Here is a 108,253-nt window from a genome sequence, read left to right as displayed (position 1 = left end):
ATTAATCATCCTTTTTTTATCCGTGCATGCAATTTCACGGAATTTTATATACTTGCGATACTATTAAACTGTATATATTTTGTTTACATTGTACATATTTCTACTTTAGTAAAGTTCCTTGAGCTTGTACTGAGTGTATATTTCACCATTCCCTCTCTGCTGCTGTAACACGGTTTATTCCCCTACAGAGGGAGTAATACAGGACTATCTTATTATTATATGGTATATCTTGTTGTATCTCATCTTATCTTATCACATTGAATCGTATCGTATCAAATTGCATCGCAAAGTAATGTATCATCATGTCACATCGTTTCTTATTGCATCATATTGTTTGATATCACATGTGCTATCCTATCGTATCTCATTGTATTTCATCATGTCTTATCTTATCCCATCGCATCGGATGTCAATAGGGAGTTCTGATGGCCCTCAATAGAGCCTCTGCTGCCAAGGCCCAATACAAATCACTAGATCCTCCTTTGTGTTTGGATCTGCACCAAATTGCCCTAACTCATCAATATCAGTCTCTTAAACATGCCTGGATTGTTTTTTTATCAAGATCCCTCAATTTTCTTGTCTGAGAAATCAATTGAAAGGTCGAAAAACGCCTTATACCTCACAATGTTAAAGAAGTGGGGATAACCTGTCTTGGATCCGCCCTGATCCAGATCACTCACCAAAATGTAATAAGTTATTTCTTTGACCAGTGAAAACTCGTGAAATTAAAAAGTCCAGTCGATTTTTGTTTAATTTTGTTCACAAACAAACTGATAATAATCTCTTGGTGGAGACAACAAACCAGTGAGTGCATCTCTCTGTGACTATTATTTTAAATTTTCCACAAAATGTTTACAGCACGTATGAACCACAACACACTGACTGTGTCTCAGTCAGTGTGTTACATCTGATCAGCTATTATAATTTGTATTTAATAAGTAATCTATTTCACGTTTTTATATTCATGTGTGACTGCACGTTCTTGTTGCTCTGATGCATCTTGGATGTCTGTAACCTTTTATTTGCATGAGTGAATCATTAGTTTGTGGAGGAAATGGTGTGTAAGAGCAGATGTGAGATAGCTGCACACACACAGGAGGTTTTTGTTGCAGTAACAGCTCTGGTTTAAAAACAACTGAATGTTCCTGTCATGGACTGATGATAAGAAGCTCTCCTTATTTGCCTCATGGTTATTTGTGGTGCTTGTTCTGTGGAAGCCTGAAGTGTAGCTCGATTTTAACATTTCACTTCCTCATTGAAAAGAAAGGGATGTTGATGTTGTCAACAAACAGCATCAAGTCTCATATGTCAGAGAGTTTGCATATTTCAACCCTGAACTGTTTCCTTATTCCTCCCGAAGAGGAAGGAGACCAATCAGGTGCCATTAAGCCTTTTTTCAAGAAAAAAACACTTCTGTTTTTACATCAATTGAAAGTGTCAGATCTAGTGAGTAGCAACACATGGACCACAAATGATTTAAAATAACACAGAGCTGTTCGCTTTTTTTAATTTGAGAACTCACAGTTAACTCAAAGGTACACCAGCTCACCTGTGTGTGGTGTGTGAATAAAGTGGGCTGACACATTTTGGTTGACAGCACTTCACTGATGATGTGAATATCTTTTGTTTGTGTTTTCTTCATTAGTAAAATCATTGTTTTGACTTATTCTGGATCTCAGCGAATCTCTTTCTTAGCACGTCAGACAAAGAAACTCAGGCCCGACCTCAGCCGCTCAGTGACTTTTTGGTTTACTCCCTTGAGTCCCCACACTCTGAGACAAACATGTGCTAAAATGTACCTCATTCTCAAAGTAACAAGCGTAATCTAATTTCTAACATATGAATTAGGTGCTTTGAATCAGATGAGGCGTCCCCTGGGCTTGACCCTGGTGGTGGTGACGAGGGACCGAGGACGAAGTTGGGACGTCTCATGAAGGTCTCTGATTGGATGCTTTGAAGGGAGATGATTTGAGTATCAAGTATTTAAGTAGTGCAGGGATGAGGGCGGGAAACTTACGGTACTTAACTAAACTTTGAACACATCTGGACCCAATTCATGGGTCTTCCTCTGTAAGTCAGGTCTGAAAAAAATGCTTCTGTCTCTGATTTTAACAATTGGTTTCACTTAAATTATCAATATATTGTAAGGTGTCTTTGGGTCAGTGAAATACATTTTCTAATTATCATTATTATTATTAGTAGTAGTAGTAGTAGTAGTAATAATAATGATATCATTCTTATCAATTCAGCCTACAGTGCTTCACTTGACAAGATAAAAGAATAACATGGAAAAACGAATAAATCAATTAATCACAAGCAGATAAAATAATCATAGTGAACACGGACGTGCAACAAATCAGCAGTGATTATAGCATCACACAATCTACTGAGAAAAGCAGGCCATTATAATTGTATTGCAAAATGCATGCATCACAAGGCAGGAAACGTATGCACCAGAAATCCAATATGGGAACATGAATAAAATTACCTATACAGTCCGAGTGCTGCTAATCCCATCACCAGTGTCACATGAAGATGTATGAATAAAGTATGAGCAGAAAAGATGGGAGAGAAGAAGTAGAAACCTTCCAGACTCGTTTCTGTTTTATACATGGAGATAAGATCCACAGAGTTTGAGATGTGCAGAGGAAGGAAAGAAGAAGCTGCATACAAAGAAAGTATGCCAATGAATCTCTCGGAGCGCATTTACATACAGTGGGAGAACACAGGCCTGTGCAAACAATACTGTGAAGATTACTCTCCGGCATTTGCGGTTGTAAACACTCGCGTTATCCTGAATTCCTCACTCTCCATCTTCCCCTCTTCATATTTGCGCGGAAGGATTTGGACGGATGTCAGAGGAGTGGGGTTTTGTATGTCCACACAAACACTGGTGAGAGAATGGGAGGCCTGAGTTTGTGCGGTTCACCGTGTGAGCCTGCAGCTTTGTCCTCCGCTGGCCGCACACCGGATGCCATGGCTGGCATAGCATGGATGACAGGAGAGGTGGCTCGTGGCCGGACGCTGGCATACCTCTCGGCACCCTTCTCCTGTTACAGCTTCCTCTCCCGGACTGGAAAGATGGCCATGGTAATTAAGAACATTCCTCCAATTGATACGGCACACACACACACAAACACACACACACACACACAAACACACACACATACACACACACACGCATGCATGTACAGTACAATCTCAAGGACTGAGGATGCTTCATCACAACATCTCAGTTCCACACATACATGAACTGCTCACTTATTCCTCTTTAAATAGCATCAACACAAAATGGCCCCAATTCATCTCATCCAGAGTTGCTGTAATCTCCTTCAGGACCCCATCGATACACAGAAGAATGATTTGCAGCATATCTGGGTTACTTCATCTGGAATGTGACCAGCAGTGGAAAGTAACGACCAACCCTGTGAGCGTCCAAGATTATGTCTGGGCACATATGGCAGATGTGATCGCACTGCCAGGATTTTTTTCTCTCTTCTTTCTCAATGCCAAAGCGCATTATTGAAGTGGTTCAGTGATCAAATAAGATTGGTTCAGTGAAGATAATGGAAAACAAGCACTGAGCAAGAGGGCAAAAGATTTAAATGTGATAATGTATGACAGTGTGTTTAAGGAAACGCAAAGACTTCCAGCAGAAGAATAGAAGATTCGTTTTTTGTGATCTTCAAAGCACCTGTTTTTCTCCTGTTTACACATATTTGCCTTCAAATTAGCTTCAAATGTGAATGTATTGCATCATGTTTTTCAAAGTAACAACATCCATTTGAAAATGAAGATGCGCTGATGTGAATAGTTACCTTCCAGATTGTGAGATTATAAAACTGTGGGCAGATATCATATCAGTTTAACCTGTTAATATCACAGGGTGCATCCAAATATAAAGTCAAGTAACAACACACAGAGTATTGCAGCTTTCAAACACTGAAGTCTGGACATTTTCCTGAAATCTTCCAGAGGGGTTGCATGCGAGAATTAAAATGTCAGAGTCAGGTGATATAAATATAAATATAAAGTGTTTTCACATTCGAAAAATGGCCGATTAAAGAATGCTGACAGCAGACATTGCTTTCCCAAATGGCAATGCACAAAGGAAACTGAGCTGCTCCCGGCTCAAAGAAAACTATTAGAGTGTACTGGCATCTGTGGGGCACTAGCAGCAGTGCTAAGCTACATGCTAACATCTGCATGCAAGTTAGAACATGAATGTCTGAACCACACATTGTCCATCAATCCACTTTTAATAGTTACTGAGACATTTTAACAGACTGAGACCGATGTGAGAACCAGTTGATGATGCACGAGGAAAAGTAATTGGGATTCATCCTCTGGGGACCTCATGGTGAGACACGTATTAATTACAATAGGCGGTGAGATATTTCAGTTTCGAGCAAGTCAAATGAACTGGTCCACGTTTGCCATCCCCAGGGAGAGGGGGCTGGATGAAAATGATCGTACCGCCAACAGTTTAGTTAATAACCTTCTGTTTGATCTCCTATCAGCTGTAACTTGTCTAACAGGTGAGAGGTACCTGAACTTTCCCAGATTTAGCACCAGCTACCAGTGTAGCGTCTCCACCGTGTCCCTCCACACATCTCATCAGCTCCCCCCCCCTCCCCGAAAAAAATAAAATTCCCAGGCACTGCCAAATTGTCATCGCTCCATCGATACACCCCCCTGCAGCTCTGCCGGGCTGTGATTTACCGAGCATCTCCCTCGCCCGTTGTGTCACTCGATCCGGGGGAAGGCAGCGGATCTGTTTGTGCAGCTCATGTGTCCTCTCTGTGAAGGACACGTCTTCTCCCGGCTCTGTGTCCTAAACCCTGGAAGAATTATCTCTCAGCTACTTACTCATTTGTGACATCTCAGTACAATAGATTTTCTTGAGTAGAACTTGGATAAATACCGTCAGTCTGTTGCTCAGATTCAAATCCACAGCCACAACCCAGATGTAACAACGCGGAGGACCATAGCAGCTGCTCTTCATTGTGATCTAACAGCTATTGATTGTCTGACCCTGCCCTTAAAGCACGTTCTTTTGCTGGATTAGGAGGCCAGAAGAGAAATCAATGGGCTGGGATCCTCACGAGAGGCCGGGGATAAGTGGAGGCTGGCCAGGCCTTGCAGGGTTTCATCAGAGCTGGAGGGGGATCAGCTGGGGAACGGTCTGGGTGGAGGCGTTGGAGCGGGGAGAACATGGACAATCAAAATGGCCGAGGGAATTCTTCATTGTGCAGTCATTTGCCCTCTGGTGCTGCAGAACGATGGTGCTCGATTCAAGATTCTTTAGTGACCGTATTCACACGGCGGCCATCTTCCTCACATCATGCTGACCGGGGAGCCTCACACACTGTTATGAACTGAATAATGATTGTACTTCTGGGATTCAGGTTTAAAAAACACAGGGAATCAAACAAACTGTTTTTATTACACAGTCCCTAACTGAACAGCGACTAACAAGACACAGCTAACGTTGTCCATTTGTTTGTTGGTTTATCAAACCGGCCCGGACAGCTGAACTTTCAAAAGCTGAAGTCAGTCTGATGACTCCTACCCCATAACATAATAAATCAAGTCACCTCATGTCTCAAGCCGCAGTGCCAAAACCGACCCACCATCTACCGCTGACACTTTGTTGATGAAATGTCTTAAAAATCTACTTTGCTAATTGGTCCAGTGTTCTCACCTCCTCCTGGGCCTCCTCCAAAAACGCCCTGCGTGTGCTTATCACAGGCCTGATGGTACCCCCCCCCCCCCCCCCCCGTCTCCACCCTGTAAAGAAACCGACACGGCTTAATAAAACATTTTCCAGTGGATGCTACAAGGTGAAGACGAGGCTCCGAGCTGACGATAAACAAGTGTGCGTTTTGTTTCGACGGCACTCGAGGACTTCGAGGACTTCCAAGGTATGAAGGCATGAAATTACAGCCAAATGTTCCCTCTGTGAGACGAATACATTATCTCATCTTTCTACCAGATGTCAGGTCATTGAATAAATGTGGTGTTGCGTAACAATTTTGAGCTGAAACTAAATAAATGATTTAGAGCAGGAAGAGGGCAGGACTGACTCCACAATAAGAATTTCATTACGGAATAGAAAAACGTAATTACTAATTAGTTTTGTTATCATTTTTAACACTGAGAACAGCATTTTAAACCATTTCCAACAACAATTATAAGCTTTGTTTTCATTAATGAAAATTAGAGCTTTTGTAATTTGCCAACAGCATTTTTGTGTTAATTTAGCATGAAAAGGTGTTAGCTCATTAGTTTATATGTCTGTGTGTGCATGTGTGTGTGTGTGTACGTGTGTGTGTGTGTGTGTGTGTGTGCATGTGTGCGTGTGTGTCTGTGTGTGTGTGTAAGTGTGAAAGCAGATGGCCTTAAGTGTGTCGGAGAGGGCCACGGGGGCCATCATCGGGGCAGCAGTGGCAGATGCAGCAGGTAAGATAAACTGTGACTTCAGTGACAATACAACAACAACCAATACTGAGTTAATTACAGCAACAGGACAAATCCGCCTCATTCAGTCTTCATGTAGGATCCAGTGCAGTCAATTTTAATACACCATGAATTTTCAACAGCGTTGGTCGTTGTTTTCTTCAGTCGTGACCAGAAACGTTATCAGTTCCATAATAGCAGAGTGTGTGCGTGCTGATAAAGCACAGGGGCGGGGCCTTGACTTGTACAAGTCTCCATGTCGACCGGTTATGAAAGCAGAGTTTCTGCAGTAGCTGCTCTGACAAACTTGAGCGAACCAAGAGGAACTTTTGTTTAACTTCCACACATCATTCTCATCAAACCACAAACCACTGATCTGTATGTATTATGTAGATAACTGTGTTCATCTGTAGTGGAGGAAGTACTCAAAGTTTCTTTACTGAAGTTAAAATAGAAATAAATGGAAAAAATGTTCTCCACCACTGCCATTAATACATCCCCACTCAACTCTTAACAACTAGTCAAAGTACTTTACACCACAGGTGACATCCATCCATTCGCACACACACATTGACACAGCAGCCTATGCTTGTTTCCATTCATCCATTCACACACAGCTTAACATGTTATTGTTGTTTGGAGCCAGCATAACACACAATCCCCCCCCCCCCCCCCCCCCCGCCCCCCGCTCCATGCTATCTACTATCGACAGACTGTATGTACAGTAGGTCATGTCAAACACATCAGGAAAAGAAAACTATTGAATGCTCCACCATTTCCTTCTATGTGTGTGTGTGTGTGTGTGTGTGTGTGTGTGTGCGTGTGTGTGTGTGTGTGTGTGTGTGTGTGTGTGTGTGTGTGTGTGTGTGTGTGTGTGTGTGTGTGTGTGTGCGTGCCCCTCGCCCATACAGCCCAGCCCATGCACTGGATCTACAATCCAGACCGGCTCAGGGACGTTCTGTCTGATCTGGAGCCGTGTCCCGAGTTCAGGCCTCAGTCAGCGAACCCTTTCTACCTCAGGACAACCGGAGAGCAGACCTGCTACGGAGACCAGGCGTTTGTCCTGCTCGAGACACTGAGTCAGTGTGGAGGTACCGAGATCCACCCAGACAGCCAGAGACTGTACATGTCGTATATAGATGTAGTTTTTAGGTGTATTTTGACATGTATTTTACTCTTTTGTTTGATCCATGTCCCATCCACTTACATAGAGAAGGCAAGTTTTATCTCTACTGCAGACAGAAACCACACGGTGATCTAGATTCTTTGGTATCACTTTAAGGGAGCAGGTCATACAGCATTTATACTGATGAGAATGTTTTTTGAAATCAGTCCTGCTCTCAAACTGAAAGACCAAGCCCTTGGATATAGACAGGAAAGAGAAACCAGAGACGACTTGCTTCCAAACATTTGTCTTTTCCTCGTGTTTTATTCCTCACCTCAACAAGCTCTACAAACATAGCCCATGTAGCAACATTGTTGTGGCCCAGATTTGGCCTCCATTCCACATCCAGCCCACATGCCACATAGAATGGTGGCACCAAGGTGGTCCACTCTGGCTTGCCAGATCTGAGCCACAAAACCATAGCAATACCACATGTCAACCCAAATTAGTATTGTGCTATTTGAGCCACATTCACAATGTACCACGTAGCAAAATTCAGGTTCACATCCATTTTGTCTGGGCCATGAGGAGGCCAGAAGTGTTGCATCATTGCCTGAAGTTGCCCACACGCTATGTGAGACAGGTTTTACCTCTTCATGCCCTGGAAGACCACAGACCTCTTCCTGTCTCCTTCCTGTAAAACAATGTGTTTAGAGACATCAACATACAATGTGACAGTCTTCCTGCTCTTATTTAATTATGGCTGTTACAGTCGTCTACAGCCTCCATCTTAGTGGGCCTAATGCGCTCTATGGATGTTTTACTGAATCCGGGGGCAGTTGCGAAACCAGCAGCGTGACGTTCGATGCTGCTGGTGAAGCCGCATGATTGATTTCTGACACAGTGCATCCTGTGTTGGCAGATGTCGACGTGGACGACTTGACCAAGCGCATCTACAAGTTCTTTGGTGCAGGAACCGTCTACGACCTGCCTCTCAATGACCCTTACAGGAAGGAAGGAGGTACAGTACCTGTCCATCTAACCACACGACATGCCGAGTATTAAGATAAGATATGATAATCCTTTATTAGTCCCACAAACGGGACCAAAGAAGACCGAAAAAACTGTATTCAAGCATAAAAGGATGTGAGTGACTCTGTTACTGTCTATAACAGAATGATTTTCCTGTCTGCCAGTGGGAAACTCCCTCTCCATAAAAATATTCCATACAGTCAGACTTCCCTGTCCAAGCTGCTGACCAGCGCTGTGGATATTTTTTACCGTCAGGATATCATATAAACACAGAGCTGTTATAAAATACCATAACAGCACAGGGCACCTTTGGGTGCAGTAAACGGCAGGCAGCTTTATGTCTGCGTTGGGTCATCATCATGGACAGTGAAAGTCTTCATGAGTGAAGAGGCAGAGGGAAGAGAAACGTCAATGTCCTATTTGGTCCTGCAGCCAAACTCCCCATATAATCTGTCAATACGGATGAAGCTGTTAAAACCAGTCAATAAATAGTTCAACATAAAATATCTGTTATTTCAATTTGTCAGGTCCCAAAGCCGTGCTGCCCATCGATGGCCCGTGGAGGAACAGCAGCCTGAAGGCTTTCATCAGGAACGTGGACGCTGGCAAAGAGGAAACTGGTACAGACCATAAGAGCAGAACATGAAAACTACATGAACACATCTGTCATGCCCTGACATCTGGACGTGAGAGACGCTCAGTCATCAAGATGAGTGCAGTTCCTCAATTAAATCAAAACAAATATTTTGCACCTCCACCTGGTTATTGGGAGAAACTGCACATAATTATAAATGAAGGAAAAGCCACAGATTAAACTCTCAACTCCACTTTATTTTAAGAGTATTCAACTACCTGTGTTTGGTTTAATTCAGCATGAGGACATCTGTAATGCACTGTGAAAGATTCAAACTCCTATTGGCTGTAAGAGCAAGTGTTGTGCACCAATATAAGTACAGAAAAAATATAAATTCTACAGTGAGGCAATGACAATTTAGGAATATAAAAACTGACAATCGACATCATCAGTCATATGATTGCATACATACTGTATATTGTGCATATATGTATTATTTGAAATATATGGATACAATTCAAGAACAAGTTAATTTGAATTGTCCTCACTTTTCCCTATATTTAAAGTCACACACTGGACTCCTTGGTTATGAACAGTCTTATGATCCTCCTACTGAAATCCTTAAGAGAGCAGTCGCACGTCTTAAAATTGTGTCTTTTGGTTGTTGCATAATGTCTGCACATGTGTTTGTTTTCTGAGGCTGTGAAGTGGACTGTCAGATGGACGGCGTCACCAAGCTGGCTCCAGTGGTCGCCATGTTCGCCGGGCGGCCTGAGATGCTGGAGAAAGTGGAGAAAGCCACACGGGTCACGCAGAACGACGACATGTGTGTGGCTGTGACTCTGGCTGCAGCGAGGTAAGAGTCACAGCCGTCTCACAATCTGTGTTTGATCAGAAGAAATACAGTAGTTACACTGAAGCTGAAAGAGCTGCTGGGTCTGAATCTGTGGAAACTGACGGCTTGATGCAGTTTAGGAATGAGAGAAACCCTTTGTCTGTCTGGCTTTATTAGGATTTTGGAGCATTTCATTCTGAATGGTCCAGATCCCAATGCTCTGGATGCAGTTCTGGCTCAGATGAATGACCCAAAGAGACAGAACCCTCAGGAGCTGGACCGGGCCGTCATCGGTAAGGAACATGTGTCTTTAAAGCTGCTTTGATCTGAATTTCTTAGCTTAATACTTAAGATAAGATAAGATACATTTATTGATCCCAAACACATGCACAATCACACGACATGCAGAGTAGGGAAATTTGTCTTCTGCTTTTGTCCCATCTGGTGAACATCACAGGACACACAGAGCAGTGGGCAGCCATGCACAGCGCCCGGGGAGCAGATGTTGGGGGAGTAAGGTGCCTTGCTCAGGGGCACTTAGACAGTGGGGGTAGGGAGAGTGCTCTTTGGACTTTGGAACACTAGAAATTATTTATTTTTTAAACTTGGTAGGACCTATAAACCTGAAAGTTGTTTGTGGGGCTCCGCATTCTGAGACTTGAGCCAAACTGCAAACGCCAGAGCTTCTGATCCTGACCAGGGCTGAATGTTGTCTTCCTGCTCTCTCTCCATTTCACACTTACACTGTTCTGTCCGTAAATGCAAAAAATGCCCAAAGCTGTTGTTTTTGCATTTCTGTTTTTCTGCCAAACAAACCAATGAGATGGACTGAGATCTATTAATCTGTGTTGTCATGTAACAGGAAAAGAGAAGTGAGCTGCAGGTCATTGACTCGTTTCTGTAGCCGAGTAATGATGATATAATATGATAATGAATAATAATGATAATGACATATTTATATGATAACAACCGTGATGAGCCTGGTATCCATCCTCCCATCTCTTGGCAAAATGTGAAGATTTTTATTGAAGTATAACTTATGTCTTCCATCATGATGGCTTTTTGTGAGGTCTTAGGATCTATGATATGTTTGTTTTTATTCTTCTCTCATTCTTGATTATAACAAACAGAGGGAGAGGTGGACAAAACACCGAGCTCATAAACCAGCAGGTCTTATGGGAAATGTGGTAAAGTGGAGAAAACACAAGGAGCTCGCTCTGTGCAGGAGGATTTTTATCTTTGAAAACATTTTTACAAAAGTTATCTTTTGGAAACCAAAACAAACTGTTTCAATCTAGATGGGAAAGACAGCTGGTGTGTGTTTTCACAGCAGGCATCTCAAAAATCATGAAAACGTCTGGCAGCAACACTTACGATCAAATTACAGTAAAATAAATACTAATGCATAAAAGCATGAGGATTTGCATTTATTTTTATATATAATTTAATCTAATTTAACTTTCAAGACCATTAAGCTATTTAATAATCCAATTAAATTAATTCAAGAATTACAACTTTTGTTTTAGTGCTTTTGTTTTTTCGTTCATTGTATTTTGGTTTAAGTTTCATTTAACATTTACAGGTATAAAGGTAATTTACTGTATTTTTAAAGCATTTACACTTCTTCTACAATAACTGTAAAATAATTTAGTGAATTTGGGTTTTGGTATTTGTCTTTATCTCTCTCCTTGTATCTCTGCCAAAGCACAACTCCACCAGGTGAAGGAGAACCTGGGGAAGACGTCCCAGCAGCTCATACCTGCTGTGTTCACAAACACATGAGGTGAGTCCTGTCAGTGGCAGCAGCATGTTTACGTGGCACACAGCCTACGTGGCCTCTCCCTTAAGGTAGATCCTTTGGGTTTTTGATCTCCTGACTTAATGGTCTCCCTCCTCCTTCCTCTTCATCCCTCCTCCCCTGCTGAGGTCGGCGTCTCACGTTTTACAAGGACGAAAGCCTGAGACACCTAATGTGCACATGAAGAAGAGATCTGCTCTCCAGATCTGTTCTGGTGGTTTTATTACTTCCGCCGAGGAGGTTATGTTTTTCATTTGCATTTGTCTGTTACTAAGCAAGATCGTGCAGCAGCTACAGGATGGATTCCCATGAGAGGGCGTAGGGGGTGCAGGGCTTTTTTCAGCCACTGTGCATCAACAAATATGGCTTGTTTTAAATGAAAGGGCCTGTTTGGCTTTGGCAGAGGTATATGTTCTATTGAGTGCAATTCTAGTCTTGTATGGGACAGTGCTAACTCACACTTAAACAGATTTGACCCTCTGATCTGTTTCTGTATCGTTTCTCTCACCCTGCCCTACTGATTCTGAATCTGTTCTTGTCCAAGTTTTGCCCGATGCGTTCCAGGGAGCGCTACACGGAGTCCTGACGCTGACCCAGCTGGATGAAGCGGTCAGGGACACCATGCGCTGCGGGGGATGCACCGCCAGCCGAGCCTCCTTCATAGGAGCCTGTTTAGGGGCACAGGTACTGTGGGGGCGTGGGGCTGCGAGGCAAATACTCGGATGGATGGATAGACGAATGGAGGGAGGGAGGGAGGGAGGGAGGGATGAATCCTTCAACCTATAGTGATCCCAAACTGGAAAAACTCTATTACATTCTATTACACCAGGCACATAACACACATAAACATTTTAAGATTGTCTATAAAGGCTAAAAAACATTATGTTTTGCATGTCGCAACCTAGAATACCAAATACTGACACAAACAAGTTGTGAGTTTTATTTATTTTACAGTAGTGCACCAACTGGGTTCCAATATGATTCCCACTGTTGACTCTTTCTTTACCAGTTGCAACACACTAGTCCTCATATTCAGTCACATCAGGGAGCCACATGCTTCCCTGCAGTTTGGGTCGAGCCAGGGAAGTGAGAGCAGCACATGAAAATTCACCATCTTGCATGTTGTCGTCCTCGGTCGTGGATGTGTGTTTGATACGTTTGACAGTGAGCTGATGTGGTTGAAATAAAGAACTTGTGTGGTGCTTTCAGATCGGTCTCCAGGGAATCCCAGAGTCTTGGCTGAAGAGGACTTTCAGATATCCGCGGCTGCTGGAGTTGGCTGAGAACGTCGTCCAGAAAAAGTCAGCAGATGCAGTTTAGCTTTGAAATCGACTCAAACAAACCCTGTTGATGATTTCTCTTTCAAAGCCATTTTAAGAGACTTTGCTGTATTGCAGTACTTTCACACGGCAGCTCATGACAGTCTCATTTTAAAGTCTTGGACTGAATGAAACTTGAAACTTCTGTTTGCTTTGTCAAAGACGCTTCATGCAGGAAAGTGTGTTTTTTTCGTGTTGTGATGAGGACACGAGACAAATTTATCTATAACAGCTGCATTGTAAGACAAAAGATTTAAAAAAATGACTAAAGAACTTTTGAATGCTTCCATTATCTTTTCTCTGCTTTCGAGTGGACTTAAAGGATTTCCCTGCATTGCCTTGGGGAGATTCAGTTTTCTGCAGTCAGGTTTCATCAGGTTTCCTTCTTCTCTTCCCCTTGAGTACTTTGTTTGATAGTGAAGCGAAAGAGCAGACACAAGATTTACTCCTGCAACATATTCCTTCCTCATAGGAGCTGTTCTGCCTCCCGAAAAGTGCTGACTTCCATATTTATGTGTTTTAAGCAGCCGCCCCCAACACTTCTGACAGTCCGCCAAGTGTGAAGCAGCCAGGGCCTAAATATCTTTGTAACAGAGTGGTTATAAAAGTGCAGCGTGCAGGCTACCGTCGGTGTCCCTCTGCTGCTTTTACAGCTTGACTCGATGACAATGATGAACAGGAAGAGGTTCACGCTGTAGATGAACTTCTTTACACGTCGTTTTGGCAGTGCACCGAGAATTCACGTGTGTCTCAGCCGTGCATCCTCAACGCGGAGCGGGGAGGCTGCAGAAGCTCACAGAGGGAGAGTCATTTGATTTCTCCCTCGGCCCGACTTCCTCCCACACAGCAGGTAGCAGCGGCCGTCTGGCATAATGACAACCAGACCTGAAGTGTGTTTTTGTTTTTCCCAAATCTGCCAAAGTCCACTTCCTCAAGACGTTTGCGGAGGAAGAGGAGAGGGTTGCAAAGATATTACGGCGTGGAAATATGCACTTGCCGTTGTGTCGGCGTTGCTCATCAGCACAGAACAAGTCAAAAAATATTACAGGTCAAATTGTTTTCTACAGTCAATATGGGAAGAGTGTAAGACAATCTGTGCACTGTGCAGGCACCCGACTTGCATCGTACTGGTATAGAATAATATTCTGAAGGGGAAGCCTGAAACTACCTCTTCTTCCTGTCATCCATGATTGCCTCGTTTACACCAGTTTGTGTCTCTACCCATTGAAAAAAGACTGACAGTATTGGGACAGATGAGCCTCCTATCTCCCTCTCCACTTCGAGGTGATGCATTATTATAAAAACAAAATTCTGACATGTCCCCTTTTTGATGGGAAGCTGCAAGTGTTGGGTCTATGTTAACATTGTGTATTTACAGGTGTCAACATTACATTTATTTTTTTATTTTTTATTTGCCTTTATTTAACCAGGTCGGTCCCGTTGAGATACAATGACCTCTTTTCCAAGGGAAGCCTGGCCAAGACAGCAGCATACAAAAAATGTCAACAGTCACAAGACACACAAAAATCACATAACACAGATCAAATAAGATAAGTTCCCTGTTCCCTTAAGATAAGGCAACAGGACTAAAGCTCCGGATTCCCACCAAAACAAGAACACATTAGAAATGACAGGTAAAGGGTCAGTGGGTTATAACCAGTATAACCAGTGTTTATTATAGGCTTGAATGTGGTATAACCATCTGCTGTTTGAAAAAAGGCATTATATATCTACAGGAATAGATGTCGATAGATGAATGTGTATATAACACACACACGCACACACACAAACACACACACACACACATACATTCCATAGTCAAGACTGTTGCAGAGGGCAGAGGCACGCAGACACAATAACACACGCATGGTGCCATCCATCATAGTGACAGCAACAGTAACTTGAAATTTCTAATTTAAATGCTATATCTGTTTGATACCTTTTTATCTTTCAATAAAAGAACATGTGCTTTGAATTCAGAACTGAACTGCATTTTTGTTGTTGTTGAGTTTTATCATCTTAGTGACAGCTACCAAAGGGTTGCCATAGTGTAAAGGCCTTTTGTTAAAACTGCCCCTTGCATCGCTGCAGAAAAACATAATTTATTTTTCACTTACTTCTAGATTAGGTTTATTGTTGTTTTTGTTGTCTATTTCTATTTTTAGTCCTTGTATTTAAAAAATATATATACAAAGGAATAACAAATAATGTTGACTGCACATGTAAAGCATAATATATGTAAATATAGAATAAAAACATAAAGACAAGAAATATAAACATCTGTATTGAAAAATGCATGGATGGGGGGAGATGACGAAGTAAATAAATAAAAATCAAGTTTGTTTGTTGGAATGTTTTAATATTTCCATTTGACACTTGAACGCAACAGAAGAGTGTTGGAAGCAAAGTGGAGCAAGAGAGAAATCTCCAACCAACTTTCGTCAGCGAAAACCAAACCCCAGCTGTTTGTGGGACAGTCGACTGGAATAAATGGCGACACTTTCGCTAAATCCTATGTTGTGTAGTTTAACTTCACCTTTATTCTTAATAACTTAAAGATAAAGCTCTTATTTGTGATTTATTATCTAAATCCGGTGATTGTCTTCAGAACCGGGCTGAGACGTCACCATCTTGTCGGTGTAGTATCTTTGCGGTAACAGCTGGGTGGACCTCCGTCTAAACTCTGCGTCGCTGGTATTAAGTGTGGGGATGGCTGACGGGCTGTGAGACAGACTAGCTGCTGGTGTTTAGTGTTCGTTTCCCCGCTGCGCCATGGACTTCAACGTTAAGCGGCTCGCCGCGGACGCCGGTACTTTCCTGAGCCGGGCGGTGCAGGTACGTTCGCCCGCTTGGTCCGCAGGCTAAACAACATTAGCTGCTAGCTTGGGTAGCGTTAGCTCAACTTTTGGCTCAACTGCTAACTTGGCTGCTGTGGTGTAAATGAGAGGGAATGTGACCTGCTGGGGTCAACACCTTCATAGTGTAGGGCTGTGTTAATGGTGCCCGCTACATGTCAGTGTGGTTTGATAGTTGTCCATCACATCTTCCGGAGCAGGCCGCAGGAAGCAGCAGCAGCAGCATTAGCATCTGCATTAGCATCTGCAGCAGCCGGGCGGATAACCCCCCTCCAGGCTGCTATCCCCCCCGTGTTCACACTGTAACCCAGTGTATTTCTGTGTCAGTTCACAGAGGAGAAGCTCGGCCAGGCTGAGAAGACCGAGTTGGACGCTCATCTGGAGAACCTGCTGGTCCGAGCTGAGACCACCAAGCAATGGACGGAGAGGATCATGAAGCAGACAGAGATCCTCCTGCAGCCCAACCCGAGTAAGAGCCACACTTCTGACAGAACACACCCCGGCGTACTGGACTCCTCCGGGCAGGTGGAGGCCCGTAGCTGCACAAACCCTGTCTACAGAGCTGTCGAATTAACGCATCACAAGACTGACCCACCCACACATCAACACACAATAGAGGCTTAACTGAAGAGTGTGTCACTGTCCTATGAACGCCTTAATTTAGCATTGGCCACATAGAAGTGCTTGTTTAACATGTGTCAGGAGGCAGGGTGTCTGTGAAGTGTGTGAGCTCAGCTGCACATCCTCAAGTTCACATCATGCTGCCACATCGTAGCACAACAAACACACACAGACCAGCTGTAACAATCCTGCAGGAAGTAACCTGGTTTTTTCAAGTTTCTATATGTTCATACACGACTTTGCTCGGTTATGCTTTTTAAAAGTGTCCACGTCTTTCCACGTGATGTGACGAGGTGAAACAGATCCCATCAGGTGTGACGGAGAAGTCGCCGGGGTCATTGTGACAGCTAATCCTTGCCGACCCGCTGTCCCAAATTCAGTGTCTGCATGTGGCTCCCTCACTGTAGTCTTGTGACTTTCTAATTGAGTTTTCCTGTCGTTAAAAACCCCAGATCTCCGGCTCGAAGAATTTGTCTATGAGAAGCTGGAGAAAAAAGCCCCGACGCGGGTGAACAATCACGAGCTGCTGGGCCAGTCCATGATCGACTCTGGAAATGAGTTTGGTCCTGGAACCGCCTACGGTGAGTGACACACTGAGTGCTCTGTTGCGTTTTAGAATCCACTAAGGTGAGATGAGACAAAGCAGTTTCAATAGCCAACTGTGTTTTATAGAACAAATAAAAAAGGGCGAAAAAATATGTTATAGTAGTATAGTATTCCAGTACTCCAAACTTAAATACAGGCCATACTATAGTACATGGATAAGCTTAAAACACTAAGATTCTATGAATTTGAATAGCATAATTACCTGCAGTGGTTTCCCCTCTGTCTGTAAATCATGTTTTTCCACATGCCGTCGCCTTTTTTCTAATTCCTCATTTACACCAAAACTAGCAGGTATACATGGCTTTTTTTTAAACACAGGCAAAACAACTGAAAAAGGTGATAGACATCTTTCCCAGAATCAGTAGACACCCTGGTGAGCAACGGTTCATGGCTGTTTACGTGCCAAGGCCTGGAAGTTCAGTGTGCGTCATAACATCACACAGAGGCTGCAGCATCAGCATCTCTAGGCCATCAAAATAAAGAAGAAGAAGAAGAAGAAGAAATGGAAACTTGTGTTTTTCCCCAGGTGTCATGTTTCCATCAGAGCTGATAAAAATCCATGTCTACTGCAGAGTAATTTCACCCAGTAATGAAAGTTGATTAACAGATGTTTAGTTGGTTTTTTGACCAGTGGATGCTTCACATAGAAGAGCAGCTTTTTGAACTGATCCTTTTGCTATTGAATGGTCTTGTTTCCGGTGTTGTCCCGGGGGGGTCATGCTTTGTTTGTGCTGCTCATCCTTTCAGGGAATGCTCTGACAAAATGTGGAGAGACGGAGAAGCAGCTTGGCGGAGCAGAGCGGGAGCTCATCCACAGTGCTGCCATCAACTTCCTGACACCTTTCAGAAACTTTCTAGAGGGCGACTTCAAAACCATCCTGGTGAGTTCGACTCTTTACGACATGTTCGTAATCTGATTGACTTGTCACTGGACTTTGAGCTTTTATTTTGTACTAGTTCCCAACAGTTAATAGATATCATACTGGACTTTGTACACGATCTTGAGCTGAGTCTCAAAGCTGTCTTAATCTTTATTGTTGTATATGTATCTTAACACGAAAGCTCCATCAGATCACCAGGATTATCCCCTTCTTTAACTGATGCTGTACAGTTAGTTTGATGAGGTCATTTTGAACACAAGTGTGTTTATCACCCATTTCACGGTCTGCTCTCATCAGCATGAGAAGTGACATTGTTTGGTGCCTGGTGCAGGAGTTGTGTCTCATTGCTCTGTGGTTTGTGTCCAGAAAGAAAGAAAGCTGCTGCAGGTCAAACGCCTGGATCTGGATGCAGCCAAGACGAGGCTAAAGAAAGCCAGGATGTCTGACGCAAGAGCTGTGGTACGTATATATATACACGCACACACACACACGCATCATCATCAATGGAAAACATTCATTGTTTTGCACCTAGATTTAATTTAGTTGTTATTAATAACCAGATTTTGTGAATTCGGCTTTCCTTTAAATCATTAGCCCACGTATTTTCAGAGAAAGAAAAGGTGTCAGTCACATCCTCTTTCTCTCGAACTCAGATCTGACACACCAAGTTACTCAACATAAAAACTGCCATTTTATCTCAAAGGACCTCAACCCAGTCCCATGAGCCACTTCCCTTTTTTCATGTCTCAGTTTTCTGCATATTTCTTTGTCTTTGTTTTTCAAACCGAACATTATTTGTAAGATAGCGTTAATGACAGGGTCCTGTGACACTTTCATCTCTGTTACACTATGTTGAGCTCAGTGTTTTCTTGTTGTGCTGATCTGTCACTTTTAAATTATACATGAATTCTCAAAACCTCATTCTAAATACCGTTAAAACCTTTTACTTTGTTAAAAGTGGCAGGTAGTAGTCATGTTTATTCCATTCAACAACTCTGTATTCCTGTGAGACAGGAAACACATTTTCCTATAACATAACATATTGGCAATAATCACATTTGGACTTGTGGTGTTTTCTGACTTTAGTGGCATTATGTAAAAGTAGATTTGTGTATGTCTTAATAGCTTTATAAAATCTCAGTGGAGTTTTCAAAGCATTTTGTGACATCGACATGCATCGTTTTTTTTTTTTTCACTTTTGATGACATATGTCCTGGGTATGAATGTAAACAACATGATTCTTTTACGAAATGAGAAAGAAGACCACTTAAAGAGGTTCTATGTGGATTAAAGGTTGTGGTTTTAAATATCAAGCCGGGATGTCTGACGTAGTGTTGATGTAGCTCATAACCACACAAAAAGAGATATGAACCGAATATTCCATTGGTAACTAATGTTTATACATCCTAATCTGACTAATGTCTTATCCAGAACAAGGTAAGTAGTCAGATTATTGGTTTCCATGTAAAGTCAGTCAGTGTCTGAGTATGTGACCTTCGTATGTATTGTTTCAGAATGGGTTAGAAACACAGGAAATGATCCCAGATCAGCCCTTTTTGCTGCAGTCAAAGTGCTGTCTGTAAAAATCTTACTTAAAGGCACGACAGTAGCATAGCAAGTAAAATTACATTATTAGTCAAAAGTATTAGAAATTGTATTGCGGAAATATGTGCAAAAAATAAAACACAATGAAACTTGTTTCATTGTGTTTTATCTTAAAATAGAAATCTTAAAATAAGACGAACAACAATAGTTAATCGAGAACATGGGAAGGAACAGGCAAAATATCTGAGAACAAATGACCTCAATCTCCTTCCCTCTCTAAAGAACTATTATCACTGTATGGCACATTAAGAGCCAAGTTATTCCTTCAGTCTTATGGTGTGTTTAAACTCTTCAAGCCAATGTGTCCAGTCAACAGTGTTTGAGGAAACGCACACTATAAACATAGAAAAGTGTCTCCTGAATTCAGGACCTGTACACAGTGGTTTCTGCTTTAATCTCTGAGTGAATGATGTTGGGTGTTTGATTGTGTGAAAGCTGAGGATGACCAATGTTTTATGTACAACACTGTTCTAGTCCCACTACCTCCTCCAACGTGTGGATTTGTCACCCACACACAAACACACAGTTTAAGGATGTGTTGTGTGCAGCAGCTGTAGCTCTAACTACTGTGTCACTGTTTTTAAAACACAAAGCAGCAGATGTGAGCAGAGGAAGTGACAGAGGTGAGTGGAATGTTGGAGCCATCTTTGAAACGACACCCACACACCCACCCACACACAGACACACACACACACACACACACACCCACCAATGCTAGTGTCAGCAGCTGTCTCTTTCTCTTCCATGACACACGCACTTTCAGAGCCGATTTAAAAAGTCCTACACCCTCTGGACAGTCCGTCCGTCCTCCTCACCTCTCTGAGGCTCTAATGTAAACACAGTGGAGCTCAGGACAGTGGGGACATTGTCACTCTCGGCTCCGGACCGTTATATTTATCGAATCACAACAAGCCATTGTTCCACCGGGACTCGCATTGAATCCTTTGGCTCAATATGAGGAAAAGGAAATGTCATGTTCAGTTGTTGTGTTCTCCTCCCTGTTTTTCCCTCACAACGTTTCTTGTTATCTCAGTTGTATTTCTCATTTTTATTTAATTTGAGTATGTTTTTTGCCACATATGACTTTCATCTCATGTCATACTTGATGCCCAGATACAGATTCCTTTTGTTTTGTGGTTAAATGATTTGCTAAAACTATCTTAAGAGACTTTTTTTCTTGGTTTCCTCTCTCCCAGGCCGAGCAGGAGCTGAGGATGACCCAGAGTGAGTTCGACCGGCAGGCAGAGATCACCCGGCTGCTGCTGGAGGGCGTCAGCAGCACACATGTATGTAGCCTAACTTAACCCGGCACAGATTCCTGGTTGACAGATGTTGTCGAATACGATCCTCTCTTTCTCAGGATTCCTCCTTAATCGTCATCTAATCATTGAACAAATTATACCAATTGATGTGGTTAGGTTTTGGCAGAAAGAACTGACTTGTGATCTCAGGCAACACCAAATACTTGAAGTGAAAAAACAACTGAAGTTAGAACTGCACCTTCAGAATATTCAATGCAGAGTTTCTGTTTAAGAAAATGCTTCCTGGCTTTTCTCCGACTTATAATTAAAGTATAGTGTTTATATTTTCTGCAGATGTGCCCTTTTTTTACCATAAGATAGAAGACAAGTTAGATGTCTTGTAAATAATAATATGTATGTGGTCACAGCCACAGATTATCTGCCTGCAGTTTCACCCTGTTTCCAGTCTTTATGCTAAGCTAAGATAATTGTACCCTCGCCTCATTGCTCCAAATGTCAAACTGTTCCTCTTACAAAGCTCCTTATATTCCCACAAGCTTGGTTGTACTCCTTTACGACTTAACTGATCACTGAGACTAATAGAAATAACTAGTTATCATCATTAACACATTGGTTACGTGTATTTGTTATTATTTTAAACATAGAAACGAATGGAACCTGAGAGAATTGAAATGCTACAGATATTTGTTAAATTCTTTCTTTGATTAAACATGTTCAAAAACTGATATGAGTATCACTCCCACCTCTGCTCGTGGATTTCCAGGCACACCAACTACGCTGCTTGAATGACTTTGTGGAGGCTCAGACTACGTACTACGCACAGTGTTACCAGTACATGGTGGATCTCCAAAAGCAGCTGGGCAGGTAAAATACAACCGGACAAGCTCCATATCACCATCATGTCTCAATGAGAGTTATCACAAAACATCAGCTGGCAGTTTTTATTAGCACAAAACGGGTCATGTCGTGTAGATGAAGCCAATTCAGGGTCACGCAAACCTCACCTGAAAAACTCAAATTGATCTATATTAATTCGGAGGAGAAACGTAAACACTCTTACTTCGCAGATGTAAATTGTTTCCTTCTGAAATGCTTCAATTATCCAACATGTCTTGAGAGGCTCTGTGAGGGAAAAAAACGAGTGTTTGCATGTTTTGATTATTTACTGTAATAAACCCAAAGCTGTGTAAGTTCATGTAGGGTTACAGAAAATAGTCATCCTTCAGGTTAAGAGGGAAATGATGGATGTCCACTGTAATGAAACCTCCACAGTGTGAGATACTGTCCCGTGTACCTGCTGATGTTCACACTGAAGAACAACCAGCTCTGTGTCAACCTGCGCTCATCGTCTTCCTCCATCTTCCTCTCCCTTCCACCAGTTTCCCCTCGTCATTCTCCAACAACAACCAGTCGTCGGTGTCGGGCGGGGCCAGCATCTCGGTGCCCACCATCCCGGTGTCGTCGGCCTCCTTGCCCAGCGTGTCCGGGGGCCACGGCAGCTCTGCAGTGTCGGGCGGATTCAACGAGTTGCGCAGCTCCAACGGCAGCCGCAAAGCCCGAGTCCTCTACGACTACGACGCTGCCAGCAGCAGCGAGCTGTCCCTGCTGGCTGATGAGGTGATTCTGACACGACAGCTCTTCTCCTACAGCTTATTATTCACTATCCACAGGGGGAAAATGTTAATATAATATCAGGTTTTATATACAGGATAGAATTATAGCATTCAGATACCAACATTAAGAAGCTTAATTTAATCCCGAACTGAAAGTGATATGCGTCGGTTTCCCCTGAGCGTCTCCCTGCTGCAGCAGCCGTGGAGCAGTTCCTGCCCCGTGGAACATAAGCCCCTTCCTTTCCTGGAAAGAGCTCCCGACATCGAGCCTGTGGTTAACTAAGAATGATTCAGCATTACTCCTTCACTGAAATATACACACAGTCAGAAAACTTCTCCAGGTTTTCTCTCACATTTCACCAGCCCACTTTGATAATAATAGAATTTCAAACTACTAAGCGCTTCAGAAATGAGCTTATGAAGTTGAAGAACGCCACATTAAAGAGTTGTTTTGTCATTCGCCTTTTTAATTGATGGCAGATGATCCTGAACCTATTTAAAAATAAACTGTATAATTAGAGATGTTCTGATACCAGTTTCTCTCTCCCATCACCAGTTCTGAAACCTTGACTTTTTATATTGGCCGATACCAAGTTCAGTTCAGATACCAGTGCATTTAAAACATTAAAATAAAACGTAATCCCCTTTCCACTGCTCAGAAAAACCGCTAACTTATTCGTCTGCAATGGGCATGGATACAATCTGCATTCACTCCCAAATGACTCTGCAGTAAACTCTGTTTCCTTTTATCGGCTCCAGCTCCAACAGGCAGGGGAGGAAACATGACACCCGGCCAACAACAAAAAAAAAACTTTTGGCAGTCTAGATACTGTCGCTGCATTTTTTCTGTGCGATTTTTATGAAGCACATTGAAATTACAGGTGTGGGTTCACAAATGGCGATTTTGATTTATTTATTTGTTCGAACAGCAAACAGGAAGTGATATCCAGGATAAGAACCCTGCAGATTTATCTGGGTGAAACTAATATACTCCAAAAGACGTGGTGTCAGATCAGTACATTGAGAAGCGTACTCACCAATGTCCCGACCCTGGATTTCGTCAGTATTGGGGGCAGTTCTATATCAGAACGTCTCTATTATAAATGTTAATTCTGTACATTAAACGCTGTATCCGTCTTTCCAGGTGATCACAGTCAGCAGCGTCCCGGGCATGGATTCCGACTGGCTGATGGGTGAGCGCGGCAGCCAGAAGGGCAAAGTGCCGATCACCTACCTGGAGCTGCTTAACTGAGCCCACATTGTGATCCCATATTTATCTCGTGATGCGGGGGACAGGCCTCACTTTCTCCTCCATTTCAGTCATTTTTACAATGAGTTTTATTCGTATGAAAAGAAGATGGGAGTCTCGCTTTTAGACGACTCGAGCTGGAATGAAATCATCTGAGCGAGGGGAAAGGAAACGGACCCATTCCCTGACGTGTTAGTATGCAACTGCAGTACATTTCTAAAGCCTGCTTCCATGACTTTGTGTTTGATGCCATGCAATCTGCGATATGTACCAGAGCATCCCCCAAACTTTAACTCTTTAAAAACTATGTTTTGTTTACAATATTTTATACCTGAATGGTTATTTTTTATTTTTCCCAAGTAGAGAAACGGTAGGTAAAATTCTAAAGGCATAAAAAAGCACTTCGGTTGGAAGTGGAGAGAGTGACGCTGATTATTTTAAAGTCTTATTTTATGATTGATGGTGTCATGGTGCACTATCTCTTATGGTTATCCCCGAAGTATGAACAGATCTTTTTTTTTAACAGTATCATATGTGTTGTGTGTCAGCTTTATTCACATGAAGCCTTACTGCACAGTGAGTCACGCACTGTTCCTATAGCCACGTGGAAGTTTATGAAAGTCACATGTCTTCCACGATAGTGTCTTGTTAAAAGGAATCAGTCTAAAACCATTAGCTTTATTAGCAGTGACACCAGCAGTATTGAGACTCATCCCAGTCTCCTTTATGTATTTGGAAACCAACATTTCAACATTTATCCGCTCTCAGATCAAATGACAAATTAATGAATTGTTCATACGCACACAATTTGTGACGTGTTTAGTGCCTCAAGCTGTGCGTTTGCTCTAAATGAATTATTTTTGACTGTCATCATCATACACCAGATCATCAGTTTCCCCCTGAACCAGCATTTCAACGCCACATTAAAAACAATTCCTGTTACATTCTGGGAGATTTAAGTTTATCACTATACGGCTGCTTTTTGTTATGTGTGTAACTGATAAAAAACAAGCATACAATTGTAAAATAAATATGCAATATTGTGCAGTTAAATAAAAAAATATCACTTAAAGGTTGCAAGAGTTCATTTCTTCTTGTAAATGCACATTCATTTCCAGTGCCTAACTTTGAGCATTGCTGTTCATGGTCTGAACCACTGGGAGGCAGAACAGGCAACACGATCAGTGTGTTCTGTGACATTCACCTGGTTCATACTATGAGGCTTATTTGATTGAACCAGTGTCAGTGATTTGGCAGAATCACTTCAGACTGAGACGATGAAGAGTGATGAAGACACCTGCTCATGTCTCATGCATGACTGTCCAGGCCAAACCGCTCGGTGGAAAAATGACTGGTACAGATAAATTGCATAACAGACAAATGACATACACAACCCATCTATGCTTTAGTTATGTTATTACCTATTATAACTATTTGGACTTAAATAGGGTTTTCCCAATGTTGCTTTACAAAATTAGAAAAAGGGGGACTACAATTTAAATAGGTGGTTTAGTTATGTCCCATCTCAATAATAAACTAAAGATCTGCAACAAAAGGTTTGGATTTAGAATCATGAGGTAAATACTGTGAACAAATGAGACAAGTGGAGAGGAATCGTTTTTAACACAAGCAGCTCCCTGCTCCAGGCCAAACTTTCCAGACACTGTTTAACATGAAGTCAATGGACAGAATCATGCTTGGAAGAGAGAGATTATTTTTCTGAAACAAACCTTAAAAGATATTTTGGTTGTATACTTCAAACTCTCTTCACTGTTAATTCTGAGCTTATTTCAAGGCTGTTTCTGCCGTGTGCGTGTGTTATCTTAACAAATCGTATCGTAATCTGCCCTGGTGTGACTCTGGGCCGACTCACTTTGATCAAATGTCTTAATTTAAGTAGATACTGCACCGCTGTATTGGCTTTACTCAACCCAACTTGTTGTGAGGGTTCCTCTCTGAGCAAAGCAAGATTCCAGCAGCAAGTTTAATCTAGAAAATCAACAACTGCTATGAAGTGCTTCCTGCCTAATCAGGAAGTCCAGCGACCTTGCTCATATCAGCAGGAAGGGTTAAGAGGAAGTGGAGTTCTGCAAAATGACAGCTGCCTTTTGCTGAGAAGCTATTTGGCAACTTTTTTTTTGTTTTCCAGCACGTAAAGGAAACGTCAGATATATTCAGAGTTAACCTTTGACCTTAGCCAAACAGGTTTTTTTGGTCATGAAACCACAGCTGAACAGTATCCTGACACTCTATCTGTCTATATGGCTCCAAATAAGTACAACCCTCCCCCCCCCCCTCAGATAAAGTAAGACTTGAATTCATCAGATGAGAGATAGCGTGCCTGAGAAAAAAAAAAACCTTCCTCTTTAAACTGTCCTTATTTTCTTTCCCATGTTGCACAACAGAATCGAGAATACTTGTCGGCATCTGCCATTTGAGGACTCGCTCTAAGTTCACTTGATGCAGGCGCATGTTGAGGTGTCTCTTCAGCCGTCTAAATACAGACTGTTACACCTTGAGGTCGGAAAAGGAAAGTCCCAAAAAATAAGTAAGGGTCTAATGTTACCTGCCCGCTCTGATTGGGTCAATAGACCATCCCCCTCTCATTATTGATCACTCTAATGTGAACATGTAACAATGATGCATTTGAATAATGTAATGGCGTAGTAATATATATATATATATATATAGTGGAGTAAACATGAAAAGTATATGAAAATACATCAAGTTAAATGAAGTACAGATACATGAAAAATGTACCTAAGTACAGTAACAAAGTAACTGTACTTCATTACCTCCCACCACTACATGGGAGACCCTGACAACTTCTGTTATAACGTGGTATAATCCACGTATTCTCAATATGCACCGCGAACACATGTTTACAAATGAATCTCATTTGACCACATTTGGCCAAATTTCACTTCCCCCTTCCCATGTGCACTGATGGTTGAGAAACTGGGACCACTGCTTGAAAGACGAACCGCTGGTGGAGAGTGTTGCTGTGTTTATTTGGTAACACACCTCAAGTGCGGACCCTCTTACTACAGTGTGTTATAAAGGCAGATCAGCGGCATCACTGTGGGTCTGGCGGATTTGCTGAGCTATATAAAGACAGTTCTGTTATTCATATGTAGCACGTATGTAGTCACCGGTCATTGCCTCCAGTGTATTCACTGCGTTAGCGACAAAGATCTTATCAAGGTTTGGCTGACGTTTGTACGTGCGTTGCACTCTGACATAATTCATATATCCTCTGACTCCTGACTTAAAACAGTTGACTAATCAAATGAAATTCCTCTTGGTCAACAGTTTGTCACAAATGTCAAAGTGTCTTCCGCAAAAGATGATTTCTCGGCTGCAACTCTAGGACTGTGAAAAGGCTGTTGACGCCTTTTATCAGCCGAGCAGCACTTCATCGATTTCTTCTTCTTTGAAGATTCTTGAAGAATTGAGAGGATGTGCGCCCGGTCATGGTTCATGTTGTTTATAAGGCCAACGGTGGTGAGCTGAAAATTAAAAAGTCAGGTGCTTCCCCAGGCTGTGTCTGTTTTGTCTTATCTGAACTTGTTTGCATGATAAAGCTTAATCATCGCTGCCCTGCACAGGAAGACACTCAGATCTATTTTGGCTCTTTGACAGAGCGGTGACGTTGTTTTGTAAAAGATATGTAAAAATGTGAGGCTTTAAATGAGGCTGCGCTCCTCTTTCTCTTTTTTTAAGCTCCAACCACCATGACCCTGAGCATCACCACAGCGGTATTCTGGTTTCTTTCTGGTTAAGCCTCCGGCGTTCTGCTGCAGCTAGATCAACTCCTGCTTTTGGGCAACTGCACACATGAACACGAAGGGAGAGGCATAAAATGTCTTTGCACTGTGTGTGACACATGGCTGATAGGGCCCCCTGTTAAACAGCATAATGCTCACGTGGTCTGTGGATATATTTTTTAAAACTCAGTTGGCTGTCACTGTGTTTTCTGACAAAAGTACAATATAATAGACTTAATCAATATATGGATCTAACTCCTCAGGAGAAGTGACACCCTGGAATCTTCAAGTTTCATCTGAGTGCTACTGGCAGGGAAACGTCAGACCCCTCCTCCCCGAGATACAGAACTGGGCAGTTGCTGCACATCTTAGCAAAACAGGAAATTTCATGTTTCCTCTGCTGCTTATAGCAACTGCTTGCATCACATTACTTCTGCATATGTTGACACACTCATACACCCACGCTCAAGCTTACACACACACATGCATGCACCCACAAGAACGCAGCCACAGTTTTACATAAGGATGTCATATAGTCGTAAAGAGCCACATGTCAATGAGCGAAACTAAGCAATGTAAAGAAAAACTCAACACAATGTTATTTACATACTCTTTTACAATTGCTCCTTCATCAACACAGACACTTTTACAAATAATTCAGTTCATCACCAAAATACATTCAGTTGGCATTTCTCAGTAATATGCTGTGGAGATTACAGTTTTATTTTGGGTATCAGTATCAGTAAGACGTAGACTTCAGACACTTCTTTTTAATCGATTTTTTCAGCATCTGGGGCTTGAACGTGAGAAGAACCATAACTGAAATGCCAACAAATGAAAGACTTATGGACACGAAGAGCAGAATGTACCAGTATATAGATTCCCCAGCTTTGTTGAAACACACAGATGACTCTAAGTGCTGCAATCGCTGCGTTCGGACGGGATCTTCACATTCGATGTCGGATAGTCCGACCATTTTGATTGTCTTTGAATTTTCAAAGGTCCTGAACCATTCTGTTTTGCAGCAGTTGAACGGATTTCCTGTGAGGAAAACAATCTGCAGGTTTGGAGCTAATGCGTTAGCCAGACCTGGGGGGATAGTGGACAGTCTGTTGTCCCTCAAGTCGAGCACTTTCAGATCAAGAGTTAGGAGGGAAGGGGAAAGGTGGGCGAGAGAGTTCCTTGAAATGTTTAAAAACTTCAGATGTTTAAAATGGGAGAAGTCAAAGTCTTGTATGTCAGTGTTTCCCAAACCTAGATGCTGTAAAGTTCTGCTGAGGCTCTGTATCGATGGCAGGACGAGTCCAGGGTTATCGGACAGTTCCAGGTGCGTTAGCGACAGCCCTGCAAATGCAGACGATGGAATTAATTCAAGGTTGCATCCTTTGAGGTAAAGCTGCCCAAGGGACACAACATCTCTCCAATCCACACAAGCTGAGACACGGTCTGTACTGATCTCAGCTTCCTCAGCGAGACAAATGTCAATGCGGTTGTAGCTGAGATCCACCGACCTGAGGCTTGGCAGTGAAGAAAATAATCTCGAGGGTAACCTATCAAGATCATTCAGGCTCAGGTTGAAGTAGGTCAGATTGCCAAGAACCGTCAGCGTTCCTTCATCTGCTACAACCTGCTTCAGCCTGTTGTTGCTGATGTCCAGCTCGTACAAGCTGCCCGGGAACTGCTCGGAAGTTAGATTTAAGGATTCCAGACAGTTGGTGCACATTTGAAGTCTTGACAGGAAGGGCATTTTCTGGATGAATCCGTATGGGAAATACTCCACCTGGTTTCCTCTCAGATCCAAAATCTCTAGAGAAGAGATGTCCCCATGAAGACTGTCATCCCACAACTCGGCAGTCACATTGCTCACATTCTTCCTCAGGTTGTAGAACTCTACAGTTGTTGTTGAGTTAGGTAACGTGGCATTGTCTGCCAGCTGTTCATAGAACCTAAGGCGGTTATGGGACAGGTAAAGGTTGCGTAAGTTACTATGGCTTGGTAAGAAAGGAAAGAAGAGCAGTTTATTATCTGAAAGATCAAGTGTCTCCAGTTGGAAAGTGTCATTGAGGTCTTGTCTGGAGATGAACCACTCAATGAAGTTGTGGCTGGCATTGAGGACCACTAGGTGGGTCATGTGGAAGTCTATTAGGCAAGGCAGGTCGTTGAAGGCCAAGTTGAGCCGCTGGAGCTTGGAATTGCTGCCAAAGGCTCCATCAATCTCGAATATGATGTTCCTTTGCAGGTTGAGCTCTTTCAGCTTGTTCAGGTCACTGAATGAGGTCTCGTCTAGTCTCTGCAAGAGGTTTCCAGAAAGATTGAGGTACTCTAAGGACGTCAGATTTTGGAGAAGAGTGGCTGCCATTTCATCCTCCAGCTTGTTCTCTGACAGATCCAGAACTTTGAGACCAGGTAGCTTCTTTAACGCCTGGCTGGTTTCTGGGTAACCGATATACAGATTGTTATTGGCCAAATTGAGGCTTTCTAACAAGCTTAAGTCTTGAAAAGTGTTTGATTCTAATTTCTCCAAACTGTTACAAGCTACGCTCAGACTGGTTAGTGAAGGGTAACGGAGCAGAGAGACGTCCTGTAGTGTTTGGAGGTGATTGTAGTTGAGCTGAAGTTCCTCTATGTTGCGTGGTAATCCTGGAGGCACAGAACTGAGCTTGGCATCGTTGCAGAGAGCTGTTCTCTGTATCTACAGAGAAAAGAAGAGTACACAAATCAAAGGTAGAGTTAAAGGAGGCATCCAACGCTGAAGCAGAGACAATAGCTGGCTTCTATCAGTTGTCAGACAGTACGTGTTGCAGGGAGCTAGGTTTACCCGGGACGGATGGTTAAATAGTGTAACCTGCTCTTGTTAGCTTTCCAAGGAATTCCATCCCTAGCTTTAAGAATGCAATCCAAACATAAGTTAATGTGTTTGTGTTATTTGTTTAAGGGAGAGAAATGTTTTCAGAAATCTAACAGGAACCGGACGTTCCTGTAATAGCATTTGCACGTTAAGTCCACAAATAGTTACTATGTTTTGCATCAGGGAGGTGTAATTCCTCAAGAAGTTTGTCAGTCTTGTTAATTAATTATTTTACCAGACTCAAGGAACAAAAGCTAAAGGCAGCATTTCATAGTCTCACATATATGTTAGTGAGACTCTTCATATTAAACGTATGAAATCAAAATTGAGAAAGAATTAGTTTACCACAAGCTCTGCTTTGCTCAATTCAAAGGGCCAGTCCAAACATTGTGATAAACACACCGATTTTTACCCCCGCCAAGGAGGTTATGTTTTCATTAGCGTTTGTCTGATTGTTTTTTATGTGACAAAATTGTGCAGAACGATTCACCTGATTTTCATAAAATACCAAAAAAGTATTCAGTAAATCAGGGGACGGATCCAGGGATTCGTTTTATTTACTTTATTTAATATAGGGCCCATTAAATTAAAAGAAAATGTTGATATATTTAGAGCACCGATATTTGTGAGTGCGTGTACTTTTGTGCAGATCCAAATAAAAATGTGGATCTGGTCAATTTAAACCATGTTTCGATATGGGACTGTTGGGCCTTGGTTACAAGTTTTGGTCGCTCAGTTGCATTTTAATAAACCGGTCAATTTATTTCCAAGCTGTCAGGAATTAGCTGCAAGTGAAGATTGCTTCTTTGGGTTCATCTTGTTTAAATCATTTACATTTTAAAATCTCAAACTCTTTGTTGCTGGTTCTTTCATTCATCATGAACATTGTAAAAACACACACAACCAGATAGTGGGCCTTCAGTCCAAATCATAATTATTAAGGACTAACACAGAAACTGTGATCTTTTAGTGTTCCTCAGATTTCACAACCAGCTGCCGAGTGAAGGTGAGACCTCTTACCAGCCGACATTCGCTGAGCTGTGGATGACCCCATGCTGGGCTCGGTATAATCCAGACGGGTAACAAGCAGAGCAGGATGGGAGTGAGTCCGTGGACCGGCATTTTAACATCTTTACTGTTGACAACAAGACACAGGGAGAGAGAAATTAGAAGCTGAATGATGTTTTATTCTACAACAATAGATCCTTTCATTTAATTTTATCTAAAATCTTACAACTTCTTAATACCTGCGTACCGTGATCTGAATGTAAAGTCTGGTATCATGAACCGTGTCTTGAAATATTTGCTTTGTGTGTGAAGAGTTGGAGAAGTCAAAATTTCTATCAAAGTGCTGATTGCCACAGGCATTTACATTCAACCTTGAAAAACTTGAAAAACTAAAATGTCCACACATTGAGATTTTCATTTATTTATTTTATTCTGAAGGTTTTGTGGTCTGGTCCTAGCGACATCTATTTGAATCTTTGAGCAAATTTGTTTTGCTGTCATATCTTAGGCTTTAACGGCGACTTGAAAATGACGTGTCCACTTCATATGTCTCTCATGGTCGAGGTCCTGTTCTGAATGTGGTTTGTTCGTGTCCATATCATGTAGATTTATTGTCTGTTGACTGTAGATGAGCCTACACAGTGTGGGAAGATATCCCAGTAAAAATTTAGAGTCATATAATTTGATAAATGCTGGATTGTGTCCTCCTCTGTTGAGATTGAATGTTCTCTGTGATGTCGGGCAGCTGACATTTTTGCAAAATTTCAAACCGCTGGCAACACAAACTGAATATGGAGTTCCTTTATTTCAATTTTTTCAAACAAATTTTTTTGTTTTCATTTTAGTAATGTAAAAAAGTGAAAATACTTTCAGGCAACAACACGTTATCTCGGCGATCTTGTTCTCGGTCGATTTTACCACAGCTCAAATAAACACTTGCAGCCCATCCACATGGCTGAAAGTGATGAACCTCTGCAGTTTGTAACATAGACATTTTACACAACACTACTTTTATATGTCCTTTTGGACTTTTTAAAACTTGGTTGTGAGAAAACCGCATGATATATGATAATAACACACAAAGTTATATTGCACAAATGCAGAGTATATAGCGTTCCGTTCTTCAAAGTAAAAAAAGGTTCAAATAATATTGAGGGATACAAACCCAAACTGAATTATTAAATTGAAGTGATATTGTGTCATTAAGCTCAATAATTTAACAATCAAGCATAAATGTGTGGAAATACATAATTCAAGAGACATCATTCCAATGCACCTCTAAGCAATTCATTAATATAAATATGGAATAACGGTGCAACTTTTTTTTCAACAGTCTTTAATGCTGAGTTAAGATTAAGTTAGAAAATGCTGTGTAAAAACTAAATGACATGAATATATTCTTCTGTCACGCGTCTCAAAGAGGTTAAAGATAATATACATTTATATTCTTAATTCAGACACAGCATGTATGTTTGCTTCTTTCAGCAGTCGCGTGCATGCAGCTGCACAATAGACGAGTGCACAGTCCATTTACTTACCCTGGTGGTTAGGTGAAGATTTCCCAAGCCACGGATGGTTGATCCCCTGACCATAACGCTGGTTGACTCGCCCTTGCAGAGCACGTTCTCGTGTGTGAAGCTCGGCTGCCTGCTTCTGCTCTCGTTGAACCACTGTTGCCTCTTTTTTTTTACTATTCACGGAAGCAGGAGGCAGGCAACGGAAACCAAGTCACATGGACAAGCTGCAATCAGAAAGAGGTTTTCAAGGGCCACAGGAAGGCGAGTGCAGACGTAACAGCTTTCAACCAGCACTGCAGATTTTTTTTTTTAGTTTTTTTACCTCTAAACCCCATGACAGAAATGCTGTTGAACAGACAAGCATGGTTTTGGTAGCACAACTGCCACCGCAAAAACCAGTGAGAACACACCCTTCACACTCTCGGCTCGGTGTGATCATTCAACCTACAAGAGAGGAAATCGCTCGACACACACCCTTCCTGCCTGATCTTCGGCCTCTCGCAGCACAAAACACATGTTTACACTCAAAGAGACACTGAACTCTCTGTGTATAAAGTAATATACAGAGGAGTCATAGTGCTCTTGGACCATGAGACAGGGAATCAAGAGGATGACTGATGGAAAAGCACAAATAATATTACAGCATTGTAATAATATTACAGCATTGTGCACCAAGTGAGTAAACAAGTCCTCCAAGGCTTTAGTTTCAATATCATGGCTGCTTCAGGTACGTTCAGTAAACTCTGCCTTTTTGTGTGTTTGTGGCCCAGCTTCTTAAAGCACCTTTAGGTCTATTGTGTTTTTCAGTCAAGTCCATTTCTGAACGTGTGGCTGCAGGGGTGCAAGAATAGGGAATTAGGAAACAGGAAGTGATGGTCCTGTCCTTGGAGAATTGATTTGTTGGTGAGTCCTTCCTGTTTTCATACTGGACATCTGTGGGTCTCGTTTTCTGACTCTTTTCCAACTATGAGTGGCAACATGATTGTCTCCATGTTGGCTTTCATGTCCTCTCAGCAAAGTCAAATATCTGAGAGAGAAAAAGAGCATTTGCTGGTTGGGCCCACTGGAAAATGTATTTTATTACACAATTTTATATGAATACATTTAGCTCCCACCAACACTTACAGTTCCTCCAGTGACCGGCTGGGGCAGCAATGCTTCAGAACAATGGCCACTTTAAAACAGAACGCACCAGAGAAAAAGAACCTTGGGGGCACCCTGGTGGCTGAAGGCTGCATGTCCTTCTCTCCTCATTCCATTAGATCTGTTCATCGTCACCATATGAAGATGGACGATGCATCTCCACGTCCTCCCACTGTCCAGATATATGAAGCTGAAACATCACAACGTCTACCTCATTTTTATCAAATTAAATAACAAATTAAATCTGAACTTATAAGAACATACATCAGTGTGATAAGAACTACCTGAAATGACAGATACCGTATTTGGGGGGGGAGGGGGAAGATTTGACGTGTAGTTCACTTTCACTTTTTGGAGAAAAAGGCTCCTTTTAAGTGATTTTGAATGTTTCTCTTTCGAGAGAAACTCAGCTTTGCAATTGTTCAACGAGAAAGAGAATTCTGCAGTTTGTTTGACCTCATGGATCCAGACAGTGAATTTTAACCTCCTGTTAATCCTCTGCCCTGCACCTCATGAGTGTTTCTGACTTGTTATCTTCACAGTGGAGACACAGTTCTTCACAGCTTCAGTGTTATACTGTTTTTAGTATACCAGTTGGGGAGAACAGTCCCATGGGTGATGGTCTAGTCAGCTCTCACCCCACAACACCCCAATATGAAGAAGCATTCTCAATGTCCCAGCTTTTCCCTTTCTTTCTCAACAACAGATACACACAAATAGTTAATGTCTTCCGTCTAATACCCTCGAAACGTGCACGTAGATCGATTAAAAGACAACCTGCTTGACACCCCACTGCACATGATCAGGCCTCTCTGTGGCGTAAGACTCATATCTGTTGGCATAACACAAAGATAATCACTGTCCTCTTGTGGAAACAGGACATATTACATGCTTTAGAGGTCCTCAGAAAGGAGTCTTCTGACCCATGAGTACTCAGTAATCATTACCACATTATAACACCAGTTGTCTTGCTTATGTCTTTTCACATGAACAGGGGATGGGTCGATAAGCGGGAACAAAGTCACTCTGAGGCAGCTGTAATAGGTTTGATGGTGATCTGAAGGACACGGGTACTGTCAGTCCCAGGATCAGTCGTACAGAAACACAGCATGGTCAAAACAAGATGCAGAGACTCGACCAGGACAGAATGACAGGAAGCTTTAGGTGCTGCTACATTAGGATACACATGTAGATTCTCAGAGAATGGGACAAGTAGTTGGAAATATAGGCTCCTAAGCTCTTAGCACATATTCAATAGATCATAATCCATGAGCTTAGTGTCCATTACTGTGGGGTCTGTTGTTTTTCCTGCTGATGGAGGCTGAGCGTCTGTAAGTGGTGCACTTTGCTTTTGTCGCCATTTCAAAAAGAACGCTGCTGCAGCCGCTGCCTGGAAGGACCTTTAATACAGCGGACATAAACCAGACGTGTTGTGATGAGTGCAGTGGCATGTCTCATTCATTAGTCTCCTCTATAAATCACGTTATAACTTGATTTAAAGTATCAGCAGTGTGGCCGAACCCTAATTACAACTCCGATGCCGCCAATGTGAAGCTGATAATATTTTGTTGTTCAGACGATATATCTTTTTCTGTATTCTCTAGCCCTTCCCTGACTGTACCCAGTTTTGAAGTGTTTATGATACTACAGCAGGTCAGGCAGGGACAGATACTGAGTTCTAGCCTTGATAACTCTATACAACTAGTAAAATGATGATGGAATTGTTTTGAATGTCCCTGTGTAACACCTTGAATCTACCTCTGAGTGTATGAAATTAGCTTTATGAATAAAACTACAAGCCTTGCAGTGAAGTGGCTGCAGGGTAAGGGAACATGTGGATGATCTTTAGTCTGTATCTCTAAACATTTAAAGATGCTTGTGGCATTAACTGGAAACAAGTATATATTTATATATAGCACAGTCAGTAAACGTCAGTTAGTCTGCATATCCACAGCTGTCCAGTATATATATATATATATATATATATATATATATATGTATGCCATATATTCTGTGCAGCCAAAAAACACATCCAACTTTCTTTTTCCTCAGAGTGGCACCATGTAGACTTTATTTTCAGGCCTTATGACATACACTATCAATAGTACCATACATAAAACCAATAAATAGTGTGTAATACTACAATAGCACATTGAAAAAAGGACAAACATTAATATGATACAGGTATATTTTCCAACACGACTGGAGGAGATTTTGAAAAAGGACAAATGTTACGGTCCACACTCCAGGGTCCATGCAAGTGAATGACAGAGGGTCCCCACCTCCTCGGGTTGCCTTTGTCAAAACACAACATTATAGGTCATATTAATTTAGCATAAAACCTTTATATCCAGTCTAGAGTTCACCTGTGTCAATCCACAATGCACTGTCTCCTTTATCTCAGCTATTTATAACGACTACTGTGTCACTCAATAAAACGATATCTTAAAGTATTTGTCACGGTTTAGAATAGTTTTGGCCTCATTCAAGCGGACATACCATCTATGTTCCCCCCCGGTCACGTAAATAAAAAAGTCCAGCAGCTAAACTGTAAAAGTGGACGCTTCCACATTGATCCAGAAACTTGTTTATGAGCTTTCCCACACCTCCCTTTTCTCCTGTAGTCTCTTTAGTCCAAAACCGGACTCTGGCTTCATGTCCAGCCGTACTTCTCTTTCTGTACATGAGTTGAGTTGTGTTGCTTGGAAGAAACATGACCACCGTCTGACATGGTGCAAGGAGCATGGCGGGCACTCAGTGGATGGAAAAAGTCCTACACTCATTGGCGGCCTGTTAGTTTGAACGGTGTGGCACGTGTTGTTCTGCTTCTACCCATCCAGAGGTTTTCCTAGGTACACCATGGTGACTTCAGTGTTGCCGTATACTGCAGAGACAGCGGGGAATAGGCAGGCTTTGGGAAGTCCACGAAACGCTATTCCTAGAAACTCAAATCCCCTCTCGAAGGCTAACGTCTTGTCATCCATGTCTAGAATCACCCGGATTCTCTCCCCTATCTGTGGACAAACATAATCACAAATGTTCGTGTTGGATTAATCAAAGATGGTAAACATGTCTCACTGTTTAGATCAATAGGTGCAAAGGTTTCAGCATCACAGACAACTTGCAGACATGGCTCCAGAACCCACCTGATATTTGGGTGCATTGTTACACTGTGGGAAATTTCCGTTAACCTCCCCATTGTGCAGCAGGTTGTTGTCGACCAGGTTCCAGCCCCAGCTCTGGTCGTCACTGCCCAGCAGAGCCACGTAGCCCTGGCACTGCAGCGACGCCCGCTTCGTGGCGATGCCGATTACTGCGACGGTGCCCAGGGGGCCTTCCCACCAGATCTCCCAGGCATGCCGCCCTTCCAAAAAGCCGATCTTGCCCCGCGCACCGTCCGTGCTCTGGGCGATGGGGTTGCGGTGCAGGGTGAAGCCGTTCTTCTTCACGTAAACGTTGCGGGAGCAGTCGTGGGAGCTCAGGGCATGTTGATACGACTTGAGCTGTGGAAGACGGGAGATTGATCAGTTCTTTATTGGCTAAAAGAATCTGTGAAAAGGTAATTATCTGAATTATTGGAATTTGTAAATATTTGGAAAACATGAATGATGAATAAGAGTGGTAGTTACAGTTTGAGGTCATGAATATCCTCACATGAAACAGCAGAAGTATGAGGTGACACTCAGAGCTGGATTTTGCATTTTTAAAAGGTGTAGAGTCTGATTCAGTATTATCAGATCAGCAGGGCTCAAACTGAGGTCAGGGGACCCCCAGGAGTCACATGGTCCCATGAAAACTAAACAACGTTTTCCTTCAGACAATCCCATTCAGTTATTGCTCTATCAATGAATTTACTTTCTATCACTTCCTAGCCAGTGATGTGCACAGTTATGAATATGTGCTGCTATCAACAACAACCTTCTGGTTTAACCTCTCAATTATTACCCCACATTCATGTTGTGACTAAACACAACCTCCCACTAAATCCCATTGTAAAAATCTGAGATGAAAACACACAGATTTGTTCAATGCATTATTTACAAGGCTGAACGTGAATCACATAAGGGTCTCCGGGTGGTCAATACTATGGCGTGCAGGCCACTATCCACCACGACCCGTGAAGCTGTTTGCAGAACGGAGGTGTCACTGAACAGGCAGATTTATGAGCTGGGGTCCTAAGTAATCACTGCTGTCTCAACCAGACACAGAGGTGGTGCACAGGTAAACCTACTTTCGCCTTGTAGGTGAGCAGGTTGCACAGAATGTCAGACCGCAGGGCTTCATCGGTCAGAGCCCGGCTGCAGAGGCTGCGCCACACCTCGCTGTTCTCGTCCGACAGGATGTTGTTCCAGTGCCAGCAGACCAGCGAGCAGCGCATCAGGTCGTTCATCTCCAGGTAGGAGAAGATGTGCTCCAGGACCCGGGCCGGCAGCCTCCCGGCCACCCCCGCGCCTCCTCCGGCTGCGGCGGCGTAGGGAGAGCCGGCGGAGCTGCAACTGGCCGCCGCCGCTGCGCCCCCACAGGAGGAGCCTCCTCCTCCACCGACGGCTCCAGACATTACTGCCTTGCTCCGCACCGACGACGCCAGCCGACAGAACAGCTTGAGCTTACACCGCAGAATGGCTCCTAATGGGGGTTACATGGCAACATTTCGCTGTGGAATCACACGTAGATCGCCGCTTAACCACAACAGCGCGGACCCCGCAGCCCCGACTCCAATGGCTGAATGGAGGCGATGCGTCAAGGTCCTGGAAGAACAGTGGACCTCACTGAGGGGCTGACAAAAAAACGTGGTAGTTAAACACAAAACGAAGCAGTATATATAAGAGTTATTCACATTGTGTCAAATCCATTAGAGAAAAGCTGCCAAATAAAGAGAAATCCCCCATCTCGAGTCCAATTTATTTTAGTTTCTGTCAGGACCAGAGGGCAGCACTGCGGAAGAGCTGCCACAGAAAGACTAGCAACAGTAGCATTGTAGCATGGTGACAGTTAGCAGTGTTACACTGTTACAGTGGTACAGTACAGCAGAGTAGCATGGTGACAGTTAGCAGGGTTACAGTGTTAAAATGTTGCAGTGTTAAAAATTACACTGTAGCATGGTGACAACTTGCAGTGATACACTATTACAGTATAACACAGTAGCATGGTGACAGTGTAGCTGTGACACAGGTTGTAGTGTTACAGTGTTACAAAATATAGTGTTAAAATTGTATATTATAGTCTTACACCTTTGCAGTGTTATCTTGTAGCAGTGATACACTGTAGTGTTGCAGTGTAGCACTGTAACAGTGTAGCATGTGACGGTGTAGCAATGATACAGTTTGTACTGTTACAGTCTTACAAAATAAAGTGTTACAGTGTTATGTTATAGTCTTACACCTTTACCGTGTTATCTCGTAGCTGTGATGATTTAGCACTCCCGTTTTACCATATTACAGTGAAGCATTGATACAGTTGTGTTACAGTGAAAGTGTCACCGTGTTTTAAACCGTTTACAGTTGTGTTACGGTGACACTTACAATGTCCGATTTAAACAGCAATTCAGTGTAACACTGTCACAAATTCAGTGTAGCAGTGTTAGTGTTACAATTATATTATAGTAGTGTAACAGTCTGGTCCTACTTTATTACAGTGTGGCATTTGTATGGTGTAACTGTGTTGCAGTGGACCGACACTGAGAGCACAAAGGACCTGGAACCTCATTCAGCCATTGGAGACTCTGAACAATAATACTAAACAAAACATTTATATTTTCTGTTTCATAAATGTCTTGCAGATTGAGCATATATTGTGGAATCAAAAAAGAAAGGTTGTATATCTAAAGACACAAGAAAAAAGAAAAAGATTCAACTGATCAGATATTAAATAGATATATGATTTGTATTGCGGTTTTTCTTTTCTTTCTTTTTTCACACAACCTGTGACCGAGTCATTTGATGAAGGACGTAGGAATGTGTATCGGTTTTTATTTTTTATTTTTTTTTTATATAAACGTAATAAAATTAATATATGCGGACCACGTGACGCCACTCGGAAGTGACGCGCGGTGCTCAAAAGAGTTGAGCGAAGCATCTGGATCAGAGCAGCGGCAGCAACGACTCATCTGACGGCAGAGGACAGAGGGACACCCGACCGCGACCCGTACAGGTACCGTACCTCACCGGGGGTCATCGTGTGCGGGACATAGTGCGTGTTCACCTGTGGTTGTGGGGGGAGGGGGGCCGGCGGTGTTTGCGGGACACGGCGGTGTCTGCGCTCTGTTCTGCGGCCTTGCGGACAGGCTACCCCCCCCCCCATCTGTCCGCCGCTGGCCCGGGAGACGACGGACGGGCCGGCGGTGTTCTCCGCGGTGGGACAGGTGTCAGTGTAGACGCAGGGTCCGATGTAGCTGCGGGGGATGGGTGTCCTCAGGGCGGCCGCAGTCTGAGAGCCGAGCCCGCTTGTGGTAACAAAGCCCCGGCCGCGGCTGCTCCGCTCTCCCACTGACAGGTTGCCATCTTTATTCGTGCAGGAACATAACGTCACCTGTAAACAGCAGCCTGTGTGTGAGTGAGTGTGTGTGTGTGTGCGGGTCCCGAGGCTCATCCACTTCGGCCTGTGCTCAGCTATTGCGTTGTGTTCTCTTTGTTGTTGTCAGTTTTTGTGTTGGGACTCATTCTGACACCAGACACCGGAGATCTGCTGAGTTACCGCTGCTCGCTGAGCTGCATGTGTGCGTCGCTGCTTTAATCACAGCTAAAGCTGCCAAGTCGAGCCGATTGGTCGATTAGTTGATCAACATATTTGGATTATTGTATAATCACTTTTAAGGCAACAACAATAATAACAATTACAATAAGATTTAATAAGATTACACTGTATTTACCCCCCAAAAAGTATTGTGCCAGCTTGCTGCAGGATCACAATATACAGCCTACAGAGAATAATGCAATATAAGTATTTAGTCAAAAAAATTTACTGAAAATAGAAATATATATATAGAGTGAATTATAAATGAAAATATGTTTTTATGGAGTAAATGCAGAGCCAATAATCGATATAACAGTAAATCTGACAATAAAATAAGTCAGTAAGGAGTATTGCACATGATATTGAGCATAATATGATGGGGAAATAGTAATATTTTACATAAATAGTAACGTTGCCCATGAATAGTAAAATTGCACATGAATAGTAACATGATCTTCTTAAGTTTGTTGTCAACTGCCTCAACATAATTTTCTTCAGTAGCATTACAACAAAAGTTGGCCATGTAATGCTTATGCATCGTGTGAGCACAGTGAGGAGGTTTCACATAATCGATCAATGTCAGATTTTATAAATGTTTTGCTGTTTAGCATGTATTAGTCATTCTCTGGTCATAAAGAAGAGCACAAAACCACAACCCTCACTCAGAGAAAAAAATAGCCTTTTAACTTTAAATAAATAATAATAATATAAGTATAGATATAGACTCCTGTGAATCATTGTATCTTGATATTATTTTTCGCTCTATCGCCCAACTGAGCTGCCAAGCCTTTTTTGTTTTCACCTTCTGAAATATGAAGATTTTTCTTTATCCCATGAGTCTCTTTAGTTTTATTTAACAGGCATTCCCACTATTTTCTGATACTCTACTGAAAAAAGTTATAATTGTTTTAGAAAGTAGAATGTAGATTAATCAATAATGATAAATAATAATGTTAATGATACATCTTATATAACAGCGCCTTTATAGACACCCAATGAAATCTTACAATATATTATAAATAGACACATAAAAATAGATGTGAAAATCAATCAATCAATAATGAAAATAATAGTCGGGTTATATCCTATTGTGAGCTCATATTCTGCCGTGAGGAGATGCCTCTCTTTAGCTGAAACAAGTCACTTTCAGCTCACTACACAGTTAGTGGTTCATTCAATCTTTAATATTTCCCTGAAAAGTGATGTAACGGTGTTTGTCGCAGCACAGAGACAAACCTCTACCCGAGTTCTCTTCTTCTAATGAGCATCATGTAGAGCAGATGTCAGAGTTGCCTCGGGCAACAGAGCAAAGAAAGTTGTGTAATGCAAATCCTAAATGTGAATTACTGAAACTGTGTGTTACTGAACTGAAACCTTTTTGATAAATTGCAGTTTACAGAATGTTACAAAATTCAACAACGGCTAAAAACAGTGAGATGTTTATGGAACAGAGCTGGTCTTTAAATTTTAAACTCAGTTCTGCAGTGAGTGCTCTGGCAGAGCCACGCCTTGCTCTTGCACTGTGTTAAATTAGGCATACCATGCAAAACACAATACCAGTTTCAAAGAAATAGTTGTAATTCCAGTTATGAATTTGTGTGAACAGATACACGCACAAAGTGAGTGTTACCTGGCAAGGTCATCCCAAACAAGCCCAGTCCTCACTGGACCCCTCACCACAGAATTAGATCATGTGCTCAGTCAATTTCAAACCGTCTCATCACTGAAAGATAAAGAGCTGTGGTTCCTTTAGCACTTGGACTAGTGATGGGCTGATTAATAAACTGTCTGCAGCCATTAAATATGATTTATCTAAAGTGAACGTCTGATCGACCTTAATCGTCTCTAGGACTAGTGAGGAAAAGCTAGGTTAGAAATCAGTTAGCTAAGTCTGAGCTGCTGAAATATATGTCCATTCATCCGTTTTCCATCTGTAATCATTTACTTTGTGGAATTCAGGGGAAAAAAAGAAGCACTTCTCTGTAATGTTAATCAGGTAGTGGAGTGGTAACCTGTGTTATTTTAGATTTCTTGAAATAAAAAAGGTTCCTTGTATTTCCATGGCAACGATTTAGACTCAAGCCGATGTGAGAGTTGGCTCTCGACTCAAAACGTTTCATTGATAAGCAGCAGAGAGACGCCTCGGAGCGTTCTGTTTACAGGGTGTGGATAAGAGGGGAATCATTTATGAAGAGAACAAAGACTCAAAGAATTGCCCATTTGTACGTTTTCATTTGACATTTTTTGTCTATTTGCTCTCCATAATAACCTGCGCTGAATTACAGCATCACTCAATACTCTGCAACCGCAAGCTAGGAAAGATAAATAAATAAATAATAATAACAAATATGAAAATGAATAAAGGGCACATCTTGTGAATCCATAAAATTCCCACTCTACATGCCCATACATTTACTGTTTATGGCCTTCTTGTTGTAACAGGATTTATTCGTTTTTAAATACTATTATGGAAATCAGGAAAAGGGGCCTTTGGCTTGAAAACCTTTTTTATTTATGCAGGCTGTATAGAATTTGGCAAGGAGGATCAATGAATTAATGATAAAAGCTTTTTCCTCAATTTTTCTGTCATGGTTCCAGAATTGTTAGAGTAGGCTGACACTGCCAGACAAGATGGGTTACCATTTCAGATTGAACTGTGCAAAAAGTAAGATAAATATTTGTCTCAGTCTTAAATTGTGAGTAAATTGTGGTGGGATAGTTTTGTGTAGAGAAATGTCCATGCATAGTATCCTGCTGATGGAGCAGTTCTTCATCACACCAGCAGCTCAGCACGCTCTGTTCCAGATGTCTCGGTAGTCGGTTGATGATGGAGCCATTAACACAAATTACAAAACACATTAACACTGTTGTATCTGATTCGATGTGGAGAAACAGCTGGGCAGTTAAATTCACAAGGTTTGATTAGGATCAACACAGACTGATTTGTTGTATGTGAAGTCAAAGGTCTTGTATCATTCTAGACTACTGTGTTTATTATGTTTTCCTACCATTTGTCCTTCTTGATATCTGAGGAAGACTTTTTTTGGAACAGCTCATGTATCAGTGTTGGATTCATACGTTTATCTCATGGATCATTGCGTCAATGATGCATCAGTGGCTTCAAACAAAGCAAATACAGTGACACCTGGTGGTCTGCTACAGTCATAGCAGCAGTCTCCTGTTAGCGTTTTTAGTCTGAGTCCTTTTGTTCAGAAGTGCTGCTGTTACTGTGCTGTAAGATAAAATACACAAGAATATAAAATTATGTTGTTACTTAATATGAATGTACCTTACTGGTGTCGTCTGGGCCCAGTTTCTGTAGCATGATCTTTATCATAAGGTCTGACTACTTGTATGTCTTTGTCACAAGGTATCAGGTGATTTTTTTTTTCTTTTCTTTTTTCTTATTTAAGGTGATGTCCTTCTTGTCTACATCTTTATATTTCTCCGGAGTTTCAGTGTTGTCTCTCTATCTCTGCCTTGCATTAAGTTTAACATGTTTTAAAATAATACTGTGCTTCTCTCTACAGCACCTGTGAGAACGTGACCATAATGAATCCTGTTTACAGCCCTTCCCCAACAGGGGTCCCCTTTACCAATACCAAAGGTTTAGGCTACCCAGGTAATCATTTAAATCCATTTAAAGACTCAAATATCTAAACTCAAGGAAAATATCCTAAAGTCAAAAAACATAAAATTCCTTTTTGCTCTCTCTGTCTTTCTCTTTGTTCATGGCAGCTGGATTCCCTGTTGGCTACGCAGCTGCTCCAGCGTACAATCCAAACATCTACGCAGGAGCAAACGCAGCCTTCCCCGGTGGTAAGAAGAGTGTTTTTGTTAAGATAGTGGCGATTAATGCTTTGCACATACTCACATTATTCTGCTTCATTAAATTGATCAAATTAAACATGTTTGTTCCAATGGTTTTATCTTACAACACTGTAAGAGTACCATAGAAGATTAGAGAATAGCTTTTCCTCACACTACAGCTGTCCAACAGTCAATCAATCAACCTGCGCACATATGAGTCTGATTATTATTTTGTTTCTTTCAGCAAAATACATGATTTATTGTACGGGAAGTTGGAGGAAATATTATAACAATGTTAAAGAAAGCTATTCTTGGATCTGCCCCTTTGTCTGGATCCACACCAAGTCCAGTGTCTTCTTTCCTGGCATTTATCCCATCCTTTCACCAAGTTTCATGAAAATCTGATCTACAAATAGAAGTTTTAGTCCTAAGATTACAACCCCAAAGTGCTCTTAGTTGTCATGTGACTCTCCTCTATAGACACAATAATCATTTGAACTGCATTATGATCATATCACATCAGAGGAAGACGACACAGAGTACTACATGTAAAAAAGTCTAATCATTCCAGCTGCTCTTCAACCACAACCAGAGATTTAAGAGACAGCACATTTAAAACCTGCAGCGCTAACGGCGTCTCCCTCGCTCTCCAGGTTACGCTCCGGGCACTCCTTTCAAAATGTCCTGCTCTCCCAACTCAGGGACTGTCCCTCCATACTCCGCCTCACCCAACCCCTACCCTTCTGCTGTGTACCCTGTCAGGAGCACCTACCCTCAACAGAACCCATATGCACAGGTCTGTACGCCCTCAATTTCTTGTCATGTAGACGGACACTGGTCTCCCTGGTTCACCTCTGTGTTTTCAGCCGTAACATGGTGTTCTGCTCTCCTCCTATCCAGGCGTTAACAGCCTCACAACAGCAGGCCATGTACTACACCCAGCCGCTGTACGCCGCTCCGCCTCATGTGATCCATCACACGACGGTGGTCCAGCCGAACGGGATGCCTGCGGCCATGTACGCCCCGACCATGCCTCACCACCGCAACGGCGTCGCCATGGGGATGGTAGCAGGTACCACCATGGCCATGTCCGCTGGTGAGCCACAGTGTTTTCACACGTCTTAAGTCAAGTCACTTAAATCCTCATTCTAGTTATTTGATATGTCACATTATTGTGGATTTAAGGAGAGGTAAAGAAGAGTTCAAATACAAGTAGAGGTCAAATCCAGCTGTGCTTTAAGTGTAGTTTGTCTGAAAGTGATGGCAAGTTCACACTACGCAACTTGCTGTTAGGAGATTGGGAGTCTTGCGTTCATCATCATGGAGGAGAGGAGAAATGTTTCAGTGGGCGTCACATCACAGTTGTTTGGAAATTGCTTATATTTTTGTAATTTTTCTCAATTTTGCCATTAATATACTAACATTTTCATGGCTCAGGAAAAATGACTTTTGTATTTGATTATTTTCCTCATACACTTTTATACTTTGTGTGGCTCATGCTCTTAGCCGACTCAGTATATATTTATAGTACTTCAAATAAAAGCAATATGCAAAAGTCACCACTTCTTATACCTTCTCCACCACCTCTGCGTCCTCCACTGATTTGTGTGAGATGTCTTCACTGCTAGATATGTATTTGGCAAAGGTGATGTGTCGGAGAGCCCTTTGAAGAATTCACATATAGTGTTTGGCGACTGCTGACTGAACGCCGATTTGGCTCAGACTCAGGATCAGTCTGCGAGTTCCAAAATAAGTTGGCAACTCGAAAATCAGGCTGAGCATGATCTAGTGTGAACAAGGGATACGAGATCAATGGATATCTAAGCAGGAAGATACAGAGCTGTGCTTGAAGAGAACTTAATGAGGTGGAAAAGATTTATTCTTTCCCTTCTCTAATCTCCTTGAACCTCATGATTTATGACAAACATTGTTTAAAGAAATCTTCTGCTCTCACTCTGCTCTTCAGGGACTCTGTTGACCTCTCCATCACCAGCATCTGTTGCCCCCCACCAGATGCCCACATATCGGACTCCTGGCACACCCAGCTACAGCTACGTGCCGCCGCAGTGGTGAAGAGAGGGAAGCGTGAGTATGATGTGCTCATCCGAAACATATCAGCAAAGTCACGCATGGATTTCGACATCAAACTAGCGCCTGTTGTTCTCTCTGCAGGTCAGGAGATGGTAGATATGCATTCACACTCTACTCCAGTGTTTTTTGCTCTCGGCGAAGACCTGCTCTGCCAGAGTTTGCAACCAGTTACTCCTCTTCCAGCATAATGTGAATCTTAAAACCCAACTACATACGGAGAGGGCGCCATTCAGACAAGGAGGTGGTGAAGAATCGGCCCTGTCCCCATTATCCTCTTCCCCTCTTCCCCTTGACGGAATACGACTGCATCCCACGCCACACCCCAGCGCCAGCACCTCTACGACCTGCTGCACATCTCACATCAAACAGCCCCCATGCAAACTTTTTTTTGTGGACTGTCATGCAGGTTTTTATAGCTTCAACTCTTTTAAGTGGTGAAAAGGGAGTTTATTTTTATTTTCTTTTGGGGTACACCTATGATGTTGAATGCATGTGTACATATAGCTATATTAAGTAATGCTAGCTCAATCTACCTGCAGTGACAGATGCAAAATCAACAAAAAGGCACACATCCAAAGGAACTAAAAAGAAAAGTAATAATCTCCGATGCTGAATCACCAGTGACCATGTCTTGTATGTGAAATAAGAAAAGACGAGAAATGTTTGTTCATGCAAAAACATACCTGCACACTCCAGTGCAGACTAAACTGTGCTATTTTCACTGCTTTGTGTTTTGGTGAGTGACGCTAGTTTTGATTGTTTCTTTCAGCGATGCGGCGTTATGCATTGTCATGTCTTACCTTTTTTTTTTTGTATTTTAGGAGAAAGTTGAGACTTTGAGTTTGTGCCTTCGACTGATGGCCATTCCAATAATTAGTCGCTTTACGCATGTTTGATTTTTTTCTGCCCCGTTACACGTTTTAGGACAAACTGCGTTAACTTTTTCAAAAGTCTGGAGCAGCTTTTGATCCCTGCTTGAAACGCTTTGGGTGACATAAAGTAATCACTTATTTTAGCAACAAGTATTCTGGATTTGGGTGCAAGCAGAGGATGTTTTTTTTTTTTATCATTTGCAACCATTGAATGAGTAGGAACAGAGTTGTGTGTGTGTGTGTGAGGGTGGGTGTATGTGTGTGTGTGCTAGACGACTAAAATATAACCCATTAAAATAGTGCCATACAGCTCAACATGAATATTCAACCTACATGCCATTTAGTTCTTAGGTCTGAAGCACTACATCTTTTAATCGCTGCTAAATGTGGACATGTTAGGAAATTATAATGATAATAGTAATGGTCAAACACATACAATTTGTGATTAGCACTACTGAGTAAAGGCACTAATTATTAAAAACAGTTAAGATATTTGACATTTTTGACATTGCTTACCTCAAGGTTCCAGGCTAACCCACCAACATCACTGTTTCAGACATGCTTTTCTATGTTGCCTCAGTCACCTCAGTTTAACGATCTGTTTTGTAAATGTTACTTTTGTGAATTTTGGTTCGTGTTTTGTATTCTAAAGAAAGACCAAAAATAAAAACAAATATAAGAATAAACTGTGTTTTCCATTTTTTTTGTTATTGGGTACTTTTTGGCATCATAGCGTACCAGATATGAAGCGTCAAGAACCTGTCCAGGATAATTTCACAACAAATAAACAAACAAACAAATGGTATTTTCTGGTGGGATTATTTTTATTTTCTATTATTTACTGTTTATTGCACTTATTTCCTGACATTTTATACTATGCACAATGGTTAAACTTGATGATAAATCCAGTTATATATGATTCTCCCTGTACATTTAATGGATGTTTTATAGAACATTTAAGAAGATAAACAATTATAAATAAATTATTTTATTCCTAGAGACTCATACAGATGCAAATAATCATGAATGCTAAATATAATATGATATGATACAATTCCACATTTAGCATTTAGTTTCATACGTGACCTCATTGATTACGAAAATAATATTTAGAGTTAGTAATCGACTTAAATCCGAAATAAACAAAACACGTGCAATCACATGCATCCGGGTAAACCATTCCCTGGAAATTAAAAAGGAATATATCCAATAAAATAAATAGCATTGCAATTTCCCACTTGTCCTGAATGCAGCACACTTGACGTACATAGAATGTGCGGGGCTAAAGACCGGAAGTGGTAGAGGAGCACTCACAACAGAAGAAGAGGGAGTTTTTTCCCAGCATGCAGCGGGGCCCGCCAGTTTTTGATCCTGCAACAAGAAGAGCTGAGTTCATATTAACAACATGTCAGCGTGTTTGTTTTAAAGCTGATAAACTACGAGTTTTAGTGTTTTTTACTGAGGACGTCGTGTATGTGTAAGTGTCATTTAATTCTACCTTCGTTCAAAAGCTTCTGTTTGTTGACATCCCGGTGAAATGGTTGAATTAACAGCAAGAAGGAGCAGACGCGCCATTAGTGTGAAGTTAAACCCCGACAAACAGAATGAATGGTGTTTGTGTCCGTCACTTGTCATTAATTCTCCCAAGGAAATGACGATAAGGATGAGAAAACGAACCAAACCATTATGTGTGTAACGTTTGAAAACATGGCCACAGTTTTAAAATTGTGTTTCCCCCTTATTTTAACGGTGTGGATAAAACCTGTCCTGTGTTCTGTGGAATAGAAGCTACTGTCTGGGTGGGAGTCACCTCCTGAGGGGCCACAGACTAAAAGACCCGTTCTTGGGGCCCCACTGTTGGGGGCTGGCACCCGGAAAACCACCAGGACTAGAGAGATAGTCATTTATTAAGTATAGAGTCATGTGATGCAGCAGATCAGGTTTCTTTTAAAACCCTGAAAGGGCAGACACTTAGTATTCTACTCGGCAGGTGATTGGATGAATAATCAGTCTGTCACGTTATGGCTGCTACACTCAAGAGGATTTTTAAAATGCAACTCATGTTAACAATATGGGAGATTACAGATGTATCAGATTTACAATCATGAGAACGCACACACTGTGCAATCTAATTGGGACAGAGGACCACTCTCTTTGTGCTAATCGGCAAAAGAATAACACTTTATGATACTACTCTGGTCATTTCTCTGGGTCAGTATACACATCATTGTCACAGGATTATGACGTACAACAACAATGTCGGTGTCAAATCCCACACTGCATTTTAAATGTTTATTTTACACTTTAGTAGTATATCCCCCATTCACCATTCCTTTAATACTACACCACTAGGTCAGATTGTCTCCCAAATCAAATTGTAAATATCAAACGTGTTTGTTAGGAGGAGCTAAGTCGCTCCAGCTGTCTTCCTGATTATCTGCTAGTGTTTGCCCAACAGTGACTTCAGAAGACTTAGAATATGTTTCATCTTGAGTGTGGTTCTTTGTTCTTCCTTCATTTAAGAAATCCTCTCCAGTTGTGAGGATGAGCTGCCCAGGGCCGAGCAGTGGGACAAACAAAGCAGCTGAACTCTTTGAGGACTTGTGGAGGCGACTTGGAGAGTGTCACCAGAATTCACTTCAAGGTGACAGACCCCATGATGTGCTGCACGCACATGTGAATTTTCTTTCCCGGCTCCGGTCGATTATCAGATGCTAAAATAAAATTCACTCACAGGTTTGGTGCATTTGTTGCTTTTTATTTTTCAGAACTGGGGGAAAAAGTGGTCAAGTTGAAGAAGGACCGCTGTTTGTAAGTCCACAGTGTCACTCTGCCTCGTACAGACAATTATGGTGAAGATAATAACAATAGTATTTTGAACCTTAGCTTCATGAAGTTATTTATGTCCAGTTTATTACATAGTGTTGTCGTCGCCAGGCACTAAACTTGACCTCGCCTCCGGCGATTTGACAAACGTGTTTGTTGATCCAGGATTTGAAAAGGAATAATTAGACACTTATACATGAAGTTCTGGAAATTGAACATTTATTGTAAAATAAAGAAATACTTACAGAGAGTCTCTGGGGTTCTGCCGGACACGTCACCAGGTTCACTGGATCATGTCGAGAAGAAGCCCAGTTCAATCCTAAGTCCACAGTATATATAATCAGACACAGGGTGGGCACAGAGGCGGTTCTTTTTCCCTGAGGGAATTCAGCCATTGGCCAGATGTACACTGTTTCCTCAAAGTGCAGTTTTTTGCAAGCACATCACTTTCAACTGACCAGGTGTCCCACTACTGTGGCCTTGGCAAACAGGGAGCTTGCTACAGTGGAGAGACCCAGCAGATTAAACATTTCAGGAGGATTTCATATCTTTTTCTCACCACGTTTCATGAAGCACCTCATTGTATTAGTTCTGGCTGATACAATGAATTTCCATCACACACTTTTCTCCGAATTGTATTTTGGGTCAGATTGGCATTCAGATTGATACCTGCTCTTTCAGTGGTCGTGCTCTGGGCCTGACCCTGCGTCTGAGTCAAAAAGATATACATCATTCCAAATATAAGAAACAGTTGTAGCATTATAGATTATATGGATTAAACAGCTAATATTTGTTCACAGGATATAGGTAAAATATAATCACAAAATACAGAGAAACATAGATATCTCAACAGTGTCTACACACATACAAGCATGGAGAGATGTGTCCATAAAATATGTTATGGAAATAACACAAATAGAAACAAGTTTGTGTTTACAGGTTAATTGAAACGCATGTCATGTAGGGAAAATAACAGCTTTAATACCCGAAATGTGAGGAGCTAGAGACATTTACTATTTTGTACTTCAAATGTGTAACAATTAATCACTGTCTGAAACAGATATTGTTGATCGATTAATCATTTGTTTGATTTTGTTGGATTTCTGCAGAGATGCTCAGAGGCTCGAGGTGTTTTACAGTCGCAACCAGCAGCTGAAGGAGCAGAACACAAGCCTGCAGGATGCCATCAGCCTCCTGGAGGAAAGGTAAAGGTACCTTCAGTCCAGGTTAAGTTCAAACCGTATGAAACCATGGAACAGAGAGAGCGACTCTGTTCACTGTTTCCAGGCTCCGAGCAGGAGAATGTGATCGATGTGCCGTGCTAGAGGAGAACCTGAAAAACGACCAGGAACAGAATCTGCGTCTCATCGCTGAACTGAGTGAGTCAACTCATCGTTATTGTTCTTATTCTACTGTCACACCGAGCAGTGACTAACTGAGAGATTAACATTGTAGCTGTTGTAAATAATAATAGTAATAATTATAAAACTTTATTTATTCTGCACTGTTCTTAACAATGTCACAAAGTGCTTAAGGAGAAGAGCGAAAAACCTAAAAGTAAAAAATCAGACAAGGCAGTTGACAAAAAAAAAACGACTCTGGCCACAGAAGAGATAAAGTAGTCATTTTCTGTTGAGCCACCAGCTCTAACATGGTTCCTTTTCCTCAGAGATATCTCAACATCTGCAGGATGGATTGGCTCAAACTGTCAGCGTCCATGTTGGCTGCACAATGACTCCTGATCACTTAGGAGATCGCCTGATTTCAATTTTTCATCTAGTGCCTCTAGACAAGATATAGATAAGTCTGACACCTGCTGGGAAATGTATTCCACAGAGAATGAAAGAAACGGCCTGAAGGATGAAAACAGAAAACTACAAGCTGAAGTGCAGAACTTAAAGATGGCTTGGTAAGATTTTTAAGACAACATTTTTGCCCTGACATTTAAAAAATGTAATTAAATGAGTTACAATTTTGTAAGACAGCTACAAATCCTGCAGTTGTTTCATTTCCACTCATGTTTTCCTCCGTATATTTCTACAGGAGCACTGGTTTATTATTCAAGTCATTCTTGACCTGTTGTTCTTCACAGTGAGTCTATGGTCTCAGTTATTTGTTGCTGTTTCTCTGCTGCTTCTTCAGCTCAGAGCTCCAACGGGCCTCAACCCCAGAACAGGAGGAAGGCTTCATCCCAGACTCACCAGTAATGGCGAGCTCGCTGCCCGTGGCGAACAGACTGAAGAAACGTAAAAATATGGACAAAAGCCGGCGCCTTCAATACACAGAGCAGCCTCTAACCCAGATCAACAACTCGCTCTTCAGTGGTCAGTCTGCTTCGACGTATATTTCAACATGTAACACCCTCATCTGTTTTCTGAATCCCCCATCGACCCAGGGCTTCATGTCTTCAATCTCGTTTTGTTCTTGTCGTTTTAGAGCTGAATAAGAAGCCTGTTGATGCCGCAAAGAATCCTGGAAGAGCAGAAGTGCTTGTACCCGAAACATGTGTCCTGGACTCGTCCCAGATCTCAAGTACGAGTTCATCCTCTATACTCTCTCGTATCATTGTCGTTTTAGAACTAACAGGAAGGACTGGACTCTTAGTTTCTAAGAGATCAGAAACAGGAAACTGATGTCTAGCAGAATATTCCTCCCTTGAACTTCTTGAAGACCTGCTTTGCTCTTTTGTCTTGTGGTCACATTTCTGACATTTGTTTTGCAACACTAATCGGTATAAACCTCAGCTTAATTTGCACAGAAAATGCCACCATGTCTGATCTGATTACATCCTGGTGTTAGGTAGAGCCTCAGAGAGTGGAGACTAATGAATGAATATAATAGTGAAATAAATACTGCCATCATTTATTTTAATCCAACTGCTGTCATTGATTTGGACTCAGGAGCTTGACTCCTGGTCCTGTGTTGTTGTTACTGTAGTTTGAACACGTCCCTGTTTCCTTTCAGATGATGTGATTCCTGATAGAGATGAGGTGGTCGCGGAAACATGCGGCTTCGATCTTCTTGTCAAGCATCACATGGTAGGAAGGGCTCATACAGCTGCAGCCTAATCATTATGTCTTTTTTTGAAACAATAATTAAATCTAACCCTAGACAGTGTAACTCATTTGGTTGTTTCTCCTCTCCTCAGAAAAGTGAAGTGGTTGCAGCGCAGCCGAGAAGCTTGAAGCCTCCCTGGAAAAACAACGTTTCTTTAAAGTAAGTACTGTTGGTGAAAGAAATATTCAAATCCTTTACTCTTTCAAAATACTAGTACAGCAAGGTGAAAGTTACAAGTAAAAGCTTCTTTGATTAAAAATGTAAAATTCAGTATGTAAGTATTATCAGTAAAATATGAATAAAAAACCCACACCATTAACAGCCATGTTGGTTCTCGTGTCTAAAGACCCTGTGGCTCCTCCTCCACACTGATCCACAGTCCAGACTCTACTTCGGAAAGGTCCCTGTCTCTCCTCCCCCGAGTCAAGAGGTTATCAGTGGACGGCTCCATTCAAAATGCTAAAAGGAAGAAGGAGGAAATTCAGAGGAAAGAGGACACGAAACACAGGATCCAGGAGCGGGTGGACGCACAGAAGGAAGGCAAACACATAGAGCCCGAAGTGATCGAGCGCACCTCCACACCGAATCAAAGTCTCATGAAGCAGCCACCGGACAGCAAGGATACAGAGAAACAGGTGTTGTACAGGAACCAATTTGAGTTTCTTGGCTTCTATATCCGGTTACCTATATATTTACATAGGTTGTATGTTATCTGTTCAACAGGTTCATTCAGGACAAAAGGAGCCCAATGTTTTTCCTGCAAGTCCAGTTTTCAAGAAACCAGACGGGAAGCGTAAAGGATCGGGGGACGGTGTTGGGAGGAGAAGAAACGCATCACATGACCAACATGAAGCAGAGAATGGCGAGTTGCTGTCCTTCACAGTGAAGATCTTTTGAATCTTGTCTCTGATTGTCCGTTCAGTTGATTTTAACGTGACTGTTGACTTGTGCTCCCGCAGCGGAAAGGAAATACAAGGTGGAGCCCATGTGGAGCATTGACCCTGCGCTCGCCCTGTCCATGTACGACAGCGAGCAGAGAGGAGACGAGGTACAGTCACATGACCTCACTTTGTTTGTGTTGTTTATAAAACGTTGTCTTCGGTCATTCTGTAGTATTTAAAGACAAATATCCTGCTAGTTTTCAGGTGTCACCTAACGGCTGCTGCTCCTGGTTGTTTATGAAGGTTTTCTGTGATCTGCACAAGTCTTAACCTTTCAAAGTTAACGTGAATGAAACCTTGAAAAACAGCATCTGGATCTACTGGATATATGAACCCAGGTTTTGTTTGTCTTTTAGCAAACAGAGGAACAGTGTCATGAAGAACTCGAGGACACCGACTGCACTTGGGTTAGTCACAGTTTACTCCAGGGTCGGGGAGAGAATGACCGGGACAGAGAGGACAGTGTTACAGGTAAAAACACCAACCAAAACTTGAATGGCTCTCAGAGAGTGCACACCTCCACCAAACACCAACAGTCCCCACAGGAAACCACATTTAAATTCAAGCGATCTGCACCAGATAACACACACTCATAAATGTCAGTCCCCTAAACATGTCCGATTTATTTAAAACAAAATCTAGATTCTACTGTATGAATTATTCTCTGAGAAATGTTGAAAAATATCCTTTTAGGTTATTCTTGGATCTACACCATAATTTATTGGAAAGTTCCTTGGCCCATGTCCCATCCTTCCACAACTTTACCTAGTGTGGAAATCCATTCTGTTGTTTTTATTAAATCTTAAAATCAAGCCGACACACAGCATACTGAAAGGGGTGAAAACACATCGTTCTTGATGGAGGTAATAACACTCAAGATCATGAGCACAAGTTGATTCTGTCAGTGCAGAAAATGAAAACGTTGTTATAAACCATCTTGAATGCGCTGTGGTTAAATCCTAAGTAACAGTTTCATTCTTCTTCGTCTCCAGGACTCGGCGGAAAGGCGAATGACAGTTTGGACATGATGTTTGACACTTCGGCTAATGGGGAATACAAGTCTTTCACCTGTTCACACGTAGGCCAAAGCCAGCACTGTGGTGGTGGGGATGATGATGATGATGATGATGAAGAAGAGGAGGAAGAAGAAGAAGAAAAGGACGATAGTAGGTTTCATACTAATAGTAACTTTGTTAGTCATCATGTAATTAATCAGATGAGGTCAGCTCTTGAACTTTAGCTTGTTTGTTTCCTGAAACAGAACGAGATGCTCCTGAAAACTCTCCAGGTCAAAGCAAATCACGGTGAGCCGGTCAGACATCCACTTGTATTTCTATATTTCATGCTTTGTCATAATTGATGGTGAACAGATAATGGAAGAAAGAAAAGACTGGAGCTGAGGTTTGTCAGTTTCTCACAGCCTGATTTTTCTCTCTGGCTCAGACAACCAACATTTGCTCATGTGGTGGTAGTTCGTAAGAAAGACGAGAGAAGAAAACTGAAGGGCACTACCTGCAAGGAATGTGAAATTGTAAGTATTTTGATTTTAAAGTCAAACAAGTTTTAATATCGATCCTTTATTTTTTTTAAGTATACTTGTTTTTCTTCCAGTATTATGCTCATCTCCCAGAGGAGGAAAAGCAGAAGAAGTTGTCCGCCTGCTCGAGGCACCGCTTTCTTTACATTCCTCCTTCTACTCCGGAAAACTTCTGGGAAGTTGGATTCCCATCCACACAAACATGCATTGATAGAGGTAATTTAACAATCCAGTACAGTACAGTATAGTAGTGGAGCATTAAAGGAGCATTTTGACCAACATGCTCTCTCACACCCTGGTGCTTTAGAATACAGGGAAATCAATGCATTATCTGGTAAACTGAGATGAATAGGGCCAGAGCAACAAATGGATGTTTAACATTTCTGTCTTGTGATGTATTTTTGAGGCCTTTAACAGGCTTGATAACCTTGCACACATGCACGTCCTGTCAGGCAGAAATTGAAAGACTTTTCTCCTTGTTTTCACAGGTTACATCAATGAGGAGAAGAAACCCCAGGTTCGCTCACGGAGAAGAACACCCTTAAATGCTTTTTTCTCCCCAAAGCAGAAGAGCTGAAGAAGTTTGACTTCATTTACAGCAAGTAAATAACATGAGAGAAGAAGTTTATTACTGTATTTAAACTTCACTGAGGACAGTGAAGCTTTCACCTGACTGTACAGACTGTAGATACTATGTGTGCTTGTGATGTGATTAGATAAATAAAAGTTACTATATGCCTTAAGAGTTTTGGAAACGCCACGGTTCTTCATTCAAGTAGATTGAACATAATTCAATATTTCCCACAAGCCGTTTTCAGAAAGGAAAATTTCCATAAAATGTCTGAAGCAGCTGACTCTGACATTTGAATTCTCACATACAGCCCCCCCGGATAATTTCAGGAAAATTAATTCACTTATCACACCTTAAGATGTTTAAAGAACGTCTCTTCTGTTGAAACTAATTTCAGACTTCTACAGTGAAACCTCCATCCAGTTCTGGATATTTTCAGATGAAATCTAAGACAGACAACTTATTACTGAGATCATTTTATTTGGTCGGCAGGTTAAACACCAAAGATTAGAAAAGTGAAAAAATATAAACATGTTCTCTTCATTGAAGTGAAAGCTGCTGTTTGTCAAAACTGAGGTTCTCTGTCAGAATACACCAGCAGGGCCTCCCCGACATGACTGAGCAGCACACTGCAACCACATAACAACATGAGCAGTTAACATCAGCAGCAGGTTCAAAAGGATCCATGTGGTTCCGATGGGTTCGTAGGTTCCAGAAAGTTGAATTTCAAACATAATCTCATAAAAAGTAGTAAAAAGTTAGACAGGAGAATCTAAAGAATAATTCTCCTGATCATGCACCTTCAGTGGTGACACTACTTCATCACAGAACCTAAACATTAGCCTGCAGGGAATAAAAGCAGCTGAGAAACTCACCAAATCAGAGATGGAGTGTTTATTTCCATGGAGAAAACCAAAGGAGAGAGGCACATGGCAGATACCTGGGGGCAAAGGATGAACAAATGTAGTTAGGGTTATCTGGTTAATCTGGTTTTATCTGAATTGAAATCATAGCTTTGGTGTCAACTTTGAAAAGTAATTATTCTAATTCTGTCGCGGCAAACAAAGAATTATAACTAAATATGAATAGAAATGTGATTGATATTCACCTTTGATATAAAACACCAGATCCTAAAGTGCTCGAGGGAGATTCCACTCTTTAGTTTGACGGTGGCCAACAGCAGAAGAAACCCCAGCAGGGCGCTGTGGACCACAAATTCAAACACTGTAAAATCAGTTACTATATAGAAACAACAATTGTAATTAAAACTATTATGACATTCAGTTTTTAGAACACTGCTTACAAAGTATTTTTCTGAAGAAAAGAGTAGAAATCAAATAAAAAATCCACCCATGTATTTTCTATTTTCAACCTGTAAAACTAAGGTCATATTTCCTAGAGCCATTGTTCCTGGAGGATTTTAATCAATACAATAAAATAAATACAGATCCAATAGATGCAGTGCTCAGTGCTGATTCATTATAAGGACACAAAGCTACGAAGTACCTGGCACAGCAGCCACAGTGAAATGTGTAGGACTGGAGGGAGGGGAACTCCATGGCAGCCATGAGGTCGCCTGCAGAGAAACCATGATGTGATGCAATGTGAAAGTGAAATGAGAAATGATGGGGAGCATCAGCCGAGTGGATTCCTACCTGTTGGATGAGCAGCAGCCGCCAGCAGCAGAAAACTGAGAGGAAAAGATCAAATCAGTCACTGACAACAACTGAAGCTGCACCAGCTGCCACTTTTATCTACTGATATCAAAGGAGACATATTCAGGTTTTTAATTTTAATTTGGATTATTTAACCTGGACATGCTTCAATGAGTTTTGCTCTCACATACAGCACATCTGGAAAATGTCGAAAAAATTCCGTAGCATGTCAGAAACCAGCCTTCGAGTAGTTCCTTCTTACCTGAACAGGTAGTTGATGCACTGTATTTCAAGGTCACTAAAATGAAAAGAAATGACAGTGTCAGTGAACTGGTTTGACAACTTTAATAAAGCGTAGAGTCTATACTTAACATGAGAGAAGGGTCCGGAACATACCTTAAATTACTGGGCTGGTAATGACCTTGAATCACCCTGTATGCACCTGAAACATGAATCAGAACATCTGCTTTAGACTTCTGGCCATTCTCTATTTAAGTTAATCATTTACTTGATTTTATAAGTAACTCTCTTATATCTAATTCAGATATTCCCTTTGATGTGTAAGAGCCAGAGCAGTGATGGGAAGAGAGTCTAGTACATTCTCATTTTCACATGCTGAAGACTTTCAATCCATTTTCTACAGTGGTACAGATCAGACAGACTTTACTCACCGACACAGAACAGATGAGCAACGGCCCACAGGTACCCACTGTTGTCAAACTACAAAGAGGGGAGAGGTGAAGCCGACACTTGATAAACTCTGACGATGGACTGCTTATGAGAAATTCATAATTTGATTCTAATGTATTTTTACCTGCGGGTCATAGAGGGGAAGGTTGATGGCTGAAAGCAGCATGAGGCAGATGCTGTGAAAAGAAAAACGTTTTAAGCTTCAGGGAACTTTTCATTATCATAATTCGGATTTGTTCAAATAATCTTTCATACATCTGTTTATCTGTAGTCATTACTGTTGCTTTTATGTGACTTTTAACGTAACTTTATGTGGAAGAAGAAAGAAACAAAAAGCACAAACCTGATAAATGTCATCCAGCGCATCTTCTGTAGTTGGAAAGAGATGATGATGATAAGCGGTGTGCCACAGAGCTGTACGTGTTTATATCGTAGACCGTCTATAAAGATGGACGACGCGTCCCCACTTCCTCCCACTGGCCAGAAATGAAGCTAAAACAACCCAGATACTAACGACGGTGCCATCTTGCCCCAATGAAATAATTTGGAGCCAGAGTCGGTGCAGCAGCAACCAGGAGATGGAGCTGCGGTGTCAAGGTCACGTTGATACATGCACTCGACCAATGGTGAAGTCCGTCTCGGCTGTCAATCATGATGTTTCACCCCATTCGTATAGCATCGAATAAGACATCAAAACCAAATTTATCAGAACACTTGAATATTAATCTGTAATTACCAAAAATTACATAAACTTTGGGGAAATTCAATTTGCCTTTTTAGATTGGTCCATGTCCCACACACTAACATGGAGGAGGATGGATTTAGGACCTATACCACAGCCAGCCACCAGGGGGTGATCGAGATCTTTTGCCTTCTCTTTTGAGGAGCTTTCCTGTCGTCCATCTTTATGCACAGTCTATGGTTCACATATAAAGTGCAGGTTCTTACCTCTCTACGAACAACCTTCAGGATTGTGTAGCTAACAACATGAGAGGAATTCTGGAGTGTGAAGAAAAAAGGGATTTCCTGCAAGGGGAGAGAAAACACGCACTTCCCTTATAACACTGCTGCAGCCACCTGATTCGTCCAATCCTGGGAATGGCCTCCTCAGTCTTATACATCCTTTAAGAATACCATGATTTTAACTGTAGGAGGTTTCTGGACGTACAATGTGTGATAAGGCTCTGGATCCAGCATATATGTTTCCTACGAACAGGAGGGAGGCCGGGAGCCAGGGCAGAGCAGCCGATCTGTAACACAACGTTAAAACACATCACACCACGGACAGAGTCGGCATGCACCTGGTTACGAATCCTTTGAGTCTCCGAGCAGTACCTGGTGATGCGGCTCATCTCCACCCATCCCAGCTTCCAGAAGAGCAGGAGAAGAAGAGCCCCGATGAACGTCTGCCATCTGAGAACATGATTTAGTCTCGAAAGTGAACATAAACAGTAATTTTCATAGACTCTAGACCACATGTCCCCAAAGCGTCTCGATCTCTACCTAGTGGCTGGCTGCAGCATTGGCCATAAGTCCTGCCACCAATGTGTTATTTTAAAGGACAACAAATTAAGAAGTTTCAAAGGCTGTTTGTGTCATTTTAGGTAGTTCTTATCACATTGATGTTCAAATGTTCATTTTTCAAATAAGTTTGGTTATAATGAGTTATTTGATGCTATAAAGAAATAAAATGTTAAGATACGGCACAAGATGGCAGCATTCGTATTTAGAATATTTATAGTGGGAGGAATTGGAGACATGTTGTCCATCTTTATTCACACTTATGTACAGGGAGCAGAGAAGCAATTTAACATTAAGCAATGTAGACTCTAAATCCTTTCTTTTCAAGGACCATAAAGATTGTCTATTAACTGAGTTACCTACAGAAACAATTGTTAACTATGTCGATAATTGATAAAAAATCTGAACCTTTCTCTATTTTCTGCCAATTTAGAGACAAAATGAAGAGAATCACAAACTGCAGCCAAATAAACTGCGCAGATATTCCTCTCACCAACACTTTGACCTTTAAGGACACAGCTGGCAGCAGGTGTGTTAACATTTCAGCCCATAATGACCGTGACAGGATTCAACTACTCACCCTTGAAATAACGTTGGATATGTGAATTTTAACACAGACAGGACAAACTGAAAAAAGAGGAGAAAAAACAATTAGATCCAGGTAGTTGTCTTATCTTCATTATAAAATACAGTGACACTTCATCGCTTATTAAATCGGGGCAATATAACAATAACAGATATTAACACAATATACAGAAATTGCATTAATATAAATAAAACTAAAGTGCTATGCATTGTGTGATCACACTGAGGACGTATATCACATCATTGATCTACCTTGTGTTTGTAAGATCTATTGTTTTATTAAGTGTTTGTCGTTCTCTGCTCTTAAAGGAGAGTTTTAAACCACAACCTTCACTCAGTCTTTAAACTTCAAATAAACTAGAACAGATCTCAGTAGACGGCAAACATCCGCCAAGGCCCATCAGTCCCCTTTAAGTCAACAAACCAAATTGCACACACTCAAAGATTCCTATCAGTTCCCTAGGTGCGGCAGATTTGAATCCATCAAGTAGTTTTCATGCAATGCTGCTAACAAACAAATAAACAAACGAACAAACAAGCAAACGCAGATGAAAACGTCTCATCATTGGCCAAGGTATCAATATTATCGAGATAATTATTGGTGTATCGACGATATAATCGATATTTATTATCAACCAACAACTTTTGTGTTAACTTGTTGCTCTTCACTTCCTGTTCGTGTTCACCCTGCTGTTCTGATGAGCCACAATCTGATCATGAATCGATCTAAAGTGACAGTTTTGGCTGGTTATTGATTATTGATGACGTTTTGGTCGCAGTCCCCCCCCCCTACCCTATGAGGGACTTTGTGCAGCGGTGAAGAGTTGAAGAATTGGCACAGCGGTGATGACAGGATGTCGTGTGGGGTTCGAACTCCACTCTCACCTTGTTGGTGAAATAAGACACCACGAAGACGAGGCTGAAGACGCAGCCGCTGATGTGACGTCTCCATGACATGTTGACCCCTGAAGGGACATGATCATGGTCCGATCCCCTGCGTGTTGGCTCCGATGAAAGTACACAACACGCACATCTGCACACAAACTTCCCTGCACAGTAGACACGTCACCACAAAGATCGTTTATGCACCGCAGCCTACCAGATCTTTACATACTCACACGTCCAGGCACCCGAGGTCTTACTCCACATGAATCTTCTGATTCGATTAATCGGACATTTGCATATAGCAGCATGTTTATCCGAAAATTGAAAAATTGAAAAAAACGAATTTACAACAAAATCAAGAATGAAACAACTCCTGTGGCATCAAATCATGTTTTCTTCTGTATCACAACAAAAAATGACACTATTTTACTATAAATAAATTGAGTAGAACAACATTACATGATGAATAAATGGAGTTTCATGAGTTCAGTGCAGGTGACATTAAACTTCTTCAGGATATGAAAAAAAAAACATGTGAGGGAGTTATCTCACTGGAAATGAGTTCACTTTTCCTTTTTTCTGAGAGGCACTGTTTGGCGAAGGAGACGGTATTCGGAAAACCGAGTCAGAGTGAGACCTCTGCGTGGAATCTGTGATCACGTGGTTTCCTGACGGCTTCCGTGTTTACTGGTCTGTGTCTGGTCGCAGTCCAGAACGCAGAGGAGAACAAGAAGAAGAACACAGAGGAGAACACAGAGCGATGGCTTCTCTAAAGACGCAAGAACGGACCAAGGAGAGGTCAGTGCTGCTTCACCATGGTTGTGTTGTTGTTGTTGTTGTTGTTGTTGTTGTTGTTGTTGTTGTTGTTTGTAGCGTCACTCTGAGCCGCTCAGCTAATGAGAGCTAAGCGGTGTGACGATGCGGGATCGGGAGCAGTGACCCGCAGAACCGGCGCTCACACCGAACTCCTCAATATCAAGCTACGACCAGGGCCAGGCCAAACTCCTGAGGGGGCCCAGGGGCAGAAGTGGGCTTTGCACCCCCCCCCCCCCCCCCCCCCCCGTGCACTCATGTTCTACACAACAGTCTTTTGGCTGCTGATGCAAACAATTAGAGAAGTTGTTACTTTGTGTAGTTTGTTGTGAAAGTAGCATCAGCATCTTTGGCTCGGGCGCCTGTTCCTCCGTATTGTCCCCAGAGGAGGTGTCGGTGTCTCTGATGTGCGACAGATGCAAAAGTGAAAAAAATAAAGCAAACACGTAGAAGAGGCAGACGAATGTCAAGAGAGTTTCTCACCCTGTAAAAGCTCACGCTGTGTTGTGCATGTGTGAAACGCGGACTGTGCGTTAACTCCGTAGCCACACAACCCGCAGGTCATGTCTGAAAACTGCTTCTGGGGGTTTTGACAGGTACAAAAATATGTTGCTTCACTTAACAATGAGGCTGGTTTCACTGTTAGCTGACGACTTATTTAAGTTCATAATCCTTGATTCACAGCTCTGTAGTGAGGGAGTAATATGACGTTGGATGAGAGGCCATGACTCGCAATCATCCCAAAGGTGTTAGCTGGGGTTGAGGTCAGGGCGTGTGCTGGCCAGTCAAGCTCTTCCAAACCAAACTCACACAACCATGCCTTTATGGACCTAGCTTTGTGCACTGAGGCAGATTCATGGAACAGAAAGGGGCCTCCATCAAACTGTTCCCATGAAGTTGGAAGCATAGAGCTGTCCAAAATGTCTTATCAAGCTGAAGCACTAAGGTTTCCTTTCCCTGGAACTAAGGTACCTCGTCCAACCGACGTCAATGGGACTGAATAGAACACAATGATTAAAATGATGATGTTCTTAGTGTGCCCTTCTAGTTTGTCATAAGGCTTCGATAACAACATTTTAGAAATACTTATGTATATACTAATATATTGCCGGACATGTTTTTTTTTTACAGTCGGGCTCTAGTCCTCACTATTGTTTTCCGTCTGATCATTACTGACAAACACAACAAATTAAAACAAGTATATGAGACACAACTTAAAGGCAACTGAGTAACAGATAAACACTAAAACACCCCAGGTCGTTAAACCTGTCACAGTGTCAGAGGCTTGTTATTTTTGACATTCTACTTCATATGCTGTAAGCTTATGATAACCGTGTTATCAATACGGTTAAGTAGCCCTGGGGCGTTGTGCACTGGGTGAACCAGCCTTATGTATAATTGATGAGTTTCTTCCCTAAGCCTTTATATCTATCACAGTGAACCCTACGGCAGCTGCTGTGAACAAGTGAATGAAGTAACATCATACTGAGTAAGAAGAGAATGACATATGATCCTGATGTACCACGTTGCTTATTCCCTAAAAGCTTTTAAATGATGCTCCATGTGACAGTGGTCTAAAGTGCTCAGTCAGGGCATATTGACTCAGAGCCAACTTGGCACGAGAGGAGAAGTCGCTTCCGAAAAATGAAAAAGATATATGTGCCCCAGCTGTGACTAACTGTCTTTAGACCGTGGGTGGGTTGATAAGGATAATTTGTCGATAGGAAAATAAATTGGATAAAATCAGTCTGTTGTTGTTTCCACTGCGGTGTTTAAAAATAACTGACTTTATTGTTTCTCTCAGCTCAGAGGATCATGTAATAATAACCCCATGACAGTGTCTTCTTCCATAGTTTAAAACCATCCAACTACTGCATGCAACTCAAAACTAAAAATATATTTATCTTTTTACTAACTGTTAATTCAATTGGATGTGAGCCACGCTGACAAAGGACTTTGTCAGTAGCATTTTGAGTACCCATCAGTTTACTGTTTAAAAAAAGTTACGGGCATATTCAGAGAAACAGGATATTTCAGTGAATGAAAAAACAGTTGATGTAATTTGTTATTCGAAGTAAAGGATTTCTATTTGTCTTTGGCTCTTTTAAAAAAAAATATTTTATGCAATCAAACATTTGCTCAAAGTAGAAGGGCACTTGGAGAGAGCATTTCTCTGCCAAAGCTGATAGGCCACTTTATCTCTATATTTTAAATACATGTATTGCATTCACATATACATATAACAAATACACATAAACTAACTGAAATCTTCCATAGGAAACGCAGGTAAAATATCTATCGTCTGATATAGTTATTATGAGAAATATGTTTCAATGTATTTCAACTGTGCATAGATCATCCCCTTAAAATGTTTATTTTGAATATTGATCACTATCCGGATCTGCATCAGATTTCAACTGTTTATAGTTATTAGTGCTATACATATGGCTAATGTTCATAAAAGTAGAAAAATGCTTTGTTAAAGACAAGTTATAAAAAACTCATTTTGTAGACGCCCTCTGAACTCTATCCCCTCCACAATGAATAGGGTCTTCTTCACCCATACACAACCTTTTCATTAGTTTCTATATAATGGTTTTAGCAGTTCCTGACTAATCTGGCCAATAGACCAACAAACAGACAAATAGCAACGACAACATAACCTCCTTGGTGAAGATTACAAAGGTAAACACACACATTATCTGTCTGGATTTGCTGGTGATCTGTTCCTGGGTCAGTGTTGCAGCGACCGGACACCTGCCTCTTCCCCTACATACAGTGGTTTGTGTTCATGTGAGTGAAACTGAGTTGGTGAGTGTAGTAAAAATCAAAAACACAAACACACAAATTGGCTTTGAATGTGGAAACCACATCCTATTAGTTTGATCTTTATCAGCACCATTACTAATCCAGCAAATCCGAATTTTGTAATCTATTTTGCGATGTCAAGTGGTTGCACTGTAAAATCTGAAGTCGAATAGATAAAAAAAGTATTTCTTAGATCTGCTCCTTTTCCCTCAGTCTTCAAACAACGATTTGCTGACTTTTCTGCCTCTGAACCCCCCACAAATTTATAAAGATATCCAAATTAGAGTCTTGTCACAGACTCTCCTGCTCTCAACATATCCTAGGAGGCACTTCCTATGAGAATTAAGAAACTAAGCCAGAAATACCACAGATGAAAACGCTGCCACCTTGATCAATCGCCGTTGTATTGAGATCCTACATATACGTAATACATGCAAGACCAATCATGACATGTCACCCCCTTAACAAACACAAGTGTGATAAGAACTACTTAAAATGACAGAAACCCTCATTGATAAATATATAATTGACAATGTGTACTTTGACCTACTCCATGTCCTGTCCACTAACATAGAGGAGGCATGATTTATGACCTGTTCCGCAGCCAGCCACCAGGTGGCGATGGAAACGCTTTGCAGTCTATCGTCTTTTGTGGTGGATCAAGGGCCTCAGCGCCACTGGGAGTGAATAATCACTCCCAGTGGCGCTGAGCAGAAAGTTATATGACGATTGCTAATTGTGTGATCAGACTGTGACCAAACCTGCAGATCAGGTTTGGTCACTTGAACACTTCCTATGTTTATTTTGCCGAGTTGAGCTTGATCTGAATTCACATCTGTAACCGAAACATTTGTCTCAATAAATGACAACTGTCACAACTGATTGTTACTGAGAACACGTCTGGAAAGAAGCCTCTGACTGTACCAGACACTCAAAGAGCTCTGTTCTTCTTTCCATGCAGTCTTCTTCCTTTGTGCCTACGTTACCCATGAGGCCGTTTGAGCTCATTGTGTCATCACTTGAGGCCATGTGTCACACTTAGCCTCAAGTGAAAATATTGTATTCCGCCTGTTTGTCCTTTCAATAATTCAGTGGTTGTGTTGTTTACGTCCCTGGTCAGTATATTTAGCAGTGATCCTGCTTACTGTTATTATTTCTAACCCAGTGCTTGATTTCCTGTTATTCCCACCACGTTTTACACACTGTGCAGTTGTTTCACTTCATCTCTCCTCTGCTCTCCCTCAGGTTTTCTCTCTTGTTGCTGGATTTGGAGGAGTTTTATTTTGAAGAGCACATCGCCTACCACGTGACAAACATTTCAAAAAACGAGAGGTAATTCAGATTATTCACAGCAGCATCTTTATCTACGAACTAATGACATCTCAGGGTCAGTGTGAGTTAAAACCAGAATTGTTTAGTGTATTTGAAGGTCTGTGTGTTACAGTTACACTTCAGGTAGTGATATTTGTTGAAGGTTGGTGGAGCTGAGGGCAGCTTGATCTTTACAACTGTTCAAACATCATCTCATCCTGTTATGAAGACTTTAACAAACTACACAAATAGACTGACAAGATAATTGGGTCTGAGTGTGGTTTGTAACACAGACACACATTAGGGTTAGGGTATGGGATTGTTTGTTCTCTAAATCCGTTTCCAGATGTCAGAGAATTAGTTTGACATTGGTTTTCTGTCAGTGTTTGAACAACAAGCTGTTGTCAGATCAGCCTCGATGTCTCAGGTGTTTCCAGCACAAAACACAACAACACACAATCCTGTTTATTTATTACACTCAGTAAATCAATATTAGTTTAATGTGATATTTGAATCATTCTATTTTAAAGGAAGAAACGTTGGTTTTTTAGAAGAATATTGACACATAGCAATATATACCAACAAATTTAAATAACCTAACATCCTTACATCTGTTTCCCTTTATGTATTCATTACAAGTTGCAGTAGAATATAAATAGTTTTATTGTATAATGAGGTTCCTTTTTTCCCTTCAAGGAAAAGCAGAGGCTCATTTAAAGTCTGTTCCAGATCAATCATATTTGATCCTGAGGATCTCACCGAGCCAATTCTAAAGGTTTGTTTTAGTAACAGTTGGTTTTTTAAACTCTTCCTGTCAAATAATATATTTTTTTTTAAATAATTTCGGTGTAATAAATTTGAAATATTAGTATTATTATTAAAATGTTCTCTTAGCAATCATGAGGGGAAATGTGAGGATAAGAGAAAGAATGGTATATGGTTAGGGTTAGGGTTTATATAAAAACATAGTGCTCAGTTTTGAATGATCATTGTGATTGTCGTGGAGATGCAGAAACCAGATGTGTGTTGATGTGGTTTTTCTCTTCATCTGCAGATTCCTCTTAGAGACTGTAAGAAGATTGAGTTTGTGCAGAAAGAGAACAACCCCTTCAATGAGTGAGTTTACACTTACACTTTACTTTTGTCAAGCTGGTTTGGTCACTTCAAAAATAACACACAATTGTTAAATATACCTGGAAACCAACATTGGGCTTTTTAAAATAATGCTCTGAGGTTGTTTCTTGTTCCTTAAACACTTCTGTGTTTTCCTCACAGGCCTCGACCATCAGCCATCTCTGTTTCATGTGGACAGGTGAGTTATTCTTTCCATGGAGATGTGATATTGTGTGCCTGATCCTCAAAGTGACATCAGTGCTCATGACTTGTGAGGCTGAAATAAATGGTGATTGTTTGTCTTATTGTGGTCTTCAGTTGTCAGGCTTAATTATTATGAATTTGTGAAGGAAAATCTAATTTTCTCTTTTGTTTTAGGTTATTTACATCAAAGAAAGCAACGTGATCTCCCCTTACAGAAATGAGAGGGTGAGTCGACCGAATCGCTGATGTTTGTGTGTCAACAGATGTTTTCACACTCTTTGTGCATCTGTTTGTTCGAGAAACGTCTGGTCATGGATGTCCTCAAGAGCCAGATTAAATCCACTCAGTTTGCAGGGAAGAGGATTAGATGTGGATTCCAGAAGTTTCAGTACTTTGCTTCAGGCATCACATTTGACTACTGGTTCAACCAGGACCATGAAACGGCTAAACTTGATTAAGTGTGTAATTGTGTCAACATTAAGATTTCTAATTACTTGGCTGAGGCCTTAAACCACAATGATTGCAGATGAGGCTGAACACAGGACTCTGAGAGACTCCAAGACTTGTTTATGTGTTCAAATATGAAATGTGAAGCATTGCAGAAGCGATGTCTGCTGTATAAACCCATATGAGGCCATACTAACTTTTTTATAATGTATTGCCATTATTGTCTCTCTATTATTTGGGGAGATATGGTGGAATATGTGTGTTTCATGTCATATTTTGTTTAACCTTGTCCTTTGACTGGCCTGGACATATCATCCCAAGTCGTACCCCCATGAAGTTTGATGAAACTCTTTCAATGCATGGTTATTTTGTACACACACACACACTCACACACACACACATGCACACACCCATGTCGACAGGCTGGGTAACTTCTCATATGTCATCCACAGGGATTAAAGAAAATTAATTTTCAACTGGAGGTTTGGACTAAAACAGAAGACGTCGTGCAAACGTTACTTCAGGTAAGTGACTGTCACCGGACTGAGCAGTGTGTTTGATTACCAGTCCATCAGATTTCCCTTCATCTCTCCATCTTTAGGGGTTTGTGCTGAATTTGATTTAGTGCACTCTCACTGTACAAGTTACTGTAATTCTGCACCTTCTGATTCTGCTGGTTCTTGCAGCTTCACAGAGCATCGTGTCTGGACAAGCTAGGAGACCAGACTGCAATGGTGAGTCAGTCACTTCTTTATGTTCAAGCAGAAAAGAAGAGAGACCGTAAATCAAAAGCATAAATGATTATTTCTGTCTTTCATTCCAGTAATTTATTAATTCTTTTGTGTGTTTGCAGATTGCTGCTAATTTACAGTCACGACTGGCGAGGTCTTCGTTTGACAAAAACTGGTATGTTGTGTATGATTTCAAAGCAATAATCCAATATATAGCTCTGCAGTGTTGATTCTTTTGGATCATGTAGCTGAACATGACACTGGCGGTACTTTGCTGTGAAGTTTTCAGAACGTAACCGAGAAGCCTCACATGGAGTGTGAGGTGGAGATGGTCACGCCTCTGGTGTCCAACCCCGGTCACGTCTGCATCACGGATGAAAACCTTTACTTCCAGCCGCTGAACGGATTTCCGGTGAGCTGACGCATCTCATTTAAGTGCTCTCAGTAGAATAAACAGTCACCTCATCCTAACTGAGTTCATTTTCATTTCTTCTCTCATGTCAGAAACACGTGATTCAAATCAAACTCCACAGAATCAGGAGAATCTACAAAAGACGACATTGCCTCAGACCACTGGTGAGGGATCTTGCACACACATAATGATGTTAGTTTACATCATGAACTGTCACAGTCTCGTATGTTTGTACAGTTTGATAAGTACGTGTGTCCATGTGTGGCCAAGGGTCTGGAGGTGTTCTGCACTGAGAACGACTTCTGCTCTGACATCTACCTGAAGTTTTACCTTACCGCTGACAGAGATGAAATGTACTACTACATCGCCACTTTCCTGGGTGAGAAAATCAACCCGACTGAATGTGGTTTAATTCAAACCTTCAAAATGTTTCCTGCTGTGATGATTTGGCTATTGCCTCAAGATTGAACATTACACAAAGAAAAATGAACTGTTTGAATCATCTATATCTTAGTGACAATAATGAACAAACTGAATCCTTTAACAGACAAATACTAGTTGTGTTCTTCACCATATTGAAAAACATCATTCAAACACTCACAGTGTGTGTTGTTGGGACAGATCCTGCTTGTTGCTTGTGCTGTGTTTCTGTGAATATCAGCTATTGCCTATGCCAAAGGTTTGTTTGTCTATTAAATAGCAGTGTTACACAAAAACTAGACTGCAACAGATAACCACAGAACTTGGTGGAAGGATGTGGTGTCAGGGAAGAACACAATAATTATGGTGCAGTAAATCAGGGGCAGATCCAGGATTTTTTTTAACCTTTTCTCAGTTTGCAAGATCATTGACTTCTCAGAGACATATCTAAGGAACTAAATTGTATGAGTGAGCCCTTTTTTGATGTGGCTTGATTTAATACAAAATTACTGTTAAGTCATAAAGTGTTGTAGAGTCGCCTGCAAGAGATTAGATATTTATCAGTTCCTAGTGGAGAAAATGGATTCAGTTTAGTGGTTGGTCACACATTAGGTCCTAGCTAATATGACTCAGACGGCACAAAGCATCATCAGTGAGGTTAAGAAGAAGAAGAAGCTCTGAGTATCAGCTCGAGGCTTCAGGGAATCATTGGAGCTGATTTACATCGTCCATCATGTAACTCGGAGTGCGGTGTCATAGAGGAAGCTGCTCTCTCCAAAAAGTCACCATGTGTTTGATTAATGCAGAAAATCAGGTCATTCCCAATGGTTCACATTGTGCGTATATATAAACATCATCAACTTTGACATTCAGGAGAAAACTTACCATTCATTTTCAATTCTTTTGTCTTGATAATGGTCACTTACATTCCATTGAAAAATTCTATGTTTTTATTGGACACATGGCTAAAACCACTCTGCTGTTCTCACATGACTCCCTCAGAGAACCACATGACGGAGCACACAGCAGAGAGCTACATGCTGCAGTGGCAGCGAGGTCATCTCAGTAACTACCAGTATCTCCTCCACCTCAACAACCTGGCGGACCGCAGCTGCAACGACCTCTCCCAGTATCCCATCTTCCCCTGGGTCATCGCCGACTACACCAGCTCACAGCTAGGTGAGTCGTCAGGCCTCTAGTAACTGGAGGTATCTAGTATCACGCGTTTGAAAATGTAGCTTTAACCATCCGGGCTTCTGTGTCTCAGACATGAAGAACGCCGCCACATTCAGAGACCTGAGCAAACCGGTGGGAGCTCTGAACAAAGAGCGTCTGGACCGACTGCTGGTGAGTCTCTTCCCCGATGTCTCCTTGTTTCTGGACCGTGAGCGTCCCTGGTCCTCAGCTCCTCAGTAAGTGCAGAGATGTTCTCTTGTTCACAGGCTCGTTACAGAGGCATGCCTGAACCCCGCTTCATGTACGGCAGCCACTACTCGTCTCCAGGCTACGTCCTCTTCTACCTGGCCAGAGTTGGTACGTTGCACACTTGTGCATTAACACACATCATGTACGGGTTTGTATCACATGCTAAATGTGAGTTTACATGTTTTATTTGTGTCAGCAGGGGTGCAGGTATTATATTAACACTGTTAAGAGCTCCCTGCTGTGTTTCCTTGTCTCCATGTTGGTGTTTTGTTAATCTGATGAAACGTCTTGTGCCTGCAGCTCCGGAGCACATGCTGTGTCTGCAGAACGGTCGCTACGACCACGCAGATCGCATGTTCAACAGGTACAGACAGTCTGACACCAGTCCAGGTCCTTTACCAGACATATGCTGGGTAGTTGTTCTCTTTTCTTGACTGGGACCTGGCTAGCCTTGAATTGTAGGATATCACCAATCACAAACCAGTGATGTATTGTACATTTTACTCCATTAATGATAATGATCTGTTAAGAATAATTTAAGAAATTATGAAGTTACCATTAGATTAAATATGCTTTTATGTGATCAAATGTATTTATGAGGAAAAACCTCTTGAGATGTGCAGTCTCGTCTCAGCATCACTATCACTACATAATAATACAGGATTACAGGTATCCAAACAGCAACGCACAAACAATAATAAACAAAACAAACCCAGACCACATACATGTTGGAATTAATGATGATGTTTCCTCTTCACAGTATCGGTGAAACCTGGAGAAACTGCTTAGAGGGAGCAACTGACTTCAAAGAGGTAAAACACAGATTTTATTATTTAGAAATGTATTGATTCAGGACTGATTCAGTGACTTTCATGACTGTAGGACAGTGATGATACTGATGAGATTGTATTGTAGCGCTGTGGCACTGTATTCAGGCCGTCATCTAAGTGGAGCCCGAGAAGAAAGAGTTTTACAGTTTACAGATCCTCAGCTCTTTCACCACTTACTCTCCCTGTTTCTGATGTAGCACTTGTATTGACACGCTGTGTGCATGTGTGATCTACTACTGTGTGTAAGTTTGTATCCTGTTTGTGTTATTTTTTTCTGTTGCTGATCAAAATGAGCTTTCAGTTAACTCTGGTACAAACCCTCATATGGCAACAGTTATGTTTTAGGAAATATTGCACATGAACCCCAATAAAATAGACAATAATAATAACGTCAGTATGACTGAATAAAATGATTATAAACCCATTTTTCTCTGACATGCAGCTGATTCCAGAGTTCTACGGGGACGACTGCAGCTTCCTGGAAAACAAGCTGAGTCTGGATTTGGGCAGGAAGCAGAATGGAAGCCTCGTCGGGGACGTCGCTCTCCCATCGTGGGCCTCAGGTAACTTCCTTTTCCAACCCAGATGGGTCTAACTCCCTTCAGCCCCATGCTGCATCCACTTGATCCAGCTGCCTTTATTAATAATTCAACTATTGATTTTCAGTGTGTCCTGCTGCGGCATATTTATTATGCCCTCTTTCTCTTTAATCCAGACGCTGGTGATTTCCTCCAGAAGCACAGGACGGCACTGGAGAGTCAGTACGTGTCAGAGAACCTTCACGAGTGGATTGACCTGGTGTTTGGCTTCAGACAGAGAGGCAGCGAAGCTGTGGCAGCTCATAATGGTAAAATACTGTTCCCAGCAGCCATCACCAACATCAGCAACCCACCAGAGCTGGCAAACACTCACTTGGTACTCATTCTCTTTCAGTTTTTCACCCTCTGACCTACGAAGGCTGCATCGACTGTGACAGGTATCAGCTGAAATCCCTCAAGAGTTTTTAGACCGATTCTTTCCTCTGCATCATTTGACCAAACTTCTCCCTCCGACATCTCTCCGCAAAGCATCCAAGACCCGGACGAGAGGATCGCCATGCTGACACAGATCCTGGAGTTTGGTCAGACGCCCACGCAGCTGTTCGGCAGCCCCCACCCTCAGAGGATCACGCCACGGTTTCACAACATCACCCGGAGCTCCAGCCTCACCTCACCAGTCAGTGAACTGTCTCCATGTGAGTTACACAACCGTACATCTCTATGATTAACTCTGAAAAGACTGATGTATATATCAGGGGAGGACTGGATTTCTCGCAAGTGTGCAGACATGACATTAAAGAAGTGGTAGTTCTTCAACACGGTTTTCTTGCCATATCCAACATGGATATCCAGATGTTCCTCCAGCAGTGACTCCTGTGTTGTTTTCCAGCCTCTCAGAGCGAGGACTCATCCTTCGAGGACCTGACTGAGGAGAGCAGGAAGATGGCCTGGACAAGCATGGGCACCCTGACCCAGGTCTCCAGCCACAAGATCCATAAAGAGTGAGTGAAGAGGCTTCTGATTGGCTGCAGCAATAACTAGAGCTCAGTGTTGAGCATCCCTCTGCCAAGGCCAAACAACCCTCTTGAATTCAATCAAGCGGCCCCAAATTGCAGCCACTTAAAGTTATCACTCCTTTAAATTAGCCAAGTTTGTCCTTTTATCAAGATCTTTGAAGTTTCCCCTTGGAAATCAGTCAAAATGTCAAAAACGCCTCAGCTCACAATTTTAAATAAAGCAGAAAAAATTGGTTCTTGGATCCGCTGCCTGATCTGTGTTGTTCCCTGATCCATCTTGACACATCCTTCCACCGAATTTTGTATAAATCCTCCCAGTAATCTAACCAACAAAGAAGGCAGACAGGAATGAAAACATCACCTCCTCGGCGAAGGTAACAAAGCAGATATACAGCTGCATTGCTGGTCTACATGTGAAATGAAAGCTCTGGTTGAAATATGAGGAAGTTCATGCAAAGCAAATAGGCGACATGCAGCTGCACCAGTCTCTCATCCGCCGTGTGTTTTAAAAATAGTGACATCTTGAAATGTATTGTTGAGGACGTCGTTAGAGCAGAAGGTGCTGAGGACAGGTGGCTGCTGACCAAACCATCTCACGTTTCAAAGTTTCTAACCTCATGTTTGTCTCAGTTTCCTCTTTGCTAATTGTTATTCATGCGACTGCTACATGAACCTGAAAACCTCCTCAATCCTTCCACATGTTCTGGTAAACCTGCAGGGCTGTGACGGGCATTGCAGTGACCCGAGACGGAGCAGCCATTTTCTCCACATCCCAAGGTGAGAAACAAATCTTTCCTTCTTTCTCTACAGAGATTAAAATGTCTTACTTCTCTATTATTCCTCTGGATCATTTGCCTGTTTGACTCTTCATTCCAGACTCATCACTGAAGATGTTTTCCAAAGAGCTGAAGGAGTTCCAGAGAAGCATGTCCTTCTCAAACATGGTGCACACTTTGACTTTACTCACCTGTTCGCCATCTCTCCTTGGGCTCCTCCTTGACTCTCTCTCTCTCTGGATGTTTTTCAGGCCTTGTCGTCATGTTTGATGCTGGCAGACGGTAAAACTGTGGCGTGCTCTTCGTGGGACAACAATGTGTATGTACAATCTCGTGTGTGCATTCTACGCAGGTGGTTAAATAGATTTTCCTCACTTCAACATGTTTCTGTCCCCCAGGTATTTCTACTCCATCCCGTACGGCAGGCGGCAGGACACGCTGATGGGCCACGATGACGCCGTCAGTGAAATGTGTTGGTATGACGACCGGCTGTACACGGCGTCGTGGGATTCCACTGTCAAGGTGAGACTGATAAAATACAACAACATGACATCAGGGTTGCAGACAGATGTTTTATTTTTTGCATTTTTGTTCATTCATTTAATTTCTACCCAATATAACCCTATGCAAAGAATCAGACACGTGTTTCACTACTTGAGTGAAAAAGAAAATGTGAACGTTGGAGGGTTTTGTGGGAACAAGGATCATTAATTAACTGCAGGACTGGGAGAGAAGAGAAGGCAAAGAAACATCGGCTGTTATTTAATTTCTAATTTCTGACAGGTTTGGCAGTGTGTGTGTGACAGCTCCTCCAGCAACAAGAGATACCAGTTTGAGCTGCTGGCTGAGCTGGAACATGATACTGGGGTGAGTGAGGCTGTTAAATCTGGGTTTTCATGTGATGCCAGTTTGTGTGGATTCAACAAATTCAACTTATTCTCGTCCCTGTCGTGTTGTTTTATCCGTCCCCGTGTTCAGGTGAACGCCGCGGGTCTGAATCCAGCGGGGACTCTGTTGGTGACGGGCTGTAAAGACGGAGCCGTCACCATCTGGGACACGAGCAGCTACGAAACACTGCAGCAAATCCACTGTCACTCAGGAACCATCCACCACGCGGCCTTCAGTCCTGGTACATGTCTGAACCTCTTCTGGCCTCGCTGATTTCAGCAGGGCTCAGAATCCGTGCTTCAGTAACTGCTTCTGCATGGCTCTTTAAGTGCTGTATTGTTTTACAAAGCACTTTAACTATCTGCTTTCAAGTGTAGGCAGCTATTGAATTCATTATTCTGTGTGAGTCATACAGGCAAGACAAGCAGAAGCAATAAGCAGGGGTGTAAACGGCCATTACATATTTTAGATTGTCCTGGAAAACAACGAAAAAGCAGAACAATATCCCTCGATATCAACAAATAAAGCTGAATTGAGAAATAACATAACTATGGCAGTGATGTGGGGACCTGAACGTGAATCTGAAAGATCTAAACAAACTAATAAATGCAATCGTGTTTTCTAAACCCTGAATCCCCTGGAAACCTTGACTCACTCTGAAGTAATGAACCAATCTTTCGTCCTCAGACAGTCGACACATCCTCAGCATCGGAGCCGACTCCTGTATGAAGGTTATCGATGTCCAGACAGGGATGGTGATCTCATCGGTGAAAGCAGAGGAGGAGCAGAGGTGAGATCACACTGCGGTCACCACAGTGGAGCTGCCGTTTCATGGAAATGTCCCAAAACACTGTCTGTGAGAATTCGTCAGTTGAACTTCTCCTGCCCCCCCGAGTAAAATATCAGAGTGAGCCCATGTGAGGAAACAGAAGGAACATGTCCAGTGAGTGGGCGTGTTGATGACAGTTCCATGATCTGATGTACGTAGAAAAAATATGACTTGATTCGAGACCTTTTGTCTTTTGAATGTGCTGTAAACAAAACACACGATCTCAGTATAGCAGAATTTATACGTCATGTTGCCATCCCCAACATGAATGTTCTAGACATGTTCCTGTTATTTTGAACACGTCTGACCCAGACAGACTCATGCTGCATTTCACATGTGTGAAAGACAAACTGCGCAAAAATATCTGGGCCTAATTTCTGGGGGTTTTCTGCGTTCCATTTCTGAAAATGTCTTTAGTGATGCTCCTTAGAAAAATGAGTCCAAACTGTGATCATCAGTCTTTAACCAACTGTTGTGTTCAAGTCTCAGCCATGTTAGCAGCCTGTGGTCTTCCTAAGGGACTCACCTGTTTGGTTGTTTCCAGGTGTTTCTGCTGGGACGGGAACTCGGTGCTGTGCGGGGGGCAGTCAGGTGACCTGCTGCTCTGGGACCTGCTCAGCAACACAGTCACCAAGAGGATCGCCGCACACTCCGGTAAGACCTCATGAGTTTAACATCTCACCTGGGGAACAGTCTGTAGGTTTTATCTGTTAAAATTATCCTTTAAGTGTAACTCTAGTCAAATCAAAGGCGCTGTGAAACATGTTGATAGTGTTGAGCTTTTACAAATTCAGACCAAGAGTCCGCAGCTTGTCTCTGGTCTGTGGTGCTACTTGTAAACCTTCTTTGTCTCTGTAATGTTAATTTTTTCCAACAGAAGAGATACGTAAGATGTGGTCTTCTCCTTATGCCTCTACTTATCTTGTGCCCTAATTTAAATTCACAATAAGGGCACGGTCAATCAAATGGAAATGCAGGGGAATGATAATCACCTATCAGCCTTTAAAGAAATCCACTGTCAATTGATTTCTAAAATGTAATACAGTATGTCAAATATGATCTCTCTTTGACAGGTGCTGTCACGACGATGTGGATGAACAATTTGTGCAGCACGGTGATCACAGGGGGGGAGGACAGACAGATGATCTTCTGGAAGCTCCAGAGTTAAACAAAGTGCTCCTGCACAAATCCATCACGGAGATAAAGACTTCCTGTGCAGCAGGCCAAGTATCCTGACCACTCGCTGACTCTGAACAGACTCATGACGGAGCTGGACTGTAAAGCTACAGTATCAGAGCAGGGGGAGTAGCCGACACCTCTTTCTCAACTGTTGTCAATCCAAATCCGGATTATAGGTCACACTATTTACCAGGTCTGTCTGCATATTGAGAGAAAATGTCCAATTGCAGTTTTGTGCATGAGGAGAAAACTATATAGTGTATATGCCTTACGTTTCAGCCTATTCTACAGTTGTGTGGATTTTTTCCTTTGCTCTTTACCATGTTACGCTGCTGTTGCTGTTGTTGTTACTGTTGTTGTTGTTGTTGTTTTTTAATCAGTGATCCTGTTTCTGTAGCTTTATGTGCATTTTGTTATTATAATGTGGCCTCACAGTTACAGAGCTTCATGCTACTCAGGTGTTATTGTTAATAGATGCTTACCTCTAAAAATACACAAATCAGAAGCCTCAGAGATTCAGATTCAGGCAGTTGGTTTCCTTAGGTGCATCAGGAAGAGATGTATTGATAATTATTAGGTAATATTAAGAGACACCAAACCATGAGTATACAGTATTAGCTATTTAACCAGGTGACTTGTTAAAATCATGTGGCAATAATCCAGGAACAGAGGAAAAGACCCCAAATAAATGTGCTCATCATGTGGACATGAAATATGTTTGTAGTGTGCTTCTTCCTGCAGAGACAGTGGACGGCTTGGATTCATGTCAGTTACAGTAGATTCCAGTTTTTAAACAGAAAAATGAACCAGCTCTCTTTATCTTCAAGTGTTTAGTAGGTTTTACTCTGAATTAAAAAACACTGCTTCGGTGTCACAATGTTGGTGAGCAATCACTTTAACTCTCCTGTTAAACAGCAGATGGCGCTCCTGGTCTGCTCAGCCATGGATGCCTTCACTGCTCATTGTAAAAAACTTAAAAAATTCTTTCAATTTAAAACATCCAAATTAAATGACTAGAGAAAGAACCTCAGTCTCAAGTATAAGAGCTCGGTTTTTAATAGCAAAATATTATTTTCAATACATTTTATATGGAAAGATTGCACATGATTTACAATATACACAATTAAAACACAATATGAACTGCAGCATGTGGCTGAACAGACATGTCTTACTCTATTAAAGACAAGAAACCAAAGTTAAGAAGGTGAATATTATTAGATTATAACTACAGCTGTCCTGTTTCAGGTCTGCAACCTGGTTTCATGTGTGCTGAGGAGCATCACATGAAATCTAGAATCCTTTTGACTGGCAGATCTGTCCCTTTGAGTCAGTGGTTGAAAGGTGGATCATACAGAATGACGGAGATTTGAAAATGTCTGGATCTGTGGCATCGAACGTCCTGTTCTCAATTTGCCTCTGCTGCAGCTCTCTGTGGACAGAGGACAAAAAAATAAACAAAAAATCACATCATGGCTCCACACTCGGTAAGTGATGAGGTGGCTGCATCCAGAGGTCATCAGTAAAAGCTGCACACAACCAAATCAAAGCTGATTGAGTCTAAATATGACAAGTTTACCTTGAGTCTTTCCATGAAGCCTCCTTTGCGCATGTCGGCGAACGCTCTCATCAACTTGGGCGTCTGTGGCTTGGTTCCAAACAGGGTCATACCTTTCTTCTTCTCCTCTGCGGTTTTAGCAACTGCAGGACCTTTGGCTTTGAGCAGTTGCCTTTGCAGTCACAGACACAATCAACAATGAGCTGCTTATTTATTTTGATATAGTATGAATTGGATCTGATCGAGTGTAATTTGGGAGGATAACTTAGTCGTGAAAGTTATAATGAACAGCCGTAGTCAAAATCAAACTTCAGTGACTCACCTTCCCTTCCTGGCCAGCACTTTCTGAGACTCGGGGTAGTGGACGAGGATGTCAAACAGGTCCTTCTTCTCCAGGACGAAAAGGTTGGCGAAGCCGTGTGCTTTGACGTTAGCCGTGCGCCTGTTTCCTCCGTCTTTAGCAGACTGCAGTAAACTGTCGGGAGGAGGAAAGGTTAGAAACATAAATGTGTCCATGTCAAAAATCACTGGGTCTCTTGCCATCATCCTTTGTTAATAGTGTTAAACAAAAAGTTTTGGATTGCAGTTGATAATGATTACAAATCCAATCTTAAGAAAGACTTCTAAATGTAAATATGCTTTGTTTAATAGAAAAATGTGGTTGCGTCTGGGGAGAGTTTTCTAATCACATAATTCATTACATTTCATTTAGCTGATGCTTTTCTTCCAAAACGACTTACAATAAGTGCATTCAAACCCAGGGAGCAACCCATTCACTTATATCAAGCTGTTCATAGATGACTAAAGTAATGAGGGTATTGAATCCTTTTATATTACGTTGTAGTGGTCACTACCACATGTGCACCCTAACCTGATTTCTCCGAACACGCAGCCGGCCTTCAGTGTGACAAACACAATGCTGTTGTCAGGTCCTCCCACAACCTGCACCGCTCCACCTTTGATGATGTACATCTCTTTACCGATGTCCCCCTGCAGAGAGTGCAGGATGGGAACACAGACTTCAGCAGTGTTCTCATTTGCTGCAATTTCAAAGTGTGTCATTAACGGTGAAACACACACATGCACATACTCACTTTCTTCACCACAAAGTCTCCAGGTAGGTAGACAATTGACTTGAGCCTCAGCAACATGTCCACCAGCATCTGCTGGTCACAGCCCTGAAAGAAGCAGATGAGGTCCACAGGTAAGTTTTCATTAGTAAGGTAATATAAACTTCTTAAATATGTCTTAGTATAATAAGACATCAAAATTTTAATTTCAAATTGTCATAGTATAGTAGGGCATCAAAAACGTTACTAAAAATCTCACAGGCGTAAGGCGTCGGAATTGTCATAAAAATGTTTTAGTATAGGAAGGCTTCCAAATTTTCATTTTCATTTTCATTTTTAACAGTATAGTAAGAAGTAAAATTTGTTGTATAAATATAATAAAAATATCATAGCAGAGGACGGTGTCACAAATTACATTAAAATGTTTACAGTTTAGTAAGGTGTCAAAATCATTATAAAAATGGCATATAAGGGCATCACAAAATTGTTATAGTATAATACAGCATCAGAATTTTCAGAAAAAATTTCAAAGTATAGTAAAGGCAAAAATGTTTGATCAAAAATGACAGTGTGATGTCTAAAATATGATAAAAATGACATAATTTCAAAAAAATGTCATAGTATAGTTTTATTTGTAGGGTGCATTTTAGTTGCAGAAGACTGCAGTATCTAAAGAGACCTGATTTTGAGGTTCATTTCTTTAAACTACCACTACTGATATAGCTTTCACTGAGGTAAATAGGCCCTGTAGTTCTCTAAACTGTTAACTCAATATAGCAATTCGGCAAAACCTCAAACGTTTAGTTTAAAATAACCCTAAAAACAATGCTGTTGTCAAAGTGGACAGAGTGAATGCTACCTCACCTGAAACAGTGCGATCTTCTGAAAAGTGGCCAGGTTGATATCCACGGCGATGGCGATTCTCATCACCAGAGGCATCTTGTCCAGGAGCTCGGACTCATCTGGAGAGGACAGAGAGTGTTCTTGCATGAATGGAGGTTTATCTGTATACACACACTTGAAGGTCTTTATTTGTGGCTCTTGACTTTCTCTGTCTGTTTTTTCGTTGAGACGTACCCAGCATGCCCTGCTCGGCCCACGTGTAGTTGTACCAGGTGCGGACTCTGTTCTGGACGACCTTAGAGATGGTATAAGTGTTCATGTACTCAACACAGCCGTCCATCGATGCCCGGAAATATGTCTGTCCTGCTGTGGCTGCTCCAATGACGTCTCTCATCTCAAAGAAAGAACAAAATCAACAAATTAAGTAAAAACATACAACAAAAAACAGAGACTCAAAGAATCGCGCGTATTAAAAAGAATAACCATCGAAATGAAAGATAAAAATAAAATAAAAACTCTTCTCCCACCTGTCCAATCAAACTTGAGAACACAAAGACACCAAAGAAGAAGTTTGTCATCTGAAACATGATCTCAAAGATGGTCACCGGCTCTGGAAGACCCCCGATGTTGATCAGACTCCGGACGGCGAAGTAGTAACAACGCAGGTACCTGTACAGGGACGGGAGCTTTCAGTGTTTCAGCACCATGGACAGCTCCGGCAACACCACATCGTATAGAAATGATTCTAAATCACAAAACGGTGAAACAAAGTGAGGAGAACCTACGCCGTGCCCTTTCCGTCATAAACCCACGTAGTTGATGCGAGGCCCTGGTGAACCGAGGCGACGTAGAACGCGCAGGCGTTGAGATGGAGCACGAAGAGCAGGTAGCCTGTGGTGCGAGCCACTCTGCATCAGACACACAACCACGGAAAAATACACAATTAGATTTATAAATCAAGGTTCTGTCGCAAATGATGTCAAGACACAAGAGGGTGTACCAAGATTATAACGCGACTTTCTATTCTACTGCATTTGTCTTATACTATGACACAACTCTTACATTTTAATGGCCTCATTATACTTTTGCACCTTTTAATTGAATTAAAAGAATATGTGATTTTCATGCCTTATGATAAATTCCATTTTTATTCCTTTCTATATACATTTATGTTTAACTATTATACTGTGTCTTTTTTATTTTATTTTTTAAATAGGTTTTGTTATTTACTATGCTATGATATATTGTATTACTCAAAGAAGTATAGTGATTGAAAAAGCATGGTATGTTACTGTATGAATTAAGGGTAATAAATAGTGTTTACTAAGCCAAAAATAGTCATAGCGATAGCCATAAAACTGTCATTTTAATGTAAGTGAAAGAAATGTCAAAAGAAGGCACCGAACATCATAATATATTCAGTGAATGTGAGAATGAACTTGCTCCTTTGATCCATGAGCATTTACCTCCAGATGTAAGCCTTGGCCATGATGCTCTCAAGTCGATCGCTGAATTCAAAAAACGAGTCAATCTAGTCGACAGAATGAAACACAAAGAAAAGTCTTGTTAAACTCAAACTTTTTTTTCCATTATTTGTAAAAACTGAGGTGTGGCCTGCCTACCCTTATCCACCGATTGAGTCTGTAGATGGTGGAGAATTGAAAGTGCAGGCAGAGAATGTCGAAGGGGACGATGCTGAATAGATCAATCTACACACACAGAGGAACAATAATAAAAACACTTATGGTCACAAAACTTCATTCACTAGGAGTTTACAGTGAGTTGTATGTTATGTGTAGGTATAAAATGTTGGGCTCCAAAGGGCCACAGGATGAATCTGACAGGACATCAGATGTCAAGGGACCGTTAAGTACACACTGCTGTTAGTAATCTCTGATATTGGATTTTATTTGAAAAGCTTATGATTGTATGTTTTCATATTTCAAACCTCTGTAAAGCAATTCTAACTAAAACAAGTCCAAATATGTTAAATCTGTGTGTGGCCTACATCGTTGGAAGTGATTTTGCTTTATTACCTTAAATCGCTGTGATTTTCGATAGTGAACCTTTGTCATAACTCTGTCTTTCTGCAGGTGAGAGAGGATTGTGTCGGTTACACACAGTAAAACAATGCAACTCAAAGCCAACAATCACAGACACAGGACAATGACAGGGATTGTGACTCACTATGATGTCGCCGCCTTTCACAAACTGAAGGCGGGGCTGCCAAATGACGATGTCAATCACATTCACTAAGTCACTGAGAGCATCAAAAACCATCCAGAAGGGGTTGGCAGTTGCGTTATGGAAAGGGAACGCCAACCGGGCCGAGCAAAACCAAAGGTTGTAGTTGTACGCCACGGCTACCACAGTCAACCAGGCGATGTAGCGGCGGTCTGGAGACAGAAGACAGAACGGTTTTCAGTCTTTTTGTGTGTTCATGTGTCCTGTATTCGTTAGGGTAAAACAGGCTTATATTTATGATACCTGCCTTTTGGACTCTCAGACATTCTCAGAGAGTCCTCCAGATGGTAATCTTGTTTGTTTTCTACCTTTTGGGAATTACCTTTGACCTAGGGTGTTGTCTCTGACCAGCTGGTTGATGGATGCAGAGGGAATGTTTTTGACTAATGTGTCTTCATGTTCGGACACAAAAACGTGCCCTTATTTAGGCAAAAGTCATTTACCTGAAGTCATGGGCGGAACCAACGTCCCTATATAAATGTGTGTAAGACCCCCGCACGTCAGATTTCACTTTTGGCTTCTGTGTCTCCAGGTATCTAGATGCCCGTCCCGACCTGTAATTTCTTGTAATAAACTTTGTTATACTGAAGGTACTAGGTCTTCGGAGTCCTTCCTTCATCATCAACAACTTCTACAACAACATCGACCTCTTGGCTGCATAGAATATACCATACAAGTTTCATTTGAACTCAGCTGTCAGGTGGTCTGTGTGCACCTCTCCTACCTGTGAAAGGATCTATGGTGGTTCCAATGGTCGAGTCCATCATTTCCTCGATCGGCTGAATGAGGACGTCAAAGCAGGAGCAGCTGATTTCCGGGAGGAACCTCGCTTTCTTCCTGGCCTCTTCCGCCAGCCTCTCCTCCTCCGCTTTCTTCTCAGCCTCCAGCCTCTTCTCCTCGTCCTTCTTCTTCTTATCCTCCGCCTTTTTAGCGGCCTCCTCTGCCTTTTTTTTATCCGCTTCCTCTTTCGCTATCCGCTCATCCTCCTTCAACCTGATGTAGTCCTCCTTCTTCATTATAGGTGCTAAACAGGTAAAGGGAGTGATGTTGGGTTAAGTGGCTGTTTCTCCATGTCTATGAGCTTCTATCCCGTCTCCATGCTTTTGTTTTTTGTGGGACATTTTTCTGTACTTACTGACAGGTGGGGTGATTTCTGGAGAAGTGGCGTAAGGATCTATGGCTTTCTCTCTCAGCATCTTTGTCCGTTCTCTTAACCTTTTGATCAAATCTCTGAGTGTATCATCTGTGTAGCGGTTGTAGACAACAGGTGGAGGAGGAGGAGGTTCGGCTTGTTCACTGAAACCATGAAGAGAAAACAATATTTAGTGGTGATCCGTTTCAATATTATCTACTGTAGTATATTTAGCTAAGAGATCTTTTGAGCATGGTTATTAAACATAATGACATGTTAACATCTTAGGCGTGTTGATTCTCAAATTCTCAGACTCTTTAAACACTATCCCATATGTTATTCGTCAGCTCTCTCCCCCAGAGAATACTCTTTGACCTGTACAATCCGGCACACTAACAATGAATCACAGAGGAGCATCTGCAAAACCTTGCTGTAAAACTAAAGCTGCTCCCAAAGTGAACTTAGAAAACAAACACCAGTGCATCGGAATCCACGAAGGAACGATCTGTTCACATCTTATAGCTTTATAAAGACATGAGAAGACAGTGGGGATGTTATAGACTGATCACTACCCTTGTTTTTTACAATGAGATTCTGGCCTGTCATTGACTCATAAATGTTGTTGCATTTTTGCAAACACAGATGAGAGAAGCTGCTTCATTGGTGCACTCATCGAAGACATTGAGTGAAGAAATAATAAACTAATCTCACTGTGCAAAATGTGAAACAACTTTCATATCTTGTATTTGGAATCGCGAGTAAACTAATACATTCATATGTGCTGCTGAACTCCAGTCACATAAATCAGGTTTGTCGATGCTTGTTACTTCCATGTAAGCTGCTGTGTCGATTGTGGATTTCCTCTATGAGGATCAATAAAATTACATTTCATCTTTTCTGGAGAGTCATCCACAAGATTTGCTGAAAGTCTGATGTTGCCTTTAATCTTGAATTTGAGAAGTCCAAACAAAAAAGATAACAAAATTAAATAAAAATCCTGATTTGAAGTGCTGTCCTGTGGAACCTGCATTTATCTATACTCATCCTATTGTGTGGGGTACACAACATACAGTATATTATGAATTCTTACCCTTCAGGACCCTCTGGATTGGCAGGATCGGCAGAAGGAGCAGCAGCAGCAGGAGCAGCAGCAGCAGGAGCAGCAGCAGCAGGAGCAGCAGCAGGAGGAGCAGCAGCAGGAGGAGCAGCAGCAGGAGGAGCAGCGGCAGCAGGAGCAGCAGCGGCAGCAGGAGCAGCTGGAGCAGCTGTAATTGAAAACAGAATGTGTCATGCAGTTTCTGAAAAATAAAACAAATAAAAGGTGACATAAGCAGCTGATCAGACAAATACCAGTCAGACAGTTTCTCCATTGGTTTCTGCAGAAATTATTCTGCAATAATAAAATCAGTTCAACAGTTGCTTCCAAAAGATGCCTGTTCTTTTAAGTGAAGTCAAAGTTAACCTCCACAAGCGAGAAGGACATGTTTGTGTTGAGCAGCAGCTAAGCACCAGAAAGTTGGTGGTTCGATCTCCTGTTCCTCCAAGGGCACCAGTCTGGGGCTGAAAGGCTCAAATTGCCCCTGATGTCTGTGTGCAGGCAGTGAACAGTTTGTGTAATAGAAAAAAAAGTGCTGCTTATAGAAATGCTGAAGGAATATGTGGTTCAACTCCCTGCTGCCCTTCTCCTGCTGTTATGATCAGACAGTGAAGTGTAAGTAGGAGTATTAGGAACTAATGAAACAATCTGATTCCATTACTCTAAAACTAGTATAGAGAAAATAACAGCAGACACTGGTCAACGTGTGATGAAAAGGTTCATGTGACACAAACATGTGATGTGATGTTATTGTTGGTTTAACACAGAACAAGCTCGGACTACTTTTTCACCTGGCTTTGGCTCCTCCTCTTTCTTTGCTTCTTCTTTTTGTCCCTCCTCTTTTTTGTCCTCTTTCTTTTCTTCTTCTTTCTTTTCTTCCTCTTTATTTGGCTGCTCATTTTCATCCCTCTTTTCAGGAGGTTTCTCTTCCTGTAAACATGCAACACCTTAATAACAATCTTAAAACAAATATAGGACAAAGCTCGACCTTGAGAGACTCATTTATTGTGGTTCATGTGAAGAATTTATCCAAAATGCTAAAATGACAAGTAGGACTGTTTTATATGCAAGGGGAGTCTGACGTTATTATAATAGCTGCTAGTGAACCAAACTAACCTCACTATCCTCCCCCTCAACGTTAACTGCAGGAATTCAGCCTCATTTAAACACAGTTATATCAGCCCTGCAGGTTCCCCCCTCCCTGCTGGAGCTACTTGTTCTCCAGGTCCATGCCAAGCTGCTTCAGAGGCTTTCCCCGGAATCCCTCTGATATAACCTTAATGAGGCTGTGTGCCAAGCAGGTGGCAAGACGTTGATCGGTTAGATATTTAATAATGGCGCATGTATGAAAGTTGTTTATAAGGTCGCCAACATTTTTTAATTCAGTGATTTTATCTAAATAAAGCTAAAAAAACTTTTCCAAGACCCTTTATATTTTCAATTTAACTCACTTGGATTAATGAAGGTTACTGGTATAACTTTTAATTACAGAGGAAAAGAAGATGAAATCTTTTAAGAGTTTTATATCGCTTTGATTTCAACTATCACTGAAGTCAGATCAAATACACAATTTTTAAGTATTTTGCCACACTTACTAACGTCTGAAATCTAATTTCTTGGAGTGATTACTGATAATGAACTAAAATGGAAGCAACATGTTAATTATACTGAAGCTAAATATTTCTACATCACAAGCAAAACTATATAAAGTGAAAGTTTTTCCAAATCAATCATTAGATAATATATTGTTCTCATATAATTCTACACAAAACTTATATATATATATATATATATATATATATAAATATACTAAATATAAAACGTTCATACTAAAACATAAGAGCTGTCAACAAAATGTTCAAATTAAGCTTAAATCTTTTAAAGTTGTTTGTAGATCAGTTGTTGTTAAATTTGACTCAACAAACTGTTGTTGGGTAACTATTTATGTCATTATTCTGGAATAGGAGTAAAATAAACACATAACCCTACTTTGTAAAATGCCTTGAAATATTAGTATGCTTTGATTTTCTGTTTCATTTACTATGACTATTTGAGGAATCAGAGATAGAGCAGGGTCTTACCTTGGCGGGTGGATCTGAGGCCGGAGGAGGGGCTGCAGCCGGGGCAGGGGGCTGCGGCTCTGGAGCCCCTACAAGCCTTTTCAACCTGCTGAGCATGGTGGTCTGCTGGGGCTACAGAGAACAGGCCTGCCTGTGCGTAGGGTGCTCTCGCTGTGGAGTGTTCGTCTAACATCCCAACACCAGACTGAGGGAATTAAATTTCTCAGACTCATTAATGCCTTCTGGGAACTCCTCTTCGTCCTGAAGTCAACGTCAGGTCAGCGACTGTAGCTCAGCTGCCAATCACCAGCAGGCAACACGACTGTAGGGCTGGCTCCAGTCCAGAACAAGGAACACTGAGACCTGATTACTTTACAATTTGTTGGAAAACGAGATTTATAATGAAAAAAAGGACAACTGCAAGTAAAGTTGGTTCACTTGTTATTGATTCTGCACTTAGGGATTTTGAAACAGATTTTAAATTGTGGTCGGAGATGATTCCAGACGGAACGAGCAGTGAATGTGGTTATGAAGGTGGTAAGGAGATCAAAGTTGATGGTGTAAAATTAGGCCGTGCTGAGGTTATTTCAGTCCCTCCCGGCTGCAGACTTCACGTACACAACCACTTAGTGAATTAGTCCCTGAAGCGTCCCAGCCTGGCTAACGGGATTAGACCTGAATGGCACAGACCAACACAGACTTACAACCAGCGAAAGGGGAAGAAAGGATCATTCTGGGACTGAACCGTTTTGAAGTTGCGGGGTCGTTTATTGAAGCAGATACAGACAGACAGATCAAATTGACTGAGCATAATCGATCAAAGTATTTACAATGATGGGTTGAGTCTGCTTAGGTTTTCATTTAACTACTGTGATTACAAAGTCAATGAATGCTCATAAACACAAAATATACAGTATATTCCTATAGTATATAAGTGGCAGTATCCACTAGGGGCAGCAGTCTTCCAAATATTGCACGTCATATATTTTAAAATATGAAAATTTGGCTTTTAGTTTAAATCCTCTTTTTGTTGTTGTATTGTAATAATTTGTCGGACTATTCTAATACAATCATACATTCTATTATGAATACTTGATATATTATATTATATTGTTTCCATACTGTCATATTTTTATGTTAATCTTACAGTTGTATAATATGTTGTGTTTCATTGCTTCTTTTTGGGGTGTGGTGAGACAGAGTGGTTTACCTGTGTTTGCCTGACATGTAATTTGCCGTTTAATAGCCCCTCAATTTTAATAAAGAAAAAATATAATAATTTACAGTATTTTCCATTTTATAGCTTCTCAAACTGACATTCCTTAATTGTTCCGCCCTCAGAGCATCGGTGAAATGAGTTGAAAAGCCTTTACAAAAAAATAATCCAAAAATGAATGTGCTACAACAGAAAAAAGCAGTCAGTAAAAAAAGAGCAGTAAGATATTGAAAATAAAGCTGTACATTCACTCTCAAAAGAGAGATAATAAGAAACGGAAAAAATCAGTTTCCAGAAGCAGCAGCCTGCAACACAGAGGAAACCAAACCAGAGGGAATCACTTGTTATGTTCAATACATGAAGATGCCTGGGTTTGGCAGGTAGAGATAAATGAAGACTGGTTACCCTCATCCTGTCGATGAAATTTTTGGGGTTTCCACCGACAGCTCGGAGCAGTTTGGGCGTCGCTGGTTTGGGTCCAAAGAGAGCGAGTCCCTTCTTCTTCTCCTCGTCCACCTTCGCTGCTGCAGGACCCTTGGCCTTCATTAGCTTCCTATGCACACACACACACACACACACACACACACACACACACACACACATACAAATACACATTGTGACGGAAATGTCTTCTGATATTATATAAACTGCTAAAAAAAAAACATAAATAAAAAAAAAACGGCTCATCACATTAGAAAACTCATTTGATCGCATAACAACAAAAAATCAGACACATTACTAGTTCTTCTATTAGCTGCTTTATGGTTCTTCATTGAGAAATGTAAAAAAACAACAACTAAATAATCGATTTGGGGCTAAAGATACTTCCTGTAACACCCGTAACAATAGATGATGGAAAACGACTCACCTTCCCTTCCTGGCAAGAACTTTCTGAGACTCGGGGTAGTGGACGAGGATGTCAAACAGGTCCTTCTTCTCCAGGACAAAGAGGTTAGCGAAGCCGTACGCTTTGACGTTAGCTGTGCGCCTGTTTCCTCCGTCTTTGGAAGACTGCAACAGGCTGAGACCACAGAATACATCTAAGAATCATCACTGAACATTCCGTCTCTGTGTTTCTTTGCGATTGAATCTTAAACAAATAATCTCCTCATTCGAAGCATCATGTTAAACATCACTGTTAAAGTTTATCTCAATGTTTAAAACAAAGCATTTGGACCTCATCTGACCTGATTTCTCCGAACACGCAGCCGGCCTTCAGTGTGACAAACACAATGCTGTTGTCAGGTCCTCCCACAACCTGCACCGCTCCACCTTTGATGATGTACATCTCTTTACCGATGTCCCCCTGCACAGGCAGAAGCAGAGATTTCCATGAAATCTGGATCAAACCAGGATTTGAACTAAGAAACAATAACCCAAATAAAAATAAGGAACCCGCATATATCTCTAACATCAGTAAGCAGTAACTTTCCACACTCACTTTCTTCACCACAAAGTCTCCAGGTAGGTAGACGATTGACTTGAGCCTCAGCAACATGTCCACCAACATCTGCTGGTCGCAGCCCTGAGGGAAAATACACAGATTTATCTGACAGCCCGCCCAAAGCAGCAATTTGCCTGTTTGCGGTGTCTGTTCATGTGGCTGTACCTTGAACAGTTCAATCTTCTGAAAGGTGGTCAGGTTGATGTCCACGGCGATGGCGGTTCTCATCACCAGAGGCATTTTGTCCAGCAGCTCCGACTCATCTGAAAGGAGGAAGATGACAGAGCAAGAGTTTAATCTGAGGCCCAACTGGCCGTTGCATGAGTCTGGAGCCACAGGAGGGGAATCAAAACCATGTTTTGATTTATGGCAAACTACTCCACCAACAAAGCACAGTACAAGTGATCCCAAGAATGAGACGGATGAACGGATGGACATAGCAACATTTACACAACCCAAAAACATAACACCTCTGGCCAGGGGATGAGGATGTCATTTCAGACTTTGTGACATTTTCTTGAAACCGAACTGAACCCTTTGTGGAGAGTGCACTGACCCAGCATGCCCTGAGCATCCCAGGTGTACGTGTACCAGGTGCGGACTCTGTTCTGCACCATCGTTGGGATGCGGTTGTTCACCATGTAGTCAACGGTGTTGTCCATGGAGCCTCGGAAGTATGTCTGTCCGGCTGTGGCTGCACCTATGACATCTCTCATCTGAGGTGAGAAGGCAGGATCAACAAATATATGAACAGAGGACGACTTGATGAATGAATTACTTAAATATATTGAGGGGTACCATGAAAGAAAAACAACGGATGGTGAGGTGTAAGTGTTACGACTAATGATCCATGCACATTTCTACCACGACAGATTTCCTTCATCTATCACTACATAGTAACGAGACAAATGAGGGAGGAGATGAAGACGAGCTGATTTAGCGACGCTAGTATCTACCAGGGTTTCAGACGAACTGAGGACGCTGTGATGGGTCATGCAACGGACACAGTGTGGCTTTATGTTACCTGTCCGATCAGACTGGAGAACACAAAGACGCCCGTGAAAAAGTTAGTCATCTGAAAGGTAATCTCAAAGACGGTGTGGGGCTCGCTAAGCCCCCCGATGTTGATCAGACTGCGGACAGCGTGGTAGTAACAACGCAGGTACCTGTGGACAGGGTGGGGGTGTGAGAAGGGGACATTACAAACTAGGCTGGCTGTCACTGGCCTGACGAAGACACGTGAGAGTGTGTGTGTGTTTGTGTGTTTGTGCGTGCGATTCGAAGGGTGCTCATCCTCCAAGAGAGCTGCACAGTTTAATTCCCTTGATGTCTTTGCTGCTAAATTTTCAAGAAACCTACAGCTGCTTAGGTTTTTCTTGAAACATATTGTTTTTTTACGACTATTAGATGAACAGAAAAAAAGAACGGGAGAAAAGAAAAACGTCATTTATGCCAAAACATGGCCGACTCATTATTAAAATGCAAAAAAAAAAAAATATTACAAAGAAACTACCTGGCCAAGAATGATGGACATAAAGAATGCCCCAAAAAGGTAGTTAGTCATCTGAAAGATCTGTCCGAACATGGTGTCTGGAAAGGGCAGCTCAGCGATCATCAGCAGGGACTTCTCCGCATAGAAGAAGCAGCTGAGGTAACTGCAGCGGCAGCAAACACGGAACACACAACACGTGTCATTTTCTCTGGATCCCTCAGTGATGCAGGTTTTATAAACTGCAACTAAAAAACTCTGTTACTGTGCAACCAAAACTGAAGTTAACTCTCTGAAGGTCTGTGTTGTATATAATGGAAATGTCAAGTCCTCTAAGGCACAGTGTATTTTAGACATCTGGAAATGTTGGGATCATTTTGCAATTTGAATCAGGGTAAAACAATAAACTTTTGAATAAAAGTCATACACAGAAAGACATTATTCTTTTATGTTTTGGATTTCCTCCTAACCAGAAATGCAAGAAATAAGATACATCATGTTGAATTCAGAGTTCAAACTGTTATAATTGAACACACCTTTCCAATCACATGACGCTGCTGAGAGCTGCTGACAAGGTTTCAGCTTTGAGAGGGAAACATACTTATAGAGCCTGAGGTCATGTGCAACATAATGGCTAAATGGTAATCACAATATAATGACAGTAAATGTTTTTCTGTCAAAAAACATGAGGTTTATTAAAGCCTGTTTGGTTTAGCTATTCATGATTAGCTGATTAAATAGGCATCAATTTTAAATTTTACAATGAAGTTAGAGATTGTGTGGTGGCCGGAGGAAGCCCCTCCACACTTTGTGTCTGACACCACCTCAGAGAACTATTCAAAAACATCACTGACATGGATTTCCTCAACCTGTAGAGTCAGAATCCTAGGAAATATAAGTTTTTTAAGTTTAATGTAAATGGGAACTTTATCTAAGTTGAAATTTGTCTTTAAGTCACTAGTGTTTTGACGAGGCTTTTTGAAGAGGATACTATAATGAGACTTAGCTTGGTCAGTAACAGTGTGGTAGGGGATCGCTTGTGTTACTTTTTACTGACAGGTCCTTTTTGTACACTACTAGTACTAGTGTACATTAGGCAGGAAAAACAAATCAGTCCCATGCAATCAAACACGAGCAGGAAGACGGATGCAGTGTACTCACGCGCTGCCGAGGCCCGAGTAGACCCATTTAGTTTGGCCGATGCCCTGGTACTCTGAGGCCACGTAGTAGCAGCAAGCGTTGAGGTGGAGCATGAAGAGCAGATAACCGATGGTCCGAATAACTCTGACAGAGGAGGAAAGATGTTAACTGTGTCACTGGGCTCCGTTCCTCTTTGCTTCCATTTAGTGGCTCCTACACCGCCGTGACACCATAATGAACCATCTTACAGTAGATTAATACAGGGAGCTGTGTAACAACTGCAGAAAAGTGTAAATGTAAAGTGGTGGTAAAACATTAAAGAACGAAAAGAAAGAAGAGTCATGGTTTCTAAACAGCTGCTGAGGAAATAGTCCCAGTCTAGACCCTCCTTTTATCTACCACCTCCATCTTTCCACTGGTCCATCCTTCATGGGTTAAAGGCTCTTTATAAATCACTGGCTGCACAACGTGTTTACATTGACCGTCATCGAAGTCATAGGTTGTGACTTCCTGTCATGTGACTCACCTCCAGATGTACGCCTTGGCCATGAGGCTCTCCAGACGATCACTGAACTCAAAGAACGTATCCGCCTTGATGACAACAATGAGAAGGTCGATGACGGGAATCAAACAAAATGACCTCAGTGTGTTTGCAGTGTTTTCAGATTAAAACCTCTCCAAACATACACATAAGTAAATTCACCTTCAGCAGACGATTGACTCGGAAAATGGATTTGAATCCAAACTGCAAGTACAGCAAGTCGAAAGGAATGAGACACAGCATGTCAATCTGTTGAGGACAAGAGACAGGATGAGGACGGTCACTGACGTTGGTTCACACTCAAGTCCAAAGGTCAAAGAATTCACTTTAGGATACCTTGAATCTCTCTGACTCCCTGTAGTTCTTCTTCGTCATTTCTCTGTCTTTCTGAAAGGGAGAAAAGGGAGTTTAGATGCCGCCTGGTCTTCATCAGGCAAATGGAAAACAATAACACTCAACACATGATAGAGATCTAATCTTTATTAGGGCCTGAAGAAAGTTAAACAATGACACAAGGAGCTTCTCTTTCCTCCTCTTCATCACATTGCATTTGCAGCTTGTCCTCGCTGCGGTTTCAAGGTTCTTTCCCAGTTTAAATTTTTTTTTCTCATCTAGTCGAGGGTTAACAGCAGAGGATGTTGCAACCTATGATGTAAACTGATATTTGTGACCATGGGCTGTATCAATACTATAAACAACTGATATAGATAAGTGAATACATAGTGAATGATTTGCTTCGTAACAGAGAGGGAGAGAAGGAGGAAGATCAAATATCATAGGAAACAATTATATTAAAAAATAATTTAAATACACAAGTTGTTCATTCTGATTCATTAATTAAATGGATAGTTCACCCAAAAATGAACATTCACTCATTATCTACTCACCAGTTTATTGGATTAGGCTGCAATGTCCCTGAAAGTCAAACACTTCACCCAACCCTCCATTGGCATCGAGGTGAGTAGATCATGAGTGGATTTTTTTATTTTTTGGCTGAAGTATTCCTTTATGCGACATAACTTTAGCTTTTGAAGTTTATGTTAAAGTGCTTATAAAAAAAATCAATTGTCCTGAACCTAAATGTATCATTGGACGTCTACTGACCAAGGTCATGGTGTCATTCTCATTGATGATCACCGGTCACACTTACTATGATGTCTCCACCTTTGACAAACTGCTTGCGGGACTGGAAGAGGATGGAGTCGATGAGGTAGATGAGGTCGGCCAGCAGGTCCAGTGCGAACCAGAATGGGATGGCGGTCGCCGTGTGGTACGGGAAGCACAGGCGGGCCGTGATGAACCAGGTGTTGTAGTTGAAGGCCAGGGTCACCAGGCTCAGCCAGGCAATGTAGCGGCGGTCTGTGAACGGGTCGATGGTCTGCCCCACCACAGAGTCCATACTCTCCTCGAACGGCTTCAGCACGGTGTCCACAGTGCGCCACGCGGCTTCGGTCACCTTGGTCTTCATGGCCACTTTCTCCAATTTCTTCTGTTCTTCCATCTCCGCCTTCTTTCTCTCCTCATCCTCCTTCTTCTTCTGGTCATTCTCCTTCTTCTTCTGCGCCTGCTCCTCTTTCTTCTTCTTATCCGCCTCCTCCTTCTTTATCCGATCCTCCTCGGCTTGTCTCTTCCTCTCCTCGATGACTATTGCGTAGTTGTCCTTGCGGAGCAGAGGTGCTGAAAAGACCGATATCAAGGTTGAGTGCAATGTTCTAGATCAAATAAGACTATCTCTGGTTGGTGCTGAAGAGGAGCTCTACCCGGCCTCCGCCCAAACGAGTGAAGCTGAGATTGTACTCACTGACGGGAGGGGTGATCTCGGGGGAAGAAGCGTACTGATCCAACACTTTCTCCTTGTAGAGCGCCTGTCTCTCCCTCATCAGCTTGATGATGGACCGGAGCTGATCGTCTGAGTACCTATTGATGACGATGGGCGGGGGCGGAGGAGGGGGCTGCTCTGGTCTGAGGAAAATACCAAACACCACCAACATCAGACAGTGTACAACAACCTTGTATTTGGTATAAGTAGGTAAGGTAGATAAGGTGGATGATGGTTTCTGATGTAATGAGGTTGGAGAAACCATCTTTTTGTCTGATTTCACGTGTGTAGGTACAATTCTTGCTGCTTCTATGACTCGAGCCAATATTTCAAATGAGGTTTTGTCTGCAACTCGTGTGTGTCCAATCGGCAATGAGCCTTGTTTAAGCAGGTAACTAGCTTTGCTGTTGAGGATGAATGTCTTTGTGCTTTGTGCTTTGTCATTGTTTTCAAATTCAGCATTGTGTTGTGTTGTTTTCCCTTTTAACTTGCTGTTGTGTTTTGAATTTCAGGGCTGCTGTAGTTTTCGCATTTTTTACACATTTTCTGGAGCCTGCAGCTTTTTCCGTTTCCACTCTAATCGAGCTCATTCAGGCAATTATTATCTATACGTTACAATCTGAGCACCATACAGAGCTTAAAGGGAAGAACACTGGACTTTGCAGAGTTCTGTCTCTTTTAACGTTGCAGCATCAACACAAACCTCACTGAACACACATATCTGACTGCAGCTGCTTTTCTCTGACTTCATAGAATGTCTACTGAGTCACAGTAGCAGTGGAATCATGCAAGATTTCAATCTGCTGATGTGAAGTGACGTGATCTGACTTATTGACCTAAATGCTTTCTACACAGTGAACAGGTGAGCTGCTGCAACTTTATTTCCAGTGACACGGTACACATGTTGATTTCTCTGATAAATCATTACAAAAACTAGATTATTACAGGAGGTTTTAATTCCTGATAGGGAATAGAAAAGGTCATTGATTTATTTATTTATTTAAAAGGGTCACCACCCAAATTGCAACCGTTAAAGTTAAAAAGAAAATGTTTGTCTCTTAACAACCCACATTCACCGAGTCTACAGTTTTCAACAGAGCACCTTTCAAATAAAGACATTCGGACTGTGTAGAAAAGACTCAGCTGATACATACTCATCAGTGCAGACAGCCGGTCTGTGTTCATGTGTCGCCTTCTAGTGGGCAAACTATAGCAATACATCTGGCTGACCGGGGGATCCAGGAGCGTCTCCAAAGAACGCTCCACAGCAAATCTCGATCACATGTCTGAGTTCAGCTCTTAAATTAATCAAAACAAGCTTATTGTAATTAACAAGTGACACAGTAACGGCTCCAGATCCGGCAACAATGTTGGACATGGTCTTTACGTGGGGTAGTGGAGCACTATGCTGCTGTTGAACTCAGTGCAGAGAAGTGGGTTTTATTATGATTTACTTATGCAAAGTAAAAGGAGTTAAATTATTACAAAAGTAGTTCTAAGGCTGAACTACTGTCTTTCTTTTAAATCCATGACCCAACATCTTGAAGATTAAAGTTTAGTTTTCAGAATAACTTGTGAGTCAGACACCACAGAAGAAGTGATGTGTGGTCCTCGGGGTATTTAGTTGGACAAACAAATTTGAACAACAAACAAAATACATCTTGATGGTCGCCAGCGCAAGTCATAATTCTGTCGCTGGACCAGATTGCCGCTTGTAACATTAAACAGGATCTTTATCATCAGGCACTGCATTGTGTTCATCTGAGGTTGATGAGGTCCGTTTGTAACGTGTCAATACTGAGCTCACACCTGGCTCATCCTGCAGAGGAGTGCTGTGCATCGCCTGTGAGCTCCTGACGCTCTCATGATATTTATTCCACACCTCACTCAGATTAGAGGTGCACATTTCTAACTGCAGAGCACCTAGCTCTTACATCCCACCCCCCTACTGATGAAAGATTTACATGTTTTCTCATTTGTAAAAGTGTTTACGACTGTGAGCATCAAACCTCTTGTCAAACTTGTATTGCTGGAGCAGAGGTAGCTGTGTTGAGCTTCTTAACGCTGAAAAGCTGAAAAGCTTTTAATCCACTTTCTGGCCGTCCCTCTGTTAACATGCATATAGCACCAGGGGATAAAGATCTAACTTGCTGGTTCATCTCTCAGGGTTTCTGTCTCTGTCTGCCATCTTGCCAGGGAATCTGACAGGTGATTAATTTGATACTGGTTTGGTGGATCAGTGTTCATCCAGGAGTGTGTTTTGTAGGTTGAGTATAATACCCTATATCTACTCTCTTTAATTTCATTTACTCTTGTGTCCTAGATCTTATTCATCCACACAACAGCTCTGGTAAAATGCCACTTGTACAACTTTGTCGCTAAAACTGGAAACTTCATAAAGCACAAAGGACTTACCCATCAGGTCCAGCTTGATCAGGGTTAGTTGGAGCTGCTGCAGTGCCGGGTGCTGGAGCAGGGGTTGGGCCTGAGGCTGGAGCAGGGGCTGGAGCAGGGGCTGGGGTCGGGTCTGAGAAAAGAGAAGGTACATCTTGTTCACTTTTTTCTGATTGTTTTACGTAGAAGCACTTTGTATCTGTCATTATCTTTGTATCTGTGATTATCTTACACAACCTTAGAAATGATCCTGACAGTAGCTGACTTGGCTTTCCCCCCTTTGGGACAAATAAGGTCCCTGCCTGCCTGCTCTATATAAACATGATTTCAAGAAGGAGCTCTTTAGTTTTCGTTTAGTTTTTATTCTCTTTTGACATCATTGATGTACTTGACAGATTCAATGTGATGATTTACAATGACCATGATGACAGATTTTTGATCAAGCATGTGCAACAGTCAGAGGACGGCTTGAGTTTATAAAATAGTTTTGGGGGGTATTTTAATATTCTTCACATTTGTGCTCTCCTAGAGGACCCACCTATTGTGCTTGACTCTACATGACAGGTGCCTAAATCAGAAGCAACACAGTCTGCATGTCACAGAGATTAAATTAATCTGCTAAATCAATAAATATATGTTCATGGCAATCGTTAAATCAATATACATGTCATCTTGATCATTAATTATGCCGGACCAGTGCAGAAAAAGCTAGTCACCTGAACCATCACAACTCTTAAAATGACCAGAATAAGCATCACAACAAATACATTGATATGGTTGTTAGAAATGTTGAGGTAATTATATTTCAACTGAATGAAGATAGGATAATCAGCACTGATGCGTATTTACTGTTGAAGTAGCTTAGTCAGAGCATGCTCTGAAGAGAGTGAGTGTCAGAAGTGAATTTAGATAAGCCTTTTAGTAAGATACACCATGTTCATGAGGCTCCCATGAGTTAAAGAGCATTCCCAGTATCTAACCACAGGCTTTGGTCCAGGGAAAGCAGTGGGCAGAAAGCTGGAAGTCAACGAAGTCAAACAAAGGGACGTACAGTGATTCAGCTTCTCTATGTGTCAATTCAGCCTCTCAAATAAACAATGACTTACCCTGCGGTTTGGCCTCATTCCCCTTATCGTCCGCCTTCGCCTCCTACGTGACAAATCAACATGTTCGGCATCATTACTCAGACCACACTCATTAGAGAGGTACTTTAACTCACAGAAGTTTTTGTAGGAAAGTGAATTTTGCATTTGACAAATTGCCACCTCCCCTGATGGAGTCTTTTTCAAAAATGGCCAAATTTGAGGTGAAATTAATTTGAAAGGGCGAAGAATGATTTCACCACTTGTGATCTCAGAAGAATCAACTGTAACAAAACCTGCTGGTTTCAACGCTGGATGCAGGATTTCATTTTTCTCAGCTGGGATTTTAGCTTTGGCTGCTGCTGCTGTTACTGGCACAAAGTGAACAGTATGAAAGCTGCTCCGCAGAATACAACAGCTCTTAATACAGCAGGGATGAAATGAAAGTATCAGAAGCTTGCGAAACTGAATATAGAACACACTTTTCCCTTCTCTCAAGAAGGTCTTACCTCAGCTGGAGCAGGAGCCGGAGCTGGGGGCGGATCTGGAGCTGGAGCTGAGGCCGGAGCTGGAGCTGGAGCTGGAGCTGGAGATGGGTCAGGGGCCACTCTGTTGGTCCCAGGAGCTGTTGGCGCCTGCGGGCCACTGAGGAGGCCCTTGAATTTGCTAAACATTTCTAGCAACCTAAAGGTGCATCTGCTGTGTTCTCTGCCACCTGTACGAGGGGAATGCACAGAGTCCTCTTGCCCCACAAGATCCCCTCCTCCGGGCTTAGCTCTCCCTTTTCTGCCTGTCCAGCTCTACTTCTTCTTCTTCTCCCCCTCTGTTAAAGCACCACGCCCTCAGAAACACGCTGGTCCTGATGGTATTACTGCTTTTAGCCCCACTAATACTCTAGCATGCAAAATAGCCCCCACCTTCACCAGTGACATCTAAGCACATCACCATCTCATGAGAGATCGCAATAGGCTTATGGGTGACCACTAAAGCAGAGCTGAGGCCCTGGAGCAGTGCCTGTACCAATGCATCTGTGAGGAGCTCAGTATCTGGTCGCCTACAATGCAGCACAGATTGTTTACAGTCTTACTAGATTCAGTTTGCTGCAAGAAAAAAAATTCATCCATGCATACGTCACTTTTACTTAACTAAACTAATTGATCTTAATAATATCTGTGACTTAAGCCATTATTTCATTCCTGGAGTAAAACAGAGGAAACAAAGTTCAGATTAATTATAAAGTTTGAGTGGCAGGCCCAAAACTTATCACGTCTGCTTATTGTGCATGTGTGTGTCTCTCAGTAGCTCAGCCGTTACATACATACATACATTTGTAAATTTAATATTAATTATAATAATTATAATTGCTATGATATTTATTACACATAGGGTTAGGGTTATAAATAATAATAGTCAGATTTGTAATAACAGTAGATTTCTTGGTGCTACCTTCTTGTGGCAATTAGAAGAACTACACCTTAGAGTGTTACAGTACTGGCATCAGCACTATCAAAATGTGTAATCCCCTTACTTGTGCCCCCTTGAACTTTCTACGCATTTCTTCCACTGTTTTTGTTTTTGTTTTTAGTTCTCTTTGTTAGAGAGAAGCTGTAAGTTTGTGCAATTTCTGCTCACAAATCTCTCTTCCTTGTCGTTTTCATTATCTTTGCATATTTTCCAGTTTCCATTTTTATCTTATCTGCGCGAGACATTCTCTCTCGTCATTTGGAATCTAATTACGCCTCTGTTGCCGATCCCCTCAGCCCGTTTCCTCGCTGTTCCCCTCCTCTCATCACACGGGGGACCGAGCAGTGAAAATGCTGCAGCACTGCAGACGGGGTCTCGACTGCAGCCGTGGGCTCCATGTAATGTATCTCGAAGCGTTCTAAAGGATCATTGACTTGTCTGGGGCTGAGGGGAGGGCGAGTGGAAGAGGAACCGGCGAGAGTTGATGCACTTCCCATCTTTCCGCCATCCAGTGATGCAGAGAGATAGGTCATTAGACGCTCTGCTCCTCTACCATTAATCTAATTAAGCCTTGGGGGTCGGGCCGAGTCCCTGACATTACTGCGAGAGAGCTCGATGGATCTGCTAAGGGAGAAAACATCGGCCTTTTTGTTGTTTACTCACTGTGCACTGATGAAAAAGTGCAGATAATACTTTAGTGTAATTGCTTTGTTGAAGAAGTAACAGTGTGTCATTCTCAGTTTATACATTAGTCACACAAAGTAGAATAAAATAAATCATTTAAGGGTGACTTTAATGTAACACTGAAATGGAAACCCAGACCTTTCACCTTGTCGCTGACAGAGGCCCACACGTACACACACACACACACACACACATACACATACACACACACGGCCAACATGTGCCTGACTACCACCTGTCAGTCACCAGCACAGCGACAATAGACCGTAATGGTGTAACAGCCAGAGATGAATTTATAGCTCAAAGTGGAAGAGGCTGAATTCTCCTGTAGCCGCTGACACATGACTCACAGCTCTAATTGGTGCAATTCAGAGCTGCTCTCAACCAGGGGTCTGGAAATTATAACAAGGCCTGACCAAGGGAGGCCAGTTCACAATGATCACAGTGGCAAATTACACTATGATTACCCCTTTAACAATGCCATAAAAATCCAGCACCATTCGATACTGTGTGAGGGGGTCTCTCTTCAGTGGAGAGGAGGACAGAAATGATTTGTTCTGAGAAAAAAACACTCAAAGGACTATTTCTTGTCCCTGTAAAAAGAGCACTTATCCTGGTGTTTGAAACATTAGAGACAAGTCCTGTGCCCACATCTACTGCTTGTGAAAGTGAATGAGCCGAAGCGGTATGGAGAGAAGATCCAGAATATTTAGAGAGTGAGCGTGACTGTGGCTAGCTGAATAATTTAGCTTTGGATCTGATTAAATGGGTTATGACTTTACACATGTATATTGTCTAATTTTAATTCTAGGCTCCATTATTTTAATCCTAACATCCTACTGCATAAACTAAACACAGAGACTTATAAATTTAACAACCGCTCATTCTCACCTTGTCACAATCGGGGATTATGGCTTTATCCCTCTGTGTCAATCCATGGGTGTCCCACAGGGCTCTGTACTGGGCCCAGGTCCTGTTCAGTAAATACACAAATGATTTGCTTAGTTTGTTGTTCTTTGCTTTTGATTCATGGAAAAACCTGCAGAAAAAGTTACAACGGGGCACATTCTGGCCTTATCAATATTGTTTGAAACCGATGGTGTCAAAGAAATTCTGTAGCTTTTTCTTTAAAAGCCACAGATGAAGAGTGAGACAGACTTATATTAGGACAGAGACAACAAGTCGCTGAATATAAACATTTAGTTTCAAACCTATTTTAAAATGGTAACCAAACAATGGTTCTTTCTCACATCACCTAATGTCTTGTCCAACAATATCTATTACAGTTTACAGCCTTAAAATCATAGAGAAATGTCTGGCTAGTTGAAAAGAATAGGGTTTATTTCCTCTTGGTCATGTCTGGCTTCATCTAAATCAAATCTCCAGAAAATATATCAGAAACTTTGCATTAAGTCAAAACTGTGTTTTCCTTCAGAACATCATATCAATAATAATCTGTGCCACAATCATTAGAGTCCCCCGTTCAATCTTACTTCAAGAAATTGCTTATTGGAAACCAACAATGTCAACACTATTATTGTTTACATCCACCTTTAACATGGGTATACTCATATATACTTGCATCACTAAACTGTACTCTATTTACCATATTTAACAGAGTGGTATATGTTCTAATCAATGTTGTAAATATTGCAATTGTGTTGATGTGTACTGTTAATCATCTGGTCAGTAAGCGTTGGTGCTATATGAGGTCACAGCCCTTAATGTTGAGTTGCACTTCTCTCTCCTACCAAATGGGGGCAGAACATCCTTTCATATGTCCCCCCTCAGGTTCTCACAAACAGATGATAAAACAACAGTGTTTTCAATATAACTCCCCCGGTGCCGCTGAGAAATGCTCCAGGAGTTAAAACAAAGAAGGGTCGACACCAGTGTGACTTGTAGACACAACAACATCTGTTTCCACTACAGAAGATGTCCCAAGAAAATAGTAAGAGCCACTAATTCATTGTCACAGCTGACTCTTTTGGGTGAGACGTGTTTGGACAGTGAATGGGACTTTTGAGACTCTGGGTGTGAACAACGCATATTTAATTAAATCGTTCGGGATAAACAGAGCAGACACATGTCAGGAAAATTTTCCATAAATGTTTCCAAAAACAGTTTTTTTATGTAGGAGAATGTATGAATATACAAATCATCCATCCATTGAGTTTGACTAATAAACACCACATGCATTTCTGTGTTATTGGTCAGATCTTTTGTCTCATATCAGTATTTTCGCTACAATTCGCTTAAAAACTCCTGGACAGTTGAATGAAAACTGATGTTATGAATCAAGATAACAGGTTCCCCTATCGTGTGAGTATCGGCGGCTGACTGAAGACTGAAGGAGGGTGAGATGAGGGAGCGATTGAGGACATGCTTGTGTTGTTATTGGATACATCCACAGATACATTTGAATCCTATTGTTTCCCTCTTTCCTTAGCAACTCTTCTCTTCCCAAGGTTGCGGTGCACTGCTGTATTGGCTTTTCCTTGCGAGTGTGTGTGGGTGTGTGTGTTATGAGTGCTGAGCCACAGAGCACTGAGGTGTGTCATTGAGTGGCCCTGTGAGGCTTAATGCCTGGACCATTGGAGTGCCCATTAATCTGAATGAAGGCACAAAGTGACAGGTCAGTGATTTAGGCTGCCCATTAAAGATCACATTCACAACAGAGGGGTGGTGGGGCGGCGGGGAAGGGCTAGCAGCTCAGGTGCTTTGGGCCGCCCACCCCACAGAGGGCGGGACGGACAGGTGGTTGAAGAGCGGGGATATGCTAATATGTAGCACTTCCCTGCTTCATGATGCCAAATCCGTCCGAGAGCTATTTATACACACATGATGCTGAGAAAAAGTTCTTCTAAGGGTGTTTTCTCACCTGAGAGTCCAGACCACGGTTCACTGTGTTTACATTCAGGCCAGCTTTGGTTTCACATTGTAATTTAGGGAGTGGACTAAAAACTTTTGTTTGACAAACGTTGGCTGAATCTACCTATACTTGACATTGATTGGTATGTAGACGTGCACGTGTCTGACGTAAGTTTGGCCGTTCATATCATTATTTTTGTTGCCACTGTAATACGCTATCAGCATCACCAACATCAGCTGCAGTACTCAACCCTAGTCTGAAGAACTTCCTCATCATTCATACATTATATAATGGGAAGTTAAGACTGCAAGGAATCCTGTAAGTCGCTACCGCTTTCTTCCTTGAATCGGCCCAAAAGTCTGATCTATCCAAAAAGCTGGGTTCACAATGAAAAGACATAAACCAGGGTTAGTTTGATCCTTGTTTCCGAGGCACCTTTCACACTTGTTTGGTTCAGACTAAACTGAAAAATCAGAAAATCCAAATAAACCAAGGGAGCTGTGTAAGGGTCCTCAGCGCCAATGCCTACTATTCTTGTTCAAAATAAATCAAATTTAACATATAATCACTGTCAAATAAAAGTATATATGCATTTTTATTTTCTGTTATGGTTATTATATGCTGCTTATGTTCATGGTCTGATTACAAACCTCTTTCAGTCTCAGATAGTCATCATCAAGTGAATGTGCCTTTGTGTAACCTCTGACAAAAGTGGACACAGGTGAAAGAAAGAAAGATCCATCCATCCATCCATCAGAGGGATGAAGAGCAGACGGCCAGTGTGACAGATGACACATGGCCTCTGCCTGTGACACCGTGATCATTTCCCATGAATGTTAACAACCCACTTTCTCTCTTCAGTTATTTTCAGCCAGGATCTAACACACCCTGTGGCAGCCATCAAATCTTACACGACCAGGCTGTCATCCGGCGTTTAGCCACAGGTCTCCTCATCAAACCACGGTCAACCTGACAAAGGTCAACCGTTGCTGAAATGTATTAGTGTCTGGGTCAACACTTGCCAGATTAGACTGGAGCACATATTGTGTGTGGAGCTGTGGACAGTACAGCCGTAATCAGACGCAGGATATAGAGGAAGCAGACAATGTTAACATTAGCTGACAACTATCTCACAATATGACATCAATTATTACAATATTTATCTTCAACAGTGTGCAACACCCCCGATGCCTCTCACTAAACGGGTAGAAAGCAGCCATCCTAAAGCGTGAGTGGCACATGTGCGTCACAGGTTGTCTTGCTTTTCGTGTCGTCGCCCATGTTGTCAGGTTAGACGACTCCACTGCCTGTCTCAGGTGCATCTCCTGGAAGTGAGTCACGCTACTCTTAAAGAATCAGGCCTATTTTCTCCACGTCTGCGAGTGGTTCACAGCGAAATAGACTGAAAATGATCTTTCACCAGAGTCTCAATGTGTGTATTTATTACATTTCCTGTTCATCAGCCACAAAGCGGCCACATGCTACACATGCACCCAGTGTGGCCCGGACATAAGACTTGTGTTTGGACTGTAGACTGGAGAGAGTCAGCACCCGGTGTGTTGTCGGGGGTGGACGTCGGGCCATCCGATGCCGCCTTTCATACAAATCCTCACGTATCTGCATAGGTTGGCTGAAGACAATTAGACATTGCTGTAAATGTGTGAAGGACTTTCCCACATCGCAAGTGCTACATTGTTGAGAATGGATTCAATTTATGGCTTAATGCTATTTTTAATAGTCGCCAACACTAAACAGGAAGAAAAAAGCACCACCTACAGGGATGTTAATTACAGTAGTAATTACAACCACATGAGCAACAAATGTACGTAGACACAGTTACAAGTAAATCTCAAGTGTCTCTATGTCTGAGAGCAGGGTTCACACACATCTCAATCTCAGTAACTTCCCACGCCCTCTGCCAGTGTTTTATCACCACGTCAACACAAACACACACATGCACACGTCAGAACAAGCGGAGGAAGGTGAGGGTTAAGGAAAGGTGCGTCTCTCATTTTGTCTTGTGCCACCTTCCACAGATGGAGACAATGATAATATCCTCCCTCTTCCTCTCCGAGCTCAGGCTGCATTGTGGCCCCGGGCGGCTGAGCTCCACTTCCTCTGGATAAGAGCTGTAGCACCAACTATCTTCATATCTAGGCTACGGATGCCAACTGTAATCTGTCAGGTCTCTCTCTCTCTCTTTCCCTCTCTCTTTCTCTCTCTCTCTCTGTGCGTGTGTGTGTGTTTTATCTGTGAGGAATATAGGACAGCCTCTTACTGTAGCCTGTGAAAGTGCATGTGCATGAAACAATGTATTGAGTGGTGCTGTAAAAAGCCTTTTATGTGATAAAGCAGCCATGTTGGAGTAACGACAGGAAGTTGACCTCAGCTTGAGGACACATAGTGTGCCTCCAGTCGCTGCTTGCACACTGATAAAATGCTGTTTTGTTTTTATCGTGGTGCAGCCTATGAGGCGTGTGCACCTCAGTTGGGCGAATGCATATCAAACACTTGAGAGCTACTTTCACATACTGAATATTTCACATGCTCGAGTGTGACTGTGTTGAAAAACAATTCAAAACACATGTTTTTCTTGATAATACATTATATATAAATAGATAGTAATAATACATAATATATATTTCAACCACTCGGTCTATGAAACACGACTGTAGACGTGCGTGTAGACACCATCAGCACAAATTAAAGGCACACAGAGACCACCAGTTGTGTTACTTCTGAAATTGTGGTTTCTTTTGTGCTGTCACCCATGGTAACCATCAACTACAGCAACAAAAACATACGGAACAAGAACCCGTCGCTCCCTGTGAACTACTGTGTGGGTTTTGTCTTGCAGATCAAGTGAGAATGAAAGTTTTTGGCCCCTTTATGTGGGGGCCTGGGAGTACCTGGCCTCTCACCTAATGATGCCGGAATAGGCTTCAGCCCCCGCACGACCCTCAAAGGACAAGTGGGATACATAATGGACAAATGGATGGATTTCAGCTATTGCTAATTGTGATCTAGGGAATGTTAGTTGCAGGTGTAATAGACATACCAGCACACTTCCATGCATGAAAGTAAGTTACTCATCCAGTTAAAGGAGTTTTCCAAGATTTAGAGTTGCACTTGAACCAAGTCAGGGAACTCATCAAAACAAAATCAGAACATATCCCAACTATTCTCACTTCTTCCATTCTCACATGCTCAAAAGAAATTTGACAATCGTCTCTTAGTTTCATGGCAGTTGTGGCCAACAGAAAAAAACCTCAAGATGGTCAAACTCTAGAATCAAGGGTGAACCTTCATGACTCTAAATACAGAGGGTTCACCACAAGGTGCAAACCACTGGCCAGAAAATATACTGTCCAGCTGTGGAGAGATGAAACCAAGATGAACCAGCACGATGGGAGGAGAACAGTCTGGTGCAGGATAATGAATGGGTCATGATCCCACGCTACCCCTTCATCTGTCAAACATGATGGAGCCAGTGTTATGGCAAGGACACGGGAATCGCTGGTGTCAACTGATGACGTGAAAGCGAGCAGAATTCTGAAGTGTACAGGGCCATTTTAAATGATCTGCTGAGATTCAGCCAAATGCAAGAAAACTGACAGGACTGTGCTTTAAAGTGTGGATGGATAATGACCCACAACCCACGGCGAGAGCAAACCAAGAGCTTCTCAAAAGCAAACAGAGAGAATATTCCCCAGTGACCGAGCTGGTCTCCTGACCTCGACCAAAACCGAGCAGCTTTTCAAAACAGAAAATCCCACAAACAAGCCTCAGCCTGGCATTTGTCCATGGGCTCTCGACTTCAGGCAGTCATTATCAGTGTATTTTTATCCGAGTGGTAAAAAATAATCCTGATAATTTGTCCAATTACGGTTGAGTTTCTGGAAATAGACTGGAATATTTATAAAAACGCCTGCAATTCCTAAACAACTCCAGTGATTTTGTTAGTTTTTTGTCAAACCCCATTAAACGTCAACACTTTAGTTACAACCCACTTTGGTGCTGCTCAGTCCCAAGACCTGACCTGTGATGTACAGCCACAGAGCTCTTATTGAGTCGGCTCCTGGCAGCTTTAACCGAGCCTCCTGCTCCTCTGACGCTTGGCATCGACCTGATCTACTTTACTGACTGCAGGTCTAAACCTCTGTACTCCTCCTTCACCCTGCACCTACGCGGCCTCTTCCACTTAGTCCACTGCCCCAGAGGATCGTCTCAGTGCAAACAAACAAGAGACGGTGGAGCCAAGACACAGACTGTGTGGTGTAACCCGGAGTTTATGCACCTCCAGGACTGTGAAGAAGACACTGAGCCCTGGTGCAGATTTAAACGCAACACATACAGCTAAAGGTAAAGCACAATATATCAAATTGATTTAAGATCAATGAGAACAAATTTACAGTTTTTTTGTAAAAGTGTGCATACTTCACAATCCAGCCTGTCAAGCACAAAACACAGGTCTCCAGACGATAAGAGGTATAAGGA

The 108,253-nt window shown here is 41.9% G+C and overlaps 9 protein-coding genes and 1 pseudogene across 10 annotated transcripts; 5 read left to right on the top strand and 5 right to left on the bottom strand.

Annotated features, from left to right (window-relative positions):
- Nucleotides 1–5,783: 5,783 nt before the first annotated feature.
- Nucleotides 5,784–13,407, top strand: LOC128425909 (crystallin J1B-like; annotated as a pseudogene).
- Nucleotides 13,408–15,554: 2,147 nt separating this feature from the next.
- sh3glb1a (SH3-domain GRB2-like endophilin B1a) lies at nt 15,555–24,886 on the top strand. The gene is made up of 9 exons (XM_053412005.1): nt 15,555–15,957; nt 16,305–16,446; nt 17,051–17,179; nt 17,952–18,085; nt 18,452–18,544; nt 20,887–20,976; nt 21,716–21,816; nt 22,332–22,569; nt 23,710–24,886. Exons 1-9 carry the CDS (start codon nt 15,895–15,897, stop codon nt 23,815–23,817), a joined length of 1,098 nt encoding a protein of 365 aa, XP_053267980.1. The 5' UTR covers nt 15,555–15,894; the 3' UTR covers nt 23,818–24,886.
- A 3,293-nt stretch (nt 24,887–28,179) lies between these two features.
- Nucleotides 28,180–33,254, bottom strand: nrros (negative regulator of reactive oxygen species). Its single transcript, XM_053412004.1, has 3 exons — nt 32,976–33,254; nt 31,450–31,564; nt 28,180–30,273 (listed from the first exon to the last, which is right to left on the bottom strand). Exons 2-3 carry the CDS (start codon nt 31,549–31,551, stop codon nt 28,321–28,323), a joined length of 2,055 nt encoding a protein of 684 aa, XP_053267979.1. The 5' UTR covers nt 31,552–31,564; nt 32,976–33,254; the 3' UTR covers nt 28,180–28,320.
- A 2,880-nt stretch (nt 33,255–36,134) lies between these two features.
- Nucleotides 36,135–38,812, bottom strand: fbxo45 (F-box protein 45). Its single transcript, XM_053412003.1, has 3 exons — nt 38,329–38,812; nt 37,244–37,600; nt 36,135–37,111 (listed from the first exon to the last, which is right to left on the bottom strand). Exons 1-3 carry the CDS (start codon nt 38,653–38,655, stop codon nt 36,926–36,928), a joined length of 870 nt encoding a protein of 289 aa, XP_053267978.1. The 5' UTR covers nt 38,656–38,812; the 3' UTR covers nt 36,135–36,925.
- A 1,330-nt stretch (nt 38,813–40,142) lies between these two features.
- On the top strand, nt 40,143–48,288 carry fam168b (family with sequence similarity 168 member B). Its single transcript, XM_053412002.1, has 7 exons — nt 40,143–40,247; nt 44,360–44,451; nt 44,568–44,648; nt 45,293–45,435; nt 45,540–45,735; nt 46,606–46,724; nt 46,812–48,288. The coding sequence occupies exons 2-6, from the start codon at nt 44,382–44,384 to the stop codon at nt 46,710–46,712; spliced, it is 597 nt and encodes a 198-aa protein (XP_053267977.1). The 5' UTR covers nt 40,143–40,247; nt 44,360–44,381; the 3' UTR covers nt 46,713–46,724; nt 46,812–48,288.
- Nucleotides 48,289–49,068: 780 nt separating this feature from the next.
- On the top strand, nt 49,069–56,706 carry rbbp8 (retinoblastoma binding protein 8). Its single transcript, XM_053413067.1, has 19 exons — nt 49,069–49,079; nt 50,126–50,246; nt 50,371–50,413; nt 51,538–51,633; nt 51,716–51,807; nt 52,265–52,337; nt 52,571–52,752; nt 52,865–52,960; nt 53,393–53,466; nt 53,577–53,644; nt 53,832–54,120; nt 54,209–54,367; nt 54,462–54,533; nt 54,783–54,897; nt 55,419–55,592; nt 55,688–55,730; nt 55,870–55,957; nt 56,038–56,179; nt 56,452–56,706. The coding sequence occupies exons 2-19, from the start codon at nt 50,147–50,149 to the stop codon at nt 56,538–56,540; spliced, it is 1,995 nt and encodes a 664-aa protein (XP_053269042.1). The 5' UTR covers nt 49,069–49,079; nt 50,126–50,146; the 3' UTR covers nt 56,541–56,706.
- Nucleotides 56,707–56,994: 288 nt separating this feature from the next.
- Nucleotides 56,995–62,090, bottom strand: LOC128425570 (transmembrane protein 241). Of its 2 annotated transcripts, XM_053412240.1 has the most exons (15): nt 61,871–62,086; nt 60,981–61,027; nt 60,215–60,292; nt 60,048–60,129; nt 59,828–59,905; nt 59,223–59,248; nt 59,004–59,055; nt 58,861–58,909; nt 58,586–58,631; nt 58,452–58,487; nt 58,190–58,224; nt 58,041–58,110; nt 57,643–57,736; nt 57,410–57,474; nt 56,995–57,163 (listed from the first exon to the last, which is right to left on the bottom strand). In XM_053412240.1, exons 1-15 carry the CDS (start codon nt 61,940–61,942, stop codon nt 57,100–57,102), a joined length of 894 nt encoding a protein of 297 aa, XP_053268215.1. In that variant the 5' UTR covers nt 61,943–62,086; the 3' UTR covers nt 56,995–57,099. The 2 variants fall into 2 exon arrangements, with proteins under 2 accessions (XP_053268215.1, XP_053268216.1); XM_053412241.1 differs by lacking the exon at nt 60,048–60,129 and having other exon boundaries at nt 60,181–60,292; nt 61,871–62,090.
- A 421-nt stretch (nt 62,091–62,511) lies between these two features.
- nsmaf (neutral sphingomyelinase (N-SMase) activation associated factor) lies at nt 62,512–78,324 on the top strand. Its single transcript, XM_053412239.1, has 31 exons — nt 62,512–62,668; nt 66,737–66,823; nt 67,499–67,577; nt 67,857–67,918; nt 68,078–68,114; nt 68,294–68,344; nt 69,019–69,090; nt 69,253–69,300; nt 69,420–69,472; nt 69,580–69,709; nt 69,802–69,873; nt 69,980–70,088; nt 71,132–71,308; nt 71,397–71,476; nt 71,572–71,662; nt 71,855–71,918; nt 72,315–72,366; nt 72,827–72,947; nt 73,100–73,231; nt 73,318–73,360; nt 73,452–73,618; nt 73,813–73,924; nt 74,658–74,716; nt 74,816–74,883; nt 74,967–75,034; nt 75,114–75,237; nt 75,499–75,582; nt 75,694–75,844; nt 76,291–76,393; nt 76,977–77,086; nt 77,506–78,324. The coding sequence occupies exons 1-31, from the start codon at nt 62,631–62,633 to the stop codon at nt 77,598–77,600; spliced, it is 2,739 nt and encodes a 912-aa protein (XP_053268214.1). The 5' UTR covers nt 62,512–62,630; the 3' UTR covers nt 77,601–78,324.
- Nucleotides 78,325–78,940: 616 nt separating this feature from the next.
- Nucleotides 78,941–87,728, bottom strand: cngb3.1 (cyclic nucleotide gated channel subunit beta 3, tandem duplicate 1). The gene is made up of 18 exons (XM_053413066.1): nt 87,633–87,728; nt 86,343–86,481; nt 85,546–85,720; nt 84,459–84,619; nt 84,048–84,347; nt 83,267–83,475; nt 83,116–83,166; nt 82,702–82,788; nt 82,546–82,610; nt 81,865–81,987; nt 81,607–81,748; nt 81,314–81,473; nt 81,101–81,198; nt 80,261–80,344; nt 80,038–80,156; nt 79,489–79,641; nt 79,188–79,338; nt 78,941–79,040 (listed from the first exon to the last, which is right to left on the bottom strand). The coding sequence occupies exons 1-18, from the start codon at nt 87,726–87,728 to the stop codon at nt 79,017–79,019; spliced, it is 2,337 nt and encodes a 778-aa protein (XP_053269041.1). The 3' UTR covers nt 78,941–79,016.
- A 737-nt stretch (nt 87,729–88,465) lies between these two features.
- LOC128426199 (cyclic nucleotide-gated cation channel beta-3) lies at nt 88,466–99,410 on the bottom strand. Its single transcript, XM_053413065.1, has 17 exons — nt 99,246–99,410; nt 98,761–98,803; nt 97,676–97,787; nt 95,243–95,403; nt 94,592–95,118; nt 93,778–93,828; nt 93,604–93,690; nt 93,427–93,491; nt 92,922–93,044; nt 91,296–91,437; nt 90,828–90,987; nt 90,437–90,534; nt 90,269–90,352; nt 90,015–90,133; nt 89,696–89,848; nt 89,233–89,380; nt 88,466–89,132 (listed from the first exon to the last, which is right to left on the bottom strand). Exons 1-17 carry the CDS (start codon nt 99,408–99,410, stop codon nt 89,112–89,114), a joined length of 2,259 nt encoding a protein of 752 aa, XP_053269040.1. The 3' UTR covers nt 88,466–89,111.
- Nucleotides 99,411–108,253: the final 8,843 nt, after the last annotated feature.

Source organism: Pleuronectes platessa, chromosome 20 (genome assembly GCF_947347685.1).
Source record: "Pleuronectes platessa chromosome 20, fPlePla1.1, whole genome shotgun sequence".
Classification (NCBI taxonomy): Eukaryota; Metazoa; Chordata; class Actinopteri; order Pleuronectiformes; family Pleuronectidae; genus Pleuronectes; species Pleuronectes platessa.
Note: the sequence above shows the minus strand (reverse complement) of the source record. Positions and strands in the feature narration are given on the sequence as shown.

What these genes read in the sequence shown, in the direction of transcription:
- sh3glb1a (XM_053412005.1), top strand. Translation starts at nt 15,895, where the DNA reads ATGGACTTCAACGTTAAGCGGCTCGCCGCGGACGCCGGTACTTTCCTG. An exon ending in GCGACTTCAAAACCATCCTG is followed by an intron (nt 18,086 to 18,451) that starts GTGAGTTCGACT and finishes GTTTGTGTCCAG; the next exon opens with AAAGAAAGAAAGCTGCTGCA. An exon ending in TGTCCCTGCTGGCTGATGAG is followed by an intron (nt 22,570 to 23,709) that starts GTGATTCTGACA and finishes CCGTCTTTCCAG; the next exon opens with GTGATCACAGTCAGCAGCGT.
- nrros (XM_053412004.1), bottom strand. Translation starts at nt 31,551, where the DNA reads ATGCCGGTCCACGGACTCACTCCCATCCTGCTCTGCTTGTTACCCGTC. An exon ending in AGCTCAGCGAATGTCGGCTG is followed by an intron (nt 30,274 to 31,449) that starts GTAAGAGGTCTC and finishes TTTTCTCTGTAG; the next exon opens with ATACAGAGAACAGCTCTCTG.
- fbxo45 (XM_053412003.1), bottom strand. Translation starts at nt 38,655, where the DNA reads ATGTCTGGAGCCGTCGGTGGAGGAGGAGGCTCCTCCTGTGGGGGCGCA. An exon ending in TGCTCACCTACAAGGCGAAA is followed by an intron (nt 37,601 to 38,328) that starts GTAGGTTTACCT and finishes CGTCTTCCACAG; the next exon opens with CTCAAGTCGTATCAACATGC. An exon ending in ACAATGCACCCAAATATCAG is followed by an intron (nt 37,112 to 37,243) that starts GTGGGTTCTGGA and finishes GTTTGTCCACAG; the next exon opens with ATAGGGGAGAGAATCCGGGT.
- fam168b (XM_053412002.1), top strand. Translation starts at nt 44,382, where the DNA reads ATGAATCCTGTTTACAGCCCTTCCCCAACAGGGGTCCCCTTTACCAAT. An exon ending in AAACGCAGCCTTCCCCGGTG is followed by an intron (nt 44,649 to 45,292) that starts GTAAGAAGAGTG and finishes CTCGCTCTCCAG; the next exon opens with GTTACGCTCCGGGCACTCCT. An exon ending in AACAGAACCCATATGCACAG is followed by an intron (nt 45,436 to 45,539) that starts GTCTGTACGCCC and finishes CCTCCTATCCAG; the next exon opens with GCGTTAACAGCCTCACAACA.
- rbbp8 (XM_053413067.1), top strand. Translation starts at nt 50,147, where the DNA reads ATGAGCTGCCCAGGGCCGAGCAGTGGGACAAACAAAGCAGCTGAACTC. An exon ending in GCAAGGATACAGAGAAACAG is followed by an intron (nt 54,121 to 54,208) that starts GTGTTGTACAGG and finishes TCTGTTCAACAG; the next exon opens with GTTCATTCAGGACAAAAGGA. An exon ending in CCTGCAAGGAATGTGAAATT is followed by an intron (nt 55,958 to 56,037) that starts GTAAGTATTTTG and finishes TTTTTCTTCCAG; the next exon opens with TATTATGCTCATCTCCCAGA.
- LOC128425570 (XM_053412240.1), bottom strand. Translation starts at nt 61,942, where the DNA reads ATGTCATGGAGACGTCACATCAGCGGCTGCGTCTTCAGCCTCGTCTTC. An exon ending in TATCCAACGTTATTTCAAGG is followed by an intron (nt 60,293 to 60,980) that starts GTGAGTAGTTGA and finishes TCATGTTCTCAG; the next exon opens with ATGGCAGACGTTCATCGGGG. An exon ending in CACTGTGGCTGCTGTGCCAG is followed by an intron (nt 57,737 to 58,040) that starts GTACTTCGTAGC and finishes TGTGGTCCACAG; the next exon opens with CGCCCTGCTGGGGTTTCTTC.
- nsmaf (XM_053412239.1), top strand. Translation starts at nt 62,631, where the DNA reads ATGGCTTCTCTAAAGACGCAAGAACGGACCAAGGAGAG. An exon ending in GCATGTCCTTCTCAAACATG is followed by an intron (nt 74,884 to 74,966) that starts GTGCACACTTTG and finishes GATGTTTTTCAG; the next exon opens with GCCTTGTCGTCATGTTTGAT. An exon ending in TCTTCGTGGGACAACAATGT is followed by an intron (nt 75,035 to 75,113) that starts GTATGTACAATC and finishes TCTGTCCCCCAG; the next exon opens with GTATTTCTACTCCATCCCGT.
- cngb3.1 (XM_053413066.1), bottom strand. Translation starts at nt 87,728, where the DNA reads ATGCTCAGCAGGTTGAAAAGGCTTGTAGGGGCTCCAGAGCCGCAGCCC. An exon ending in AGAGGAGGAGCCAAAGCCAG is followed by an intron (nt 85,721 to 86,342) that starts GTGAAAAAGTAG and finishes TTTCAATTACAG; the next exon opens with CTGCTCCAGCTGCTCCTGCT. An exon ending in TCTCAAGTTTGATTGGACAG is followed by an intron (nt 81,474 to 81,606) that starts GTGGGAGAAGAG and finishes TCTTTCTTTGAG; the next exon opens with ATGAGAGACGTCATTGGAGC.
- LOC128426199 (XM_053413065.1), bottom strand. Translation starts at nt 99,410, where the DNA reads ATGTTTAGCAAATTCAAGGGCCTCCTCAGTGGCCCGCAGGCGCCAACA. An exon ending in GCCAAGGCGTACATCTGGAG is followed by an intron (nt 93,045 to 93,426) that starts GTGAGTCACATG and finishes CTCCTCTGTCAG; the next exon opens with AGTTATTCGGACCATCGGTT. An exon ending in TCTCCAGTCTGATCGGACAG is followed by an intron (nt 90,988 to 91,295) that starts GTAACATAAAGC and finishes TTCTCACCTCAG; the next exon opens with ATGAGAGATGTCATAGGTGC.